This window comes from Polyodon spathula, chromosome 15, assembly GCF_017654505.1.
Source record: "Polyodon spathula isolate WHYD16114869_AA chromosome 15, ASM1765450v1, whole genome shotgun sequence".
NCBI classification, from domain to species: Eukaryota; Metazoa; Chordata; class Actinopteri; order Acipenseriformes; family Polyodontidae; genus Polyodon; species Polyodon spathula.
The window spans coordinates 2,000,821-2,111,993 of record NC_054548.1 but is presented as its reverse complement, the minus strand read 5'-3'; the positions used below and the strand labels follow the sequence as shown (position 1 = coordinate 2,111,993).

At 39.2% G+C, this 111,173-nt stretch overlaps 10 protein-coding genes and 1 non-coding gene across 21 annotated transcripts in view; 5 read left to right on the top strand and 6 right to left on the bottom strand.

The window, feature by feature from the left end:
- The first annotated feature begins 7,272 nt into the window (after positions 1 to 7,272).
- On the top strand, positions 7,273 to 11,257 carry LOC121327482 (protocadherin-8-like). Its single transcript, XM_041271555.1, has 3 exons — positions 7,273 to 9,723; positions 9,844 to 10,051; positions 10,483 to 11,257. Exons 1-3 carry the CDS (start codon positions 7,273 to 7,275, stop codon positions 10,830 to 10,832), a joined length of 3,009 nt encoding a protein of 1,002 aa, XP_041127489.1. The 3' UTR covers positions 10,833 to 11,257.
- A 3,496-nt stretch (positions 11,258 to 14,753) lies between these two features.
- On the top strand, positions 14,754 to 20,263 carry LOC121327574 (leukocyte cell-derived chemotaxin 1-like). Its single transcript, XM_041271672.1, has 7 exons — positions 14,754 to 14,865; positions 15,198 to 15,338; positions 16,553 to 16,693; positions 17,019 to 17,132; positions 18,257 to 18,410; positions 18,751 to 18,929; positions 19,602 to 20,263. Exons 1-7 carry the CDS (start codon positions 14,794 to 14,796, stop codon positions 19,824 to 19,826), a joined length of 1,026 nt encoding a protein of 341 aa, XP_041127606.1. The 5' UTR covers positions 14,754 to 14,793; the 3' UTR covers positions 19,827 to 20,263.
- Positions 20,264 to 21,007: 744 nt separating this feature from the next.
- Positions 21,008 to 30,617, bottom strand: LOC121327725 (protein SGT1 homolog). The gene is made up of 13 exons (XM_041271890.1): positions 30,512 to 30,617; positions 30,360 to 30,408; positions 29,649 to 29,739; positions 29,193 to 29,262; positions 28,738 to 28,808; positions 28,572 to 28,625; positions 27,949 to 27,977; positions 26,645 to 26,676; positions 25,987 to 26,083; positions 24,752 to 24,859; positions 22,452 to 22,539; positions 22,041 to 22,213; positions 21,008 to 21,286 (listed from the first exon to the last, which is right to left on the bottom strand). Exons 1-13 carry the CDS (start codon positions 30,523 to 30,525, stop codon positions 21,185 to 21,187), a joined length of 978 nt encoding a protein of 325 aa, XP_041127824.1. The 5' UTR covers positions 30,526 to 30,617; the 3' UTR covers positions 21,008 to 21,184.
- A 2,033-nt stretch (positions 30,618 to 32,650) lies between these two features.
- LOC121327723 (ETS-related transcription factor Elf-1-like) lies at positions 32,651 to 52,355 on the bottom strand. Of its 9 annotated transcripts, XM_041271884.1 has the most exons (10): positions 52,140 to 52,355; positions 45,210 to 45,547; positions 43,856 to 44,030; positions 39,381 to 39,488; positions 38,313 to 38,477; positions 37,290 to 37,370; positions 36,825 to 37,017; positions 35,248 to 35,817; positions 34,125 to 34,688; positions 32,651 to 33,642 (listed from the first exon to the last, which is right to left on the bottom strand). In XM_041271884.1, exons 2-9 carry the CDS (start codon positions 45,279 to 45,281, stop codon positions 34,169 to 34,171), a joined length of 1,884 nt encoding a protein of 627 aa, XP_041127818.1. In that variant the 5' UTR covers positions 45,282 to 45,547; positions 52,140 to 52,355; the 3' UTR covers positions 32,651 to 33,642; positions 34,125 to 34,168. The 9 variants fall into 9 exon arrangements, with proteins under 9 accessions (XP_041127818.1, XP_041127814.1, XP_041127819.1 ...); XM_041271880.1 differs by having other exon boundaries at positions 32,651 to 34,688; XM_041271885.1 differs by having other exon boundaries at positions 32,651 to 34,685.
- A 2,590-nt stretch (positions 52,356 to 54,945) lies between these two features.
- Positions 54,946 to 55,017, bottom strand: trnae-uuc. The gene has a single exon. It is a non-coding gene; the product is annotated as a tRNA-Glu (tRNA).
- Positions 55,018 to 55,222: 205 nt separating this feature from the next.
- Positions 55,223 to 62,617, top strand: LOC121327912 (WW domain-binding protein 4-like). Its single transcript, XM_041272244.1, has 10 exons — positions 55,223 to 55,347; positions 56,137 to 56,209; positions 56,446 to 56,508; positions 57,317 to 57,440; positions 58,337 to 58,480; positions 58,870 to 58,928; positions 59,751 to 59,826; positions 60,339 to 60,655; positions 61,492 to 61,673; positions 61,850 to 62,617. Coding segments are annotated over exons 1-10 (1,239 nt in total). The 5' UTR covers positions 55,223 to 55,345; the 3' UTR covers positions 62,049 to 62,617.
- A 3,935-nt stretch (positions 62,618 to 66,552) lies between these two features.
- Positions 66,553 to 69,982, bottom strand: LOC121327910 (kelch repeat and BTB domain-containing protein 7-like). The gene has a single exon (XM_041272243.1). The coding sequence runs from the start codon at positions 69,260 to 69,262 to the stop codon at positions 67,373 to 67,375; it is 1,890 nt and encodes a 629-aa protein (XP_041128177.1). The 5' UTR covers positions 69,263 to 69,982; the 3' UTR covers positions 66,553 to 67,372.
- A 3,002-nt stretch (positions 69,983 to 72,984) lies between these two features.
- LOC121327596 (peptide chain release factor 1, mitochondrial-like) lies at positions 72,985 to 76,547 on the bottom strand. 2 transcript variants are annotated; one of them, XM_041271702.1, is made up of 6 exons: positions 76,467 to 76,547; positions 75,346 to 75,776; positions 74,776 to 74,867; positions 74,457 to 74,538; positions 73,997 to 74,102; positions 72,985 to 73,097 (listed from the first exon to the last, which is right to left on the bottom strand). In XM_041271702.1, the coding sequence occupies exons 2-6, from the start codon at positions 75,443 to 75,445 to the stop codon at positions 73,094 to 73,096; spliced, it is 384 nt and encodes a 127-aa protein (XP_041127636.1). In that variant the 5' UTR covers positions 75,446 to 75,776; positions 76,467 to 76,547; the 3' UTR covers positions 72,985 to 73,093. The 2 variants fall into 2 exon arrangements, with proteins under 2 accessions (XP_041127636.1, XP_041127635.1); XM_041271701.1 differs by having other exon boundaries at positions 72,985 to 74,102.
- A 1,906-nt stretch (positions 76,548 to 78,453) lies between these two features.
- On the top strand, positions 78,454 to 80,911 carry LOC121327597 (ras-related protein Rab-33B-like). Its single transcript, XM_041271703.1, has 2 exons — positions 78,454 to 78,725; positions 79,479 to 80,911. The coding sequence occupies exons 1-2, from the start codon at positions 78,471 to 78,473 to the stop codon at positions 79,923 to 79,925; spliced, it is 702 nt and encodes a 233-aa protein (XP_041127637.1). The 5' UTR covers positions 78,454 to 78,470; the 3' UTR covers positions 79,926 to 80,911.
- A 4,351-nt stretch (positions 80,912 to 85,262) lies between these two features.
- LOC121328114 (regulator of cell cycle RGCC-like) lies at positions 85,263 to 91,930 on the top strand. Its single transcript, XM_041272613.1, has 5 exons — positions 85,263 to 85,451; positions 86,089 to 86,265; positions 89,775 to 89,879; positions 90,613 to 90,675; positions 91,512 to 91,930. The coding sequence occupies exons 1-5, from the start codon at positions 85,418 to 85,420 to the stop codon at positions 91,517 to 91,519; spliced, it is 387 nt and encodes a 128-aa protein (XP_041128547.1). The 5' UTR covers positions 85,263 to 85,417; the 3' UTR covers positions 91,520 to 91,930.
- Positions 91,931 to 111,017: 19,087 nt separating this feature from the next.
- LOC121327839 (von Willebrand factor A domain-containing protein 8-like) overlaps positions 111,018 to 111,173 on the bottom strand; it is a 103,433-nt gene continuing 103,277 nt past the window's right edge. Inside the window, exon 44 of one of the 2 annotated variants that reach the window (XM_041272088.1) lies at positions 111,018 to 111,173. This exon is cut by the window's right edge and continues 1,522 nt beyond it. The gene's annotated coding sequence lies outside the window, so the exon portion shown is untranslated. The other variant, XM_041272087.1, reaches the window with a different exon arrangement.

Genomic DNA, 111,173 nt, shown 5'->3' with positions numbered 1-111,173 from the left:
GAGCACCACATGGATCTATTACATGCTAAAGACTGCTAAGAGCCTGGGGCTGGGGCTATTTAACCACTAAATGACAAGAAATATACTCTTCTGCTATATTGAAAGAATACGGGTTATGCATTCATAGTTGAAGAAGGGGGGCTGTTGTCTTTGATGTGCAGGCTTAAATGTTTCCAAAAGGGAACATTTATGTGAAATAGAAACGCTGTCTGGCAGTCTCACGATGTAAAGCGCCCTCCACTGCCGCCAGAGTGAAGGATGTGTTTACACTGTTTTGTTTCTTCTTCTTTTGAAAGTAATGTATTGACTTGAGGCATTGGGCCACATTTACAAAGCATTTTACTTCGTGTCAAGTTTGCACCATTTTTGTAAAAGGAAGAACAGACGTCTTATTTTACAGAACTAGCAAGAAATGGGTGCATATATTGTACGAGCTGTTCAGTACCCGATGAGGTAGATATCTACATCTTCTAAACATCGTTTAATTTTATTAAAACAAATAGAAAGAGGTGCAAACTGCAATGGGTAGATGTTTGTTAAATGTTAAAGCATTACATTTTCTAAAGGCAAAATCGCATTCATAGTTTTAGGAAGAAAAAAAAAAACTTCACAACTTCAAGTAATTACTCTATTAAGGCTTCAGGAACCGGGACCGTATTCCACACGTAACTTAAGAAATGTGGATTTATTTTAGCCCACGAGAGACAGGCTGTGGTCAAATTATAAATATCACTTTTCACTAAAAACACAAACGTTCTCTGACCAATACTTTAATTTGCACAGACCGGTAAATGTTACAAATACAGGTCGGGTACACGTGCATAGTCGGTTTCATTAATATGAAATCTAAGGTTTCAAACTTAAGAACTGAAGAGTGCTATAATTGATTCCACGCACCATCAGGTGCGGTTCAATATTAATAGGTCCCAGTTGCAGGGCGTTCATGTTAAATAATACAGTTCAGTGGTTTAGAGCTTCGGTATTTAACTTCATGAATAATAATGATTGTACTTGACCTGTTTTAATATCGTCTGATTTGCTTTATTACGAATATGGATACATTATGTTGGTATTTCATTGAAACAGGGGAAGCAGGACAATTAAATGATGGAGGTGTCCTTTTGTTAGCGTTGCGCAAACGTTTAAACCTTTGAATGAACCCAGCGGGAGCAGGGAGGGATTTACTGCACAGAAGTTGCGCTGAATGTGAATTAAGGAAGCGGGGACACGCGAAGTCCTTGCAGATGTACAAGTCACTACCTGAATCCCTGGCGAGGGCACTTTTGTTAGCATTGTTTATTCAATGTGTAAACCTTTTGTATCACAACAAACCTGTGGTCGGATACAAAGCAATCCAGCCTCGCATTTGCTTTGCAGTTTGCTGCAAGATTTATGTATAATGTACAGCTATGGCCAAAAGTTTTGTATCACCCTATAGAAATGTAAAATGTCGCTTAAGTGGAATGAAACCCGCTAAGTAATGTTACATTAACATATTGATTTACACACCGCTTTGTAGTTTTCAATATCCTACTTTAAAAAAAAACTCACAAAAGAAAAAAGTTACAAAATGATATATTTGCAAAAATAATATAGATAATTTATTTAACATAATGTAACCAAAAAAACTACAAAGTGGTGCAATGCATTTGGTCATAGCTGTAGGCTTTTCTCAACGTTTTTGTTGTTCTTGTTGTTGTTTTTCATTTGAAGGGAACCCAAACTTGCAGCAATAAAAGAAAACTAATCACCAAAGTAGTTGTAAATAATTGCATTTAGTTTTGAATTAATTGCCTGGCGGTTGTTATTTATATTTTGTCATTTAAGGTCATTCACATTTTGGCCTGACCATTGCACTTCATTTTAAAACAAGCTTAAACCGTTCATCACGGGAGACATCTTTAGGTTAATTTAAGTATGGTATTCTGGAAAGACGATTAACGTGCTCAAGTGTTTTTAAGAATTTCAGTAAACTAGTAAATGCAATATCTGCATCATGACCTATGGTGTGTGTAGAAACGTTGGTTTGATTGCATTCGTATTCAATATTGCCCTTGGCTCCATGCTTTTGGGTTGCTTTAGAATTAAATTGATGCTGATACTTTTCACACACGTATGGTAATTCTGAAATGCTTTACTTTTAAAATGCAGTGTTTGATCTCCTGACCCCTCGCGAAGCTTGGCTTAAAGGAGGCCAGCAATGAGATCGCTGAGGCGAGCATTAGACAAAAGTTGAGGATATTCAAAAGGGGTTCCGAGGAGTGAAAGAATCAGGTGGTACAAAGCCTCTTAAATCATCATTTGAAAATCATTAGAAATCTGGCGGGGTGGGCCGCACAGATTGCAAGAAAATAACACAAAAGCCTCGTCTCTCTGAATAATGCTGGAAATGAACTGGAAGAAAGATGGGTGCGGTTTGGCACACATTTCTTGGGTTAAACCAAGCTCGTAAACCTTTTTACCCTTCAACAGTGTTTCAAAGTTGTATTCATGATTTGTTAACCATTTTGTTTTGTAATTAGTTATATCCTAGTGACCCCGCCCTGCTTAATTTCAGGGTGCCAGATGGTCCTAGCAAGGGTTATTTAGACCCCAAAAGATGTACTTTCTTGGCTGACAACGAGTATACTGCGGGGCTTTGACTTTAGAAAAGCATCCAGATGCTTTTATTTAATAATTCATAGGTTTTCATGACTATAACGTGTAACAATATGATCAATATGTCTGGTTATTGATATTATATGGGAGTAGCTTATATTGTGAGCATACCTAAGCGTGTTCATTTCTATCAACGGAGAACATTAAATCATAACTTCATAATAAAGGCCTAAAAATGCGTACCCTATTTAACGTGCATTAAGTACCATTCCCACATCTGGATATTTTCTGTCGGCATTTCTGTGACTTCAGATTAAAAGTGTGTTAAAAAGAAACGAACAAAAAAAGTACTGAGGGGACCTACATGGTTTCTATTCGCATTCTTACAATTCGGGTATTTTTGTCGTTCAGCTTCTATTGCTTTTGGGTTAACTGGTTGCAAAGGCTCATTCCACAGTAGCCGATATAATTGGCATACTATTGGCCTAGCTATTCTACATGTTCCTTACCGCGATACTTCCCATTCCTCAAAGGTGTTTGAAGTTATGAATCATTAACGTTACACTCCAACAACCACTGATTTGGTGGGACATTTTAAGGTCATAACAGATGGATCTGTTTTCCTTTACAATTGACGATAAGCAAATGTTAAACGGTGGGCCATTTGTTGTTGAGTCTATCTTTGTCTAGGATTCTGACACCTCTTCTGGTTAGGCTGCATCACACCTTGGCCTGGGAAGTCTACTTTAACACTAACATGGTCTCGATTTTATGTCACAAAGTGGTTGGTTAGACTATAGGGTCGGGCTTCTACAGGCAGGGCAATAAAACAGTTCATTAGCTTATAACACTCATCTAAAATCTCACAATTAATGTCATAAAACTTTTACCAAATACTAACTCTACAGCTGCGGCTTAATTAGCAGATATATCGACGAGTATTTAAACACAGTAAGAAACTGTGTTATAAAGTATAACGTATATAAGTTGCTATATTTTTTTATACATAAGTGCGTCTGTCCTTATGTGTTAATAAGGTCGTCCGTGCTTCATTTGAATGTTTGTTTTCCATTCTGTTTTAGACTACTGATCAAAGTCAGCGTTGTGGTGAAACTCAATTATTGTGTTACCATTTTCTTTATTGAGTAGGTAAGATGCACACACAGGAAACTTCGATAACGTACATGTATTGTCCCCGACATGCACCACCCTATTAAGAACATTCTGAATTACTGTAATCGTTTTCGATTTTTTCTCAACATGCTATGTTGTTCTAGTGAAACACTCTAAAGTAAACACCGTCAAAAAGACTTAGTGAATAATATGTGAGGCTGGCATTTGAAGCGGTCCAATAGCCCTGCACATAATAACAAACAGCTTCTAAACCGGTTAATTACTTCACCTTTTAAACACCGGCATTATAGCGCCCCTTTCTTAGTATCACATTCCTATTAGAAACACATTACAAAATAAAGAATGTCTATTGGACAGATAATCCTGTTATTTGTGAGGTATATCGCGTGCGTTAAGATCTTTTTTTTAAAATCCTAGACAGACTTTGCAGCTGAGCTGCCTATTGTAATGCCTTAAAAGATTCAATAGCCATCCATTCAATCACGTGATTTTTGTGTCAATCTTGCAGTCTGCACGCGAGTTCTACAATGGTAGAATTAGACTCAGCCAGGAAAATCCTTCTTTTATCCGTGCTGGGTATTTCCATATTTTTTAAATAGAAAAAGACTGCCATTGTGGTCACATTTGTTCTCAGGATAGCCAGGCGGTAGTCCGCTAAATTGCTGTAGAGGCGCTCTTTTGAGTGAGCTAAATCCTTTTTTGGTATGATAACGAGGTGCTTTAGGCTTTTGTTAGGGAGATAAGCGCAGGGCAAAGATTTTTTTTTAAAAAAAACACATCGATTCGAGAACCGGTGTGCGTTTAAATCCCATTTCCATAATCCCGCAAGCAGGCTTGAGAACCGGGGACAGCTCCAGCAACGTTAGCTCGCTTAACTCGCGTGCCATCACACCATTCTAGTAATTACTTCTTAACACAACATATAGCTAATTAGGAGCAGTTCGCTTAGTACTCGGCACGCTTCTATGAATCAGTCTGATATCTTACCCTTGGGTAAAATGCTTGAGTAAATATTTGAGCTGAGATGCGCACATTGGAGCCAGCGACGTTAAGCAAGAAATCACGAGCTGCTTAGAGCCTCTGGTGTACATTATCCACAGCTCAAGATGGCTGAAATCCTTTTAGGAAATTAAAATCTTTATGTTTACTAACATCGTGAACAATATGTACATGTATGTCTTGTTTTGCACAGACAGACAGACAGTTCCGATACTAGAACATGCGTATAAATATATACAAAGGACAATGCGTCTATAAAGCTTTACAATTCAGTTGTCCTGGAATAAAACTTGTTTCCTTCTGCTATGACAATGTTCCCCAACTCTGAGGATTGGTTTTTCCAGCAAGACAATGCTCCATGCCACACAGCCAGGTCAATCAAGGTGTGGATGGAGGACCACCAGATCAAGACCCTGTCATGGCCAGCCCAATCTCCAGACCTGAACCCCATTTAAAACCTCTGGAATGTGATCAAGAGGAAGGCGGATGGTCACAAGCCAACAAACAAAGCCGAGCTGCTTGAATTTTTGCGCCAGGAGTGGCATAAAGTCACTCAACATCAATGTGAAAGACTGGTGGAGAGCATGCCAAGACACATGAAAGCTGTGCTTGAAAATCAGGGTTATTCCACCAAATATTGATTTCTGAACTCTTAAAAGTTAAAACATTAGTATTGTGTTGTTTAAAAACGAATATGAACTTATTTTCGTTGCATTATTCGAAGTCTGACAACACTGCATCTTTTTTTTTATTTTGACCAGTTGTCATTTTCTGCAAATAAATGCTCTAAATGACAATATTTTTATTTGGAATTTGGGAGAAATGTTGTCAGTAGTTTATAGAATAAAACAAAAATGTTCATTTTACCCAAACACATACCTATAAATAGTAAAACCAGAGAAACTGATAATTTTGCAGTGGTCTCTTAATTTTTTCCATATATATATATATATATATATATATATATATATATATATATATATATATATATATATATATATATATATATATATATATATATATATATATGCCTAAATGCTAACTAGTGTTTTAGGTAAATGAAGCATGCAGATCTGAAGTGGCTGTGGTGCATCTTGCTCTTATTATCTCTCAGTCGCAGGTATTTAAACACCTCTCCAGCGTCTTTACAGTTTGATGGGCAGATGGTTTCATTCCCCGTTGGTTTCTGTCAGGCCTGAGCTTCATCGTGTTGTTTTGTCCTTCTGTTAAGAGGCAAGTGTTGCTTCCCAGAGAGGTCCCGAGGAAACAAAAAGAGAAAGTCCTCTAAATCCCGGTGACGGTGCCATCAAGAGGGATCAGGGTGTAAATGGATTTTAATACGAGCTTGCACTTCTGTACAATTCAGCACCCATCATCGTTTAGTCAAAGAGTTATGGCAGTGACTGGGACTGAATGAAAACACACAATGGATACATGTGGCGCTCGCTCATTCTATTCAACTTAGCCACAGTCCGCTGTGGAAAGTGTTCAGGTCCCTTTCTCTTCAGCCTGCCACGCTGGAATAATACAGACATTGATGCCTCCAGAGATACCCTACCATGCAATTATATATCTACTGCTATCATAAGCCTTTGATATAATGTGACTATTGAAATCCATGTAAATCTCCTCACGTTTCAGACAAATCCGATTTGAAACGAGCTTTCTTCACCTGCTAGCGGGCAAGGTTACAGAAAAGCCGCCTTAGCTGCGACATGCATGTTAAAGCTTCCCAACAATAAATACTATCATTGCAATAGCAAATTGGAGCTCTGATCAACCGAGATCACGCGAGTAAAACACATTCGGGCGCGCACATTTAAATAAAATCCATTTTTAAAATGGATCTAAAATGTTTCATTAAGTGAAACTACATGTATAACCGTTATTGGATTACAAGACACACGGGGCAATGGGGGTGTTGTAGTGAATCTTAAGTAGGTCCTGTGTATTGGAATACCCCATCTATGATAATAAAAGCATGATTAAAACACCGCAGGTGCTGTTTATTATTTATCCCCTTATGAGTATTAACTGGATACAAGCACAAATAAAACAATACTCTATATAGCTACAGATTTAGGAATTTCAGTGCTGTACAGTTGCTGTACAAGTCTATACTTTTGTTCCCTTATCCAAGGTTTTTTTTTTTTTATATATATATACTACATGTAAAATAAAAGATAAAAAGAAGGAATGATTTGTTTTACATTTCTGTGCCAAGTTTTTTACACATTTAAGGAAGTTCCTAATAGGCTTAGGGACTACAAAGAATCCGCACAAGCTCTATTCGAGAGTTTCAAAGAGATTGATTGGTCAGACTCCGACTCATTTGCATGCGGCTCCCTGGTATAAACCTCCCGTGCAGCAGTGCAGTTGTCTAAAAGGTTTCAAGAAGTGAACACATTGTAGTTGCGACTTTCATCCCAGCTTTGGAGATCTGGTCACTCCTGAGACAAGCTCAGCTTGACAAGAGCTGTGCTTTAACTGAACAGATAAGAACAGAACGAGTGATTTTAAAGAATTAGTTAACCAACCAAAATGGGTTCAAAGAAGCTTCGAGACATGTTCCGTGTCTCGCGTAAATGGGCGCTCGGGTGCTATTTTATTAACTTCTTGTTTTTCTTACCAACTATTTCCGAAGCCAAGACCGTGAAATACCAGACCTATGAAGAAGAGAAGCCGGAAACAGTTATCGGACACCTAGCTGAAGACCTGCAGTTAAGTCCAACACAGGGCGGCCTGACCAGCTTTCGAATGATGAAACAATTCAACACATCTTTCATTAAACTGAGAGAAAGCGATGGACAGCTGACGATTGGAGAGCAGATTGACAGAGAACTCATCTGCAGGAAGTCTCTGCAGTGTCTCATTGCTTTCGACGTTGTAAGCTTTTCCAAGGAGCAGTTCAAACTAATCCATGTTGAGGTGGAAGTAAAAGACATTAACGACAACTCACCCGAGTTCCCCCATCTGGAAACCTCACTTGACCTTTCGGAGAGTGCAACGATAGGTACCCGAATTCCATTAGAAGTTGCTGTCGATGAAGACGTAGGCTCAAACTATATTCAGAGCTACCAGATTTCGGTAAACAGTCATTTCACTATCGAGGTCTTGAGCAGAGCAGATGGAGTTAAATATGCCGAGCTAGTTCTATTGAAAGAACTTGACCGGGAAACCCAGCCATCACATGTACTGGAACTTGTAGCCAAAGACGGAGGGAGCCCATCACGATCAGGTACCACCAACATAAATATTAAAGTAAAGGACTTCAATGACAATAGTCCTGTCTTTGATCAGAGCTCATTCTCTGTGGAGCTCAGTGAAGATGCTCCAGTTGGGTTTCTCTTACTAGACTTAAACGCAGTGGATGCAGACGAAGGGTTAAATGGTGAAGTTGTTTATGGATTTGGCAATCAAGTAACATCAGAAATCCAACAGCTGTTTAAAGTGGACCGCAAGTCAGGTCTTTTAACACTCGAACACCCAGTCGACTTCGAGACCAAGAAAACATATGAACTTGACATGCAAGCTTACGACTTGGGTCCCAACCCCACCCCTACAATCTGTAAAATCATTATCCACATACAAGACGTGAACGACAATGCTCCTGAAATTAGTATTACTCCCATGACATCAATTAGTGCGGGGATAGCATACATCACAGAAGCTGCGGCGAAGGACAGCTTTGTGGCTTTGATCAGCACCTCGGACAGGGATTCCGGCGTTAACGGCAAGGTGCACTGTACTCTGTATGGACACGATCATTTTAAATTGCAGCAAGCTTATGAAGACAGCTACATGATCGTAACCACCACATCGCTGGACAGAGAAAAGATATCTGAATACAACCTAACTGTGGTTGCTGAAGATTTGGGTTCACCCCCATTTAGAACCATCAAGCAATACACGATCAGAGTGAGTGACGAAAATGACAACGCTCCTCTTTTTAGTAAAACAGTGTATGAGGTTTCAGTTGTAGAAAACAATTCTCCCGGTGCCTACATCACCACCGTAGTAGCAAGGGACCCTGATCTAGGACACAATGGCAAAGTAATGTACAGACTCGTAGACACGGAGATTATGGGGTCCCCTGTTTCTACATTTGTATCTGTTGACCCAGCAACAGGTTCTATTTACGCACTAAGAAATTTGAACTATGAAGTCGTGAAACAACTTGAACTTCGAATCCTGGCAAGTGATGGGGGCTCCCCGCAGCTCCACAGCACCGCTGTCATCAATGTGAAAATCGTAGATCAGAATGATAACGCTCCTTCCATCATACACCCGGTTTTAATAAATGGGTCGGCCGAGGTACTGGTACCGAGAGATGCCCCGTCAGGTTACCTGATAACTAAGATTAAAGCTAGTGATGCAGACCAGGGTGTCAACTCCGAACTTACCTACAGAATCGGGAGAGAACAGCATGCGGCATTTTCTATCAACAAAGTAACTGGTGAAATCTATTTAAACCGCGAACTAAGCCATGAATATCGGGAAGTAATAAAAATGGCCATCACTGTGAGTGACAACGGCAGACCATCACTCTCCTCGACAGCAACTCTTCACTTCACTATTACAGCAACAGCTCCCCGTACTGGTCATGTTGTGGTCGCACAGAGCCCCGAAGACACAAAGCTCTTTCACATGGACATGTCAGTAATCGTCATTATAGTTTTGGGTGGTAGTTGCACTCTGCTTTTACTTGCCATCATCTTAATTGCAGCAACATACAATAGACGCAAGAAGGAGAAGGAAACAACCGGTTTCCAAGGTGATGTAGACGTGCAGTTTGGTAATGGGAAAAAAAACTGCGACACGCTCATCTCCAGCCACAGTGGAAGCGTATTCGATAGTCGCCCTTATTGTAGCAAATCGTCGTTCTCAAATTCACAAACTACCGAGAGTGACATGTGCTCCAGTTCTGAAGATGGGAGAGATGCTTCCTGCATGAATGAAGCAGAGAACAGGCTGGCAGGTTCCAATACTGAGGTGAGACATTGAAGTACGGTATGGACAGGCTCATCTGATGAAGCGTCGACGCTGGCTTGATAAACAATAATATAAGTTGTTCATGTTTTAATACGTGTTTCTTTTATCTTGTTTTAACAGTGTTACTCTACTCTTCCTCGTTTCGGCGAGGAGGTTGTGCGGCCGATTGCGGTCTGGAAAGGCAATTCTTTCAGCACTATCTCAGCTCAGGACCCAGGGTTCAGTGGCAAGGACAGCGGGAAGGGAGACAGCGACTTCAATGATAGCGACTCGGACATTAGCGGAGACGGTCAAAAGAAAGTTGTTGTGCCAGGCAACGTGCAAAACGGTGAGGAATCTTTCATAAACAACTAGCGTCTACCACAAAATACCTTCCATTAAAGTTAAACTAGGTGCTAAGTGAACCCACTATACAGCGCATCACCGCAGTGTTGCAATGCACTGCTACAGTATACACAGCTATGGCCAAAAGCTGAGCATTACCGATAGAATGTACTATTGTTTTTTGTTTTTTTGTTTTTTTGTCCAATAAAACCTGTTGAGTAATGTTACGTTAACACATTGAATTACGTACCGCTTTGTAGTTTTCCATATACTTAATTCTAGGTGATGCTAACCTTTGCCCATAGCTGTAGGCTATCCCAAAATAGAATATAATTGTATAGTTGAGCGCGATGTGTGATGAGCAATGTTATCGACAACATCTTAGAGATGCGTTCTCTCTGTGTATCTGAACATTTTCGTGTTTGTCTTTTGAAGGTCTGTGGGCGTGTACAAGCGAGTGCAAGATCATTGGGCACTCAGATAGGTGCTGGAGCCCCTCCGCAATGAAAGCCAGTGCGAACAACTCCTCGCAAACGTCACAAAGTCTTTCTTCATTGACCAAGACAGCTTCGCTTCCACTGGACACTCTGCGAAGAGAAAATTACTACCAAGCACACTTACCCAAAACAGTGGGACTGCAAAGCGTATACGAGAAAGTCCTACATATAGGCTATGACTATGTACTGGTGCCTCCTCCACGACCCGTGAGAATCCAAGAAATAAATGAAACCGCTGTGCCTGTATACGCACCAGCCACGACAGTGTGCCACGCTAATAATGTTTAATAATGTTTTTTTGTTTGTTTGTTTAAAAAATAAATAAAGTTTAATTAATTTATTAATTATTAAAACGTGGAAGTTGCGATATATGCTTTGAGAAATTGCTAAGCACATTATTTAATTATCAGTTTTGTTTAATACCAGCGTAAGTCTTTATTGATTGTATTCAGTCACCTGTATGACTTTTGTTAAAACATGCTGTGTATATTATACAAGGTATTGTACATATAGAGTATATATTTTTGTAAGAAAAGATTGAAACCATAAGCTGTCATATCTGCGGTTTTACTATTATGAGAACTTCAAGATATCTGAGGTGATGATGGGAGGCGGTCTGTTGTAATCGTTGAGACTGGAATCTCACAGGGCAGAATAAACACTAGGACCCGTACAGAGGCACCCAGCCTGCAGTATACGGGCCGTGACGCGGACCCCCGCTGTACAGCCTTCTTGGACCTCGAAATTGCTTTATCAAGTTGATAACGATGTACTGCTGTGAAAAGAAGTCATTCGGCTGTGTCACAGTGTGTCAAATAAATAAATGTTTCAAAGCTGTTTATTTTATGAAAAGCTATGATCTGTCGTTTTGTTTTTACTTTGTGCATTTATATCATATTCGGGTATTTAGAATGTTTCAGTTTTGTTCTGCAAAAGAAATAACACTGAAAGGCATTAATAATAACAGTATTTAAAAGATGGTAATTCTCTCATAGCAAACAATGACAACACCCAATGGAAGCTTTTTTTTTTTTTTTTTTTTGAGGGGGGGCGGGGGTGATGTGTGTTGTTCTAGATTAGTTTTCAAGTTCTAAAGTTGTGGGTATAGGAGTGAGTACTCTCTGTTAAAATATTACAAGGTTGCACTGCCGGTTAACGTGTTTTTTTGTTTGTTTTTTTTTTTTTTTGGGGGGGGGGGGTGACACGTGCTTTTGGTTAAACCAGTTCACGTAGCTGAAAATCAAGATAATAAATATGTGTAAATCTTATTAGATTTGCTGCTGGAAAATTTGCACTTTAGAAAAAAAATAAATCACAAGATGGCGCTGTTGATCTGACGTTGAAAATAACTACGCATTAAGCAGCACCAAAAATCCTTCTATTGTTGCCCTGGATAAAAGCAATACAGTTTCAAGTATATTACAGTGTGCAGTAGCCTATGTTATGATGATTGCAAAGGTTGGTTTAGCATACACCGAGTGTAAATTGACCACACATGCTAATGCAAAACTAACCTAAGTCAGTAAATAACAAACTCAATAAATAGTAAGCAGCTCATCTTACATCAGACATCTCGTGCTGGTCGTTTGTGTATGATTCATTTAAGACAAAGTGAGACTGAAATGTGCCTTGCTATTGGAATAGTATCACATTCCGTATAGTCACTAGCTCTCCTCTCAAAACAGCACAATTGGGCCATATGCATACTCTATAAGCTGCTTGTTAGTCTCAAAAAGAACAGTGAGAACTATGTTTTACTACTGTTTAAATATTGTATACCCACACTGTTCACCAATTGAATAAACCCCAGTGCCTTGTGATGTACTCTACACTTTTGGTTCAGCAGTCAGTGCCCCATTGCACCACCACGGCAAATCAAATACATGACAGAAAGCGTCTAAAAGGATGGCCTCCTCGGAAATCAGTGAGGTTCTTCTGATGAAGACATTTACTTCACCACTTTGTGTTATCATTTAGTAAACTGATAAGTACAAAGATAAGTGAAGTGGCCATGGCTATAACTCATAAAATAAATAAGATCATTTCAGCAGAGCCATGGCATATATACTCTCTCTTTATAATTGATGTATACAGTGCTAAGTAGGCCTGCCCTTTTTATTCCACTTTGTTCAGCGAGACAGAAACAAAAATTACTAAAACAGCCGCACCAATAACACAGTAAAATAGTCCTGAATAAAAGGAGAGATGTATAACCTTATTTTTAAACCATTCATTGGAAATGGTACGTTAGTACACAGTAATTACAAGGAAGATGGAACTCTTCATTGGAAATCGTACATTAGTACACAGTAATTACAAGGAAGATGGAACTCTTCATTGGAAATCGTACATTAGTACACAGTAATTACAAGGAAGATGGAACTCTTCATTGGAAATCGTACGTTAGTACACAGTAATTACAAGGAAGATGGAACTCTTCATTGGAAATGGTACATTAGTACACAGTAATTACAAGGAAGATGGAACACTTTTCCAAGATTGATCAGGGAAAGTCGTGTGGCTTAAAAGGAGCTGAGAAAAACACAGAGCCAAAAAGAATAATTATAAAATAGGGTCCAGCACCTCTGCTACATGGCCAAGACACCTCCAAAACACAAGTTACCAAAACCTACTGCCTGTCAATCCGGATAAGATTTTTTGTTTTTTAATTAGGGATTTACGTTTTGTAGGTTCGGGACTGAAGGATTTCACGTTTCAGTTTTTTAACTGCACTGTAAAACCACATGTTGAAGAATTAAATATAACACTTATACAGTGTTTATTTTAGTTGTTTGAGAATAATGGGACTCAAATATGATGTTTCAGTCATACTAATGAGGTTATTATTATTATTATTATTATTATTATTATTATTATTATTATTATTATTTACAAAAGCTGTATTATCTAATGCCTGGTCTATCATTCTAACACCACACAGGCAGCTGTGGTACAAGTCCTTGAGACAAACCCACTGTGACGTTGGATTCTCACTCCAAATTCAGAAGCTGGGTTGCCAGAATGAGAAAAGCCTTGCTCTGCTTAAAAGAATTTCATAAGTAAAAGGTGAATTCCCGCAATGTCTGACCCAGGGAGGATCTCTAAACAGTGTCTGTGTACTCAGCTGGAGTGAATTAAGTCAATCACATCTTGGGCTGAGTTTGCACTTATGTGTCATAAATCGTGGAGTACTAGCACAATTATCCAAATATTGTCAGAAATCCAATGTGATAATTTACAAAAATAAACAAATAAAGAAATGCACGTCCTCTTAAACAACACGAGGAAACGGCATCTATTAAATAATTAATTCCCTGCAGAGGTATAAGCCACAGGGATTATAGATTTGCCAGATGTAATACCCAAATAGTTGGTCTACGAAGAAATATATTTTGGGTCTCTGTGCTTATGACTTGCATTACGTGCACACATTACCTCTTAACGATTAGCAAACGCATGTAATTCGTGCTGCTAGAATCTATAGGCCTATGCGTTCTTGACAAGCAGAACAGGCGTTCGTCTGCCAAGGCAGTTTTCGCTTTTAACATGGACAAAGAAATACAGTTTCAGCTTTCAATTACGGCCATTCCTCCTCGGGAAAATCATCATTAGTATACAACACTAGCTCAATTTAACAATGCAAATAGTTCATTGTTATTAAGGTAATACAGCAACTAATCTTCCCAGTGAATCTCGTAAACTTTCATACTTACGCTATAAATATCCATTCGTTACAAAATAATAATAATAATAATAATAATAATATAATAATAAATAATAATAATAATAATATGGATCTCTGTGAATCTTGCCACTCCTTTCAGCTCGAGTTAGTTTTCTATGTTCCACTGATTATGAATGTACAGTACAGACTATGCTGATATAGTTTTAACAAAAATACAATACAGAAAGCAAACAACACTGTCAATTGGAAGGGGGTTTTCAGTTCCACTTGCTAATACAATCTAAGCACAATTTATCCTATAAATTGAGGCCTCTTTTTTGCATAGACATAAGCATTCCTGTCTGCTAATCCTTTTCCATTAAAAATACATCAAACATAAGTCATTTGTCAGGAATTGACGGTGTGGGTAAAATCATTTAAAATGTATTTCTTTTGGTGGGCTGCTACCGTTGACCAGGACACAGAGGTAATATAACACTCGCCTGGAATTCTGGTCACGTTGCAGTCTGGGCACTGGAGAACGTGCAGCGCTGGACAATCCCACTCACAAGTGCAAAGGCAGTCATGGCAGAGAGCTCGGAGAAAGTGCCCATCGCTCTGGCAGGGCCAGAAGATGTGGAACAATGTTTCCCACCAGTAAGTATTGTCAAGATTGTATTTTCTCACACAGGCCAGGACATTTAATAGATGAGAGGCAAACTATTGTGTTAAAGATAGTTTTGGAATACCAAAAATATTGTGTTGCACGTAGCTTATCTGTAGGTCTTGCGTAAAGAAAAAAAAAGGTAAAGGTGTTATTTTCTTTGAGCCATTTACTTAGTATCAGTACTGGTTGTTTGATATTTTATAAGCTGTTACATACATGCCAACGTGAACCTTAATTTAAATCTAGCGACATATAACATATAAGAGTGATTACTTTATGACGATCCACAGTACAATTGTTATTCATTCCTTTCTTTATTCAGGCATACACTGCAGTCACGGTAAAACCTTCCAGCAACGGTCGTATGCTGAAAATCGGAGCTGCTGTGCTTATTGCTGGGGCGGCTCTTCTTCTGTTTGGAGCGATCGGGGCGTTTTACTTCTGGAAAGTCACCGACAAGCATGTACGAATTTTCACCTTCTATTCACTCTGGGTTGTTGATAACGAATGACAAACGTTCGCCATTGGATTTTCTTTTAGCATTCATTCATCCAGCGCTATGGAGTGTTTAGTAGTTATGGGTGGGTGCAGTGGCACTGGAACAATTTTTAAAGTGGGGGTGCTGAAAGCCATTGAACAAAACTGTAACCCCTGTATATGATGGAAGCCATGCAAGGCCAGGGGGTGCCTCTGCACCCCCAGAACCCCTAGTTCCAGTGCCCTTGGGTGGGTGCTGATAATGAAACCTTGTTGAGGTTTGGCGTCCGTGCAAACTTGTTTGGCTTGAGAGGGTCTGTTGGCTGCCCTGGATCGAGAGGAGGATTCAGCTAGCAATCGTAGTTGTGCTTTGGATTTATTTTCAACCTTCCCAGGCAATTAGGACTTTCAGGTCTTCATACATACAGGAATTAATTACAAAAACACCAAAACAAAAACTCAAATTAAAATGTTCAACTAGACTATAAAAATGTATTTGCAAATAATGTGAATGTTTGTTTGGTTTTTTTGTTTTTTGTTTTTTTGCCAATAGTTAAACAAAGGCTCGATGTTATTTATTAACTGGTTTAACTTAACTGGTATGTAGTGTTGTTTATCACATACCCTACCTAGTATTCTAATTAGCAGTCGTAACTATTACTCGGAGCTCCGCACTTGGCATATAGGTGATAAGGTTTACTACCAAAAAAAAAAATGCCTCCACCAGTGACATTTTTCAGGTTTCGAAAGCTTTTTTCTAATGGCAGCTGCTGGTCCTTTCATTTTTATTTTATTTTTTTAATAATTGACATATCAAAAAGAAACTGAAATCAACTTGTATTTCATATGCGCTCTAATTCGGGTTTTTAGTAATATGCAAAAATTGTGTCATTATTTGTATCACGGTGTATTATTGGAATCGGAATCCTTAAATACACTACCTGTCATGAGCGCATCTTGAATAGCTTGTAGTCCAGTGACTAAGTTGATTGTTTTGCCCAACATCACGCTTCCAAAACTTAAACACATGCTGATACCTATACTGTATTGTTCTTAATCAAGAGTTGTCTTTGATCGAACACATTCCAGTTAATTTAAAACTTATTTGGGGGAGTGTACCCAACTCCATAGGTACTTTACAAAACAGAAAGCAGGACTGCTTTGTGTTTGTAAGGAATTAAAGTGCTATATTCTCTACAGGTGTACAATGTTCATTACAGCATGAGCATCAATGGAAAAGTGGAGGAGGGGTCCTTGGAAATTGATGCCGGAAATAACTTGGAAACGTTCAAAACTGGAAGTGGGAGTGAAGAAGCCGTTGAAGTCCAAGACTTTCATATTGTAAGTGGGCACCACCAATAACAGCAACCAAAACACACTCAGGAACTTCTGAGAAACCGTTTAAAAATCAACCAATTCAGTAAAAAAACATTATCAAATCAATGTATTTCTTCTGTCACTAACTAGATGAATTCAAATGGCACACAGTAGTTGTTATTTTCTGATTGTCCACTGGAATTGGTAACACATTAGATGCTGTTATTTTAAGGTTGTCAACATATTATTAGTTACATTTTGAGCTAATAGTTTAATTGTAGTAGGAAGTGACATAAATGCACATCAAATCCATCAAACTGATTTTTAACGTGGTGTATATTTATTCTAGGGGATCACAGGGATTCGGTTTGCTGGAGGAGAGAAATGCTACATTAAAGCACAAGCTAAAGCTCACATTCCAGATGTAGAGAGTCTTAATAAGGAGTCAATGTCTTTCGGTCTGGTATGTACTTTTATATTAGGGGTCTCCAACCCTGATCCCAGAGAGCCCCTACCCAGAAGGGTTTATAAGTGTCTTTACATCATCAGTGGCTAAAGATCTGAACACCTGTTAATCTTGACCAATTAAACTAATAATTGGTTCAGTTAAGTAACTGATAGATTGGTTGAAACAAAAACCAGCAGCTACAGTAATGAAAGTCTTTAAAAATACAAATTCTAGTAGGATTATTGATAATTCATTTACACCATTGAAACACCCAATTGATAGATTCCTATATAAAAGTTAGATAGGTCAATCTCAAGCAGGTGTTTTAACCAACGCATCATCAGAGTAAGGTACTGTGCATTACACTGGAGACACTAGCCAAAACATTGGTCTACTTTGTCGTTGTTTTCCGTAACACCAAAGCTAAGAATATTGTACAGCCTATGTATTATAACAGATGCATTCACAGCGATGTTACTGTATAGTTCCATCATTTTTCAACCAATTTGTGAAGTACATCTTTGTTTTAGTAATTCATTTTTATCACCATGTTGTGAATCCCTTGTGTACAGCCTGCTACCAGAGGAGCTGATGAGGTGCAGCTGCAGGCTTCTGAGTCACAAAGCCTGCTGTTGTGCCTGGGGCTGTTCAAACAGGCCAACCACTTCCCACATCACCCAGACGAAGGAATCTACTCCTATTGGGATAACTGCTAAACATGTGCCAAATATGCAAAGCAGCACCATGCGCAGCCACCAGCTATTTCCTTTACAGAGGCTGTTAATGGACATGTTGCTAAATCAATGAAGAGCAATTAATGCACTTCAGTAATGCAGTCCTTAAACATGAGGCACTTAGGGGTCTTCAATTTTTTGTTTATTTAAATGATTATTTCATTTACATTATTGTTTCCCACTGTGTATTTTTATATGAAATATGTTCTGACATACTGCATTGGTCTTTTGCAGCATGTTTAAATGGAAAAAAATAAATCCAAGTTAAATTTTCAGTTTGTTAGAAATTGCAACCATCTCAACAATTGAAATAAATATGAGCAATTATGGTCAGACTGTTTTAAGCAATAGAAAGTCTGATGCATAGAAATAATTTATTAATCAAATTAATATTTTTTTTGGTAGGAGGATGAGATTATGCCAGTTAAGTTTGATGAGGAGTCCCTCATTTGGGTGGCTGCAGACCAACCAGTGAAAGACAGCAGCTTTTTGAGCACCAAAATCATGGATCTGTGCAGCGATCTTCCCATTTTCTGGCTCCGGCCAACATATCCCAAAGGTATGCAATAAACACCATGTTTTTTTGTTGTTTGTTTGTTTTGTGAATTTTCAGATCCTACTATTATTCAATGAGTGTGCTGAATCCTATAAAGCTATTCCAAAGCATATGTCTAAGACAACCCTCTACTCACATGGAAAGGGTTAATACCTGGTATTGTACTTATTGTAATTAATCTGGTACTTTAAGGGTTGCATTTAACATAGAAAAAGTAGACAACGTCAATGGCCCTTTTCTCATACAAAATCCAGCTCTGAAAATGTGATGGTATGAAGCATAATACTAACTGAAGATCACAATCATACGTTGGAAATTCTGAAGCACCACTCTTTTCTTCTAGATGGTCAGAGGAAGAAACGGGAAGTACCACGTGCAAGACGGCAGTCAGACGATTATGATGAGAAGGAATTTGAAATGGATGTAGAAGAGGGCAAAGCTGAGAGTGAAACTGAAGGTGACAATGTTACTTCAAAACCAGCCGAGGAAAAACCTGACTTCAATCCAGAAAACCCCTACCATGTAAGTGCAACCTACTGAACATTTGACAAAGCTAAATAATTTTAGCTGTCCACTGGATACCTCCCTTACTAGGCATATATAAATATATATATTTGCAAGGTTTACTTCAAGCACACAGAATATTGGAGATGACTTTTGTATTTGAAGGTAAAATGAATTAAGAAACAAAGTAGTCAAGCATTTCAACATCAGCATACCCGATTTCTTCATGTTAATAGTTGTTTATGTAATATAGTGTAGTATAAACACATCTTTGAGAAATGACACCTGGCCTCTCGTACAAATGCCAAAGGATTGAATAATTACCTAATTTACTCCTTTTATTTCCAAACCCATAACAAGCCTCTCAAAGCCTGTCAAACAAAGACACCAACTGACACATCAGATTGGAGCAGCTGCCAAGATCATTTGCTAAACGGAGGCCTGCCATCTCAAGTCTTTCTAGGCCTGCCCTTTCTCCATGGAAACAAACCCCTCTGGCCAATGCCATCATGACATGAAAACCAACCAGGTTCTGATCCTAACTTTATAGCCATGACCGCAAGTTCACGTCAATATAGCGTAACTGATCCAAGTCACACAATCTTAGCAATGTAATGTTCTGAGCCACAGCTCCTTCATCCTGGTATTAGACAATATTGCTATCTGAATTAATCCCAATTTCTTTCACAGCAAATGCTGGAAGGAGAGAGGGGTACCATGACCTTCGACCCTATGCTAGACCACCAAGGAATCTGTTGTGCCGAGTGCAGACGCAGCTACACACACTGCCAGAGGATATGTGAACCCTTGGGTGGCTACTGGCCCTGGCCTTATGATCATCGGGGATGCCGTGTTGCCTGCAGAGTAATTATGCCATGCAGCTGGTGGGTCGGACGCATATTAGGTGTTCTGTAAACTAGAGGCTGACGTTGTTAAAATAAGAAATTCAGCTAACACAAACCTATGAAACCTTTAAAATACTTTGCTAGGCCTGAATTGTATTTTAAATGCAATAACATTAAGTCACTCTTTTTGGATGTAAATAAATGTAATAAGATTGTAACTATGTATGTGTTAAGCTATTTGCAGACTGCTTCACTTTTGCAGACCGTAGCAAGCATGTCTTTTAGTAAATTTGTATTATTTAATGTCCATACTCTAGAATATTAACTCACCCTTGCTCACATTACTTTATGTTGCAATAGATTGGTCTGATATTGGTTGAAATGTCACACTTTCTTAATGTTATTTTATTTTTTAACAAGCTATAGTTTGCTGATAAGCTCTCCCTGTTCTCATCCTTTGTAATGTACTTGATAATAAAGCAATAATTTGCTCCTGGTTCTCATTTATATACACTTGTCTGCTGAATCTTAACAACTTCTATACCATTTAATCAAAGGAAAGTGTATTAAAAAAGCATGCATGATGCAGTATAAAAGCTATTTCTTTTGGCTAGACCATGTTGATGGGGAATTGTACAGGTACTATACTGTACTGTCGGAGAGCTCTTCACTCACTCACTCTATTCAGGATTTCGCAGTTTTTGATGTGCAAGTCATATTGAAATAGAGGGAGCAGAGTCTTATCCTTGAAATAGACACCACCTATAACTGCCTTGCTGGATTACTCCGGCTCCCTTTCTATAATCTCTCTTACGAGCAACCAAGAATTTCTATTCCAGATTTACTCAAGACCCTAATGGGGGTCAGTTTAATTTTTATATAAGAATCTGTATATAATTACACCAAGAGGAAACACATTCTCCAATATACTGTAGCTCTTACTACTTTACACTAATGAATATTAAATATGACCGACTGAAACAAAAACCCCACAATGACAGCTGTGTCATGACACAACAAAAAAAGTGGCTCAACTTTAACCACAGCAAGACAGCAAAAATGTATTTACAAATAGTTTTATTTATATCTGCAAAATGTGATGAAATTAACCTGAATGGTTAAAATCAGAACACGCCAGAATTGTACAAATGATAGGGGGGGGGGGGGGGGGGGGGGCACTTTTGAAAAAAAAAAAAAAAAAAAAAAGAAAATCTTTAAACACAACTTTTCGTTGTTTTTTTTGTTAAAAAACAATCCTTTGTCATCTTTTTTTTTTTTAGGTACGTCAAACTACAGAACTTGTAACACATGTCAAAATGAGCAGTCGTGCATTGTCAGTGCTTCAACCAAAGATTACGATTACATTCTATGAACAAAGAGGTACAGAGCTAAAGAAATGTGTCTGATTAGCAGACTGCTAGAATGGCATTAGAACTTCTTATATTCGGCATCATCTGGAGGGCACACCTCTACTTTTCTTTTGCCAACATCAGTCCAATTGGTGCTCAGAACGGTTCCTCCAGACTCCATCTGAAACAAATCAAACCTATTAAGAGGGCAATGCTGTACCTATGAAACAAAACGGCATTACAAATTCTTACAAGAAAATAATTTATATACAAGTTATCCCATGAAAGCAGTGTTGAATGCTGAAATGCTGTACAATAATACACAGTACATATGCTAGATGAATCCTGCTCCTCTGAGCTCAGTCAGTCAGTCCCTGCCTGCTTCCTGCTGTATGTTCACAGGGAAGAATGACAGAGGCCATTGATTTATACTTGTAGGGCACTTAAACTGGTCCTTTCAAATGTATATAAATGTTTGCTCCTACCCAATTTAAGACTAGAAATTGAACTAAGAGTTATATTCTACAGTTACATCATAAAAAGAATGAACTGAACCATCACTGGTAACATCCAAAATGCTGGTGAATTACATGCAAGAGACATAATAATTCAGCTCATAGAATCCTCAACAATGGATGATTGCAATTACAGATGATTTAATGAACTGTGATGGGCACTCCGAGCCCATGAAAGATAAATCTGGCCGAAGGCCTCGTCCATGGGTGCGCAACGACTATCTGTGTGAGGCCATGCTTTCCAGTGCCACAGATATGAAGTGGCTACGGCTCACCTCCCCCCAAAAAGATGAGGTGGCAAACCATGAATGGTAAATAATAATAAATGATTAACACACCCCACATTGGCCACAGTTGCGGAAAAGCCAACAAGTTTACAATTTCAAACAATAACCGGTATATTCAATGCACTTTACTTACAAATGACTTGTTCATGGCACGTTTGACTTCATCAGTGCCGTCCGAGTATATCTGCTGAAACAGTTTGTTAAGAGCTGCGTCTCCTTCTGGCTTCTCATTCTTCTCCTCCTCTTTAATATCTTCAACTAGTTTGTCCCAATTTCTTGTATGGAGTGAAGAGGAAGGATACTTGTCTATACAAAGAAACGTGAGAATCAGTAAAAACTTTACAATAGTACACCATCCAAGGTGATCAATATATTTAACTTTAGAATAAATCTAGTATTCCAAGTTATTAAGACCAGTACCATACCAGTTTTCCAACATTTGATTATTACGCCATATTGCAAGAAGTCTGATATTCATGCATCCGTTCTAGGCTGCTGTGTTGTCTTTCAATGATTGATAATCTATCTATACCACTGCACTGACCTGGACTGAAGTGTTTCACATCTGCCACAGCTTCTCCCATAAGCTTCTCCCATCTGATAGCGTCAGCCTTCTTCATTTTAATCTCAATCTATTAATAAGGGCATTGAAACAGGGTTGGCTGACTGTTAAATATCACAGGTTTAATTCAACATTTTGGTAACATTAAATCTCCCATTAAGGACTGTGTACATAAATGAATAATGAATATAAAAATCACATTTTGGGGCTTGTGTTAGTAAAGCCCTTTCATCTGGTAACTGAATCCCAGTCAACCGGCTATATGAACACCAGCATCATCGGGCTTTCAAGAGGAAGCTAATTAACAAAAAGAGCGCTCCAAGGAAGTATACAAAACTGGACAGCAAGCCAGGGTACTGAAGCATAAACACTGGCATATTAACACAGAAAAGGCTTAGGAGGTGCAAAATATTTCAGACTGAAACTCAGTCTTCTGGGATCAGAGACTAGCTTGAGCTGTAGCCGAAGCACACACATGCAAATGGCTGTAATATGTATGTGTGACCTGCAAAATATACTTTTAATGTAATAGAAATTGTCCAGTTTGCTGATCGGGGATTGTGCTAACACAACTTGTTTGCAGTTTGAGTGCAAATAGTAGTTTGACCATTGTATTGAGGTAGGCAATCCCATGTTAGTAAAAATCCATTACAGTAAAAAAAACAAGCTACAATTTCTCAATGTTACATTCCTTTATAAATCATAATAGTGGTTTCTGTTTTGATTCTAGAGCTCAACAGAGTTTAAAGAAAATAAGAAAACAGTAGTAAGAGGGTGCAAGTGGTTAGGAAATAAAGTTAATACAATATATCACAAGAGGGAGGAGAGGGGGTGTTCATCTGCAACTTAAAAACCTAACTTCAAATCAAATAGAGAAATGCTCCAGATAGGGTCTTCATCACTGTACTCAGCCCCAGGTTTACAACACTTACTGTCAGCTCTATAACACAAAACAGTCTATGCTTTTTATGCTTCAATACACCCTGTTGATGTTTGTATTAAAATCACAGGGAGAACGTTCCGTGTGGAATTCCAAGCTTGAGTAATGAAATGTTTTCATCTTGAAGCCAGTCTAACCTGGAGAACCCTACGGCCCTCAGAACAAGCAGAGCTTTGTAAAGGCTGACCCTGTGCTCCCAACAGCCAACTGCTGAAGCGCACTACTGTGCTGAGACGACACAGCTTATATACACTGCAATCTGCCTGGGCAGCTGCACAGAAAATTGAACAACACTAAAAGAAATCAACGAATTACAGTTATGGATTTGTCAAAACTCCTCTTACCCTGCAAGTAGAACACATAGCACAATTCAGTAAGGAGTAAGACCTTTGTTTTTTCATTTATAATAAGTTAATAAATTGTTTGCTGCACACGGTCCTGAGTTTCAGAACTCCCTTTGTTTTAAAAAAAATATATATTTTTTTTTTTTTTCCCATGATTATGAGCAATTAGGACCCTGATTGCACTCTGTGTAACAACATGAAAAAGACTTACCCAAGTCTTCAGGTTTTCTGTTTAGGAGTTGTGCATGCACAGGAGATGAGCAATTTACTTAACAGGGACCACACTGTTCACACACTGGGCTCCTGACCATTTTAAGAATATACTTCATTTAGGGTTTTTTTCTGGCTAGAATGATTTCAGGAATAAATGCTGTTCTTGTGCCCAATCAAAGTTTGGGGGTTAGATGGGAGATTATGGTTTCAGAGTTGCTCACAGCACCAGTGTTTTGGGGTTCAATTTACGTTCTACAGTGAATAGTGAACCACATTATACTCTGTTTGTTATCTCTGGGCTCTCATTGGTCTGGGTTCAATCTAGTGACACTGCTTATGAACTAAAACTAAATGCAACTGATGACATATAAAGCACTGAGCATGTGCTTTCATTTAATCTGCAACGTGTTTATCTGGCGAGAAAGTTGTCTCCCTCCAGAAGCATCCAAAGTAGATAATAGACTTAACCTTCGGCTAATGCAGATGGCATGTGAACTCCATTAAAAAACAGACTTGGAAAGTAGTTCTTGTATTCAGAAGTTTAACGCCAAGCACAATTGACTTCTTAATGTGATGTGTAATGTATAGGCCACAGCCCCATGCTTCATGCTGCCTATCCACCAGACACAAATTAAAGTTACTCCCTCTTGTAAATGCAATACACATCATACTGCTTACACCCTACAGCAATTACCTCTATACAAAATCAAATTATAAACTGCTCCACAACAATGAAAAGAAAACAGTGTATGCATGTGCATACCGGTATATAAAATCCATCTTACCTTTGATGCAATAATTTTAAATGTGCATTGTGAGGGAACAATGGGGTGCAGAAGATCGATGGTCAGATTAAAGTCATCTTCAGATGATAGTTTCACAGCTGCATTCAACTAAAGAAAAAAAATTAACTGCTGTTATTTATTTACTGTAGTTTCCTTCCAGACCTCAACATTTCAATATTCTTTCCAAGAACAATCTGGTTGGATGTTCAGCAATATCGGACCTTTACATTTCTGATTTCCAGATAATTTAGAGTCACTTAAACAGTGCTTTTTTCACTGTTGTGAATACAATTCGGCCTATATGTTAATTTGCAACCAAACAGAAACACGTACGCTGGTGTTAAGACAAGTCATATGCACCAGTAGTAATTTTAACCGAAAGTGTACCATCTAAATACAAAAACATTCGAAATAAACCAAGTACAAAATCAAACAATAAAAACCCTATAGACCTGGGGGTAGTAACAGCAACAGGACAATCTCTGCTGTCGTTTCCATTGTCACACTGCAATTTTTTTTAGTAGAAAACTTTAAACAATCAAGAAAAATTATACAACACAATAACACTGGCAATAATTGTATGCCAGTGGCAGCTTGTAAAGTACCTTGATCCTTGTACAAGTCTAACGAGGCAGCCTTCAGCCAAGGATTAAGGCAACCGCAGGGGTGTGCACTATCCTCACAACAGCCTCATTACCTGCCTCTGCAAGGATCACAAATCAGCTATCACAGGGAGTCTGAACGAACCCCAAAGGCACCAAGCCAAAACATTCACATAAAATCTATCACAGCCATATGGGCTATGTTTGAAGCCAGCCCAGACTGGGAAGCCCCTAAGACATCCCAGTCTTGTTAATAAAATGAATACTTGATCTCATTCCCATCTGATGTGCACCACTGATTTTACTGACTGGAGTTTTAATTAGTTTACAGAACAGATCAAAAGCAGGTTTAGCTTTGATTTTTGGGTATAATCTGCTTGAAATATTTCTCTGACTAATCTGACTTCTGTTACAAACACTACTAGCAGAGCTAAGATCTACCAAAAAAAAAAAAAAAAAAAAAAAGGTTCAAATACATTTGTGAGGAAACACCTAACCAACTGAAGACTATTTTGCACTGCTCTTGATAAACTGTCTGTTCATCGAGATCCAAGACACCACTGGATATCAGCATTCAGACCACTTGATTTGTGTCAGTATTGGAAACAAGTTTTAAAAAAACTAAAACCTTACCTTTTTATCTTCAAACTGTATGTTAACAGCATCCTTCTGTGCATTCCTGATCATAATTGTGACAATAACTTGAGACTCTGTCTGGTACCAATCATATCTGATAAAAAAAAAATTAAAAAAAGAAACATACAAGCTTGTTTCAGCGTACTGTTTCTCAATAAAGATGTAGCATCTCTCCCTGCTTGTCCGTTTCAAGGTGTGTTTCGTCTGTCAAGGTGCTCCAGTCTATTTCAGGTACAATTAGCAAGTTTTCAGACTGGGGTTTGTCAGACGTGACTGGGCCAGTCAGGACTGCTCTATAGAGGTACACTAGTGGCAATGTAAATTCCTGTGCTGTTACGCAATATTAAGCTGTGTTAAGTACATAGGGTTGAATTATTATTATTTTTACATAATGTGGTATATTTAGCTATTTATTTCACATCTCATTTATACATGCATTTTGATTTTTTTTTATGTTCCACCACAATATTCTTTATCGCATAATATTTCATCAACTATCTACTCTAAACAGGCAAAACATGTACTCAGCTCTTGGGAACATATGCAGCTTTGCAAAGCACATTGTGCTGTACTTGCATCAATCAACAGGAAGTGCTAGGTTTACACATGACAGCAAGCATGTTACAAAATGCACGCATTATAAATCTAAACTTACTTTATTTTTTGCGATGCAGTCTTCTGTGTTGTCTAAATCCAGTGACCATTTGAGTTGGGTGATAACACAGAAAAAAAATAAATGTGAATGTTAACATTGTATTTGCAAGGTACAGGTTATGTTTTTGCATCTAACAGAATTATGAATCCATTCATCTCCACTGAAGCGCTTCATGCATTTTGATACTTATGGTAGAACAGCACCACCTTGTGGAACCAAGTGTGTGTCTGGCATGTTTGTGTGTCCAGAGGAGATACTGTCAAAACACATTCCAAATGTATAAACACAGCCAAGTAAACAAAGGGGCCAGTCATATAAAGATGTCATACCTACTAAAGGGGCCAAGTTATATACAAAAAAGGCTCACTCTGTCAAGATGTAATGTTATCCCTTTCCGGTCCGATATCGGACCCTGTAGTAATAAACTAATGACTTGGACTGCATTATTGAAGAATTTAGTGATAAAACGAGAGATCAGGAGATGATTTATCAGTATGCACGATTATGAAGAGGTATGTGATTAATACAGTGAACAAGGGGTGGGGCAGGGCTGGAAACGCAGTACTGAGTGTCCTGTTGATATGCACTGCTTTTTAAACCTGTTATTTTGAATAAAATTACTTTTAAACAGTGCATGAAAAATAAAAGTGTGTGTTAAAATAAACTGGACCCGACGCACTTGACTGCTACTGAATAAATGGACTGCTGGGGGGTGGGGCTCCCGAGTGGCACATCCAGTAAAGGCGCTCTGCATGGAGTGCAGGATGCACCCTAAAGCCTGGAGGTCACCAGTTTGAGTCCAGGCTATTCCACTGCTGACAGTGGACAGGAGCTCCCAGGGGGCGGCGCACAAATGGCCGAGCGCCGCCCTGGGGGGAGGACTTAACTCGGCCAGGGTGTCCTCAGCTCAATGCGCACCAGCAACCCCAGCAGACAGGCCGGGCACCTGCGGGCTTGCCTGTAAGCTGCCCAGACCTGCGTTGTCCTCCGACGCGGTAGCTCTGGGTTGGCTCATGGTGGGCCTGCAGAGTGAAAAGCAGCAGTCAGCTAATGGCACACGCTTGGGAAAGACAGCACATGTTTGTCGTCGCCGCTTCCCGGGTCAGCGCAGGGGTGGTAGTGGTAGAGGTAGAGCCCAAAATATAATTGGACATTTCAAATTGGGAGAAAAAAACAGGGTAAAATCAATTGGCGACTACCAAATTAAAAAAATAAATAAATAAAATAATGTGACAATTGGGGCAAGCTACTTTGACTCCCAGTGTATGTACAATCAGTCATCTCTGTATTTGCATTGTACTTACCACCTCAGGTGTCACCTCGTGCTTTCCCACTGTTGACAAATAAATTAAATCAATCAATCAAACTTCTTTATTAAATCAAAGGTAGACCAGCAGGACAGGTTTACCTCCGTGTTCTACAATTTCAGTCTCGCTTTAAAACCTTGTAAAATAAAGCCAGCAAGACACAATGTACCGTGTACTCAAAGTAAAAATGATACCGTGCATTCAAAGTAAAAATTATACCGTGTAATCAAAGTAAAAATGATACCGTGTACTCAAAGTAAAAATGAGTTTTGAAAAGGATGTTCTTTAAATGTATAATTAATGGAGAAGCTAAGAGAATGAAGGCAAAGCAGTTTTTATAGCAAGAATAAATATTTTTTGTTTGTTTGTTTGTTTTATGCTCAGAGCCATCTTCAGCGTTTCTGATTGTTTAACATACCTTTGTCAAGGGAAAGTGTGTTTGAATACAAACACCAGGGGGGATACACACACACACTCACAAAATACACACAGTTTCCAGGAACTATAAGTCCCATCTGTACGAGTTATATATCGGTCATTCCATGACAGATCATCCAACATATAGAGGATTTATAACCTTAGCAATGTCTGAAAGAAACCATTATTATGGAAACGCTTACAATCCATGTTTTCTTCACATCTTTTGATCCAGACATTGAAGCTGCCCTCTGAACCTAGGAACAATGAACACAGGACAAGGTCGGTGGGGTGAAACCCAACTTAAACTTCCCATAAGAGCTAAAGGCCATTTTCTCTGTTCCGATCTTGAATGTACCAGACACTTACCATCTATCTTCTGTCCTTCCTTGAAGGCTTCTCGAGAAGGCTGGTAATTTTTCAAATGGTACTCAGCAATTCTAAAACAAAAAGGTTGTAGGTTTTAACCACTGTCAACCCATCAAACCACACTTGACAAAAGAATAGCAGTCCCAAGAATACCTGTCATCTTGGACTGTGTCCAGTACATTTAGAGATGAAATACTAGCTAGATTTTATTATGTGAAGAAACTGCTTACAATACAGCAGCACCTAGAACACACAACAACAGAGTGACAATCATCACATTTTATCCATTTGGATCTTTGTTTTTTTTTTTTTTTTACTAAGACAACATTATTGTAGCACTAGCAGATATACAAGTCTGGTATATTTGGTGGTAGCAGTATTGTGTGAATGGCTATCAAGAAAAAACACAATGGTAAAGCAAAGGCACTTGAGTGCCTGCGCTGGGATGTACATACCCTAATCTCAGAAACGCTGTTGCACAGTTTGGTTTAAACTCCAGGGCTTTCTTTGCATCTGTAACAGCATCTATAGAACGATGACAGTGAGTTTGGATGTAAGCACTTTGAAACAGAAAAGCATATTCTGTTGGTCTGCCTCTATAAAGTTGTTATGGTTACAATGATGGCATTTTTTTTGTTTCTCCCCAAACTAAAAATGTCTTGTCTTCGTCTTGCCAACAGAATCAAAGCATTGTAGGGACATTAAGGGCAATGGCATTTGGGGGCAATGCCATCTTTAAGGGCAATAGTTTTAACACTAGAACAGAACTCAAAAGCCATAGAATGACTACAAACAACACACATACAGTACAATGGAAGCTAAAAACAAAATGCACCTGAAGCTATTTACTCTCAAAGTATGCTCACACTGGTGTGTTCTGGGTGTATAACAAACACGCCGGCTATACTTACCGCTGTAGTTCTTTACTAAAATATGAGCATAAGCTCTCTGACAGTACCACTCTGCACTGTCGGCTTTCTGCTCCAATGCCCTGGTAAGATCCTGAGGAAAGATCAGGAACAGCATTCATTTCAGACTTTTTATAAATCATATTGAAATGTATTTTAAACATAAATAGAAGCTCTAGTAACAGCAACAAGACTTCTTACAATACATTTAGTACTGTTTAAAAACAAAGGTTGAAACAACATTATGGCAGCCTGTGATTTTCAGGAACACGCCTTAGTTTTCAAGCACTTGACTATAGTACTGGCCGTTGACATTTGGAAGCAGTAATTGTCACTGTCATTGTCACAGTGCCCCCCCCCCAAAAAAAGAAAGAGATGCTATTGAGAAATACTCCTCGTTCACTACGACCCATTACAAATGAACGTAGCACAGTAATTCAATATATTGCATTTCATTAACACTGTACAGTGCTAGTAAGGATGGATCTCAATCAAACCTTTCATCCTGCAAACAAAAACAACGTTCAAAAGTATTTGACAATTAATATTGCTAAAATACAAGACAAGCTATTGAAAAGTAATTGTTAATAAGTTCTATTAATGTACCATCATGAAGCGATCTTGTTCCAGAAATGTGTAAAATCATTCAGTACTTATTCAAACACAATAGTGAGAAAACAAGAAATAAAACAGCATGACATGTTTATTTTGTACCTCTAAAGCTTTCTTAGGATCCTCGTCTATGACGCTGTCGGGGAAGCTTCTGAAAAGAAAATAATTATACAATTACACCGTGTATTCAATTTGCATGAAACTCATTAATTTAGTTTTAGTTTTTTTAGTTTTGATTTTATTTGGTCACTTACGGTTCAGTTGCCATGACTGTCTGCTGTGTTCTACTACCCTTTAGAAAGTTCTGGATGGGATTCTGGGATTGAAACGCGAAACTGCGACGAAGAGTTTCACCCACCGAAGACAACAACCCAGCAGAGCCGGAAGGACTGCGAACACACGCTGGTACTGACATCTAGTGACGTGGAGTTTTATTACATCACTTGCAGGAAACTCAATACAGACTGTTGTTTTCATAATAAAACATTTAGGTTAAATATGATATAAGCTTTTTTTTATATATATATTTTCTGTTTTTATCATTGTAACCTCCCCCTGGCAATAGGATGCAGCAGTTTAAACCCTCGTAGCTGCCACCGCATTGAGCACTGTTGTGGTGAGTTTATCCGATCTGCAATAATGTCTTTCGCCATCAGAGGTCTCTTCACTTACCTATTGAAAAATGTAGTGTGCAAAAGTATAACAATCCTAACTTTCATGATATAAAAATGCCTTGTAGAATCAAATGCATCTTGGTGAAAGAGCAACAGAGACGCCGTAATTAGTTGATTCGTTTATTTGATCATAGGCTACCCTCTAATCATAATTATTTTTACTTAAATGCATTCTTTTTAATTAGAGAAGACTTGTGCAACCTAAAATAATGTATTTTTTGCCAAACGTTTCCAGTTGTATGGAATTCTTATGGTTATAAATTACATTTTAATAACATAGTAATTCTAAAAGAAATGTGTCATCACTCGCAGCGTTAATGTTTAAAAAAAAGAAAAAGAAAAAGAAACTGGTATTTATTCATTCCCTGGTATCGAATCACTCCTTATAAGTCACATGGTGTGATTGCTGTTACACCATTGGCGTGACATTTGCAGCAATCATCGGCAGTAATGTTTTTCGACACCAGAGGTCTCCTCACTCACAAATTGACAAATTGCAGTCTGTTAAAGAAATAACACGCGAGACGTGTCTCCTGCTTAATCACTCTAGGTTTCAAGTTTACTGTACACGAGTTTCCATTCCATTCCCATATCAGGCAGCGGCCGCTGCAGTTCAGACCGCACTGGCAGGTCTTCTTGATTGCAGTTCAATCCGCACTGGTAGGTGCACAATAGTCATTGTTCTAGCTTCTTGACGTCTGAGTGTTAAATCAATGTCAGCCCATTACCTAACGCAATGAATCTGACAAGTACAGACCATGTCTGAGCAAATTAAAGGCTGATCTAAACTTCTAAACCTTTGCGCAGCTTACCATGAGGTTACTGTTTTAAATAAATAACCCAGGTGATTCATTACGAGCACGCATTTCTTTCTTTCTAGGGGTGTACGCTTTGTGAATATTACTATGCCCACAATGTACACAAACAGTATGCAAGTCTTGGGCTGCGGGAACACAAAGCCTCTTTGTGGCTTGGCCCTTGGTTTGAAGAGACTAGGTTTCAGGCCGCTGCATGTCACACCATGGAAGACGAAGGTTTAGATACAGCAACGTTGTTTAAAGCAGGTCTCCCGTCTGCTGGAACCAGATTTCAAGCCACTGTTCCTGAAAAAGTGGCTTTGTGTTTAATTGGCTTTAGCCTGTGCCTTTATGTGGGCTGTGGGTAGAACAGAGTCTTGCAGGGTGCCTCTGTGAGCCTGACCCCCTGCCAGTAATCGGCCAGCCACAGTAAGCACAGTGTCATGGCAAAGTAAACATTAACTAACCACATCATATAAAGGGAACAGCTTCTATACTAAAGTCCCAGTTTAAAGTAAGGGCAAAGGTAACTTTTCAAGGAGAAATAAAGCAAGCATGTCAGTAACAGACCGCCCCACCACTGCTGCCAATTCAAGAACAGCTATCAGCAGACATGCTAAGACACTCCTCTTTCAGGACCTCAGATTTAGCAACCCCCCACTACTAAAAGGAAGGAATGGACAATACATTTCAATGGCGTATTCCTCTGCCCATACCAGTACATAGCTGACCTGGGTTCACTGTTTTGCTTACAATGTTCTTGGATTGCTTCCTTCTTTTCATACAGCCTTTTGTAAGTACAATAACCATTGTTATTACTGTACAGTACACCAAAAAATATGAGCTTTCACCAGCTGCTTTAACACTATCAAAATGTGCTCTCAACACTCCCACCCAGACCCAAAACACACCAAAAGCAAAATGCACATCAAAATTTAAAATTTATTTCCATAAATACAAAACCACTCGCATATAAAATGTTTAGAAACATTGCTATACATATTCATAGTCCTACAGCACCTGTGTAAAAATGTAGCTCACAAAATTAGTTAGAAATTTGTATCCATTACCAGTCAAATTTAATATACGATATTTACATTACTGGATATGTTAAAAAAAGAGTAGTTTTATAGGCTGTGCTTGTACACCATCGCATCCAAAAAATGTATCTTAAAAGGCCTCAAAAAAACACATATTATAAATAAAGCTGGAAAAGTCCACTAAAACACAAACAAATTAAGCTTGTTTTGTATTGCAGCTACATGAACGTGCAGCACTTTGCAGAGTCCTTCATATTTTTACATTGAATTTCAAATTACATCTGGAAGGTTTTGTGAGAATTCATGTAGAAAGCACATCTGGGATTAGGTTAATGTTTCATTAAATAAAGTTGAACCTTTCCCTCTCTGGAAAGTACGACTAAAAAAAGGAGGAGGCTGTACTGTAGTAGAATAGCTGGATTTTGCTAAAACCTCTCATGGATTGTTCAAATGTCAAGAGCACCCCTCTGTAGCCTGGAGATCACTGGTTTGTACCCAGGCTATGTCATTTGCAGACCATAACTGGGAGTTCCCAGGGGGTGGCGCATAATTGGCCAAGCGCCACCTGGGTAAGGAGGGCTCAGGTCGGCAGGGTAATCCTCGATTCACTACGAAACAGCGACTCCTGTGTATGTCAGGGTGCCAGCGGGTCTGCTGTGGAGCCTTTCAGATCCGTGTTGTCCTCCAGCACTATAGGTCTGATGGCTTTGCTGTGGACCTGCAGTGCGAAAAAAGACAGCCTGACAGGGCACGTTTCAGAGGACTCGTGTGTCTGCTGCCATTTCGCAAAGTCGGTGCGGGGGTTGCAGCGGTGGAGCGAGATCAATATTCCAAACTGGGAAACAAAGGGGGGAAAAAAATCCACTGGCGACAACTAAATTAAAAAAAAGAAATTAAAAATTAAAAAAGCACCCCTCTCCTTCATGCTGTACCTTCAGGCACACAAAGCTGGACAGAGACATCCAGCACCCCAGATATCTTTACCAGTTTCAGTAAAGCAGGATGGTGCAGAATGCTGAGTTCTAACTACAAAGGAACTCTTTCCAGAAAGAAAACCACTGGAGGGGAGGACTGCTCTGACGGTGTTTAATTTAATAAAAGTACACCACAGTAACTTGTACAACACTTACACAATCCATGTGTTGTTTGTGTATGTTTTTTCCTGTTTAAGATATGAAAAGTTCAGTTTCACAGTGACAGATAGAACAATGGAAATGCCACAGTGAATTAAGGGCGGGAAATATTTGCACCTTTGTAGTTTTTTCCACTGCAGATGGGTTTACTTCAAGTCTCTCCGAAGCATGAATGGGTTAAGCGATTACTTTTTTTGCTACTTGTTTGACCGTTTCCACCTACCGTACTGTATTTACAAACACGAGACCAGTGACAACGCAGTCCTTTCAGATGTCTTCCGTCTGATCGTTTGTCGCCCCGGATTGCAGCCACATGTCATTGAGCACCACTACACTGAAGTGCGGCTGTGATTTGAGGTCGGTGCGCTGGCTGCTCTCCATATCCTCCCACTGGTGTGTCTGAGGCAGGCTGTGTTTGGTTTCGGATGCTTTGGTTACCGAGGCGATCACCGTGCCGGGCGGATGGGACACCAGCTGCTGGCCGCCCGCTGAGAATGTCACCACAGGGGCGGCAGCCCCGACTGTCGGGGAAGAAGGCACAGAAGCAGTCCTGTTACTGTTCGCAAGCACTTGCTGACCAGAGACTCTGCTCAGAGCATCTGGAGATGTGGGAGCTGCCACCTGAGGGGAGGGAATGGTTTGCAGGAAGAAGGTGGGTGGTGAAGCCCCAGACGGGTCAGTGCTGGCTAGGACTGTTGTGAGCGGGAGGGTCTGCAGTGTTACAGTGCCCACCGGCTGCATCCCTGGTGACACTACCACTGGAACCGGAGACGGGCTGCTCACGCTGCTGCCAACAAAACAGACACAGGGACGCATTATTAGAGGCACAGAAAGGCACATGTTTGATAGCTCTGAGCAATCAATAACACCTGCATTTAATGATAAATCTTCAATTCACCTTTTTATTTTAACTTCCATAAAGTACCTTAACCATTTCGCACTACAAAACTTCTGAAGAATATTACAAATCACTGTGGCGCAAGTGCAAATATATGCTATGGTTTTCAAACTTTATATTTTAACACTCTTAGAGCTACCGTTACAAATAAACTGAATATCAGCATGACCTACACACCATGTATAAAATAGCAGTTCATAAGTAACGGCCATGCATAATTTCAAATGTTTCTCAAGATGTAGCCTTCAACAGCTTGCGTACTGTACCTAATAAACCTTGCACCATGTCACTGAAACATTTGGCATGTAGTGTTCCTATAACCCTGCATACTGAATCAGTATAATGCCTATGAAATTCTGACAATGTGGCGAGACAATAACATTGTGAAATGACTGCAACAAAAGGGTTGCATTTTGCCAGAGGATGGAAATAAAAGTTCAAGCTCTACCTCTCTGTAGGTGCAGTGGTTGACACGGAAGACCACATATCCATCGACACATACCTGACTGTCTGGCCACACTGTGCTGCGGTTAAAACAGTCTGCCCCTCCTGGGCATTATGAAAATGCTCCATGAGTTGGACTGTCCTGAAAACAGACCCATGCTGTCCTGGTTTCAATGACTGGATGCTCTGCAAAGTTCTCAACATTTCCGCAGACACTACTGGCAAATGTTGCTGCTGTATGAGCTCCACCTGCCGGACTGCCCTGATTGCCTTTTTGTCCACTGCAGACTCCAGCACACCGGGGGCAGGCACTGCAGCTGCTCCTCGCCTTGCTCTGTGTGTGGAGGCCCTCTGCTTTGTGGCTGGACTTCTGCTGCTAAGAGATTTCTTGGTGGAACGGGGTGAAGCCCCATCATTGCATAATGGCATGTCTGCCTCTGGCATGTCTATGGATTCTGTGTTGGAGGACGGATCCATGTCATCAACATAGACAATGTTTTTTGGCATCTCCTTAAACTGGTAGACCAATCTCTGTCCTTCTACCTTAGATAGTATACCTCGCTGGTAATAGTACCTGCAGAAAATCAGACACATGTTGTTAACGTCATTTTAAAATCTCTGGATCTCTCAATCACAGGTCAAGGAGGCGCCAAAGAAATTGTACTCACTGTGGACATACCCGCTAAAGGATGTACAGTTTAGAAGTAGAAAATACTCATTTTGTCTGTTTAATAACTGATCAATGTCATAGTAAACAATATACAGAACTTCCATTTCTATTTACATATTTATATTCTTTAGTATAGCATGTTATATTTAAATTATATAACGTTCTCTTTACTATATATCCCCCAACTTCAAAACATGAAAATATTTTGACTATTGGCACAATAGCTGGATGCGACTAATAATAATCTGTTCTTCTAAAAATATGAAAACATTTGCATGTGTTACTATTATTGACTCACAAAATCCAGGTAGTTTTAAATATTTTTAAAAAACATATTCCATTTATTTTGATATTTGTTACATAACCATTCCACTGCCCCTCTCAGTACTGTTTTCAGAGAAAATGCACTGGAATCTCAACTACACAGTCTGATTTTTTTCTGCTTCAAAACTGTAATTTTCTGTAAGAAGAGTGTGGCAATAGGACCTGATAAAACAGAGTGCAGGGCAATCCCCAGCGGACAGTTTAAGAGTTCTGAAGAATCATGCAGAACAGAGGATCGTTCTCTCAACGTGGGAGGATTGTTAGTGTCGATGGGGTGAATTCACCACTTCCAGTGAAACAAGTGAAGAATCAGCTGCTTGGACTTGATGTGGATTGGTGTTCTCCACTCTCAGAAAAGCAGCAGTCATCACAAATCCAAACAGCTGTTTCTTCCCTTGTTTCAGTTTGAGCTGTAAATTAGCCCAATCTGCACCAATGACTCTCACGTGACTCTCACTAACCTGATTTCTGTGGAGAGCTCAGCCTGAATATTCAGCGCAATCCAGCGCGAATGCAGAAATACAGGGGCAGCAAGAGTATGTAGTGTGAATATTATGGGATGCACTGTTCAGGTCATCATGCCTTACCTGAGAGCTCTGCCCATTGTCTCATAATTCATGTCTGGCTTGTTTTTGTGTCTTCCCCATAAACGTGCTACAGCCTTGGAGTCGACCAGTTTAAAGATGCCTTTCTCCCTTTGTGTCCACTTTATATATCTTGGGCATGTGGATCTGTCCTGCAGTAAGGCTATTAGGAACTCCCAAAGATATAACGTATTGCCTAAAAAAAAAAAAAAAAACAGTATCCACTTTATATTCAGTCAGGTGGAGCTCAATGATACTTACCTGTGCTGTGCTGTGCTGTTCAGAAATCTTCAAATAGCTTCATTATTTTACTTGGCACATTTTAAAACTCCAATTTACAACCTGCCACTCATCTCCTCAACCGCCCCCTCCATATATCAGAAAACATCAGCACACATTTAATAAGTCAAATGTTCAACAGATGCTACTCATTTAATGTGTATTGACATGGACTTGTTTAGCACGTACCTTTGCCATCTTTAGCTTTCTTTCTTATTAAGATATTGGGTGTGACAGGCGAATCAGGTCGCGGTGGTCTGGGTTTTCTGCCTATAGTACACAATACAGCATCACTGAATACTTTCATTCTATTTTTTCTTGGTGTATTAATTCATATAAATGCCTGTACATCAATACAACCAAGTAGATAACAATGCATATCATTACAAAGATGGACTTGTGAGCAGGTAAATGTGTACAACATCGAGAACACTATTAACATTTACTTTATTTATTGCATTTTTATAGCGCTTTTTATACAAAAGTATTGCAAAGCACAATACATTTGTACAGCATCTCACACATCTAACTGCCACAATCAGACCATTTAAATAACAGATAACACACATAATAAAAAAGCAGCAATTTTAAAGTTGCATTAAAACCCACCAAGACAAGAAAGCCACTTAAAACTGTGCAGGTCCCAGCCTTCCTGACAAACAAAGGCAGAGCACTGCACAGATCTGGAGCTCTACAGGATAAAGACCTGCCACCCATGCTGCTCTTGCTGACCCCTGGGAATAAGCAGCAGTCTCTACATGTGACAGCCCTTATAAAAGCAGCTTACTCTGCAAGGACTGTCCAAACCTTCCAGTGCAGCAGCAACACAGGACCTTAAACTCTTAATGTTCAGAGCCAAGATGTGCTGCCATCACTAGCAGTAAAACAGGGAAGAAACAAGCCCCCACTTATGGCAAGGTGCTGCATTTAATATAGGTTCCCTTGGCAACACTAATAAGTAAACTTTAAAAAAAAAAACACGGCGTGTGAAGTGGCTGAATAAACCGGATTCCTGGTCCTGGGCATGTGGTTTCAAAAGGCATCCCTGCACAGTCAATGAAAACATACACATTTCAAACTAAAGAAAGCAGAACCACAACTGTTGCTGCCTGCACTGGCCCTCTCACCAGTAATGTTGACTCAAACTGGGGGTGACGCGGGGGAGACAATGGCAGAGGAAGGCACAGCACTGCTGGTTTTATAGACTCCTACCTTTCTTCTTCTTGGGCTCGTCTGGCGTTTTCCCAGCTGCTGATTCGCTCAGGGAGTGCCGACCCTCTTGAACTTCCACTACCTCAGGAATTCCATCAGCTGTTACCGATACACTTGTAACTGGAGTAGGGATTACCTCACCCATCGACGGCACCAACACATGAGCTGAGGAAAAGAAACCGCACAGCAGTAAGAACTCGGGCTTCAGACCTTCCCACCATGATAAACAACCAAAGGTTTTACACTGTCTTGGGACTGACCTTTGTATCAGTACTTTAAAAGAATTAAAAAATGTCTGTGTACCTCACGTGTCAAAAATAAAACCCTTCGGAGGTAAAGTTACAACATAGTTTCCGTGTGCAAATACTTGGTTTGTAGTCTGTGACACTGTTTGAAATACCTGCAGTGTAACTGGTCCTAAGCTGTACGATCCTGTTGGAAGCGTTGGGCAGGCCTGGACCTTCGCACTAACCTCTGCGACCACAAAGGAGAACTTTCTGTTCTTGTTATAAAGCCCCGAAAAGGATGAATTTAGTTTAAGATTGTTAAACTACGCCACAAAAACATACTAAAAGCACAAGTCTGAACTTTATATTTGTGTTTTCTGCCAATTTTGTTGCTCCCTTGGCTGGTCTTGTTAGCGAGGTTTCTGAATTTCATAAACTACTCCTGTGACCTAGACACTATTTCTATGAATTGTCTAGTTTGAAGAAAGACGAGTCTGGCTCTATCAAACAGATCCCTCTGTTCCCATCACAACAGCTTGTGTAGAGATATGTAAAGCACTTGCTGAGATGCTATTAAAAAAATAAACATTTAAAAATCTTAGGGGGTGCAGTTTGGCCAACAGCATCCCTGAATAATAGAATAGTAGTACTTTTAAATATTATAGAAGAAAGAAAAAAAGGGGCAAGCTTCCAGTAAACTACTAGTTGTCCCTAATGCTTTGATCAGGTAAAACAAGATAACATTTATAAATGACTAAGAAAATCAAACACACTGACATTCAGCTTCATGTGCTGAAAAGACCCGAAGCTCTAAGCACTTTGTGTAATTCAGGGCACTTACTGATACGCTTGTCATCCACAAAGCAGCCCGGGGAGTCCATGTTGAGCAGGGCCTCAGCCGCCTCAATAGTTTCCATTGTTTCATCTTCATTCTGACAGGAAGCTTCAACTGCAGAAGAAAAGGACACAGAGCAGGCCTTGTAAGAAATCCCCATGCGTCAGTACAGCATGAAGAGCAGCCTGAGGTGAGGAAACGAAACTCTGAGCGCAGTTCAGAGTGCAGAAAACAGCTCTTGTGAATTCATACAACAACGTGTCAAAATGTGACTGAAATTGTTTTGCATCAACTTGGGGTCCCCTGTTCAGTTTTAGTAGATGGCTGCCAATGATTATGCAGTGATAAGTGGTTTATAGACACTGACAACACAGGCCTTGTAAAACAGCAACAAGCTAGAATTACACAGTTTTGCAACCACAATATGTTCTAACTCTGGGGGCCTTGATGCAAGAAGATTCAAAGGTAATTGTGAGGAGAGGTACTCGGTTAAACTCTGCTTTACACACAAGTGTAAATTGAACATAAATAACCAAGAAGTGTCTAAGTTTACTGCTTTTCTTATAATATTTTTCATCATGAATACGCAGAGCTATATTTGCACAAACATAACTGTAGCATGCACCTGGCTTTCTTGGTTTGACATCAGCACCTTGTATACATAGTTTAGAAATGGCTTCCTGTATAAAACAAGATTAATAACACAGGTCTACTCCTAAACTGAAAGGATAAACATCAAGCTTAACAATGCTGGGTTTAAAATAAATAAATAAATAAATACATACATACATACATACATACATACATACATACATTACTTCAGTCTAAACATGACTTCCTGTTAACTGGTCATTATTTTTAATTAGGACTAGCTGCAACACCATATTTGTTTCTTAAGCAATCTTCACTAGCCTTCAAATGACAAATGAAGCAAAATTAAAGAAGAATTGTAGTACTGGATGCTACTATGCTCTAGAAAAATATGAGGAGGGTTTCTTAGCTGCTCATTACAGAACCTGAAATTCACCTGCTTGAAGTTCACGCTATAGCCTGTTGGTCATGCACACATTTAACACTTAAAGATTAATACTACACACATCCCTATTAGAGGCTTCAAGAACTGTGTGTAGAGCAGCCAGTCCAGACTGTCTGCCTGCACACACACTAGTTTTATTTTGAATGTTAACACCACAGTGTGCTAACTTTGGTAACTGTTCTGTTGACACTGGTGGAGTACATACAGGGAGTTGAGCTGCCAGCGATGCAGAGGAGGAATGCAGAGCATGACCCTTCCTCTAGACTCGAGAGAAAAGCCAGTCATTTAACTTAAATTATAATCCCTGTTCAATCCTACACCATCCACGGGGTTCCGTTTACCTTAATTAAACCGGAAAGCGTTTTTCCATGCTAGCCTTTTCAAAAACGTGTATTGCTTTAAAAGATAAAACACAAATACAATATGTTATCAAAGACTATTCCTCCTGTCTAGTACCGTAAACTGTACTGCAGTACCGTGTTAATAATTTTTACCAAATAACTAGGTCTAATCCGCACAGCTGCAGCAGATGTTACAATAATATCAAGTTTAAACTTGGATAATAAAATATTTATTATATATATATATATATATATATATATATATATATATTTGTATTATGATATATATTTATTATATATATATATGATTAATACAGATATTTCTTATGATTATAAACAGCCGCTTTGATAACACTGTAAACAAAATAATGTACTGATATCAGAAGGACGTCAACATCACATGTGGATGTACGTGACTGACTATTTTCTATTAATCTATTAATCTATCTATTAATCTTATTAATTATTTAATCTATTCTGCAATACTGTATATAACACAGGCCTACTATTTTTTTAAGTCGTGGTCTGCATATATATAACATTTTGTTACACTCTCTCTCTCTCTCTCTCTCTCTCTCTCTCTCTCTCTCTCTCTCTCTCTATATATATATATATATATATATATATATATATATATATATAATATTTTTTTTATTTATTTATTTTTATATGTATATATATGATAATATTTGTCTCCCGACCGTTTGTAATTTAACATATTCTTATTTGCACAAACAGAATTGCAAAAAGTAAAAGAAAAAAAAATCTGAAGTATGTATTTTCTGTAGCTCTATTCCTAACGGTATTAGAAAATCGCAGTAATTGGGTCAGGTTTGTTCCGAGAGTGCCTTTAATTAAATAAGAAATCACACAGCGCTTCCTATTCGCTTCACCCACTGACCGACAGGGATACGACTCGTTTTTAAGTAAACCAAACTTCGTGGAACACACTGATGTATGTTTCTGTGTTTTCATTAGTATTTTACTATCCATTTCGCTTGACTACTTCAATTGAACTTCCTGGTTGCGGTGATTTAATTCTCCCTCTTACTCCCTCTCCCAGTAAGTACATTATACGCCATATATATATATATTATCTATATATACTATATTATATATATATATATATATATATATATATATATATATATATATATATATATAACGGTACATCTACAGTTTTGAAATGCATCTCGCAGCCACAATGACACCGAACCACAATAAAATTACCTGCTTTTATTAACAGATCCAGTTGGTTTCTTCCCTGGCACAGAGCAGTCGCCATTTTTTCCGACAGTTAGATTACTGAAATAGTATTCCTCCAAAGTTATAAAAAGAAGCAATCCGGAACTCTATTTGTGTACTCCACCTCAAGGGTGGCGGTGCTTCCCGCACGATTTCGAAATTCTGCACAAACACATTGTGCACATTTGTGTTTGTTTTATTTTTGTTTTCATTAAACGCAATTGCATTCGTTTTAGAAATTATTCTCGGCGTAATGAGACCACACATGAAAACAACTGAAATGGACGATGTCAATGTTTTGTTACACTTCCTGAATAAAGGTCGCTCCATGTGCAAAAAGCCAAAGCAAACGTGCTTCCTGAAGAGGCGGGGTACGAATTCCCAATTCTCCAGGGGAAGCGGTACGCCTCTTCGGGGTGACCAATGGCAGCTGTTTGTGCTTCACTTCCAGACACACAACATGCCTTGGTGTGGTGAGTGGCCGTGGTCACCAAGTCTTGTCACAGTGCCAGGCAAGCAGAATATCAATATAGTTATTTCCACTTTTTTTCCAGTTTTTAACTTTGACATAAATAGGTGTATAATAAAGTCAAAACTGAGCCTAATTCAGTCAGGTTTCCTCAGGTCCCCACATTTTTGTGGCGGTACTTGACATCGTAACTCATGAAGATAGGGTATCGTTAACCCGTATTTAGCACCCGAAGAAGAGGGCTTTATCGTGTGGTAGGCCTGCCTCATGCCATTGGCATTCCGAGAAGCGCTTCACCAGAGGTCAAAGTGCTATTATGGATTATAGTGATATTACTAAATTGACACGTTAAAAAAAAAAAAAAAGTAACATTTCAAGTTTTTATGTTTTTTTTTTTTTTTTTTTTTTTAAATGTGTTTTTAGTTGTTTTATGCAGCACTAGTTTTTGTTGCTAGTCATGCCATTCAGCATGTAAGAGTCAAAGTGCTTATTTGAAATATGATATTGTGTTAATATTGAGAATATCCAGAATGTTATCTTTTCTAGTGCAATAAATCTCATATGACTGCAGCAACCTGGTTTCAACAGTGAACATCTATAGTACATCTTATACTTGGTAAATAGCAACGTTCTACATGGCCAGTGCTGGAAATGTCCGTCAAATATATTCAAGAAAACATATCCAGATGACTTAACAGTAGTAGGCCATAGGTACACTGTCATTCTTAACCTGGCTAAATGCCAATATATATTTTTAATTGATTAACATTAAACCTTACCAACTGTAGTCATGATTTTGCACAAAGATAAAGAATTAACAAATCCATGTTCATGGTTGACTGTTGATCGCCAAGTTCAGTTTAGCAAGCCTTGCTTTTTTTTCCTTTTTTACACTACATTACAGGCCATTTTATTTTTCTTTTTGTTTTCGCTGTACTTTCTGTTTCAGGTTATTGAAACAAATCATGAACTGGTTTGCATGGTGTTTTGCACTTTGCTTGGCTTAACCCTAGCTTTTACTTTGTATCTGACTTATGATGGTAGTGTGCTACATCCTTGTCCTTTCCGTTGATTAATATTTTTTAGTTTGGTTTCCTGATCTCGGATTGTATAATTCAGACAGCATTTGTGATTAAAGGTAAAGTTTAGGTTTATTTCAGCTCTGGAAAACCTGGAAAGAAAAATAGGTGAGCAAACAAGGTTTCATTTTGTATTCAACCTAGTCATGCTCGCTGTTAATTCTAAGATATTATCATTCTTTAAGAATCTGTGAAATGTTGATGGCTAGTCCTATTTTTGCTTACCGATTCTCAGCCTGCAGTAACCCTAACTTTGCTGATACAGCTGCGCTGTGTTTATTGTATAGCAGTGGTAGCTCTACAGTGCAGACCTGTGTGTGTGCTGCTCTCTTGTTCTGTTATTTGTTCCTCTGCTACATCCAAGGAGCTGTCCTGGATCATCTGATTGGAGTCCTCCACACAGGCAAGGCCAGAGTAGTCCTGCAGGTGGTCTGCATTGGGGACCTGTTCCACAATCACAGCTGGGAAAACTGAGGGATCATCAATCTGGAATGAGAAAGAGGTTTTTACAAAAGAGTGGTAAGTACTGTATACTGGACAGCCCCCCTCCACACAGACAAACACACACACACTATAAGAAAGATCAAAGCTCTGTAACTACTACGAGTTTGCAAGATAATATCATATTCTAGTGGCAGGTTATTTTTCATTTTCATTAAGTTTTATTTTTTTTATGTAAGTTAGTCCAAGAGTAGTGATAATGGTGGCTTCTTTATGGTTGGTTACTCCTGCACAATAAAGGCACAACTACACCAATAAATGACCATAGTATACACAGTATAAACAGAATTAATGCTGAGTACCACATTCAGGGATATTTAAAATAAGACACTTTGCTTTTTTCACTAATTACAGTATTATTTATCAATTGAATTAGGAATACAAAGTCATTGTCTGGGAGATGTCGAGTAATAAAGATCACGAAGCAAGATTCGTTGTTGTTACAGGCAAGTTAATATACCAATATAAAACATGCTTTACCAATATGCCTAATAGACGAGTTTGTAGCATTTCATTGCAAAAAAGATGTATTCCTTTGTATAATTGGCTCTTATATACATAATCAAGGTTATATCTTTGAAAGTGCTGCTTTTTTTGATGTTTTATTTATTCCTCAATTTGGGCTGTGTCTTAAATTTGAAGGAATATGGTATCATGCAGATGTTTGAAATGTTTACACAGGGTTGTATGAATATAAAGGCATCAAGGGAATGCAAAGTTTGCAAAGTTGATTGTTGTAATTACAAATGTTATTGTGGAGAAGACCATCTATAGGCCCCTCAAAAATACTAATGTTGCTAACAAGGCATGTAGAAAATCAACATTTAAAAACGCAAAAAAAAATAGCTGATCCAGCCAAGGTCTTTGTTCTATTATATGATACAATTGAACACATGAAACCTTTTTCAAGGCTCTGTATCGCTTAACGTATGAATGATGGTGAATAAACCAGTAGAGAAATGTCCCTTGAGGACCACAGATTGTAATTTCTTGGTAACCCTATAAGAGAGTCAAGGAGACAAATGTTTCAGTAAGTGCCTTCTGCAGAGTATACAATAATAACAGCCACACATTTTTTTTTTTTTTTTTTTTTTGCTCTTATGCAGACCATGTTAAGACAACAGATTGAGCAGCCCTCTGGTGAATCTCTTCTCCTCCACCTACCTCTCGCACATCGTCCATGCAGTTGCTGGCATACTCGAACACAAGCTCACTCTGATGAACCACTGCAGCCATAGTGATGCATTCCCCAGGGTTCAAAACCACATAACAAACTGCCTTGAAACGCCCGGCTTGAGCTCAAAGCTTGGATATGTTTTCCAGTCGGACAACACACTTGCAGGCAATCCTTTTGTGCAGCTGTAGAAAAAAGACCCTAAGCATACAGGACAACGTGGTGTGTAATCCGAAGCAACAGGAATTCGATGAGGCAAGGAAAAGCCTTTCAAAGTACAGTATCTTCAGTTCAGACAGACCAGATCAAAACACTGTCGAGCTTAGTTCTGCAAAGAAAAGAAAAAAAAATCAAGAAAAATTTTAGTTAATTATCCTTTGGATCTCAATTAAACAACTGCACAATGTCAAGTTGTGTGCTAGCACTGCAGCAAAAGCAGTCATACATAGCAGTTACAGTCTGGGTTCAAAGTGCAAGTGATTTCTCCTACCATGTGAGCTGCTATTCATCTCAGCCAAAGCATTTTAGTTGCATGTTTATTTTGCCAGTCAAATTAGGCCCCTTTGTCTGGGGCGGGTGTTCTAACAATACCATCAACTGCCCAATAGCTTTGTTCTGGAAAACAACTTGTGCTGATTTCTGGCTGTGGTTCCCAAGTCTGTTGAGGATTTCGCTGTACTCTGTGGTTGTTCCCTTATCGGTACTTGAGGCTGAAAAGCTGCAGGAAGGAAGCTTGACTGACCACGTCACGGCAAACAAGAACATGCAAACAAGCAGCTGCACGCCCCCTCTGCAGCAACAGTGTGTTCATTTGAAGTGGATGATAAAGCCAACGCTCGCTGTGTTGTCATTTTTGTACTACTTTGATACTTTGAGTTGCGACCTTGGTTTGCCTTTGTATAGCAAACCTACCTTAACCTTTCTGAACAAAAAGTGGTGTTAACTGTTTACTGGCACTGATAAATCCAGTATGTTTAGAACTTGAAATATATACAGTAGTGCTGTGTACACCCTTGTTTAACATCTGGCACAGAATTATACTTTAAGACTTGTCACCTCAGCGGTTGATATTAATGTCAGCATAATAAATAATTATTACTGGATTAGTTTTGACCTTTTGTAATATAAGATTATTTTGCAACTTAATTGCATTTGTACAAAAATATACTTAAAGTAATTTATATAAAAAGCATACCTGCTATGACTGCTGCATATGTGCAGTGTGAATCAACATCAAACCTTAAACGCAGTCTTTTGCACATTGTCATCCAGCAGAAAACCATCAGGTTATACGCGTATGTTTCCTCAGACTTGAGAACAACAACCACATGTTACAGTTACAGAACCGAAAGTAAAGAGCTTGATATCTGAGAAGTATGTGAAACGGTGTCTCTGAATACACCCCTTCTGTAGAGGCAGGTACATTACAAAACCTGCCGTGCCCGCTTGTGAATGCTTAACAAACACAATGAACTCACGTCTGCAGTAATCATGTCAGTGACAGCACGCCGTGCTGGTACAGACTCAGCTGCCCTTGCTGGTGTCCTGACACTACCCAATTCTCAGCAGAGAGAGAAAGCAAAAGAGAGAGGAGAGAGAGAGGTAAGTTCCACTTACTCCTCCAGACTGGAAAATCCAGTTCAGTCACATGGTTTCCTGCTCCACCATTCCTCCCTTGGTATTGAATTACACAGAGTAAGCACAATGACAGCACCTTGCCATCTAGCCACACAGATCACATACCTAAAGCAGCCGCCTCCCTCCGGCTCACAATCACTTTATTAACCTGTGTGTTCCTGGCTGAGGCAACGTTTGATTTTATAAAGCAGAAGGCATTAAACTGAAACAAACATACAATTACAAAATATGCAGAACGAAGAAGGGATTTTCAAATTGTTGTGACTTAGGGATTGTTTTCATTTATCAGCATTTGAATGTTCTGTAAATATGATATACTACTGAAGTACCCGGCATTGCCTGAGGAAATTCAATATTTCAATATTTCATTCATGACAAATTGGAGAATGGTAGCCTTATGGCTTCCTATGAGTTACCGATCTTGGGTGTCGCACAATGCGCTCGGACCCCTTTCCCTTTTTTTTAATTTATTTTTTTGGATAAGTGGTTTGCCAGATATGTACAGGGTACATCTGTACGACCTGTGCATGGTGCATATGTATGACCACCTGCCCTATACCCCCTTCTCAGGGGGCTTCATCCTGGGCGGGGATAATAATTGAACTAGGTCCCTTTGTGTTTGTCAAAACAAATGTCACCTGGGTAAATCTTGTACCTGCCCACTACTTTCTAACTCTCCTGGTAACTGTTACCAAGGTGACCTGGAGTGGATCTGACTTCTCAACCCAGATAAAATAAAAAGTACTTGGCAATAACAGCAACCGTACAGTAGTGCTGCTGATGGACTATGGATTTTCAACAAAAACTCATGTCACTAAATAAAAGTATCACCCACTGTTAAAACTGCATTGAAACACAAATCTGATACTATGAAGTCACAGAAAGAGAAGATTCCTGCAGCATCCCAAAATCTTACTTCCACATCCAAACTGTGAACTGCCCTGTATGCCAAAACCCATTAGGGCTGCAAACCTTTTCAAGTTTAAGATTTATCTCTCTCTGTGAACTCTCTCAAATAACAGAAAATACAGACATCTAACAGCATTAAGCGAACATTTGTACTAGCACTATGGTTTTCTAGGCACTTGGCATGTATTTTAAAGCCCGCTCTGCTGCTGCTGTGATTCTGTGCATTGTGTTTCTAGCAGTGAAATACGGTTTCCACACTGAAGCACTTGGCATGTATTTTAAAGCCCGCCCTGCTACTGCTGTGATCCTGTGCATTGTGTTTCTAGCAGTGAAATATGGTTTCCACACTGAAGCACTTGGCATGTATTTTAAAGCCCGCCCTGCTACTGCTGTGATCCTGTGCATTGTGTTTCTAGCAGTGAAATATGGTTTCCACACTGAAGCACTTGGCATGTATTTTAAAGCCCGCTCTGCTGCTGCTGCGATTCTGTGCATTGTGTTTCTAGCAGTGAAATATGGTTTCCACACTGAAGCACTTGGCATGTATTTTAAAGCCTGCCCTGCTACTGCTGTGATCCTGTGCATTGTGTTTCTAGCAGTGAAATATGGTTTCCACACTGAAGCACTTGGCATGTATTTTAAAGCCCGCTCTGCTGCTGCTGTGATCCTGTGCATTGTGTTTCTAGCAGTGAAATATGGTTTCCACACTGAAGTACTTGGCATGTATTTTAAAGCCCGCTCTGCTGCTGCTGTGATTCTGTGCATTGTGTTTCTAGCAGTGAAATATGGTTTCCACACTGAAGCACTTGGCATGTATTTTAAAGCCCGCTCTGCTGCTGCTGTGATCCTGTGCATTGTGTTTCTAGCAGTGAAATATGGTTTCCACACTGAAGTACTTGGCATGTATTTTAAAGCCCGCTCTGCTGCTGCTGTGATTCTGTGCATTGTGTTTCTAGCAGTGAAATATGGTTTCCACACTGAAGCACTTGGCATGTATTTTAAAGCCCGCTCTGCTGCTGCTGTGATCCTGTGCATTGTGTTTCTAGCAGTGAAATATGGTTTCCACACTGAAGCACTTGGCATGTATTTTAAAGCCCGCTCTGCTGCTGCTGTGATCCTGTGCATTGTGTTTCTAGCAGTGAAATATGGTTTCCACACTGAAGCACTTGGCATGTATTTTAAAGCCCGCTCTGCTGCTGCTGTGATCCTGTGCATTGTGTTTCTAGCAGTGAAATATGGTTTCCACACTGAAGCACTTGGCATGTATTTTAAAGCCCGCTCTGCTGCTGCTGCGATTCTGTGCATAATGTTTTATCAAACAGGAAGCATGCTGAAGTTAAATAGAGAAGCACTTCCTGCCTCACATCTGCAGGCCCATCTGTGAGAAGTTATTTTTACTTGTTTCCTTCTGCTCAGTCTAAATTGACTTGTTTTTTGTACTTGAGGGGTACTCGTGTTGACAGTTTCTTAACATTTTATGTTGCAGTATCAGTATGACACAACCAAGAACATATTGAGCATGCAAGTAACGTGCACAAGATATTTACATCCCATCTGAAAAAATACTTAATGTTCATATTTTTTAACTGTATTACCATTACAAGAGAATACTATGGCCTGTTGTTATTTGGGTTGGATTGAGTAGATTAATCACATTCTTTATTACATATTCTTTAGTAATCATTTGACATATCATTGCATGTGTGTGTAGCTCATATTGCTATGTGTTATTTCAGTTCAAGTGGGTAGGGTTGCTCAACGCTGAAAAAAGGTCCAATCTTCAGCACAAAGGTCACACGCAAAGTTAGGGATACAAACTGTTTAAAGCAATATACAGTGCCTGTAGAAAGTCTACACCCCCTTGAACTTTTTTCATGTTTTGTTGTGTCAGCGCCTCAGAGTTTCATGCATTTAAATGAGGATTTTTTTCCACTTATTTACACATCATACCCCCCCCCCCCCCCCCCCCCCCCCCCCCCGAAATAATACTTGGTTGAAGCAACTTTGACAGCAATTACAGCTGTGAATCTGTTGGGATAGGTCTCTACTAACTTTGCATACCTAGATTTGGCAATATTTGACCATTCTTCTTTCAAAACTGTTCAAGCTCTGTCAAGTTCCTTTTATATTAATTTGTTTATTTTATTTATTGTATAGTGGATGCTGTAGCTAGCACACTGCTCTGGTTTATTATATAGTGCACATATTATATATAATCTGTGTCCCATTTGCACAGAGAATTAAAGCTGTGTGATGGACAGGTACATCTGGCATGCTTTTATATTTGTATAATTATATTTTAAATTTATAACCCAGTAATCGCTTTTCATAATAAGATGCTAGGTACACCTAAAGAAGAGCCTTCTAGTCAGCTGTATTAAAAAAAAAAAACACTATAGTAAGAAGAAACAGCATAATTGAAGCAGTAGGTTGAATCTTCATTTAAAATAGACAAAGTGTATTGAGGTATGTTAGGCCTAATGATTATGCATTTACTGCACTGTGAATCCATTGGCACAATAAGAAACACAGAGGTTCTGAAACAAAACCTTGGCAACAAGTTTCCAGTGAGTTAAACAAGAAGTAAAACAAAACTGTTTTATTATTACTGGCAAAACCACCAACAGCCCTCTCCTTTAAAGATACAACTATAGAGTTCAGAGTGCATTGCAGAGCTCATACTAGTCCATACAAAATGCAGTGTCTCCAGCTCTAGTGCATACATTCACATGTTTTTGCAAGTGATATTAAAGCATCAATATCTGCATTGAGCAGTCTACTTCCAGCACTCATGCTCGTAGCCACAGTAACAAAAAGATTTGTTTGCTGTAACTCGTCCTATCCATTGTTTTCACCCTCCACCTATAAAGACAATAGTCTACCTTCACACAAAAACCATTTTAGCAACCTGCAGTATTTGTCTTATCATTGGCTAGAATCATTTTATGAGCCTCCTGCACTTTTGTTTTTAAATAAACAGGTCACATGTTTTGCACAAAGTATATATATATATATAAACATGTTTGTGAAGTTCCCCTGGTTAAAGGAGAACATTCAGGGGGTGTTCCCATTCATGGAAATATTTAAATATGCAAATTTTAAATGGATAAAATACAGTATTTCAAAATGTTCCTGCATCTGCTGTATGAGCTATTTTTAAATCAATTCCATCTGAATACATTCAGCAGTTTCCTTTGCTTGAATTCCTGTGTTCTCAAGCTAATACAGGTATATTGTAACACAGACCATCCCAGTGTGACAGCATCTTCAAATGCCCTTTTCCTGTTGCATATCTAGTACTAGCACTTGTGTTTTCAAATGGAGTAGCCCTGGTTGAAATTACAAGTGTAATTGTGTAATGTCTAAGTAACTACAACTACAATGGAACTGGATTTATAATTGAACCTTGGCACATGTGTGTAATTGGAATTATTCAATGTAATTGATCGATTGCAGTTCAATTACATATTTATTTGTCATACGATTGTTATTCTTGTGTTTTCAAACACTTTTAGTGGCCGCATTTGTTTGAAATAGTATGCTTCTGTATTTGTACCTGTAATTATTGCTTGGTTATTTAGAATAATAGAGTAATCATGTTAATGTTTGTAGTTGTTCATGTTACTTTTTAGTGTAATTGTAATTATTGCAGCATAATTTGAACTGCAATTGTAATTGAACACAAATAGCATTGTAGTTGTAATCTGCTGTCAGTGTCATTGTAATTTGTAATTGTAACTGACCGCAGGTGTGAAGTGGAGTGTACAAAACGATCTGAGGTCTGCTTCAGTGGCCCTGAATCCAGTGCTAATCATCAGACCTCTTGTGTCCCGGAGCCTGAGAACATCAGTGACAGAGCCTTCCCTTCTTACTTATCTGCTTCAAGCACCACGCTGTGCATTTTTCTATTGTAACTTCCATCTCAGTCCCCTTTGTGGTTTTCTTTTAACCCTGGGCAACAACCCTGACAGTGATATACGATGTCCTGTATAGTTTACACTTCATTTCCCTTCTCAGGTTACTTTGAGCGTATAGCTTCAAGCCTTCAAGTAGAGACTAGCATTTTCTCACATTCCATGCGCTCTTATTTTCTAATTAAATACCGTTATAAAAAATGAAAGCTCGGTAAGCCTGAAACTGAATCAAGATTTGCTGCCCCGTCATTCCATGCTCACCTTGTTTTGAATGAAGTTAGTACTCCCTCAAATCCACTAGTGTTCTGTTCCAGTAATGTGCGATAACGTGCATTTTGGCATGTGATTTTGCACAGCACACATTCACAGAAACTACGTGCAACACTATGCAAGTAAAGTACAAAGTGTGGGAGGCTCAAATATTCTTTCAGTAAACAAAAAAATGCAGAAAGCGCTTACCTTGCCTTCTGTGTCTTGTCTGTTTGAGTCCCAGGGCTACAGTTGTGATGCCGTGTTGTTTTGTGTGTGCTGAATAAAATGGCTACTGTAGACTGGGGAAGTGGTATCTTGTTGTTTTATGTTATGACTCATACGTATGTGAACCAAGGACTGAGGCACACCCATGCTGCCTTAGATTCTACACAGATTATGCAGGTGATCAGAAAGCGAGTAACAGAGAGCCGAGACAACATTAGCTTTTGGCCCCACCTTGTATGGAGAGAGGAAAGGGGAGGCAATTTTACACCAAACAACATGGACTTCAAGCACTAGATAGCCCAGGGGACAATAATGAAGCAAACAAAAGAGCTAATCCTGTGCTGCAGAGGTTAACACACATTTACACTCTCCACCCCTCACGCTGCCCGTAAGAGTCTAGGCTGCTGTAGGAGAGTGAAAGCACATTAAATATGCAAGCATTTTCAAGAAAATGTAGTACAGTGGATCTAAACTAGAGAAAAATCAATTTAGCTTATATAGTAACATTAATCCTTGAACAACTGTGCCTGTGGGCCTACTGATAACAGAAGTGCATGGTTTCCATTCATTTATATCCCCCGTGGGAGACATAGTGAAGCATCTAGAGAACTGCTTGTCCAATTATGACGAAGCATACGAAGAACAGTATCCGACTGTCTTTCTGTATGTCATTTTAGAGTTCCGCATGTAATGTATCTTCTTGAGAATGCTTGTCCGATTGTGTTGAAACCTGCTAAGGATATTCTCCAAAACAAATTTTTGACAATCGTAATCTAGGGTCACATGGAGGCTGTCTGTCTGTCAGCGTACTGTCTCTGTCTGGTTCACATTTGTATATACTGTACTGTAAATCTAGAGAACCGCTTGTCCAAGTGTGATGAAACTTGCAAAGAACCCTTTTCTGCTCAAGTTGTTGAATACATCTTCATCTGGGGGGTGTGGAGGCAGGCTGATGGTACTGTATGGCACACTTCTGTTTCGTTCATCTAGAGAACCCCTTTAGCACAGGTTATTGAGTGTATGTGTTATCATATGGAAATTAGACTGGGGAACAATAGATGAAACCAAGTTTAGGTTTTTCAGTAATCTTTCAAAGAGAAACAGAATACTTTATTGCCGCAATCTGCAGTGTATATTAAAGAAAAAAGATAGCTGGATGGATGGCAAGTCAATCGGTAGATGTGTGGCAGGGGTAGGTACTGTAGGTACCTGTCATAGATCCAAATGAATGCCTGCTGGAATCCTCCACTTAACCCCTTCAGTGCTAGGGGGCGTACGGCGTATGCCCTAACAAGTTCCTCATCAATCAATCGTTATGATTGCTGTATACTGTCCCAGGCTACGCTGCAGCATCTGCAGTAATAATAATACTGTATTATAAAATGTGTCGGTGCCCTAAAGGCTGCGAGCGAGTAATCGCTTACAAAACATTAGGACGTGTGTAGCGGGGTTTAGTCTTTCGAAATTATATTTTGAATTTAGTTTTTGTCTACATTTAAAAATATGTATAGTTTACATATTGACCCGACCATGTGCTGTTTCAATTGTTTATTATTATTATTTATTAATACAAAACATACTACTAAACTACTAAACGTACTAAAAACATACTACTATAACTACTAAACATACTATTATTTTTTTTCTCCATAGATAGTTAATATATTAGCAATGCAAGACACCTGTAATTTGTTTTATTACCATGTTAGGAAATTACCTTTTTAGGGCTTTAAAGTGGCACAGAAATTGTAATTGTTTATTGTGTTCCCCATGTAATCTGCAATATCTCAAGTAGTTGAGTAGATTCGCCCAAGTAAATGATATCATTGAAACGTTCAATATATAGGTTTCCTATGTTTCCTTTAGAGACCTGTGAGAAATTTGACTTTTAAACAGTTCAGTCCCAAATTCAAGAAAACCCTCTAGCACTGGGGGTGGAAACCCCTTAGCAGCGAATTGTTGGCATGTTCTTATTTGTTTTCATTGCAGCTTATTTTCCACTGCACCTAGTGCTCGCTGCTGGACCTTAATCAACACGAGATTGTCTAAAATGTCTTTAGAGTTCATATTTTTGTAATTGAGAGATTATAATAGAGTACATGTAAAAGATACAGGTATATTAACTGTACTGTAGCTACACAACAACAACTCTACAGTGCCTTTCATCACAAGGAATCCCAAAGCACTTCTCACATACAAACCATTACATTAAGAACAGTCCAATACAAACAATGTATAACATTGAAATTTAAAAGAGACATAAACTGTGTTTTTTTTATATAATTGTAAAATTAGACAAACCAAGATAAAAGGCTAGTTTGTTACATTTTATTTACAACACAATTAGATCATGAAAACGGGTTTGGTAAGTACATGTTGATAATGAGTTTCGTGCTGACAGGGCACATTGCTGGCATGTTCAGATGGCACTGGCTGGAAAGAAAACAGCACCGTCATACACCTTTACCACCGTAGAAACGTGAGAACAGATGCAGCTGAACAATAGTTTTTAAAATAATGAAACATAATTGTATGTGTATATGTGAGACTGATTTACATACAGTACCTGTTTTTCTGTTCAGTTGATCTCGGTGAAATTTCAAATGTGCTAAAATGATAATGCACTGAGGCGGCGCTATTTTTATTTTATTTTTTTTAAGATAGCTGGTAAGATGAAATGTCAGATGAACTGGCAACAATGAATGCTCACGGCATTATTTAAATATACATTTAGTATTAAGAATAAGAATACTTCATTTTTTATGATACAAAGCAAACAAAAAGTTACTTCCCATACCGGGAGTCGAACCCGGGCCGCCTGGGTGAAAACCAGGAATCCTAACCGCTAGACCATATGGGAGTTTATAACAATAGCTTGTTACAAATGTATATGCATGTTCGTCGTAGTTTAAAGTAATTAACAATTGTACATTATTAATTTAAATAAACAAACGACACTAAATACACTCAGCATATAGCGATAATTAACAACAACCCGCATAAAAGATTCATTGTAATTTGCAGCAGACAGGGGAAAGCCGTGCATGGTACTATTTTGTCCCTTGGTATGGTCCGTACTAAGGATATAGCGTGATGGAGGATTGTGGTTGATTTTTCTAGTTAGTGTTTATAAACGGCTTGAAATTCTTTGGTAATCCCGTGAATCTGCACAGACCTGCCCGGTGAAGATGTAAGTACAATGTACCGCTGGGGATCGCTTAGTTTGGTTCGATTTGGTTTTGTTGACCAAGTCAGTCTTGTGAGCAGTAGTCTAGTAATGCTGTATGTTGTTATGTCAATTATCTTGCATTTACAAATGCACATTTAATAATGTTTACTTATATGTAGTGTCATTGTTTCAACTGAATATCACCCAAAGCTGAATAAGCGAAATGTAACTACAGCTGCATCGCATACATTGTGATTTACTCTAGTGATCAAGAGCAATACGCAAAATCAAATGGATTGAACATTTCAGACTGCTGTTTCATAACTAGTATCGTCAGCGTGACCAGCTGGAGTGTGTGATTCAAGGACATTTGGAAGCCCTTTCAGATTTAACTTTCATAAAGTGTTTATAGCTGGATAGTTCTATTTCGCCAGTAAACCTCGTGTTGTGCTTTTCTGTCGTATTCATCCTTCCTCAAATACTTTCTGAACTCATTTTTAATACCTGTAGCACTACCCTAGAACAAAAATCGATTACAGGGACCGGCATTGAAGAGAGAAATAGCATGCACTGTTTTTGACAAGCGATTACTTGTGCAATCAGAATTTGTACTTGTATTCTTAGTAGTCGTAGTATTACTATTGTTGTTTTCAGTGTCCAAGTTAAATATGTCTCAATATTCATGTAACGTTTTATATTTAACCTGATGCCAACTTAATGAAAACAATATATGGTTGGGTAGTGCCACAGTTGCCCTGGTTGTCTGCACCCTTACGATTAAACTGACACCTCATCACTGCTGTTTTACAGGACAGACTACTGGAAATCACAGCCAAAGAAATTCTGCCAATACTGCAAGTGCTGGATAGCAGACAACAAGCCTGTAAGAATGTCCATTGTATTAATTGACCCTTGTAAATAATGCAAAGTGAAGTATGCAGTGTCAATGAAATCAGGATATGGATTATCTTCATTATTTATTTATTTTTTAATGCTGTGTTCCTGACCATTACCAGACCAGTATATAGAACATGTGCTGTTATATGAGGCTCTTCAGGTTGCTTTGTTTGTACTGTTTATAAATATATTCCTGTTTATATTGTTGTTGTTTTTTTAAAGAGTATTGAATTTCACGAACGAGGCAAGAACCACAAGGAGAATGTTCACGCCAAGATCAGTGAGGTATGTTTAATCTTTCAAGTCCTTTGTTTTATTTCTGGTGAAAACGGGCACCAGGATGATCAGTTTGTGCTGGTATTCTGTCTGTGTTGTGCAATGAATTCGATTGTAGTGAGAAGATCTGCAGCTTGTTTTTTGTTCTAGTCAGCACTGGTAGAAACGGTGACACTTCCAATGTGTCTGCTAACCTAAGGAGCAGGTTCAGTTGTACAGATACTTGTCATAATTCAAATACATGGATTAGCTATTTATTTGCCACTAAACCTCTCTTGCTGTACACAATATTACAAAGCTAAGGTGTAACCACGGTTTTCTGTAGTGATAAGTGCCCCTAATTATGTGCCAGATCTTAATGTGTACTCTGCCAAAGGGAAGAATTCCTAACCCTATCGTTCCATATGCCAAAGGGAAGAACTACACATACACGATTGGAATGTAACACATTCACAATTTCAACAAACAAAAATAATTGTGTCTAACATTTCACTGCATCGATATGTAATTACTGTACAGAAGTGTTGTTCTGGCAGTCAGTTTGGCTTAGTATGCCTGGTACCTGTAGATTTTTTTTATTTATTTATTTTTATTATGTAAAAACTGGCCTTACTGTAGATGGCACTGTTGCACAAAAGGACCATTTTATTTACCCTATATGAAGAATTTAAGTATCACGCTTGATTTTGTTATGTGGTCTTGTACTTCAGAAGAGATAAGGTGACGAGTTTGTAAATGCGCCTGTTTTTATAAATAAGCAGGCACTCGCTCTCTCACACACACTTCATGCACATGACATTATAACTTGTGTGTGCAGATTAAGAAGAAGAGCATGGACAAAGCTAAGCAGGAGGATCGCATGTCAAAAGAGTTCGCAGCGATGGAGGAGGCAGCTCTGAAAGCTTATCAGGAAGATCTTAAGAGATTAGGATCTGATTCAGGTAAACACACTTGGGTTACAGTGTTGGCTTATTAAACTCAGCTACACAGGTAGTTGTTAAAAACTTTACCTTGTATTGAAATATTGGAAAGTATATTATAATGTATTAATTTTTTGTAAAAAAAAAAAAAAACCCTGATAATCATACCGATGGCTCAAATTGTGTATTTACAGCATGAAGAATATGTATTTAAAACATTTAGTGGTATTGATCCTTTTTGTGAAGTTTCTTGTGTTTTTTTTTTTTTTTTTTTTTTTTTTTTTTTTTCTCTTTAAAATAGTAATTACAATGATGGGAACATCTAGTTATAAGTGATTTTGCAAACATGTATGTAACTACCATGATACTGAAGTCTATTCAATAAATGTTAACAGAGGGATACTGTCACATTTTAATCCAGCCCTGTCTGGTTATTTACATCAAAATAAAATACAAACATATTCTGAAGAAACACACTTGAATGATCTAAATGTAGATGAACCATTGTTCAGATCTGTTGAATTTACCCCATTATCTGTTAACATCTACTTATAACAACAGTTTATTCAACCAGTAAGTAATAGCACTTAAAGCTGTTACAGATCACCCCTCAGTGTTAACAGGAAATGCATTCCTTTACCGGGTCCATATATCAGTGGTATGTTCTTCAACATTTTTTAAATAGTTCTTAAATATATTCTAAAGGATTACTGGTTGGTTTGCTCTTTCTTGCAGTCGTCACAATGTAACACAAATAACTCAAAATTTATTTTAAAAAATGGTTGTATCTTCAGAAACAGGCCCTACTCGCCCAATTTATAAATATTTCCATGGGAATTTCAGCTGTTTGCCATCCACTTTACTCCAAGCACTTTCTGTTGTGGATGAATCTCTTTTTATTGTAAATTCTATTTTAGCATCATCCACGCCAGCATCCACAGCAATTCCAAGACAAAAGGCAAGAAAGAAAGTTTCAGCAGCAGACACTGAGGGAGCAGGCGTCTGGGTGGAGGGAGTCACTGAAGATTTCAACACATACTACTACAACACAGCAACTGGAGGTAGGCCCTGTTTAACTAGCTGTCTATTCAATGTTGATTATGCCAAGAGGACTTACAGTTCTATGACTGGATTTGCATTTACTTGGCTCCTATTTTTAAAAAGGAGAAAAAAAAACACTGGTATATTTCTAACTCTAAAACGAAACTACAGCTGTCATATAATTGAAGATCTTAAACAGCATTCTTTTTTTTGTTTGTCATTTGGTGACATTAATATGGAATGTTCTCCATTTTAGAAAACAGGAGTAACAGTGGAGAAATCACTTTGAAATTATGTTTTATATTGATTGCTTTTTAAAAAGTAGAACCCGATCGAAATGCATTGCTGCTGCTGCATTAGCTGACCTGTCAAACTGTAATATAGAACTTACTGTTTCTCTCAATTGTAGAATCACGATGGGACAAGCCTGATGGGTTTCAGGAAAGATCTTCTAGAGAAACTGAACAGGTGACCTAATGATTTCCTGCTGTACAGCATCGTGCATGTGTATGAAGCAGAGGGAGAGGTGACCCAATGGTTCCCCGCTGTACAGCACCTTGCATGTGTATGAAGCAGAGGGGTTTTTGCATTTTTTTTATCCTGGGTGAATGTTTTTGTTGTTTAGTGCAGGAGAACAGGAAATAGGAAACCTGTACAAGCAAAAGGTACAGTTCAGAACCTCAGACAGGGAGTCAAGGGTACAGTTCAGAACCTCAAACAGTGAGTCAGAGGTATAGTTCAGAACCTCAGTGAGTCAAAGATACAATTCAGAACCTCAAACTAGGATAGGTAGTAACTAGGATAACACCACTATGTGTCTTCGTCCCTCTATAGATATACAGCTATGGCCAAAAGTTTAGCATCACATAGAATTTTATGATTGAGACATCATTAAAAACATTATATAATCAAGGAAACTACAAAATGATATCATGAAATTCTACCGGAAGCCACAATATTACAGTATTTCATGTTAATTTCGAAATGTTACATTTCAGTTTTTTGTTAAGTATATGGAAAACTACAAAGTAGTTTGTAATTCAATATGTTAATATAACATTATTCAGCAGGCTTCATTCGACTTTATGAAGCAAAATAAGTTCATTCTATAGGTTGATGCAAAACTTGTGGCCGTAGCTGTAGATAGGTATGGTGTAGAAAGAGTGATTATTTGTAAATTCTTTAACAAATAAGCAATGTGAAAAATATATTGCCCTGTTCTATTAATGATTTAAATCACTCTTTTGGTGGTTAATAAATCCATTAATGAAGATGACATTCTCTCTTTAGAAATCAGCAAGCAGCCCCTGGGTTGAAGCTGTCAGTGCAGAGGGTTACACCTACTATTATAACACAGTAACGGGAGGTAGGTACCAGACAGCTGAACCCGGTTCAAGAAGGAGATAATAACAGTCACTTTGGGAATTTGATTAACCCAATCCTCTTTGGTGTAATTACAACAGCAGGTTGTTGTTTATTTGTACATGGCTGTTAATATTTGATGTAGACACTTGGCAGTCTTGCCACCTTTGAACATTCTGTATTTCAAAACATCTGGAGCTCGATCTGATCGCAGGTAACAATCTGAATCCAAGAATATTTGTTTTACTGCCAGTTCCTTAATCAATGTAACCACACCTCTATCATGAAGTGAAGTGTTCAGGTACAAGCATCAACTAGTAAACTAAACAGTAGCCAAGTAATAATCAGTGTGGAGGCTGGGAATAAATGAGACACTTACATAGCCTGTTTGTGTCCTGTTAGTTTAACAGACTCGATCTAAACATTCCAGAAGTGCCACAATTTTCATTTTGACAAGTTATTAGAGTCTCTCGTGATTTAAAGGCAGAGGTATTCTAATCCCTTTGTTTTTCACAGAGTCGAAGTGGGCGAATCCTGAGGACTCGGTCACTCCGCCTGGTGTAGCCCAGGATGAAGGCAGTGGGGACAGTGCAGAGTGTGTGGAGCCTCCCTCCCTGGAGCCAGACTCTGAATCAGCAGAGCACAGCACTGAGGAGGGGGGCTGGGCAGAGCCTGCAGCTCAGAACACTGAGGAGGGGGGCGGGGCAGAGCCTGCAGCTCAGAACACTGAGGAGGGGGGCGGGGCAGAGCCTGCAGCTCAGAACACTGAGGAGGGGGGTGGGGCAGAGCCTGCAGCGCTGGGAGAAGCACAGAAGCACAAGATCAGCTTCAGAGTAAGCAGCTTAATGGTTCAGTGTCAAAGTAGAATTTCTGCTTGGAAATGCAGACACTGAAAGGCGGTATTGACCTGACAATACAAAAGTATTACATTGCCGATCTGTTTTTGGTAAATATGCCAAACCTGTATGTACAGCTGTGGCAAAAAATGTTTTACATCTACAATTTTAGGATTGAGATAAAAAAAAAAACTGTATGAACTTAATCTGGATATTTTATTTAACATGTAATCAAAGAAACTACAAAATGATATTGCAGAAGTCCAACGGAAGCCATAATAGTAGTACAGTATTTCACGTTAGATTCTGAAATGTGAAATTTCTCAAATTGTCAGTTTTCCGTTAAGTATATGGGAAACTACAAAGCGGTATGCAATTCAATATAACGTAACATTACTCAGAAGTCTTCGTTCGACTTCATGAAGCAAAATGTTAATTCTGTAGGGTGCTGCAAAACATGTGCCCATTGTGGTAGTTCCTGATGACTATGTTATAGAAGCTACTCTTCACAGGGAGTATTGTGTTTTAAGGTTGTGTGTTCTGCATGTGAGAGCAGTTCTTTTCATGTGTTGCTATTTGTGTATGTGGTGAGGAGGGTTCATGTGTGTTGCCACGGATTCATCACAGATTAGATAATTAGCTGGGTACTTTTCAGGGTAAAACAAACATTATTACTAAAGACGACACTCTGGCTGCCCTCTTAGTATAGTAATGCTAGGTCCTATTGTATTTCTTCTCATATAATGAATGTATTGCTTATCACATTATTTGTGACACAGTCCTGTGAGTGATTGTGTAATATGTAATCTGTGCATGCATTCTATTCATTTTAGTGGAAAAGTCCAACTGAAGAGAAGAGCAATCTCTCTGAGGAGAACAGCAAATCCGAGGACAAGGAGGAAACCAAGGAAGAGACCTTCTCCCCTGATGGAGAGGAGGAGAGCAAGGCCAAGAGAAAGCAGAAGAGCAATCCGTACGGAGTCTGGGAACAAATCCAGGAGGAGGAAGACCCATAGTGAGTTAACTGACTGATGGCATAGCCTGCAGTGTAGCAACCAGCATGCCAGTCTGAGGTCTGCTAATGTGTGTGTAGCAGGGCTTGGTGACTCGTTACACCACCGTGATGCAGTATCCTCTTTAGGCAGTACAGCAGTCATTTCCCTGAACAGTCTTTCTCTCTATTCCCCACAGTAAGCAAGTGGACATGCAGTTGCCTCAAGTGGAATCCTGTCCATCAGGTCCTGACATTCCTCAGGAGCCCAAAGTGAAGTTTAAAGAGAGAACCATCACCTCCCTAGGAGACGAGACCGGGGAAGCAGTGGCCTTCAAAAAGAGAAAGCTCGAAAACGGCAAATCTAGAAACCTCAGGCAGCGACGAACGGATGAGTAATCTCCTTTCATCAAACTAGAGACTTGAGCAGGAAGGGTGCCGACAGTTTTAACTGCATTGAGAGAAGCTTTCTGTTTTAAGAAAAAAAAAGTGTGTACATCAGCTTGAGCATTAAACAGCTGGTCTGCTGTATGAGTTCCTTACATTTCCATGGGATCTGTAAATATAAATGTGTATTTGCTTAATTAGGTGTTTTTGTGATGTTGTGCTTGAGGGCTTCAGCTGAAGAATCTCTTATTTTTATTTACAGTTTTAAAATAAAAATACCCACAGGTTTAGTCTGTCTTTTTTTTTTTTTTCTTGTTGATATGCTTCACTTGCTTACTTGACATAATCAAGTGAAACTATCCATTATATAAATGTTCGCTGTCTGGAAAAAAAAAAATATATATTTCTCTACTGGACATTCTCTTCAGTATTTTTCTATCTTTTTTTTTTTCAGATTTTGGGATTGTATGATGTTTTTGGAGTCTAAATGTAAATTTTATATGCATCTGTGAAAGAATTTGATACAGGCACCAAATGTATGAATTCACAGCCGCAAAATAATTAAAAAAAAATCTGTTCTTTGTTTTTGTTTAAGTGCATTTTTATATTAAGAGGATCTGTACACTGGAGATATGATTGAACAGAGCCTACTGTACTGTAGTGTCCACCTTGACCATCTCATGAGAAGTTAGTACAAGGTCATATTTTGACAATTGAAGCTATAAAAGCATATACTGTAGGTTGCAAAATATGAGAAAATAATATTTGTTTTATTAGTATTTCAAAAGCCCCAACAAAATGTGCTGATGCGTTATATCCTTTCCATTCTATGATGAAGCCTCAACATTGCTATAATTAGCAAGATAATCCCACTTGAGAGTTTGGGCATTCTTCACTTTTAAATACGTTTTTAACCCTCTCCTCAGACTGAAGGTTTTCTAGAATAAAGCAGGCTCTCGGAACACAAGAGAACGACCATAGTGCTTTTGTAATAGCGTAAATAGTGCAGGTGGATGGACAAACAAATAAGAAACATGTTGAAAACAAGAATGAATGATCCAGTCAAGCATATAGGCAGTCTGTGAAGACAGCTTCAGATTACTGTTTCGAAATTAGAAAAATAAGTAATTTATACAGAAAAAAGATTTAAAAAGATTAAAGGGAACAAGGTTCAAGCTTTGATAAAGATGTCATTATATGACAGTAACTTTTTTTTTTTTTATTGGAACTTATTGGTATGACAAAACATTACACAGAGCTCAGTGTAGGAAGCTAGTTTCTTAAGCGTCCACAGCAGCTAAGGTGTTAGTTCATGCATCCCTCTTCTTGTCTGGAAAGTACCATGAAAATGCAATGTCAAGGTATTATCTGCATATACATGCATTTTGTATAATGCATGTATATGGTTTTGTTCAGTTTGTTCCACGATCTCTCATACCCCCCCCGGTATGAGAGATCGTGGAACAAACTGAACAAAACCAAACTTCTTCAGGATGCTCTGGAGAGGGCCGGCCGGAAGGACCTGGCTGACAAACTGCGATGCCTGCACTGGGGCCACCAGAAACTCAGCAACAGAGTGGAGCTCCCCTCAGCATTCCCCTTCCTCATCACTGTGCACAAAACCATCAACAACAGGGAGGGGCTCAAGAGGATCAACAAGCTGAGCCGCAAGCACACTTAGACCATCAGCACTCCTACCCTGACCATGTGTAGAGTCCCAGTGTGTCAGCTGTCTCCACATTCTGCAGTACTTGGAATACATCTGCTACCGCTCTGTCTTAGATCAATGGATTAGACCCCTTTGTCTTTAATAAGAAGAGCACCATTTTTAACAGTTATTGATGTTAACAAGTCAAAAAAATAAGTCAATGATTTAGCACTGGCGAAAATGTTTAAAAGAAGCAAAGCTAACAGGGTTTGAATCTGGCTTCTAGGCTAGAAGCAAATTATAGGGATTTTTTTTATTTTATTTTATCTAATAGAACCACTCACAAAAACACCACACAATTTACCATAATTCTACAGTTTGTATTGGAGCGAAAACAAAAAAAACTGTTCTTTTACTTAAACTGCTAAGCCTGTCCTTTCAGAGCAGGGTCTATTGGCAATGAGAGAAAGCACACAGTTCTGTGCTTCACTGATAAGGCATGACTTACTTAACTAGCTAATAACATAATTCATATACACAACAGATTATTTTGAAAATGCAAGTAATGTAAATAATGTGCTAATAACACTGCACTGTTGAAATAATAAGTAATGTGTTTAGTGTTCCTGGCCTTTTCTATGTAGGTTTGCACTAATAACAATAGAGGTGCTGGTGGTGGCTGATTAGAGAGCACTCCTCATGCCACACCATGGTGTGGAAAGACACTGCAGTCGGAGGTTTCTCCTTTCCTTTGGGGTTGCAATTTAAACCAAAGATCTGGGATTGTTAAACTGGGATTGTTTGAGTTATTTTTGGCACCACCTGGTGGTTAAATATAAACATTGCAATTTCACTATTAATAAATACAGAATAAGGTGTTAATAATGTACTTCTCTTAACCCTTCATCGTTTTTTTTATCTTGCTATACTGTAGTGTCAACTTAATTGTTGGTTAGCCAATTGCTATTAAAGTCACTAAAGAGCTAAAAGGAAAGATAGATCCAAGAGCTTATTTTTGTTGAACTTCAGCGCAACAGCAGAAGCCTGTGTTTCTGTTCAATGGCATGTGCTTTACATACATTCACAGCCCACCAAAGCAGGGCTCTTTGTTAACTCTGGATCAAACCCAAACAAGCTGATTCCCATATCTGTAGATTTCAGCAGGTTACCAAAGCAACGATAGAATATGTGAGGCCAGAAACCAGCATGAAAAACAAGCAAGACTCCGTGAACAATGGACTAGCCACCGTACACCCATCGGTCTTGCACGCCTCTGCTAATTTAGATACACACAAGTGCAGAGCTGTAGCCAGGAACAGTGGCTGCAGGACTTCCTACAAAATGTGATTAAACAGGAGTGATTTCTGTTTTTTCCCATTTAAGTAAATCAGGAACAACACCTTACTAACATATTTTAAACAAGTATTAAATAAACTGCTTCAAATCGTTCTTTCACCCATCAAGAGTTGGCAGTGAAGTCATTTCAATACTCCTATTTAATACAAAGCGTGGCTGTGTTTGAGAGGTACAAAGAGGTGTGCACGAGGCAGGTTACTCTGGGCACAAAAGCTACATAGCTTTGTATTTTCAAATCAAGCCCAGTCATCTTCAGTGCTACAACCTGGGCATGTAAAGTGCACTACTCAAAAAATCGAAAGGAGCAAAGATGAAATCTGGCATAAATAACATTGTGAAAATATACCGAAACAAACGTGTAAACCAGGGGGCGCGTTCCATCTTTTTCAGTCCCGAGGAGCGTCCCCCTCCCTGTGGGTGGCACTGCCTATAGGCATTTTGATTGCATGGGTCTCCTGTTCAGATGGGTGTCCCTGACATTATGCACATAATAAAATGAATATACTCTACCTGTTTATTTCAGGGTGTAGAGAGTCCTCCCTTGAAATACTCAGTGTTTTAATTACGTTTTGGACAAAATGCACTTGAAATGCTGTTTCTTTACTTTCTGTGTTCACTGCACTAAATTCAAGTGTGCAAAAAATAAAACAAACTCATGTGTACGTTTGTGTAAATTGCCTATGCCATACATTCTCCATACAATTTGCCTTCACTGTGGAAAATGCAGGCCTGGGTGTTTGGTGCGTACCTGCACATAATGACACCTTTGCAGTCGGTTTAATGTTTTTTTTTTAGGGGCACAGGTGAAGAATTACAAACGTCTACTGCAGGATTACTATAATTCCCAGCTGAGCTGGATATCTGCTATGATCATTATTACACAAATCAGATTATAACACTGGGATAAGGATTGTCAATGACCAGCTGTAACAGACATGCTGTAAAGCTGTTGCCAATGGTTTAATATATACAGTATAGCAAAAATGCAACTAACGCAGAATTGTGCTTGTGAACAAACCAATAAAAACAGACTCAATATACAGACACTTCCATCTTGGTCAAGATTTTACTTGATTGTACGTACATACCACACTTTTTAAATTTAGTATATTCAAAGTGCTCACCTCGCTGTATTCTTTTTCTCTTTTGATATGTCACTTGTCACAATGACAAAGATGTCAGCACCCTCCCCCTCAGACACCGAAATCAAGATGATGACTACCATCAACCTCGTCAGAAGCAATGAAAAACAGTAAGCAAAAAAATATCTACAGTACCGGAGAAATGACACAACCGTTTTGATGACAATCATACAGTAAATCACTTGAATATCGTTCTAGTGGTTAGAGCAAGAACAATTTCATGTGTAAATCACACACAGGAGTGAACTATTTTCATATAGTGTGTAAACGTGCACCGGTCCGTATTTTGTAGTCTGATGCTCTTGTATAGAAAATGCTTGCATCTACCTCCCTCTGGACCATGAAAGAAATAGCCGGGAGGAATCAGACACATGTCAAGAACAGTTTATTAACTGACAGCACTAAATGGCTTGCATTTCAAAATTCTTGTAAGCCTTATCAAAATATTAAGGACTTTTATCAAACTGCTGTGAGCTGTGGCAAAGCAACAATTTCAAAGCAAGTAGGCTATGCTGAAGCACTTTCTTCCATACAAAACTATACAAAAAATCTCCCCCCCCCCCCATGTATCCTTAGTTTATTCCTCCCTGATGTAGCTGTTGTTAAATATTAAAGGCTGGTACACATTCCCCTTGGTTTAAGTATATTATCATCACTCCTACTTGTTCTGAGTCACACAAAGAGCTGCGTGAACAAAGCACCGGACACCTCCTTTCCATCTGGTACCTAAATCCAGTTGAATCAGGGCCACTTGTCCATGTGCTGTTGTCTCTCAGCTAGTTTCATTCTTCCTGTTAGCAGCTAGGACCTCATGCTAAGCTGCACCAGTGTTATGTACTGAATCAGGACATTTTTTGTCCGTCCCCCATGCCAAAAATAAACACAAAGCAGTTAAGATGCATTTCAGAGTGCAGCATGCTACCACATTGAGGTCTGAGTGCTAATCAAGTCGCATCTCGTACTTTAAGCTTTCTGCACTGGTAATGGCTGGTTTCAAGGTTTTAAAATCTCAAGGGCCAAGCAGTAATAAAAATGAAACCGAATAAACAAATGTAAAAGTATGAAATACACCCCCCCCCCCCTCCACTCCACTCCACTACATTACTTAGTATTTGTAACTTATTGATGGACACCTGTCAAACAAATATTATATTACTCTAAATATAGTGTGTATGGGGATGCTGAGAGTGCTACCAGTTTTCATCTTCTGAAAATGAGCTGGAGCTGCCAGACTCAGAGTCGGCATCACTCAGTCCTTCAAAGTCCCAGTCTGCACTGGACCCGCTGCGGTCATCATCCTCCTCTGTGACAAAGTTCTGCCCCGACTCCAGACACGTGGGGTAAATGCGTGCTGTAAGACAGATGAACCCGTACGAAAAGGCATAGTGCAGTAATCCAAGCATGGTCCCCATGTTAATCCACTGGTCGCTGCTGGGATTGTATTCATGAATGGTGACCCTGTTTTTATTCCGGTGAGGGAGGGTGGTTGTGATGAGCATCAGCTTGTTGCCATGCCGGACGATCTGGTAGTTGCTTGTGTTGCCATCGACTGGAATGTCCCCAATCCGTCTCCATTCTCCCCGGGCCGGGCTGTACACTTTCATGACAGGGATGTCACAGATACAGAAAATCTGCTCCTGGAACACACAGGCTTCCTGAAACTCTGGCCGCTTCAGGGAGGCACAGTTGAGCCACTGGTTCCTTTCAGGCTCCAAGCAAAGCATCCTTTTGTTGCTGACAACATACAGATGATCGTTCACTGTTACAATTTCAATTTTACCTAAGGAATGAGGCAGGGGAGCCACAAGCCTCCACTGATTCCTCTGAATATTATAACACTCCACCTCTTTTAACCTGGCACTCGTCAGTGGATCGCGACCGCCCAGGATGTAGATGTTCCCATTGAGGTACCCAATGTCCATATCCGTCCTGTCCAGCAGTCTTTGTTCCAGCTCTGTCCAGTTGTTTTGCACTGCATTATAAATCCAGAGATGCTTAGAATGCTGCGAGGCCAAATACAGGTCATTTTCAGGTGAAACACAAACTGCAAAGGTGTCAATGGCCAAGTTAGTCAAAGGGGAGACCATGGTAAAGATTTCTCCTGCATAGGGGTCGTAACATAGAAAAGGTTCCTTAGGCTGTCCAAAGAATATGATCATTTCTTTGGCACTCATCCCGATCCTCTTTGCAGGGTTTTCTGAACTTGCAGTGACCTCACTGCACGTGGCTCCAGTGACACCCTGCAGGATTTCCAGGCACTGTTTCTTTATGAAGGGTTTAGACTTGAGCCCTTCTATGTACACCCTCTCTTTCTCAGTAAAGTGATGCCATCGTATACACTTCAGCACCTCCAATGCGTTCCCCACCTTTTCTGTCATGTTTGCCTCTATCCACTGGATGGCTACTGAGCACACTTTCATCTCGCTGTCCACATCCAGTGTATCCAACGCGAGGATTTCCTTCACTTGGCTCAAGCTCAGCTCACAAAGCTCCCTGCCTTTCTTGCAGAAGTGCTGGAAGTTCCGGGCAATGAACGCCCGGGCCTTGCCCTTCAGATCATGATTGTCAAACGCGTCTGCAAACTTCAAAATCCCTGCACAGTTTGAAAGGTCAAGCCTCCTGGCCATGAAGCTGGAGCACGCTTGCCTTACGTATTCCAGCTGGAGCATGTTAGCCGATGCATAGAGTCTCTGCACATTGCCCTCGCTGATCGTTACCTTGCCCGTGTAACAGTAGTCAATGATAAGGGACATCGACTCTGCGTCCACGTCGTGAATAGTTACTTTCTTTTGCTTGCTTTCATACAGTCCGCCAGTAAACATGCTTTTGAAATAAGGGCTGGCTGCTGCCAGGACGTTCCGGTTGCAGGAAAACAGCTTCCCCGTTCCGTTGGCGCTGATGCTGCTGCTGCTGTTCCCCGGTGCGGCGTGCTGACACAGCTCCGAGGACTCCACTTCAATCGTCACGTCCACCAGCAGCTTACAGTCATAGAAAAGCTTCAGTTCCTTGAGTAAACTGCGAGCGTGATTCGTGTCCTCTAACTCCTCCGGGCCAGTGAAATAACTACAAACAGAGGCCATCTTTTGTAAGAAAAAAAAAAAACACGCCGGTCTTTCTCGGCAGGGTTATTTAATCCCAGTACGTTTTACTGCTATGCAGAGGGCCACAATCAAAGAATCCCTCCGGTTAACTACTGGCAAGCGTTTGTGATCACAAATAAAATATAACTATATGGATCTGACGGTGATTGCGCTAGTGTTTGACCATCAAGCGCAAACTGTAATATTCCGATCTTAACGTAGCTGCACACACTTTTGCACATTAGACACGGTCTAATTTGTATTAGTTATTTCCCAAACGTTTATAAACATACTCCTGTGTGCCGTTAAAGTAACTAACACATGTCCGTTTTCAAATGCAATTTTTTTTTTTTTTTTTTTTTTTACATTCAAAATACACTGACGTTCACAGCATAGTCACCTGCTCCTCTCTGCAGTGCCAAAGCTGCACAATCACATTTATCACCCTAGCTTGCTGTTCTCCGTTCTGTACGGGTGCCCGATCTGGTCACACTGTCAGCTTGTGATTGGCTGTGCTGTTGAGTGATGCGCCACGGGGTTTGGTTGACGGAATTTGTCCCACGTGGTGTGTTGAGTCAAAAACAGCACGGAAAACTATAAAATACAAAATAACACATAACTACACACACATATATAAGCTGCACACTCAAATATAATTGGCGTCTCTCTTCAAAATTCTTGTATGTATTTCATTGTACTCAACTATGAAAAAGCAGACTCCAACTGCAGTCCAGTTTGTTTACATTCCCCTCAGCTGGCAGTTGTAACTGTGAGGGCACACCGCTCTTCACGCGTGGAATCTGGACGTTTATTGTTCAATCAGTTTACGTAGATGCTACCAAAACACCTACCTTGCCGTACTATGAAGTTAAGCCCCAAGGTAAAAGTTTAAACCCACAGTTAAAACATCAACGGACTGTCAGTTGACAAAACAATCATTTTTCTTTGTTTTAGTGTTAAAGTTACACATCAAACAGAGCATATGGCCCAGATAAGCAATTGAGACAGAGCATCACTTGACTGATAGGCTCGCAACCAATCTGTGCGCTCTGCTCTATGATGGCGTAGAACCGCTGATGTCAACTCAGACGCCTGTGTTCAAGGGTGCGGTTATAAAACGTTTAAGAAAAATAGGGTGTTTGTTTTTTCCTAAAAGAAAATGATATCATGTACTTACTTTCGGGCTGAAATGATTACCATTTTCAAGGCATTTATAAAAATATATTTTTTAAAAACCTCCAAGAGAGTTCTATCATGTTGTTACCACCCTGTTTTACAGCTCGTGTAAAGCTTAACCCAGATCGTTTTTTTAAACCTCAATGATCATTGCAGCTTTTAATTTCACTTTAAAAAATAAAAAATAAAGCATGTTACTTGGCATTGTTTTATTGTGTATCTAATGTGCCCGGCAAAAATCCAACCCTCTCACAGTAAACGGAAACAGGATTTACGACGTGAAATCACCATCTCAATAAAGTACCATATGTCTACTGAGATATTATGTGATTCAGCAAGGAAACAGTCTCAAAAGATTTAAATTGAACGATTCTTATCTCATTTGACACGTCACCAGGCACATAATAAAAAGTAATATAGTTTGGCACATGGCCTTGTCCATTGGAGCTCAATAGCCGCCCCTATACTGGCTGGACTATGATGTAATGTAAAGGGGGACCAAACAAAGAAAGGACAAGGAGGCGCAGACCTGAGGGCATTTAAAGGTACAGTTTGACGACATACCTTATCTATGCTCCGAATGTGCTGTCTAACTGGGCATGCGCACACCATGTTTACACAGGGGTAGTGTAAAACCAAATGGAAACAACTTCGACAACAGTCTCAGAAGCAAGGGGCTTTCTGTAGATTTTCACCCAAGGTATCACACGATACCTTGTTTGATCTGTCCAGGCTTCCCACAGTGGCCCCTGCACCTTATCGACACCTTTATGGCAGGTGTTTTTAAAAGAAATAAAAAACATAGTGTCCAACTGCTATATATGTCTGATATAACCACAACCCCAGATTAACAGTGTTTAATAGTTATTGTGAGCAGTTTAACCCATAATGACATTGATGATAACTGTGAATACAGCAGTGAATATAATCACTGGAGAGTCCTAGCAGCATTATTACTGTGCTTCCTCTTTATTCAGCTGTACCCTGGAGTCACAGTTACAAGACCATGCTATTTGTGTTCCTTCTTATAACGAGTATGGAAGTGCTAATGGAATGGCATTAGAGGGCAAACGGGAGTCGCTGCATTATAACTGATCCCACATTATAAAGGGCTGCCTTATAAAGGGGGGTCGCTGTATTCGCATTGTCTGGTTGTAGATACACTGGTACAGTAGTTGCCTAGTGGTGTCAGAAGGCACAGACAGTTGGATGTCACATTCCCTGGTAGATTTCTCCGTTTCTGCTGTTTTCTACCAGTTCAAGAAGAGCCTCATTTTCTGCTGACGTCACCAGCTCACTAATCAACTCCAGCAGTTCTCCACCATTCAGAAACTTTTGCCAGAAACACAGATGCTGTTATTATTATTATTATTATTATTATTATTATTATTATTATTATTTTCTTACTGATTCTTATTCCCCATTTTCCAAACTTTCCTAATGTATTTTTGAGACAAGATCCAAAATTCAAAATTCTCCTTCAGCTCCTGCAAGGTGTTTTTTGTTCACAGGTCAGATTTGCACCCCACTGCAATACATACGGTCGGCTCTAAAGATAATAGTAAAACCTGGATACGACTAGAAAGTACATTTAAAACTGATTGTGGAGGTTTTGAAAGAACAACAAGAGGTAGCTAAAATGAAATATATATAGAGAGAGTCTGTCTGAGGAAATGCACTGGGTACTTTACCTTGATATTTTGAGTAACATACAAAATCCTGTGATCAGTCACTCTGTCCTGAGTGAAGTTAAAGGTTCGAATTATTTTTGACTGGGACTGCGTTCCTACCTATGCATTAAAACAAAGACATTACACAGGGAGCTGTGGAGGATTTGGAGCAGTGGTAACTAACCTATAACACAATACACTAATAACTTGTTATATGTATTCTGATTGCTGTGGTACACAACAAGATCGACGTCAAAGCATTAGACATATCATGCATTAAAAGCTGATGCTAATTACATCAGCATTAAGTAACTTTGTAAAAAGACAACCCTTCCATAACTCAATGAAGCGATCTTTCCATGGCAGTAGTTGAGGGAGAAGGTAACACACACACGTTTTATTTCTACACGTCTGCAATGCCGTTGTGTATGCTGGTGAACACGCAGATATTAAGATCTGAGTCCAGTTGAAGCACCTGAAGTTTCCAGGCACTTTGTCTTTGCTCCGTCTCCTTTTCTTTGAGCTGCTGGTAAATTCTCGCTCTCAGCATCCTCACTGCAGTTTCCCTGTTTTGCAGCTTTGAGTGTTGCTGCTGACACTCAACTGTTGTTCCTGTTAAATGAAAATAAATAATGAGCCACAACTAATAAAACAACACCAGGTGGACAGCTTCATCATTATGATCACATACCCTTGCTTTGAAATCAGCATATTACTCTGGTAGAGTAAACCCACTGATGATTCGGTTTGAGCACAAATCAGGTACTTTAAATATATGGAGTGTGTGCTGCTTTACTAAAATGTGACACATCAATACAGACACACAACATGTTACAAAAGGCTTAGTTCTGTCTAGTACAAGAGAACTTGCCTGTGGGAATATGAACCAGTCGAATGGCGCTGTCTGTTGTGTTAACACTTTGACCACCTGCTCCTTTTGATCTGAACGTATCAGTCCTCAAATCCTTGGGCTCTATAGTAACATCTACCTAAAACAGAGAGAGAGAGAGAGAGTACGAGACAGAGAGGGAGGGAGAGACAGAGCATGACAGAGAGAGAGGGAGAGGAGAGGGCAGAGAGAGAAAGAAGGAAATGAACAGACTGTCACTGTATATTCCTTTTCTACAAGGAAGTAATGAAACATATGGCTTCCTTGTGCATCTTGCTAAGCAAGTCACTAAGAATACAGCAACTTCCTGAAACATTTCCACCAAAAGATGTGCAGAAGAATTCACCACTATAAACATGCTCCCTCTTTATAACACTATAGTCTGCAGCACTGTTAAAAGGACTGTTTGTGTTTCCGCTTGTAACGAGATTGAAAGTTCTAGTGCAATGGCATTTTAGGGCAATTGGGAGCCACATCCACATTGCCTTTTAACTGGTTCTGTGGTAAAAAGAGCGCCTCATAAAAGTGGAGCACTGTATGATGCAAGCAGATTGCAAAGCAAATCACTTAACTAACTTATTAGGAATTAACTAACTGCTGGCAAACAGCAACTGGTGATGTAACAATTCTGACCCAACAGTACTGCACTTGCGATTCTTATCAAGACTGTATTTAAAAATGCAAAGAGAGGAAGGGACACAAACTGGCACAGTTTTAGGACATTGATAAATCCACGCTACATTGCATGAATTGCAGCTGATTGTTTAGAATACAGTTTAATTTAAAGGATACATCCATCCACACACACACACACACACACATATAAAACTGAAGAATATACAAAATTGGGAATGTTATTAATATCTTGATCATTAAATATTATGAAGTGGGAAATCACTGAATTAGGTATTAAATATTACTTCAACTCATTGGCTGTGGCAATACAATAACCATCATAGTCCCAGTGTTAATACGCTGCACTCTGGATGAGAGGCCGACCTCAGGAATCCTCTGAACCCTGTGCATTCCTCCTTCATATCTGAAATTCCTGTAGACGCTTTCACCAGCAATGCGGGCAGCTGCATGATGCAACCCCCCTGGATCACTGGGAAAAAAAACAGGAAAAAGAAGATGATATTGTTGAATAGTGTTGTTTCAGAATTCAAGAGGGACTTTGCATCACGCTATAGAATTAACACATTTTGCTTCATAAAGTCAAATGAAATCTGTTAAATAATGTTACGTTAACATACTGAATAACATACTGCTTTGTAATTTTCCATATACTGGTACTTAACAAAAACTGAAAACATTTTTGTAGTTTCTTTGATTACATGTTAATAAAATGATTCAACCAGTTGCACTGTAGTGTCACATCAGCACCTCCCTGTCTACCAGTCAGCAAAATCAAGCAAATAAGTGTTGGCTGTCTCTCCAGCTCTGTGTGGTTCACACTGACCTCCTGTTGTTCTCCCAGCAGCCACCTCCACAATGACATCGCTAGCATCATGCTTGTCACTAGGCACCAGACTCTGAAGCAGCTAAGCAGAAAAAGGCAGATCAATAAAAGTGCAGAGTTCAGTGCTGCTGGCTGTCACTTTGTCTTTTAAAACCCTGTATTGAATCATCACAGTGCAAACATTGACAGGAGGAGCATCCAAATCTTACTGGTAGAACAATGTATGATGCACTGGTTATCAGTCACACTGTGAATATATAGTATAAATAAAATAACCTTTTTTTTTTTTTTTTGCACAATGTTTTTTGCTGAGCCTTACCTTTGTTTGCAGTGTTTCAGTGAGTTTTCTGATGCCCTTCTGTTCTTCTTTCGCAAGCTCCAACATTTGTGTGTCTTCTCCTGCCTCTGCACCTGCACGTCAATCATTTTAACACACAAAACACAAAGCTAGATAAACGATAGTAATGTTGTGGTCTCACAGTACACTTTCAATACAAAATACAAATTTAACAGGTTTCACATTGTTGAAATTCTGTTATGTAATGTCCAGTTTGAAATAGCAGCCGCATGTGTAACCCTAACAGTACCTCAGAAACAGCGTTCATGGCGTATCTCATGAGATTTGGGGGGGTTAAGGGGTTTTATTTTTATATTCTTATTTTAGTAAATTAATTTACTTTGTAAAAACATTGCTGAACAGTTCCACCAGTCTATATTTTTGCAAGGCTGTCAGTACTTTATTCTTGGGACAGCAGTTAGGAGACCGCTGATGAAAGGAGCTGCCTTAATTCTGAGGGTGGCTTTGTATTGCTGACAATAGGAGCCACATTGAGACTATAAACAAAATAGAACTAATGAAATAACTGACAAAAACAACTGCAATACTTGCTTTCAATAATAGCCTGCACATCCTGCTGTTTTTTCACCGCACGCTGAGATTCTTGAATTATTGTTGCCATGGGTGACAGTTGGATCAGCCCTCTGCTCATGATCCTGCGATCACTTTCAGTTATCTGCGATTACTTTCACATCTGTCGGTATTCTTCAATCATCTTCTCTAAATATCTTTGAACAGTCTTGCTGTCAGTTCCTTGGAGAAATGACGGCAGTGTCTTCTTGTCAGCTGTTGTGTGTATAAACCGGCAGGTTCATTTGGAGTCCCTCGCCAGTTCCAGTGCTGATAATAACGATGTGTTGGTGCACGCTGTCTGGGCCTGTGTGCAGCACCTGCCATGGCCAGCAGAAAGCGCTGTTTCCTGAGTTCACTTCCAATGAACCAGATGCACTTCTTCATCTTGGCCTGTGTTGATTTTCATCCACCTGAAAAATAAAACAATACTATAGTTTAATACTTAGGGTTACATACATTGATTAAGCTGACTAATTCACATTCTGCATGCACTATTCTTACATTACAACGTCATATAGAGTGCAGTGTTATCAGTCCATAGTACAGTAATTCAATGAAACACAACCACAGAACAATATGTAGTTTCAAATTACATTTTCTTAAATTTGCTTTCATATTTAAAAATATCCAGGGGATTTCAGAATTAATTTATCTTATTACAAGTTTGTAATAAAAGGACATGTGTCATATATCATTAAGGAAAGCGGCAAAAAAGGAGGCGTGTTTGTAAAGCATCTTGGTGAGAAAAGCCGGCGAAAAACATGCCTTTTCATAGGCGCATCTATTATGCACACTTCTCTCTAGTCAAAACGGTTGACCAACTACTTTCTGTTTCTGCTTGTTCTGCTGATGATCACAATGAAACTGTTGTTAAATACTCTGAAACTCTTAACTCGCGTCCCGTTATTCAGCTGTTAATTAAGGGTTAATGGAATACAGCCCTTATCCCTCTAACAACACCACACGCACCCCACATACATTGAAATAACTTGAATCAAACGCACTAACAACTGTCATCGTCAAAATCACCTGCTTGGGCCATTAATCTTAAATCGCCAATACATGTAATTCAGATAACGCTAAATCAACTAACATTATACCTTTATGCTAAAACGTTCCCATGTAACTCAGTTTAGTGTACTGTGCCACTCTCTAGGAAACACGGCAGATCTTGTTTCTTGTCCCGAACGAATGTCGTCATAGCAGCCGTTCATGAAATGCATTATGGGATTTGTATTTATTTATTTATTTATTTATTTTTAATCAAGTGTATTTTAATATGAAGGCGTTTGAACAATCGCTCAGTTCCTTGTGTACCTAAAGGGGAAAAAAAACCCGCTCATAACATGATTTGCTGTACGATTATGTTCCAACTTTCAATATACATGGTTTTACTTTGATATTTAATACAATGTATTACGTTTATTAGCCTAGCTAACAACTTGACGTTGTCACAACGTTGCATTGGATTCAACCAGCCCATAACCTTATTGTGAACGTGTGTCAGCTGGGAGCAAGCTTTGTCATTTAAATGTATTTGAACGTTTACTTAGTGAGAAAGTAAACTCTAGTTTCTCCATGCATAGGCAACTATCAGCATTTTATGTCAAACTATGTCAGACGAAATTGTTAAAAAATGAAATACGTCTTTACATACAAAAATAAAATGAGTCAATCGCAATGTTAATACGTCTTGTTGAATTTTGTATTAAAATGTGATTCCTGAGTGACTAAAAAGGATGCGAGATAATAAAAAAATTGGCGGCCTGCGAACATAAGGATATTTTATTGGATTTTACTTTGCACTAAATTCTTGCTTGCTGTTTTCTCTATAGCTACAACAACACACAAAACAGAAACTAAATGGTTGCGCACGCTTATTATTGTCCCGTCGGCTGCCATCTGGTAAGCGAAGACAAACACCTTAGAAGTTAGATGTACACAAAAAAGTAAGCTGGCAAATTAATTATTTTAGTGTTATCGATAAGGACGGGAAGTTAACTGTGTACTAGTTTTGAACATTTGCGAGGTAACCATTTCTTGTACCATGCCGTTTGCCCCTCTATGGCACAAAGAAAGTAACCTCTTAAGAGAATTCTGGTAAGTTTATAGAAAAGCAGGAATAATTCTGAGTAATAACGTACACACTGATACAGCAAGACGAGCCTGCGTACAAGTGTAGTCACTGTTTCACTCATGCTCAAGAAAAACGAGCTAACATTACCTGGTGAAATGCATCCGGATGTTTTTTGTTTGTTTGTTGTTTGTTTTTCTGTCCAAGTTTTACTGAACAAAATCTTAAATTGCATTCTAATCAAAGAACATTGGTGGTGGCTGTCATCAAAATTACATCAATAGCCGAAATGAGAACCTGTATCAGAGGTGTCACAAGTAATTCGTTTTCTACTCAATAAAATCGAGCTTTGAAGCTTATGAAACTTGAACTTGATCGGGAAAAAAAACAAACAAAAAAAAAAAAAACAAACAAAAAAACACCTACCTGACAGGACAAAGTGAGTTTCCTTCATGTCTATTATTATTTATTATTATTATTATTATTATTATTATTATTATTATTATTATTATTATTATTATTTAAAATATCATTTAGCAGCTAACAGGTTATTACCATGTTGTATTTAACAAAGACAGCAGGTGTGTTTAATAAGAAGGGAGCAAACACACCCTAATTTACAAAAACAGGAAGAAAAAAAAAAGATAAAAAACCCCTAGACCTAGAAACACAACAAACTTATTATTATTATTAAAATCAGTTTTGAGAAAAGTGTTTATATCATGCACCTTTTTATGATTATGAAATTGAATAAATGTTTTCAATATAAAATGTATATTGTTTGGTTATAATTATTTGCAGTCTTTTTTTCAAACAGAATTAGCATGCAAAAGCATTATGCTAGCCCAGTAGTACTTGATGACGTATTTTCAATGTTCATGCTTTAAAAATCAGTTTCATTAATTGTTTTTACGACTATCTGTAAATCCAGCAAATACACAGCCTGGACATTCACACGCTGCCTTCCAGAGAACAAAATGTTTTTCATCTTTTTCTCGCGGTGTTTTCTGGGATTTTCTCTCTCGCTGCAATGGCTCATAATGAGAACAGGAATGTGTACGGCTCTCCTGCAAGGTACCATACCCGGGGTAGCACACGGCTGCACCCCGAATATGACTGCTTGCAAACGCGAATATTTAAAATAATTGTTATTGGTGACTCAAACGTGGGAAAAACCTGCTTGAGTTACCGGTTTTGTGGTGGGAAATTCCTACAAAATCCAGAAGCTACTATCGGGGTGGATTTTCGGGAACGGACTGTGGAAATAGATGGAGAGAAAATAAAGGTAAGTTGAGTTGTAGCACCGTTATTGATGAAAATGAAGTGACCCTCTAATAAAAAAAAAATAAAAATGCAGAGGCATGTATTTTGTTTTCGGCACAGAACGGCAAGAGGGAACATGATGCTGTTTGCATTACTCACATCAGTAACCTGCTGGCCTGGTCCTCCTCATACAGCACAATGTAACGATGAGCAGGAGCAAGGATGCTGTAGTCATTCAAATACACATTAAATAATTTGCAAAGCCATTCGCAAGGCTATACTGAAGTTAGACTTGCTGGCTGGAATTTAAATACCATAAGTTTTCGTTGATATCAGATGTGTAACCCAGTGTATCTCGGTAATATTGACTGTATTGGATGTGTAGTGTACGTTTTTACATGTGTGTGAGTTACTACATTCATGTGCACAAAACGTTGCTGTTTTGTTATGCGCTAATGTTACTTACTGTAGGTGAAGCCCCTCTTATGTAAAACCAAACAGTCCAGTTACATTAAATATCTGTGCTCTGTTTTCTAACAGTGCATGTGGATGACTGTACAGGACTTAACCTTATTGAATCAATATAGCACTTGATATTGTGCATCTCTTGCCACATAACAAATCATTATTCTGTCTTGTTGAACAACAACTATACTACTACTACTACTAATAATAATAATAATAATAATAATAATAATAATAATAATAATAATACAAAAATATAAATGACCACAAAGCAGTAGTACTTTCTGATCCATTTCTGTTCTTCTCTCAGATTCAGATATGGGACACTGCCGGGCAGGAGAGATTCCGCAAAAGCATGGTGGAACACTACTACAGGAATGTTCACGCCATCGTCTTCGTGTATGACATCACAAAGCTCTCCACGTTTGAGAGCTTGCCAGACTGGATTGAGGAATGCGCCAGACATTCCGTCTCTCCTTCCGTGCCACGGATCATGGTTGGCAACAAGTGTGACCTAACGGACACATGTCAGATCTCTACTTCCTCTGCCCAGCGGTTGGCGGATAACTATAACCTGCCCTTGTTTGAGACTTCTGCGAAGGACCCCACTGAAAAAGAGCACGTTGATGCCATTTTTATGACACTGGCTTACAAACTGAAGAACCACAAACCCTTAAGACTAAAACAGCTACCTCGGGAGAGCAGTATGGTACATCTTTCTCAGGAAGAAGATGCCCAGAGCCCTTGTCTGTGCTAAGGTTTTCGTTTCCTGCACACTTGTGATAGCATTGTCATGCACTGTATCTTGACTTGAGGGTCAATCCAATCTTGGAGTACAGTGCCTTGCTATACAACGACTTCAATCCAGAGTTTCACATTGTTTCTGTTGCAGATGTGTGTACAGGGCATAGTTTTATACCTGGAGATTTGAAACCTCTGGCTTTCTCTTTTATTGGCAGGAGGAGGTTTGAGTTCTGTGCTACTTCAGAAAATTCAAGATAATCAGTCAGTCAGTCTTAAGATATCAGTACCCTACATCTTATGTTATTACTTTCTGACAACAATCATTTTAAAAGCATGTCATTATTTATTTAAATGATGTATACTAAGTTAGCGGTATTGTTTTGAAAGGGGGAGTGATCTAAGTTTTTACTAAGGATCATTTTCACATTAGGCAAATATCCTGCAGGATTCGGGTTAATTTATGTATTTGTTTAATAAAATGAACTGTGCAGTATATTTATATGTGTACTAAGGAGGAAAGCCTCCAGAGATGTGTGGCATACATCAGAATCAGAAGGGTTATATTGCAATACTTGGCTTTAATAATGAACTGTTTTTGGACAAGGCACAAAAACATGGCCTTTGAGATATAAGAGTACACCTGAAACACAAGGATTGATGTGATCAGGATGTCTCCAGCCTCACATCTGGGTGTCGGTTATTATAGAAAGCATGCTGCTAGTAACAATGTACGTATTGAAAGCATTCCAGTGGTTTGTGAAGCGTCTGTTTGATTTATAGGTACTGGTCACATGGGATAGTTAAAACTGTAATGCAAGAAGTTCAAAAAGATTAAGCAGTGGTTTCCAGATGAATTAATGCTATCATCCATCAAAAAACGATATATTTGTTTAGTTTGTTTTGCGTGTTTTTTGGTTTGAATTAGTGATTTGCTGCTGGAAGGCAAGACTTGGAAGCAGCCATGCGCAATGCAGTAAAATAATAAATTATCTGAAAGCACCACGTGAATTCCTAGTGGTGAAGTGTATGAGCCAGCCAGCATCCTGGTCTGCAGGTCTGCAGAGACCAGACATGAGACCTTTACAACATAGTTCAGAGTTAATACCATACAGAGACTAGAGACCAGACATGAGACCTTTACAACATAGTATCAGAGTTAATACCATACAGAGACTGTGAAACCAGGCATGAGACCTTTACAACATAGTATTAGACCATCTTGACAGACAAAGCAAAACCAGATGAACACATAGTTGCAACGTGTAGGAATAGAAGGGTGTGCTCCTGGTCATGCAAACCACGGAGTGTTTTTTCACAAGTATCTTCAAGCACTAAACCACAGTGACAGAGACCAACCCAGTACAAGCAATACCAAGCATCCTGTCCTTTTATTGTCCTGCACTGGTTACACACACACACACACACACACACACACACACACACACACACACACACACACACACACACACGCATTATATATTTCTTATATTTCTTATTCTCTTTAATAAACAAAACAATCACACATGACGCGTTTATGATAATGACTGTTGTATCTGACCCCTTTATATACATTTGATGTGCTCTTTTTTAGTTTTCAAGTTCTCAACCCCCACTAAAGCGTGGTTTATGTAATGCGATTTACAGAGAATTGAAGACCCGCGTACAGTATAGTATAACAGGTTAGCTGTCTGTTTACAGAAGAAAAAACAGAGAAAAGCGTGTGTCTATCTGAGTGCTTCCCACTAGAATATCTTACAATGTAAACATTGGCATGGGAGGAGTAAACTAGATATATCTATAACACACATGTACAAATACAGCGGCATGTGAACTGAGAGCAGGACCCTCTCTCTCCATTTCAAGGTGCTGCTTTTGACACTCGCCAGAAACCCCGCGTGTTAAAATGTAACGCGGCAGTTGCAAAAGTAAACAGAAACGTGCAGCTGTAAACACATTTCTTGTTCTTTCCATCTGCTACGCTGATTGGTAAACATTCAAGGTATTAAACAGAGTGTAACTTTCGCCACTCCTGCAGATACTTACAGCGTGCTTGTGCAGGTTTGTCTTGGGAACAGACGGATGGGGATCGTAACTATCCATCCCTGCCATGGCAGCTCTAGGACTTACACAGTTAGTGGCTTTTAAAACACACACACACACACACACACACACACACACACACACACACACACACACACACACGCATAATATTCTGCATTTTTGCAGTATACCAGTCTGCTAAGGAGAGTATGGCTATTACTTAAACTGACGGAGTTCACGTGGTTTATTTGCTATGTACTCCCATTTGTTAAATGATAATGAAGTAGTGCTATTTCCGGAGTTGTTATTACAAAATTACGTTATAGAAAGTATTACTCGTGTAGTAAAACACATTTCTCATAAAAGTAAAGGCACTGAATATGATAATTACATTACATAGTAATACATATTTACTGTGCAACTTTGTTGTTTGAGTAATGGTTTTGTGATGTGATTATGAGTCGTACATCAAAATACAATGCCACACATGCATCATTTTTATCTGCACTTCTGTATTGGTGGAAAGCCTCGTTTTGTCAGGTAACGTTATTATTGTATTAGATACAGTAGCTGGTGTTAAGCGTACCAGTTAAAATCCATCTGCGGCACCCCGCACTTCCTTAAAGATCCACTAGAGGGCTTCTCACACTGTGTGCTTTATGTGCGCACATGCATTCATTTTGCTTTGCGTAGCAAGATGTTTCAATATGCCTATATTGAAGGCATTTTAAGAACGCATTTCGATGTCTTAAAAACATTACCTATGTTGTAATTGAAGCTGTGTTTGTTAAGGTTGCCTTCTCTTCTGTTATATACTGCGATATACTGAAGGTTGTCATCATCTCTTGAGTGCTTCCCGCAGCTGTGTTTAAAATACTCTCTGGGATGTCGCCCGGAGACGTAAGTACGGTAGGCCGGCTCGACCTCTGAGTTTCTGAACATGCAGCCTGGATCACGAGGCCGTTGACAGCACTTCGTGTAAACAAAACTGGGTACATTTCATTACACTCCTCGGCCCTGGAGACCTGCAGAGCAGCCGTTTCAATCATTCAAGCCCAAATAAAGGTGGTGGTGTAACATGCACTCATGCAATTGGCTGTACTGAGGACTCGGATTTAAAAAAATACTCTGCAATGTATTTTTCAAACAGATTTAGCACATCGTAAGCCTATGCATGATAGCTGTATGTTTAGAATATGTAAACAAAAACAAAACAAAAAAAACCTCTTTGCCACAGGTGTGTAAGGCATCTTCATTTGTGTAATAAATGGTCTTGTAACATACTAAGTATGTAATATATGCAAGATGCCATCATACATAATTGATCTATAGAACACACACACACACACACACACATATATATATATATATATATATATATGTGTGTGTGTGTGTGTGTGTGTGTGTGTGTGTGTGTGTGTCTTCTATAGATCAATTATGTATGATGGCATCTTGCATATATTACATATTTAGTATGTTACAAGACCATTTATTACACAAATGATCAATTATGTATGATGGCATATATATGGTCAGTATAAGGAGTCGGTAGATTAGGGTTTACTCTGAAATAGTAATCTACCTTTTGAATGCATATAGATTTTTCTTTTCACACTTATTGCTCGTATTGGTGACGCTTTAACTATTTCTAAAGAATGATGGTTACGTTAGTTATCCCATAGTTATCCCACATAACACATATCTATAGGCCTATGTAAAGTATATAGATTTTGTATATTGTTTCTCAATTTTTAAAAAAAGTCCAGCTATATACATTTTCAAATAAACTGTTCACCCCTGAATATTATATGCCTATGGTTGATATGTGCAAAGCATATAAATGTATTCCAGAAAACCTGTGTGATAAAAAATATTTTAAAAAATGACGCTCTTAACTACATATCCCAAACACTGGTACTGCATACAGTGTGATAATTTCTCTGTGGGGTTAGGGTTATTTAAACACTGTGCGTCAATGATATTTGACAGATTGACACTAATTCCATGTATTGCATTATATATGAGGGCTATGCTTCTTGTTTGTACTCCGCATAGCAAATCCTAAAAAGGGATAAAGAACTTCGGTGCCTCTTTACTCATAAATCAGGAGTTACTTATACGGTAGGAAAGGGAAAAGGGATCAGTGAACAGCTTCACGCCGTATTGCTCAATAATTTTCCGCTAAACTATGACACTTGGACTTAATGACCTATACATTAATAGCAACTTGTAACGTCATGCATTTCATTCGGACTACGAAAACAACACACAGCAGCGAGCTGTCATGCACTCCGCTGCAGAAAGAAGTCGTGTAAGGAGCTCCTGATGATTCTGGGAAAGAATGACCTAACTGAGAACACTTGTGGAAAGCCAGACACCTTCTTTAGCCTGGAATCAGACACACGCAGTGTATAAAGCTTCTTCGGCGTTTTGAACAAAATGTATAAACATATTTCATTGGCAGGACGAGATGACGCAATAAGCTTTTCAAGAGTTCCATTTGGAGTAAACATACAACTGTTGACCAGTTAAGAACCACATTATATTTTTCTTTAAAAAAAAAAAAAAAAAAAAAAAAAAAAAAAAAAAAAAAGGTGTATTTATGTAATTTGATACATTACGTTTAGACTTAATGTTTTTTATTAACAAAATTAGAGTATAGAGATCATAACAATATAACCAAAGAGAACATTAAAATTGCCGGTAGATAACAGTTACAAATGCTCCAAAAAAAACAAACTAGCCTGTCTGTCCTCAAATTAAGATAGTGGGACGGGTTAGTATGAGTCTGCCACCCTACTTGCGCTTTTCCTGAAAATGACCAGCATTAACTAACCACTGTCATAAAGCAGAATACCACACCACATTTACAAAGTAATATACTATCCTCCAAAATATCCCAAAAAACAACATTTACCTAAAATATAATTGTGCAATTAGGTTGCCTGGAAATATCTAAAGTTATGCTGCATAATGCAATATTATCTAATGTTATATTGTCTAATATCTAATGTTATATTTAGAAAGCAGGGTTCAATTATTGCGCTGAGGCTCTCGCTCGTATTAATAGGAAATCTAGATCAAGAAATGTGTGTCAATTGTATGAGTTGCCCAGCTATTTAAATTATATTAGCAAGATAATTCGTAGCTGGCTTGTTATATGTTACTTTTTGCTGTAAGTAACCCCCTGAACCTTAATCACTTTCCAAAGCAATCTTGTTGCCCAGTCCGCGCCCCCGCCCTTGACTGAGAGACGTCAAGGCCCCCCCCCCTACAGAGATACAGAGTATAAGAGCCCGGCGCTCCCGAGCACAGTAGTGTGGATTGCTCGGGGTAGCAGATTAGTGCAGAGGAAAGAGGCTGCAGACAGAGACCTTTGGAACTGTTGTGTTCTGCATTTGGTGGAAACGCCTGTTTATTGTGTACTTTTTGGATACTGCATAAGAAGTGCAAAAGGGGATCGAAATGAAATCTCCCAAAGTGAAAACGCAGAAGAAATGTAAGTTACGTTAGTTTTTTATGCATAGCTTGGATTTTGGTTGTGGATAGATGCACGGATAATGGTAACTTGTCTGGTTTTGTCACTGGTTGATGCTGGTCACAGTAGGAGTATTAATTCTTTCTTTCAAAATTTAATATTTGTACATATTGGCTGTGGGAGTGTGGCTGGGCTTTTGTTTTGTGCAGCTTAATATTGCTATTATGTTATTAAAGTAAATGAATGACTCGGCATGGAAATTGCGAAGACTTGGTTGGGTGTCAGTTGACAACAATAAGGATGGTGTGTATCCAGTTGAACCACGCTGCTGTATTGCTGTATATTGCTGTATTGTTAAATAGGACACTTCTACAGACTTTATCACTTTATTGTTTCCTAAGGTTAAAAATCAAGAGATACTATTTGCAACATTTAGCATTTTTCTGCAATATTACTGTAGCCTTAGTTAGGACACAGAAATTGCACTGCAAAATAACCAGTCTTTTAGAGCTAAAAACACTGCATTGTATTGGTTTGTTATGGTAAATTATCAGTGAAATCTGCACTTACTTGCGCATGAAGTATTGCAATTATTCAAGGTATTCGGTGAAAAGCACTAGCGTGTAACACGAATGAAATTGTATTGTGGTTGTTCCAGCACATTTTCCAGAGGAGGACGACGGTTTGAGCGCGGTTCTTTGCGAGTTCGATGCAGTTATTGAAGACTTCTCATCACCTGTACACAAGAGGCACTTCAGATACGATGAACATCTAAAAACCATGAAAAGAAGGAGTAGCGCCAGCGTCAGTGACAGCGGCATCAGCGATTCAGAGAGTAAGTCACTGTGGTTCTAGCGGGAGAAACACCACTGTGGGGGGGGGGGGGGGGGGGGGGTCAAAATGAGAGACCTCCATGGTTAACCACTGACAGGCCATGCTTGGTACTGTATGGCACGAGAGCCAGACCATGCTCAACAACACACCCTGTTGAGACTCAGGAGCTTCATGGTCACATTGGTCGCTAAGTTTACCAGCAGTCTGGAAAGTGGTAATGTAAGAGCTTTTAACAGGAGGCACAGTAAACAGTGGACACACAGACAAAGCCCAGACCAAAGCATAAAGATGTAAATTCAAGCTATTGTGTGATTGGTCAGTGGTAGTCAGTCACAGTACAATGGCATTGCCTTCAATACAATTCCACATAATAAAATTAAATGGACACGGGACAGGGGAAAACTTCCCACTTTGAAATCTGCTTGTCACCGACATACAGTGTATCTGTGAGGCAATTGGGGATGTCTCAGTGTAGGCTTTGACAGCATCAACATGTAAGAAAAGCAAATCATTATCCTGCTAATACTTTATATGAAACACATGCATTTTTCAGGGTAGCAGCCTCTCAACATATTTCAAACCCGTGAGCACTACATGCTAAATACAGGTACAATAGCTATCCCGCATCTGTAAAACACCATGATAGGTACTGTATAGAAATAACACGCTTAACCATAGTTTTTGTGAAAAATTGTATTTATTAAATGTACTTTAAAGTAATAATATTTAGTTTGTTTTCAAATGTTTCAGCGTGCAAATAACATGAGTGCATTTAGCTGCCTTATAAAAATGAATTCAGTCTCTAATCCCAGCAGCTTTGTATTCACTTGTGCTGAAGGTCTCAGCCATCCATGAGAGGTTTGTTTATGACGACTTGTGCAGTTGTTTCCCACCCTGAAATGGCAGACTGCAATGACAGATTAGACTCTCTTTACCAAACCAAGATACACCCATCTCTAGTCTAAGCCCTTTTAGTTTTCAGCCATAGTACCGCCCACAGGAATGGGATAATTTCAGAGCAGTTTTTATTGTACTGTCGGCATGCACATAATATAGAAAACATATATTTTACTGGACTACAGTTGAAGTTGTGAGACTAACAAACAGTGTCAGTACAAAGGGATGGAAGAATACAACAATGAAGATTGTATCCCCTTGCATGTTCCAATTATTCTTAACAAATGAGTCACATTTCCAGATGATACAGAGTTTGGGGAAGTAGCTCTCCCAGCATTTGAAGGAAATCCAAAGTTATTTACACTGCATACACAACTTTCTTAAGAAAAGTTTGGGAACGAGAAAAGGTCAGTCTCCTCGACTGGATGGGGATCTGATTTTAAAACACAGAATCTAGTCCTTTTTTTAAATGTTCCCAGTGTTTCAGATCCCTACATTTCTAATGACATTTTATATGGATAAAAGTAAAGTTTTGAATGATGGTCGCAAATCATGGCCGGTCAGGGTGCAAATCCTTTTGAAAATTGGTGCTAAACTGGTGAGAGCCTACTGGTGCTAAATTATCACCCCCCCCCCCCCCCCCCCCCCCACCATCTCATACAACACAAACCTTCTCTCATGTGGATGAGTGTGGGCAGGTCATGTGTGTATTCCAGACCCAGTGAGAAGCTATCATAATCTACGGTTGCTAAGGAATACAAACAAAAATAAGTGCACCCAGTCAGTGTGGAAAGTGCTGAGTGCACCCAGGCAGTGTGGGGAGTGCTGAGTGCACCCAGGCAGTGTGGGGAGTGCTGAGTGCACCCAGGCAGTGTGGGGAGTGCTGAGTGCACCCAGGCAGTGTGGGGAGTGCTGAGTGCACCCAGGCAGTGTGGGGAGTGCTGAGTGCACCCAGACAGTGTGGAAAGTGCTGAGTGCACCCAGGCAGTGTGGGGAGTGCTGAGTGCACCCAGGCAGTGTGGGGAGTGCTGAGTGCACCCAGGCAGTTTGGAAAGTGCTGAGTGCACCCAGGCAGTGTGGGGAGTGCTGAGTGCACCCAGGCAGTGTGGGGAGTGCTGAGTGCACCCAGGCAGTTTGGAAAGTGCTGAGTGCACCCAGGCAGTATGGGGAGTGCTGAGTGCACCCAGACAGTGTGGGGAGTGCTGAGTGCACCCAGACAGTTTGGAAAGTGCTGAGTGCACCCAGGCAGTGTGGGGAGTGCTGAGTGCACCCAGACAGTGTGGAAAGTGCTGAGTGCACCCAGGCAGTGTGGGGAGTGCTGAGTGCACCCAGGCAGTGTGGGGAGTGCTGAGTGCACCCAGGCAGTGTGGGGAGTGCTGAGTGCACCCAGACAGTTTGGAAAGAGCTGAGTGCACCCAGGCAGTGTGGGGAGTGCTGAGTGCACCCAGTCAGTGTGGAAAGTGCTGAGTGCACCCAGGCAGTGTGGGGAGTGCTGAGTGCACCCAGGCAGTGTGGGGAGTGCTGAGTGCACCCAGGCAGTGTGGGGAGTGCTGAGTGCACCCAGGCAGTGTGGGGAGTGCTGAGTGCACCCAGGCAGTGTGGGGAGTGCTGAGAGCACCCAGTCAGTGTGGAAAGTGCTGAGTGCACCCAGGCAGTGTGGGGAATGCTGAGTGCACCCATGCAGTGTGGGGAGTGCTGAGTGCACCCAGGAAGTGTGGGATGTGCTGAGTGCTAGAATCCTAGAGGAAGTGAAATCAGTTATGGATCGAGCAGTTCAATGCCAAAGTACACTCCTGTCCTGACAATATAACTACCACGTGGCATAATTAGCACCCTCGGCTCAATAGCTGTACTGTGCTGACAGAAACGTTTCTCCAGCTCACAGTCCTGATACACCATCACCACCTGCACCTGGTTTAAAAAGCTTTCTTTCCTCTTCATTGCATTTCAAACTTTAAAAAAGTTAACCAGTAATCCTCCCTTTGTACTATTTCAGCAGTCACAGGTTGGGTGTAGAAAACTCAGCATTATTCAAAAAATAAACGTAGAAGGAGAGAAGCAAGCTAAATGTTAATATCTGGTAAAGACAACCAGAACCAAAATTTAAATGTTCTGCTTATTGGGATATGCTGCATGAAAAGTCAGAGTTGTGCCTTGCCTCCTGTTAACTCCTTTTGCTTAGTTATAAAACCAGCATTGTATTATATTTGCCTCAACACTTTGATTCTGCGTTATAATGGATGCTTTCATTTCAATAACCACACTGGAATGATCCGTACTTTGTGCTACAATATTAACAGCAAAAGGTTGTTGTGTGCCATGGTAAGGGAAGAACATGTCATTTTTAGAGTATGCACTGATTACACAGCTGCAGCACTGGCATAGATTAAAAACTCTTTTGGAAAACACAGAACATTATTCCAAAATATGTGTGTGTGTGTGTGTGTGTGTGTATGTGTTTGGCTCTTGGAATTCAAAGCCGCTTCTAGGCATCTGGACTGTCTCATGTTTGGGAATCCCAGATTAAGGCACAAAGCTTCTTGCTCTCTATAATCATTGCCTCTACAAATGACACCTTAACATGCTAGCTTACTGTTGTGTGCTTTCCAACAGGTGCAGACTGCCTTTATAGAAACAGCTTCAGCTTCAGTGATGAAAAGCTGAACTCCTCGACTGTGTTTCCACCCACGCTGGCCTCCTCCTCCTCATCCCCCAGAGGTACATATTAAACTAGCATGATCAGCATTTACTGTACAATGCAATCACAATGTCTGGTGTTGCCTACAGCTCTGTTGTTTATTACTTTTTGGTGGTTTGCCATGGTTGTCCGTGCTTGGCCAGGTCTTTACTATGCTCCACTGGTCTTGCTATGCTTTCATCGTGGGATACTGCAGTGAGGGGAGCTCTTACACTATGTCTCCTTAAAGCAGTCTCTGCTGCTGCACCTTCAACTGGCAATATCTTAGTCATCAACCATTTCGCTTGCCAATTTCATTGCCTCAGGCAGAATGTAACAGCGACCTTCACTTTGATGGAAGATGGCTGTTTGTAAGAAACATCACCCTGTATGCTGCTTGTTGCACATAGATGATTATTATTGACACATTAATATAATCGCACCCTGAGCGTTCAGCTTTACTGAAGGGCATTAAGAGACTTGTTTTTAAAACGACAGGAGATTTTCAGTTGGAACAAATTTAATAACATAATTAATTTAAAATGAAAGATTTTGTTTTTTGATGGGGAAAAAACAGCTTATAAAGATGTACAAGTTATGGTGGGGTAAAAAAATGAATCCAACCTTTGTACAACATTTGCACATGCTGCTTTAATATCCCCCTGATGATCGCATGTTATTCTGTTTCAATCACATGTTTGAACTGTGTGTGACAGTCTTAGGAAGGGCTGTTAGGAAATAGGAAGTAATAACTGCTTTCTAATGTGCTTTCAGCAAAGCTTGGCGACACAAAAGAACTAGAAGACTTTATTGCCGATCTTGACAGAACGTTAGCAGGTAAGTGTCACTCACTGTCCACTGACTCGTTAACTGCATTCTGCCCTGAAGTCACAATATCAGATAACTGTTTCGCTTGTGTCTGGTGTCTGGGGAAGTATTGTACACTCATTCTTAACTCTCCTGTTGGCCTTTGTTCTCTTTTACCTCATTTAGTCCAGTGTATACAGTGTAAGACACACACACACACACACACACACACACACACACACACGCACGCACGCCCTTACCCCTGAATTGTCAACATTTTTCTGATCCATCCTTCAGCAGAAGCTTTGCAGATTGATTGTTGTTCTTGGGTCTGGACAGTCCACTATGTCAAAGAGGGTTACAGGTGGCTGCAGAAGCCCTGCTTCTGACAAAACCCAACACCCCTTCCCTTCCTATTATCAATGGGCCCGTTGCTTAAAAGGTGAAACACTACGAAGAAAACAGCTGACTTACTGATTCATTTTCTTTAAGCAAATGCTGGTTATCAACATCTCGGGGCCAATACTAAAATAACTGTGTCTGTGTTGTAGTCCAGTACTATGTTTGTGATTTTTTATTTTTTTTTAAACGTTACAAATACTGTTGAATGGTCCCTCTCATGAAGACCGAGAGGTTCAGCGAGCTGGCCTGGGCCTAGTTGTTTTCATTCCTCCTGACCCTCCAGTGCTCACCCCTGCATGAGCTAAGGAATCTTCTTGGCGCCTGCCTTGTTGGTCACATGCTGGTGTATATATGACCGGTCAATGAGGTGTTAATAAAATGTAACCCCCTTCTAACTATAGCATTGACATCTCGGGAGCCAAACTGCATACTGATCGTGTTGCATTTCTCACATTTGTTCACAGATATGTGAAGGGAAGATGGTCGGCACCAGTTCACGGAATGAAGTGGGGAGGGGAGGGGAGGGGCACAGAATCTAAGAAGGACACGTGTGGAAATACAGGCTCTTTGGACTTGAGGATATGCATGTGTTGCACGCATGCTTATCTAATGCTTTCGTTCTGTGAATATAAAAAGTAGTGCTCCTGTGCATGATAGTAAAGACTCTGCAACATGTATTTTACAGCTGACACGACCTACAAGTTGTAATGGGGCTGTGCTATATTTTTACTCAAAACTTGGAGCGTGAATATAATTTAAATAGCTTTTTATAGAAATATATTTAAAATTTTATAGAGTTGTAATTTTATTAATGATTTAGTTTTTTTTTTTTTTCATTGAAATATATTTTTGTATCTTGAATAAATCTTGATTCAGATTCTAATACCATGGTATCTAAAGCTTTATTTTGTCTTGTTTTCATTTACTGTGAACTGTTCCGAACAGGCTTTATGACACTGTGACACTGTAAATTTATATTTGTGTGTGTGTGTGTGTGTGTGTGTGTGTGTGTGTGTATATATATATATATATATATATATATATATATATATATATATATATATATATATATATATATATATATATATATATATATATATATATATATATATATATATATATATATATATATATATATATATTCTGCAGTATGGTTACTTCAAGTAGGGACGTACAAGCAGTTCTTTGAAACCTGATCCCCTGAAGGGTTACACTCAGATAAGGTTCTGGCTCCCAATGAAACAGGTGGGTGTGAAGCCGTGTTTTATTGAGGACACATTGATGGCTGTGAGGATGCCATTACTTCAAGTCTCTCCTGCTGACATTCATGGGTCTGGGGAATGCTCCTGCACTTAATGCAGACTTCACAGCAGCACCCTATGCATGTCCTGTCAATGAGATGGCTCTGAGCGCTTCAACAGGAAAGCAAATAAACACTTTCTTGGATACACTGGCAAGGTTATTTTTTTCTTAACTGAAATGTTCTCTCACTGTGAGTAACCTTTTGTACAGCGACACCTTGTTTCAAAGGGAGTCCAGGGAACTTCATGCTGCAGTGAATGCTGGGAGATGGAGACCAGAGCTGGTGCCTGCCTACCATCTAATCCAACCTAACTTGTTGACTTTTTATTATATTTATGTATTATTGTTCCTGTTGTTAATGGTATTTAAATAAGTTGTTTTACTGCCTGTTTGTAAGTGTCTTTATTACATTGTATTAGTTTCCATCAACACCTCATTAACACTTTTTAACCTGTTTTACCTGATCAGGCTTTACTTTGGTAAACATTTGGGGACATTGACAGTAATGAGCCATATATCGTTGGGTCAAAATGGGTTGGAGTTAATGCCACGGATGTCATGTTTTTGACTTCTTTTTAACATTCAGACTTCGACTGGCTACACATCAGGGTTAAGATATAAATAAGATTTAAGACCACAGATACATTTACAATGCCCCGCCTGCTTTGAACTGTGGTGATTGAGATTAGAAATACAGTAAACAAAAGCCAAAAACATTCCAAGCCTGAGGGTATTTTTTAAACATGCCTAGTGGGAACTCATTGAGGCCGTATTGCTTCTAGTTGCACAGTTAAGTTTACAACTACTCTATTTTTTTACTCTTTGTTAGGCTGGTGCCATTCAAAGGATCATCCTTTTTGGTGTGAAATGCATGGAAGCCAGTTAAAATCAGGCAAGGCAATTTTCATAGTCACAACAAACACCATAGCTGGAACCTATAACCTTTGAAATCATTTGACTGCAGGGTAAAGCTTGAGGCTGAATACCAAGCGATGGTATCTTTTTAGTTTAAGAACAATCCCACTTAAAATGCAACCAAGTTTTCCAGGAGAGTCCAAATTGTAGTGGCACCCAATTGTACATGTGGCTGGGATTAACACACAAGGAAATGAATTGCCCAAAGTTACATACACAATGCAGAAGCCGAGCTGGGATTTAAACCAAGGATCCTTCAGTTGCTTTACTCTATCCGTTTGAGCACATTGACTCTCTCATTGATAACAAGGGATAATCGTTACCACGACTCCCACTTACTGCCTCAATGCTGTTTTGTTTCACTTGTCGTAACACTGAGGAAGTTCCCTTTTCCATGCATCCCGAGGGAACGTTTCCACTGGCAGAACAAACTTGCGCTATTCCAGGAGTTTGTTATTCATTAGCAGAGCCATCAAAAGTGCTGGGAGTAACGTTCCCCAGTGCAACCCTGTTCAACATCTTGAGACTTGTTGAAGGGTCTGATGAGGAGAATAATACTTTCCCCAGTGCAACCCTGTTCAACATCTCCGAGACTTGTTGAAGGGTTTGACAAGGAGAATAACGTATGTATTTGATAAGCTACTGTACAGCTATGGCCAAAAGTTTAACATCACCCTATACAATTAGCATGTTTAGCATCACCCTATAGAATTGACAAATTTAACATCACCCTATAGAATTAACATGTTTAACAACACCCTATAGCATTGATTAATTTTACTTCATAAATTTGAATGGAACCTGTTGAATAATGTTACATAATATATTGGACTACATACTGCTTTGTAGTTTCCCATATACTTAACGAAAACAACAATTGAAAAATGTGACATTTGAAATCTAACAAAAATTTTAAAGACTTCTGCAATATCTTTTGGTAGTTTCTTTGATTGCATGCTGTTAAATAAGAGATCTAAATCATCCATTTTTTTAAATTATGTCTCAATCCTAAAATTCTAGGTGATGCAAAACATTTGGCCATAGATGTGTGTAATTAGCAATACATTCCTGCTGAAGGAAATTGTTTACAGTTCATATGTGAATCTTTTCTTAATCACTTCTCTTGAGTTTAATGCTCAAGTTAAAGCACCTATACAGCAAGTGTCAGCTACTGGACAATTTCTGCTTCATGGGGATGGCCCTAATAATGCAATCCTGCAGCCCATCATTCTTCTGTGCTTAATGTCTTTTCCATTAGTGACTTTCAGCCACCCTGGCCTGTATTTTGGTAATTTTATAGGACCCCTTCTTATTGATCACTGGCGGTGTACAGCTCAACTGTACCTTCTTTACAGCCCTGACTGGCAGGAAACTACCCGAGATGCCCCAGGTGAACACAGGATAATTAAAGGCACTTTGTGTTCCATTGAATCTCATCAACACCTGATTACTTGCACTGTACATTATAGCAGAACCCTCTGGTACACTCAGGAAATAATTAACATGTTCAGAGCCACGGTCAGTCAATACAGACAAAAAAAGAGCCTGTTTTTTCAGTACAGACAAATAAAGAGCCTGTTTTTTATAAACTGGGTCTAAGAAGAAACTTGACTTGAAGATTAAATAAAGTCTCCACTAAATGAAGTACATTTATGACAAGGACATGCTTTCACAAATAATAAAACCCAGCCCTGTATACTTGCACACAGGTTATTACAGGCTGCTAACCTTCCAGCGTGCTTGTGAATTTTCCAGTAATTGACTAATTAGGTATAAATCCTTTTCACTCTCACCTGCAACAATACCCTTATAAATTGATCCAGGTGGGGATTCCAATTGGAAGCAGAATAGACTTGTAAATCCATGAGACTAGATTCATGCCAACAGCCCAGTGCATTCATTTCATGATAAATGTCACTTCCATCTGACAGCCTGCTTAGAGCCCATGCACACAGAGATCTGTTAGTACAGGATTAATTCCCAGGTCTTCATTTTAAACCAATCATCACAGCTGGCAGCAAGTGAATGGGCTGAGTGAGAAACAGCAGCAGCTGCCAGGGCTGAGGAGGCGCACTGGGCTGGAAGTGTGGGAAAGAGGCTTGTGCCATACTGTGTACCCTCTCTGTGGAGAGCCAATAAATCCAAGAACTACATCCGTTACAATGGAAGTCTTTACTGTATCCATACTGGACTTCTCACATCTCAAAATGTAAGCAGAGACAGGAAGCTCGTCCAAAGCTATTACAAACTTGCTGAAATGTTTGTCATGGATCTTATTAGGATCATCACTCGTTAGTTACACTAGGTAAGGAGGTGATGTCTCAGTAAGTGGTCCTTTGAGGCTATATATATATATATATATATATATTTCTCACTAGGAGAGTGAATTTACCCCATCCTTTCAGCAACTTATTTCCTGTCATTAACCAATTGGTTGCTTCCCCTGTTAACTGACATGCTTCCAGCCAGTAACACGTTTTGACCCAGAAGACACGGCTGAAATGACATAGAAAGTATAAATGTAAATTCCATCCATGCTTACTGTAAAATGTGTTTCTTTAAATACCCATCTAGACCTATGCAGCTAATACAAGTTCAAAACTGGTAACTTTTCTGGAATTATTTTTTTTGCTAAAATCACTTTAAGTGTGTGTATTTAGTAGAATGACAAAGAACAGGCTCACTTACAATTTGAGTGCAGTAGACCAATTCATTGCAGTCCCAGCAGAAAGAAAAGTAGTAGATTGAAGTTTTGAAATCTTTTAGGAAATCAGCCAATGCTACCACCCTCACTGTCACTTACTCTTTCTATTCAAACGTACTTTAGAAGTTCAAAGGGCCCTCTGGTTGCACAGTACAGTATTTACCAAGACCAAACCGACTTGCTTTAAGAATGACTTCTTAACACAGTAACAACCAAGAGCTTAACAGTGCCGTGCGTGGGTGTGGCCAAATGATGTCTTCAAAGAAACGGAAGCCCTTGTAAAACTCGAGGTTATGTTGTGTTATGGTTCTACATGGTTTTCACCTTGAAGTAAGCTGTATATCGCGAGGGTCTGAAACAGTAGAAGTGGGCCTGGCTGGGATAGTAGTTGTAGAGAAAATATTATGTCCCATAGTTTTATTAACAATAACTATTAACGTTAATGCACATTTCAGACTTCAGATTTCAATATCCAATTATTATTTAGACTCAACTCACCTCTTTCAACCCCTGCGCTGACTCAGGAGGGGTGAAGACGAACACACTCTGTCCTCCGAAGCGTGTGCCGTCAGCCACCTGCATCTTTACACACTGCAGACTCACCATGCAGCCACCCAGAGTTACAGCATCGCAGGACAGCTTACAGGCAAGCTTGCAGGTACCTGGCCAGACCACAGGGGTCGCTGGTGCGCGGTGAGCCGAGGACACCCTGGCCGACCTAGCCCTCCCTCCCCCCAGGCGGTGCTGGGCCGGTTGTACGCCTCCCCCTAGGAGCTCCCGGTAACGGTCGGCAGTGATATAGCCTGGATTCAAACTTTAGCCTCTGTGAGCCAAATAGACATGTCACTGTTTCTACTTGCAGCAGTAGAAGGTTATATGACCTGATAACTATGAAATAGTGCAAGATGAACATTCATTTAGATAAACTAAGGTCATTCATTTTTAAAAAGCTCTCATAGAGATAAATGACTCTTCAAGTCCCCCACATTTCCATGCTAGTCAAATGTTTTTGATTGACAATGTTCCCAGTCATTGGTAAAGGTGCTTGTCAACGCTGTATCATTATTGCAAACCAGCCACAAACTGTAATAACAGCACTTAACAAGACTGTATAAGTCATAATGATTTCTCTGCCCTGATGCTGTCCACACCAGCCAGGGATTATAAAAGATTTATGATACACCAGCCAGGCTTGTTTGAGAGTTGCTTAAGATAATCGCTGCTTTGTTGTGTGTTTAATCAAATGTCGTGCTGTTGCTTCATGAGATCTGCCCAACAATCTCAGTGTGTACATGTTTACAAAAAAACACTATTTCTTAAAGGGAACGTACATACAAGCAGCAGGTACTGTGAGAGCAGAGCCCCACCTACATCCTGCATAGGAACTGGAGGTGTGATGGAATTCAATTAGATGCCCTGGCAAGATTTTAAAGAAGAGTTGGGGGTTAATCATGAAGTGCTGACTAAACAGGGTCTCGGGAAAAGTGTATTGGGAAAATGTTCATGAAATATATGAAATAACACATAACTGATGTAATAAATACAGCCTGCCAAGGTTATGGGTTTAGGGTTAGAGTTAGGATTCGGATTTGGGCTAGGGTTGGATTCTGTCTTTGCTCAGTGGGGTAAAATCTAATCCCAACTGCCCTTTAACAGTATATTAAATCCCAATAGTTATTTTTAATAACTACCCCCTTTATTATGACTAAATAACACATTGTGCTATCTTAGTTTTTTCTTTATATAATATGCACGTCAGAGCATGAAGCTTACTTTTACTTGTGTTCTGTAATCTTATGTTCCAGCCCACGCTTGATCTGTTACACTTCGCAGCACAATTGGTAAATAATTCAAAAGTCATGTACATCGAATCTACAAAGGCTGCTTAACAATGCAGCAATGTATAAATAGTTTATGCATTAGAAGATTTTCCTATGCATGGAAAAAAATACTCCTTTTTAAATCAGCATTGCTAAAATAAACTAGATTTTAAAAGCCTTTTATATCTCTTAAGTGTAAAACAATGTGTTTTGACTTTGACTGTTGACTTTGCTATCAACATTATCATTGCTACTGCTTGCAGTTTAGCAATTTGATCTGATAGGATGACATTTCTTTGACACTTCTTTTCAGTATCATTTGAGGCTGTGGCTGGAGCATGTTGCTATGGTGACTGTAGTTGCTACAGTGTGGCATTAAGCCAATCAAAGTCAGAGCAGGACAGTGAAGAAGTCATTGTTTTGTCTCCCAGACAAACTTTATCCACAGTGCAGACAAGAGCATTTAAAAGATAAACATTGATGATCATACCCTATATCTTAATCAGCACCTTTAAACTCCTTGAAAGCAGGATTTCAACAGTAATGCAAACGGTTTGTATTTTTTATTTAAGATAAACAATTTATAAGGGAGAGCATCTTTAAAATGACTGTTCACAAACGCCTTTGCAAATGCTCTCTCTCTTTTTTAATTGGTCACATTTAGGTGGCTCCTTTACCAAGTTCTCTCTCTGGTAAATCTAGTTAAAGTCTTCTCCCAGCTCCCCCTCCAGAAACATTGAATAAATGAATGCTTCATTATTGGGAGAAATTTTCCACTCTGTTAGGCCGATACAAGAAGCATATAAAGAAGGCTATTTGGTTAATCTTGTCTCGGTGAATATTAGTTCATTCAGATGCTTCAAGCAATCAATCTTTACTGTATGTAACACAGTGGAATACCCTTAGAAGGTTTAAATAGAAGAAGGAAAAACTTTAAGAAACTATGTCAAGTAGATACATGTTTAGACTAATGTCTTCTCCAGTGTTTTACTTCACCACTTCTAGATTCAACTTAGAATTTTAATTGAGTGCTTTCAACGCTATCCTGCTGTTTTCTAGTCAGCTGAGTTTGCTTCTGAGTGAGATATACTTCAACACAAGGACCCAGGTTTTGTGAACTCACCAGTCCAGGATGGCCAGGAGTCTTGGTAGAGACATTGATCTATGCAGTCACTGAGTTAACAGATGAGTAGGCTGGATTGCCCACTGATCACGTCTCTAACAGTGATGCCTGTGATGCTGTTGAATATTTGCAGAGATCTCTCATCACTTATATCTCCTATGGTCAGGATTTTGTAATTGCATTTTTAGACATTTAAAACAGTTTGTGAGAACTATATGGAGTTTGAGAAGTTGCCCTACCAAAACTTAAAAAAAAAAAAACATTATGCATAATAAAATATATAGATAGGAAACTCAACATGGTACAGTTATAAAATAGACTGAGATGGATTGCGAGGACTAGATTTGAGTACCAATGCACTACATACATACATAAAAACCAGCTATTTGTCAGGAAACCAAATGTATTGCTTTATCAAGGCACTGTATGGATAAACAAGTTTCTTCTTGTTTATAATTGGGTTGTCTCAATTTCAAGGAGATTTTCTGAAGGAAATGACACCCGTCCTAGACATGGGAGTGTGATAACTTTGCATCCTATTAAAAGTTTGTCTGTGATGAGGTTTAAGGCAATTCAAGTAGAATGGCATAGCAGCTGCGTGTGGATTAACTTGCTCTCCTATTCTCATTCCAAATGGGCCTGAGATTTGTTCTGGGGTCGGCACGAACACCTCTCTTAACATGGTGCCTGCTCCTTCAGGATTAGAAGCTTTACATGTCATCTGTATCAAGGATTTTACTACAGTAACAATGAATGCACTACTGTTTTATCCAAGCTAATGTAGAGCTGGAATCATTCTATAAAAATACTGGGTAACATTTCACATTAAATGTCTCTAATTACTGTGTATTTACATAATAGTTACTGAGTAAATACATACTTACACAAAATTACAATGTTATTATGCAATGTACTTTTTTTTTTTTTTAGTTTTAAACTTTGCAGATGTTGGCAAAGAACTGCATTGTACTTCAAATAAAAAAGTCTGTATCTGGATGCTACAGATTGTTGGTTGCTAGTTGGAACATACAGAGTATGATTATCCACTTGAACACAATAAAACCAGCTCCCCGTGTGTGGCTATAATATCTGAAGACCCCAATGAGAGCAGAGACCCAAGGGGATACTTGTTAGGGACACAAGCTGTGCTTCTTGCCTTGCACTGTGATTTGATTTATCTATAATTACACTCATCTGGTTGTTGCTGAGCACAGCTTGCCTGTAAAGAAGAAAATGAAAGAATTTCAATGTCAAGACATTCATAAGAAAGCCCCGGATAGATCATACACAGAGGCATTTGTTGGACCTGCTCAATTCAGCAAAGTCTATTTAGGGGAATAAAAGGGATTCTGTCTGTCTAGATGCCCTTTAAATGAAAGTGATATTATATCCAGTGTGGGAAAATAAGTTGGTAACAAACAGTACAGTGGCGCCCACAGAGTATTCAAATGATATGTGGCAATCACTGTGGAAGCAAACTAATATTCTGGTGAAATTCTGCATATTTAGGGTTCAAATTTAGTTGAAATTTAGTTAACAATGTTTACTGATGCTTAATTGCATAGTAGCACAGAAGTATGCAGATAATGTTTATTTATTAGTCAGTGTTAATTGATAATTTAATAATAATTTTGTTTTTACCTTTTGATTTGACACTTTGATTAAAAACAATGAATTCAAGAAAACCATATAAGAGAAAGTTACATGTTAAACCATCCCACTCATACTTTTCAACTCATTTGACAAGTTCAGGTGGCTAAGTTGACCTGCACAGAATATGAGCTTGTTTACAACTAGGCCCCACTTCCAGACCAGGGGCTTTATTTTGTTTTTAAAAAGGCTGTTCTTCGCAGAGAGGTGACGACATTACAGAAACACAGATTGGAACCACTGCTTTAGTTGGCAGACTCTCAGAGAAGTAGATGAGCAGCTAATTACAACGTTTTAATTACAACTCCCGAGGGGGAGAAAGGTTTTAATTAAACACAAACACCTTTTTATTTAGAGCGTATAGACCTAATTCCCTTTCCCTCTTTCCCACCTGGAGCCTCGAGGCAGGAAATTAAAATTCACTAACACTGCACATCCAGGTACTGAACAAAACATGTGGCTTGTTTTATAAGAGCCACTACTGTTTATCTTGTACTTGTGTGTTTCAAGTTATGGATGACACTCTTAAAATGCGCACCCCTGGGCATGTTTAGAACAATGGAGCTACTGAATCCAATACTCAGAGGAGCTGATTTTGGGGTGCCCATTGGTCCATTAATAATAGCAAATGAGCTGCCCATGGTCTTAATCGCTTTCCAGGCCCTATAGGTGTATATGTTAGGCACGTGTCAGATACAGTGCAGTTCAAAACCCTTTCTTCTGACCCCAGGGGTAGTCCTGCTTTGTGGCTGAGAACTATAATTATGAGCTGTCTATACTGATAGATTCAGTTTGTCAAGCAGATGGTCTATTAGTCATTCCATGGCTATATCTTCAGCTGGTTCTATAAGCAGGTGAGGGGATAAACGATGAAAGGAAAAAAACATTAAAATAAAACAATTCAAAGATGGTAGTTTCCTTTTTAAAAGGTACCTATAGTAAAAGCATAGCAAAGTGCAATGAAGCAGAGAAAACATGGAAAAGCGTAGGAAAGCATCGTAAAGCACAGAGGGGTATGGTAAAAAAAAAAAACAAACAAAACAAAAACACGGTAAACTGGTAAATGCATATTATAACCACTGCAAACCACAGTAAACTGGTAAATGCATATTATAAGCATGGGAAAAATGCAAATTACTTTGCAGATGTACTGTGGGAATACTGTACATAAGAGATACCGTACCGTTTATGCAGTGTAAATATTGCACCCCTATACATTGTTCCAATAAACACTGGTGTCTATCATACGCAGTACAAAGATTTCCAGTAAATCTGTACATCTCAGAAAGTAACACTGGAGTGAGAAATGGGGGAAATCTCCATTTCCTCCAACCTTGCCACTCAAAACTCGAAGCTGAGCAGCTGATTGTCAGGCATGCAGCTGAGCCCAGCTGCTGGGAAGCTGAAAGTGGAACTGCAATGTGATTGGAACTATTTCACTCCCAGACTGCCAGGTCAATTACAGCCCAGGGCAGCATGGTCAATGGAAGCCAATTCCATCTGTTCCATTTTCATTTTTTTTTTTGGGCGGGGGTTCAGTATGAAATTGGTCACCTCAGCTTTGGTCACAAGCAGACAGGAATCAAAGCTGGAAGTGGCAGCCATGGAACCTGTCACATGATCAATTTGAACTGCTTTTAAAATTAATAAAATAAACGCAGGTCACATCAATCTGAAGTGCTGGAATACTGAACAGAAGGTCAAGACATACTTTACGTTTGACTGACTTTGAAACTCAGATTCCCCACTACACTGTGCCACTCCTGCCCTTGCATTATTGTTTGTATATTTTTTGCTCCGAGCAGCAGGCTAGTCTGCTTGTAACCAGACTGAAACCCCTGCAACTCATTTATCTTTAGGGCCCCAATGAACACCATATGGCAGGAGTGACCTAACAGTGGAAAATTGCCAATCCAGTGAGCCACTTCGCTCCTGACAGCAGCTTCTTATTCATTCATGAGCTCATTTATTCATTCCCAGATACTGTGAGGTGTGATTACTGCTGTGGAATTTACTCTTCAACTTCTCTTGCTAGTCTGTTCTCTTCTGTGGTTATTCAGCTCTCTGATTGATTGTGAGGTCATGAGCCTGGTAATTCAGTGGCGACTCGCATGCAGTAAAGTTTTCCAAAATTATATGTAGTATTTTACTGATGTGTGTAATTCAAAACTACAAAAACAGCTGAAGAAGCAAATGTTTAACTACCATTGGTGTTTAGCACCCATGCCTCTACATAGACATCAGTATGACTAGGATGACTGTTTATACAGTATCTAACCCTTCTGGACCTGAAATGATGACAAACCTTATGAAATAGTCTGTAGATCACAAGAATGTATCACCTTCAGTCACTGTGTGTATAATTGTACCACATTAAGCTTTCCCTCTATGTATCTATTTGATAATGCTGAATTTTTTTTCAAAGTTTTGACAGGGCAACTTTTCAAACTCCGTAGAGTTCACACAAACTGTTTTAAAATTTCAAAAAATTTGATTTAAAAAATCGTGACCAATAAGCAAATGAACCTTCTTCAGCCTTCTCTGTCTGGAATGTTAGCACGAGAGTTCTTTTTTCAAGTCTGGTTTGGGTGCTATATATATTTAAATAGCATAGGTACACTGTACATGAGAGAACAGGAGTGTTAATAATGCATTTCAGTGTGTATTTTTAACTTTAGTAGCAGGCTGGGATAGTTTTATTAGTCCATTTGGTGCCTGTGAAGTGAAATGGAATCAGCCTACTTTTTAATTGGCACTGAGACATTTCCCAATAAACCCAGTGGAGATGTTAAAACAACAGTTACTGGCTGACTGAGTCGCCATGGTAACCGTACACTAGAAGCATCCAACTCTGAATAGGAATCCAGTTAAAAGGCTTGGTATTAAAGTGAATTATTATAATGAGGGTATTACTGGTTCTACTATTGTATATTAATGAAGTAATGCATTTTGGGCGTGGGTTTTGTTCCGAACTATTAAACCAAGCCATGAAAGTGCCATTGTTTCTTTTTATTACTTTGACATATAATCAGATGTATTTAAGATGGATTACAGTGTTTCATACCTGAAAGGGTATTAAAGTTTATATCCACAAATTTGCTTTTTCAATCAGCAAGGCAATCTTGTCACCAATGAATAACCTATAGCTCATTATTTAACAATTGTTAACGGTCTCAATGCTAAAATCTGAAGGACAGTAGAATCTGAACAGCTGTACTGAAAGGTAAAGTCCTTGTGACGCAGTGGCATGAGGTCTTATTCAAGCCAGCTAACATCTGTGTTTTTAAACCACATCCAAAACTGGTCATTCATATTAAACAGTGGCTGAGATTCTAGAAAGCTTCCAATGGGAGTTTGTCCATCTTATTTGTAGTCAAGACAAGACAAAAGAACCACGAAAGTTTTGGATTAGGAAAAAATATTCTAGACAGTACATTTAATTTGTTTAATTAGAAAATAAAAGCTGCTTGATTTACAGTAAATACACAATGGATTATCAATAAAAAAAATTCTAGACAGTATATTTCATTTGTTATTGTTTAATTAGAAACTAAAAGGGACTTGATTTACAGTAAATACACAATGGATTGTCAATTGAAATGTGAATACACTAACCAAGGGTGCAGTCTTACTCTTGATTCAGGAATGTGCCCATATATTTATTTCCATTTACCAGCAGTATCATGTGATCATTGCTTGACACATGCACCTGTGTTTAAACACTGTTGTCACTTTTCCCATGACTGATCAAGAGTTAGTAACCACCCACATCACAGCTGAGACATACAGTGTGTGCAGGAGCCACAGTTCTCTGTGGGACACTCACAGCCCTGGGGGGCAGCAGGGAGTTCAGCAGAAAACAGTCACCTGTGAACAGTTGGGTGTTTGCAAAGTATGCGCAAGATGGGTCCCGAAGAATGCATTCACATTCCTGTGTCACCGTGTGTGCCAAGAGCTGCCTGACTTCAACCACACTGAAGAAGATGAGGCCCATTCATTGTGACAGCGGATGAAACCCTGAGAACAAACTCCAACATGCAGTCACAGATAATGTGCCTGTATAGTTCTACCTGCACAGTGCACAGTGCGGGGGAAATCAAACCTAATTAACAAGTGCATCTCTGGGGCAGCTATGGGAAGATACTCTTTATAGAAATGAGAGGTTTATTATTAAATCCCTAGACTGAAGTGTGCACCCCAATTGGCTAATGCAGGGTCACATGACCAGCCATCGCATCACTGATTTCTCCGGGTGAATAATTTTAATAAATAAGATCATAAATTTAAGAATGAAGACCATTCAATATGTATTTACTGTGTTACCAATTAGAACAAATGGTATTAGTATGCATTACAGTTTTTGTCAGACCAATAGAAAGAACAGACAAAGAAATATAATTCAAAATGATCTCTCTGCACCTTCATGCCTGGTCTATACCAATGCAATCCAGTTAATCACAGTTTGTCTCTAGTGAGGACTCTTCAGTGAAAGTGGTCTAGCAAGGCACAAGTTTCAGCTGACTTGACTAAAAGTCGCAAAGCGATCAAATTACTCCAGCGAATATTTTATACATTTGTAGTTTAAGTAGCTGGATATTGTCTTGGCAGCAAAATGTACTTCACTAAAGGATTAAACACCCTACTATTACTAAAACCACATAATTGCTAAGCAGGGTTTTAGTGGAAATATTTGCAAAAGGCACACAGCAGGAGCTTTTCCATTACACAAGAGCTTTCCTGCAATACTAAAATCTATTATTATTCTCAGGCAAATCACCAAATGAATATACTAATCTGAGTTGTAGACTTCTTACCTAGTCAACACCTTCTTTTCTTTTTATGAATGTTTCAATACAGTTTGTACTCAGGTACTCATCACAAGACATTTGACCTTGGTTAGCTAGTTTGTGAATGAGGTTACCCTGTCTGCAGAAACAGGCTCTTGTAACATTGTATCCTGCCCTGAGGCTGTGCGCTTGAACAAAATCCTGCGACAGTGATTTATGACTACATGCTTCAAGCTAGGAGCAATGGAAACACTGTCTTGATTCTCCACAGCCTAAGTGATGGCCCATTTAGGGAGACACATCAGAAAGATTGTGCTGCTCCCCCATACAGACCCGGGTATGATGTAACCAAGAGGCACAGCTATGTGAGAGAGAGCCTGTCTGTAGAGTTGTGTTTAACCCTTTAAACCGTCCAGTTTAGAAAGTTCTGATTCTAAAGGCACTCATTCACTGTGTGACCTTGGGTATGTGTAAGAAACTGCTCAGAAGTCTCTCAGATTTCCCCTTCACATGGGTAAGTGACAATTACACCTCTAAATTGAAATTTGGGAATTGGAAAATCATGCGTTTTAATTTGAATGCCTCAGAGGTGACAATAATCCTTGCTCAATTAGATTTTCTCAATAACTTTTCTGTCAAGAACTAAATGGACCAATAATTACAACAGCCCAGGGGGGGCAAATCAAATGTTTAAAAAGCTTTAAAACTGAGGCTGGTATTACAGAAAAGTTAAAAGACAAAACTACAGGAACTTCTCAGAAACTTCAATACAAAACAAGGCATTGTTTTATTCTGTGCGCAATAAATCCATTTTGATTGTAAACTATCTTATTCTTTGTCTGTGATTCTCAACTTTGCTGCACAGACCTTTCTGTGACCAGCTGACCTGGTGCAATGGTAATTATCACATGTCTCTAAGCAGCTCAGCTGCTGGTAATGTCAGTCTTCTGACCCACCCAAGAGTCTCCTACTGTTACAGCCACGCAGTCCATGAGTCAGGCAATACTGACAACTTTATCTGAGTTGTTGCCTCGTTCATTGAATAAAATATACTGCTAAACGAAGCAGTTCCTATTAACCTGTGTACATGATGTACGCTCTGATGGTCTGTGTGTGTCTGCGATGTCCTTCATTACTCAGTAATAAACGTGCGCAAACTCATTTGTCATAGAGAATCATAAAGGGATCACACTCTCACAATCCATAAATGTCTATGTTTAAATTATGTATTTTATACTCCTGTTTATTCAATGCTAGGAATGGATCCAACTCACAACCTTCTAATGAAAAGCTTATGGAGCTAACCATGCAAGTTGATGGGTGAACATGGTATTTTATTCTATGCTTTACTCTATCATCATAAGATGTAGTGGTATGTAAAGGCTATCCAAGACAAAAATATTACAGTTGCTATAGAATTTCCTAAGAATTTAATAACAGTGTGTTTAGTGACAGGCTTGATTACCATGCAGTTATGCAGATTGACTAACAGCACACGCACACTGGGGTATGTGTTAACCCTGACTTCATGGACTTGTGTTAAGAGCTAGTGCCGTACAGAGGCCTGCCAATGGGAAACACCATCCAGCAGTCATGCATTACGTTCCAATCATGTATCAAAAACATACTTCTATTGAGACATCATTATGGGTTATGTTTTCCGGTAGATCAGCACAAAGCAAAGTGTTAGAACCGCTCACATCTACCCAGTCTGAGTTGCCTGTCCAATGAAGAGCTGCACATTGCAAAACAAACCCTCAATCCAAAAGGGTAGGAAGAGGCCTTTCCCGATATACACGTTATATTATTAAATTTGTAAAAAACATAGGCTGACCCTATACAGGTATGTCTATACAGGTATATATTACAAATGCATGTTCTTTCCTTTCAGGCTATCAGAATATACAAATATTCATTCTTTTACTACAAAATAATTACACAAAGCTATCCCAGCTGTGAGATTCTTAGACAATGTAGGCACACACATGTAATTATGCAATGTAATTATATCCTGATTCAATCTGACCATTTCAATACACAAGATCAATTACACATTCCATTGTTGGTTACCAGGCTCTGCAGCTTGATGATTCCATGTGGTATGAAGAGGTTAAAAGATATAGATATTGATGGGATGTCTGTCAAGCTGCATCTCCCCCCTCGTCAATGATTGCATCATCATCATACCACATCATCACTGAGGCACCAGCTCTTAAGAATTTCATGAAGTTATGACATAATCGTGACTACATCATTTAGTTTTTTGGTTTTGTTTTTTCTGGTTAATTTGTCTTCTTTTCATGTACTTTTCTTGTCTTACTGACTGAAACGTAAACTCATTGAGTTACCACCAGGAATTCCGCTTGGCAAATCTAAAAACTGATTCAATAAAAAAAACAAAAAAAAACATGAAGAGGCCTTGTCTAGGCTCTGGCCAGGTGTGAAACCTCATGAGCGAATCATCTCTGAGTGCTTTGCTTCACAAGTGAGGCTTTGAGACATTTCACAACCACCCCATGTGGGTTGAACAAACAACCCGTAGGGTCCTCAGGTGGCTCACCTGATCAAGTCATGTCTGTGTGGTGTTCAGGGGTGAGTCATAAAGTCAAGTGGGTGAATGTTTGCATGTTTGCATCCTAGCAGTGTAAAAACCAATCATCGCTGGGGATTCCGCAGGAAGTCTTGCACTGAGACTGGTTCTTAGTGTCCAGGTGTTTGATGGGTCAAAGCTGAAAAAACAGCACTGAATTACAACACAATAAGCAGGCTGTCTGTGCGGCAAGGATTCAATTCTACAGGAGCAACAATATTCACTGTGTAAGCTCAACTTTTCCCCATATGCTAGTATATTTTGATGTCAGTAATTCTTAAAATGTAGCATGATATCTGTTTTTCTTGTTACTATTGCTGTCTCAGCTTGCTTTCTTTTGCTTAAACAGCACGGTGTTACTGAAAATAGCAGCTTTGCCAGTTGCTCTGTAATTAAGGATGTTGCTGAAAAATGCATCAGTTCAGGGCAAAATAAATAGGAAACTGGATAGCAGTAAGACCTTTTCTTACACCCTGTCGAATTAAAGAGATGCATACCGGACATGTGGTCTTGAGCTGTTGGTTGCTAAACAGTCTGGATTGTTTCCAACACTGTTTCCAACCATTGTTATCCCAGTCAAGATCCATATTAATCAGCAGTGATGCATGAGAACACAAAATGGTTTCAATATTCAACATCAGGTAACCTGTGGTTTCTGTGCTGATTGATTGGATTATACCCACTTTTGAGTGGTGGTTAAAATAACTCAAAACCAGTGCGCAGTACAAAGCTCTGGGGCATCGAATACAGTAAGGTATCCTGCTGCTTGTGCCACCCACACAGTGGATTGGAGTCGGAGATCAGCTCACCACTGCTGCCACACCACCTCCAGCCACTTTAACTGCAGGAGACAGCAATGAGGGGTGCTACTGAAGCAGTGAAGGGCGTCACGTCAGTCCAGTCCAGAAAATGAAGCAGTGCTTGAATGGGAGAAAAAAACAAAGCTGAAGAGCCAAACAAACGCACACTGAAGAGCAGTTACTCCAGACCATAACGGTCCATCGTCAGCGTTGTGCACCTTATTTTAGATCCTCATCTTATTTGAGTTCTGAAAAAAAGCTCTTTTTAGCGAGTGCTGTTTCTGCATGCCACATCCTGTAGGGTTTAACAGTTTCCTTGGATGGGCAAATCTTGTGTTGCTTCACCATACAATTCAGCATTTACAGAATGAAACAGTGAATTAACTGGGAGGACAGTGCCTAATCTGTGTAATTCAATACAGACGTGACCCCTACTGTAAATATATATAACAAACTGAGCCCTAAAAAATCTATGTATCTGTTCTGGTGTTTCTGTTCCCTTTCATTGCACCCCATGTGCTGCTGTGTATCACTGAGCAGTTTCACTAAGAATCGATTCAGCATGCACTGTACAAAGTGTAGTAGACTGAGTACTATTCATGTGGCTGTGAACCATGATACACACTCAATTACACACTGTACATCCTGTGTATAGCACATGGCAATGCTTCCAAATGGTATACAAGGTGGGCATTATTTTTACTAAATTATTAGTTAATTAAAGTTGCATTTCAAATGCTCTATCCCCTTGATATGGTTAAAATATTTTGGTAATAACCTAAACCCACATTCCGGCATGTGCTACAAACACTTATTTCATACCATATAATGCCTTTAAAAAAAAAAAAAAAATTTAAACTGGGTAAAGGGCTTAATAATACAAAAAATAACAGATAAGCCATTAAATAGTTTCTCTGTTTCCAATAAATTCTATAAAATGTTTTCTTACTGTACAAGATGCCTGGCTGCTAAATTCCATGTGTCAGTTTGAGAAACGAGAGTTCTCAAGAGAAATGAAACTCGATTGCTTTTTTAAATAGGAAGACCAGCAGAGAATGGATTCATTTCAGACACTAACACACAACGCAGTGGTGCTTTTTAAAGCCAATATAAAAAACATTTCTTGTTGCAACCTCCCTTTAGGGAGTTTTGGACTCTGTCGCAACAGCCATTTCAGATTAAAATGTCCATTATTTTAGAAATTCCTCGGCTCATTTTCTGTGAATGTTACCGTGCAAACTCACATGCATCAAATACATTCTGCTTGCCAGGATTCAGGGAGTTTGAGCCTCAGCTGGGACAAATGGTATGTCAGATAATACTAATAATAATAATAAAAATGAAACCTGATGCAAGCAAGATGTCCCATTAAGCCAGCTTGCCGGCAGCAAGCCTTTCCAAGTATGATACATTCACATTTTGGCTCATACAGGTAAGACCATATTTTGCCACACTTTGTCACATTGAGAGCCATGGAATACTGCAGTAAGGTGTCAGATGTCATTTCTTTGTTGACTTTAAGTGTGGTCCCGGGATTTTTATCTTTCCAATAATAATGACTGGCACCCATCAATATCTATGCCACTGTCCTGTGTTGAGATCTAATGGGATTATAAAGTGGCAGCCCCTGTTTGCTCTTTGGTAGGGTTTCTGGAAGAGACTAGTACACCAGTAGCTACTGCAGTAGGATTTGCTTTCTGACGGGGTCGCTAGACAGCCCCAGTGTACGAAAAAAGTATTTGATCTGGTGGCTGTGGTGCAATTTCCAAGTTATTTAAAACAAAGTGTTTGCATATCATGCATGTTTTATTTGTGTTTGCTATACGATTCTAGCCAAAACATCTCTACTTGACACACAAATGATTTTAATGAGCAATGCATTCCACATGTGTAGCGGCATCCAAACCTCTCTGTTTGAGAAATGCACCCGTGGTGCATGGGGGAACAACACTTTCCCTTTTTTCTTGTTAACGTTGTGTCCCTTGAACAATTGAAGCATTTCATCAATATAACCTGAATCAACTTTACATGAATGTCATTTTGTGTTTTGTGTTTCATGCAATTTCGTCTGTTTTAGTATTGCAGGAAAATCATCTGTTCAATGAGTGGGTCTTGAGAATGTGCAGATCTGTATACCTAACAAATGATGCATGCTTTGTGAAAGACTAATAATAAAAACTTCATCAGCTGACTCTACTGTCACCAAGATGCTGAGCAGCCGTTCAAGCGACCAGGAAATGTGCAGCTCAGCCTGTTCCTACAAGTTAGCCTCATGTGTGGAAAGACAAAGGCAAACAATGAGATCATACCAGCTTTATTATTTGATCAGTTCAGCACATAGTATTTCCTCAGAAAAAGGCACCCTGTTATGCCCACTTCTGTTTCACTCATGATAAAATGCTTAGCGACCCCTCTATATTATATTTTTATTAATC

What these genes read in the sequence shown, in the direction of transcription:
- LOC121327482 (XM_041271555.1), top strand. Translation starts at nt 7,273, where the DNA reads ATGGGTTCAAAGAAGCTTCGAGACATGTTCCGTGTCTCGCGTAAATGG. An exon ending in TGGCAGGTTCCAATACTGAG is followed by an intron (nt 9,724 to 9,843) that starts GTGAGACATTGA and finishes TTGTTTTAACAG; the next exon opens with TGTTACTCTACTCTTCCTCG. An exon ending in GCCAGGCAACGTGCAAAACG is followed by an intron (nt 10,052 to 10,482) that starts GTGAGGAATCTT and finishes TGTCTTTTGAAG; the next exon opens with GTCTGTGGGCGTGTACAAGC.
- LOC121327910 (XM_041272243.1), bottom strand. Translation starts at nt 69,262, where the DNA reads ATGGCCTCTGTTTGTAGTTATTTCACTGGCCCGGAGGAGTTAGAGGAC.
- LOC121327725 (XM_041271890.1), bottom strand. An exon ending in ATCCTAAGAAAGCTTTAGAG is followed by an intron (nt 29,740 to 30,359) that starts GTACAAAATAAA and finishes ATCTTTCCTCAG; the next exon opens with GATCTTACCAGGGCATTGGA. An exon ending in ACAGCGTTTCTGAGATTAGG is followed by an intron (nt 28,809 to 29,192) that starts GTATGTACATCC and finishes TTTTTGTTTTAG; the next exon opens with AATTGCTGAGTACCATTTGA.
- LOC121327597 (XM_041271703.1), top strand. Translation starts at nt 78,471, where the DNA reads ATGGCTCATAATGAGAACAGGAATGTGTACGGCTCTCCTGCAAGGTAC. An exon ending in TAGATGGAGAGAAAATAAAG is followed by an intron (nt 78,726 to 79,478) that starts GTAAGTTGAGTT and finishes TTCTTCTCTCAG; the next exon opens with ATTCAGATATGGGACACTGC.
- LOC121327574 (XM_041271672.1), top strand. Translation starts at nt 14,794, where the DNA reads ATGGCAGAGAGCTCGGAGAAAGTGCCCATCGCTCTGGCAGGGCCAGAA. An exon ending in AAGTCCAAGACTTTCATATT is followed by an intron (nt 16,694 to 17,018) that starts GTAAGTGGGCAC and finishes TATTTATTCTAG; the next exon opens with GGGATCACAGGGATTCGGTT. An exon ending in CCGGCCAACATATCCCAAAG is followed by an intron (nt 18,411 to 18,750) that starts GTATGCAATAAA and finishes CTTTTCTTCTAG; the next exon opens with ATGGTCAGAGGAAGAAACGG.
- LOC121327912 (XM_041272244.1), top strand. An exon ending in GAGATTAGGATCTGATTCAG is followed by an intron (nt 57,441 to 58,336) that starts GTAAACACACTT and finishes ATTCTATTTTAG; the next exon opens with CATCATCCACGCCAGCATCC. An exon ending in CAGGAGGAGGAAGACCCATA is followed by an intron (nt 61,674 to 61,849) that starts GTGAGTTAACTG and finishes TATTCCCCACAG; the next exon opens with TAAGCAAGTGGACATGCAGT.
- LOC121327596 (XM_041271701.1), bottom strand. Translation starts at nt 75,445, where the DNA reads ATGAGCAGAGGGCTGATCCAACTGTCACCCATGGCAACAATAATTCAA. An exon ending in CTGAAACACTGCAAACAAAG is followed by an intron (nt 74,539 to 74,775) that starts GTAAGGCTCAGC and finishes TTTTCTGCTTAG; the next exon opens with CTGCTTCAGAGTCTGGTGCC. An exon ending in TGCTGGGAGAACAACAGGAG is followed by an intron (nt 74,103 to 74,456) that starts GTCAGTGTGAAC and finishes TTTTTTTCCCAG; the next exon opens with TGATCCAGGGGGGTTGCATC.
- LOC121328114 (XM_041272613.1), top strand. Translation starts at nt 85,418, where the DNA reads ATGAAATCTCCCAAAGTGAAAACGCAGAAGAAAT. An exon ending in AGTGAAAACGCAGAAGAAAT is followed by an intron (nt 85,452 to 86,088) that starts GTAAGTTACGTT and finishes TGGTTGTTCCAG; the next exon opens with CACATTTTCCAGAGGAGGAC. An exon ending in CTCCTCCTCATCCCCCAGAG is followed by an intron (nt 89,880 to 90,612) that starts GTACATATTAAA and finishes ATGTGCTTTCAG; the next exon opens with CAAAGCTTGGCGACACAAAA.
- LOC121327723 (XM_041271880.1), bottom strand. Translation starts at nt 45,281, where the DNA reads ATGGCTGCAGTGGTTCATCAGAGTGAGCTTGTGTTCGAGTATGCCAGC. An exon ending in ACAATGGGCAGAGCTCTCAG is followed by an intron (nt 35,818 to 36,824) that starts GTAAGGCATGAT and finishes GATTTTCTGCAG; the next exon opens with GTACTATTACCAGCGAGGTA. An exon ending in ACCACTGCACCTACAGAGAG is followed by an intron (nt 34,689 to 35,247) that starts GTAGAGCTTGAA and finishes TTTTGTTGGCAG; the next exon opens with CAGCGTGAGCAGCCCGTCTC.